General features: G+C 33.7%; 1 protein-coding gene across 3 annotated transcripts; it reads right to left on the bottom strand.

Moving 5' to 3' along the window:
* Window positions 1-21,084: 21,084 nt before the first annotated feature.
* On the bottom strand, window positions 21,085-67,494 carry ALKAL1 (ALK and LTK ligand 1). Of its 3 annotated transcripts, none has more exons than XM_074278288.1 (6): window positions 67,334-67,494; window positions 47,872-48,234; window positions 33,851-33,904; window positions 31,156-31,236; window positions 28,335-28,411; window positions 21,085-22,405 (listed from the first exon to the last, which is right to left on the bottom strand). In XM_074278288.1, the coding sequence occupies exons 2-5, from the start codon at window positions 48,221-48,223 to the stop codon at window positions 28,347-28,349; spliced, it is 552 nt and encodes a 183-aa protein (XP_074134389.1). In that variant the 5' UTR covers window positions 48,224-48,234; window positions 67,334-67,494; the 3' UTR covers window positions 21,085-22,405; window positions 28,335-28,346. The 3 variants fall into 3 exon arrangements, with proteins under 3 accessions (XP_074134389.1, XP_074134384.1, XP_074134390.1); XM_074278283.1 differs by lacking the exon at window positions 67,334-67,494 and adding an exon at window positions 49,690-49,897; XM_074278289.1 differs by lacking the exon at window positions 67,334-67,494 and adding an exon at window positions 48,527-48,615.
* Window positions 67,495-114,381: the final 46,887 nt, after the last annotated feature.

Here is a 114,381-nt window from a genome sequence, read left to right on the forward strand (position 1 = left end):
TATTAAAAAAGTTGGGTAGTTTGTGAATATGGAGAATTTCCTCCACTAGTATAGATGTACTCATCTATGACTTAGTAAATAAATCCTAGACATAGCGATTAATATAGCTTTCCTAGATTCACATGGTTAATAATTGACACAGGCAAGATTTACACAGAATTCTTACTAAATTCAGGCAGAATTCTCTCAACTACACTGACTCCTCTAAGATTAGTTTCAGACCTCATTTTTATAGTTTTCATTATGAATGAAAATTGATATTTCCCTAGCTAACTGGAAATTTATCAAGATGTCTTTTGGATCAAGGCTTTTCAGAAAATATCCAGAAAATTCTGGGTGAGCATTTGGATTTATTCAAGGAATCTGATTTTAACTTCTGTGTTCTTTTCTAAAATGCCGAATCTGACTCTCAGAACTTAAATTTGATTACATGACTACAAGGTTAGTCAGTGAATGAGTGTGTGGGGAAAGGAACAGGCAATTTATTAAATTCCACAAAAGGTATTTTATGTCTAAATTAATTTATACTGACAGTGACATTTACGAAGTAAGGTTGTCATAATCACACATATACAAGGCAATTACATATAATAAAAAGAGCAAAATAAACTGGTAGAAAAAAAAAAGAATATTCATATGTATAATGAAACCTTCCAATTAACACTGTGAATATCTTAGACAAGAAAAGGTCTGGGACATTGAACTGTTTTAAATATAATTTTGTTCTCTTTGGATTTATATAGTAACTTAAAACTTAAAAGATTTGTTCAGTAGAGATTTCAAAGAAATTTGCTATAATTAATTGGTAATGATTGGCAATTAGCCTACATTCTGTTTATAAATGAATATTTATAAAAACTTTGAAAATTATTTGTTCTATGGAATAAATTTTAAAATTCCATTTGCAATCTTGCTTATGTCATTCTTCATTTATAACTTAAAGTTCTTTTCATAGAAGATGCAAAAAAGGAAAAAAAAAAGACTACAGCTCATTTTTTATTTTCAAATGAGAATCCCAGTTGATGAAGCTTTATATATGAATATAATATTGTGTATATATGTGTATATATGTGTGTATGTATGTAGTAAAGAATGCTTATGGAGGACCCATTTGTAAGCAGCTATAAATCTTGTCAAGACAAATAATAACATAGTACTTTCCATTTACAGAATAACCTGTTTGCTATTACTATGAGGCAGATGGTGCAAAAATAGCTATTCCCATTTTATAGATAATACAACTGAGTGAGGCTCAGAGGCCAGAAGACATACACAAACTCATGAAACTATTAAGTTCAACAGAACTGGAACTCAAATCTAAATCTTCTGATTGCAGATCCAGGGAGCTGTCCATTCTACCTATCATACTATTTTACAAGTACATTACTGTTAGCAATGTTGTGGAATGATCAACTGTGAATGACTTTGCTATTCTCAACAATACATGATCCATGACTACTCTGAAGGACTTCATGATGAAAAATAATATCCATACCCAGAAAAAGACCTGATGGTATCTGAATATACATTGAAGCCTAATTTTTAAATTTTATTTTTCTTGAGGACTTTTTTTTTTTGGGGGGGGAAATCTATGTATTCTTCTGCAATATAATTTTTATGGAAATATTTTGCACAATTTCACATGGGCCTATAGGTCTATAACTCAGCTTGACTTCAATTCCTGAAAAATCCTGGAATAAATTAAAGAGATGGTCATGAATTCCTAACCAAAGAAAGGATAACAACAAAAACATTTAATATTTATGTAGCATTTTACAAAGATTTTGTTTGATCCTCACATCAACCTTAGGAGGTAGATGCTATCATTATCTCCATTTTATAGGTGAGAAAACTAAGATTGGCAAAGGTTAAATGACTTGTCCAGAGGGACACAACTAGTAAATGCTTGAGGCTGGATTTGGACCTAGGTCTTCCTGATTTCAGGTTCAGCTCCTGTAACAGACAAATGGGTAAAGTCATATACTTGAACTGAAAAAATCTACTTTCCAAGTGCAAAATGGCAGAGATGTGGTTAGATATGAAGTTATCTGAAAAAAATCTGGAGGCTTTAATGGATTACAGACTCAATATGAGTCAACAATACAGCATGAAGGCCAAAAAACCCTGACATTATCTTAAACTGCAATTAAGCCTTTATTAAATACTTACTCTGTGTCAATACAATGCTAAACACTGGAAACACAAAAGGAGGCAAAAGACAGTCCCTGCCTTCAAGTAGCTTACAACTGAGTAGGGGAGATAACATTCAAACATATAAATGCAATGTAAACCATATTAAGATAAACATTGTTTCCAGGAACTAGGAGATAGATCTACTATCCTCTTCAGTAATCAGACCATAGAAGGAGAATTGCATTATGTTCCAAGCACCACATAAGGACAGATATTGTTAAGTTTAGAGATAATGCAAAATGCTGAAAGGTCTCAAGTGTACATTTAATGAGGAGCAGTTGAAGAAACTGTTGATGTTTAATTTGGAGAAAAATAAACCCAGACAAAACATAAAAGCTGTCTTCAAGAACTGATAAACTATGGTATGGAAGGGGGAGGGGAAGCAGAACTAGGCTCATGGATAGAAGCTATAGAGAGGCAAATTTGGTTTAATGTCAGGGGAAAAAATCTTACTACGAAGGCAGTCCAAAAGTGGAATGGAGAATATTATGAGAAGTGCTAGAACATTAGGACATAGAAAAGCCCAGGTTCCCAGAAAAAGTTCAGAAAAGCTAAAAAAAAAATTTTTTTTTAAATTAAAAAAAAAAGCAACATAAGGAATACTTATTAAAAAAAAAAAAAAAAAAAAGTAAACACTTTTTTCCCAATCTAGAATGGCTGAGACTATCAGAATACTGGAGAAACTCTGAGCAGAGATGAGCCAAAGTCAATGAAGACAATGCATGCAAACAATGTGTTCCTGTAGTAGGAGACCAGGCCAGACCAGCATTTGGCACAGGCCTATCCCCAAAACTTGAGAATTCAAGGCCAAACCAGTCCTAGGCAGGCTGTACTGGACCCAAAATCCAAGCAGTGAATGTTGAATGAGCCCCTATGGCTTGCACCTGAACCAGAGTAGGAAAAAAAAAATGACAAAACAGTGCCAGGGAAGGCTATGGCAGAACCACAGTAGGGAAAAAAAAAAAAAAAGGCCAAAAAAAAAAGGTGCACCTAGGAAGTAAAAACATCAAGTCTTGAAGGAAGCCTCCTATCAGCACAATTTATAACATGTAAAATCTGTCAGGGTCTAGTGAGAGACAGAGCCAGTTCTGGGTTAGAAGAAGCAGACAGAGGCAGAGCCAAGACCAAAATTTAAGTCAAGAACCTAGAGAATGGGACAAAACCTAATAATTCTTATGGGAACGTAGTGTTAGCCACTACATCAAGGACTAAGCAAGGGTTAATCCAAAAGTATGGGAAAGATCAGTCTTCTCTTTATTTCCCACCATCTGCACTCTTTGGCTTGGATTCCATCAGGGCCCCAGGAAGCCTTATCATCAGGCTCCATAATCCTGCAATATTGCCTCAGAATCCTCTATCCTGGGATTAGTAAAGGACTCCCACCAAAGCCTCCATTTAAGGTGCTGATCTTTTCTTCATTTCCCTCTAGTAGCATTTCTTCAGACTGTAATGTTGGGCTACTGTTATGCCCATTTTATATTATTCTTATCATACCTATGATGACCTTCACTTTTGGCTCCCCAACGTTTCAGTTTCATTTCACATATTTTCTTCCTCCTTTAGAATATAACCTCCTTGACGACAGGGACTGTTGTTCTTTTTATATTTGTATCATCTGTACTTAGCAGAATGCCTGACATCTAGTAGCCACTTAATAAATATTTGTTTCCTGAAAATGATCAGAGCATAAAACTTTAATCCAGAAACTTGGACTTGATATATGAATAAACAAAAGAAAATGCCAAATACAAGGAAAGAATGATATGAAATGAGAAAAAACAGAAGATAAGCCCAAAACAATTCATTGGGCTTATAGTGTCTCAGAAAGAATGATACTCTGACTACAAAACCTACAAAAATATTTAGAAGAAATGAAATAAAAGATATAAGAAGTGATGTTAGAAGAGACAAGGAGACTTAATAGTTTAGAAGAGATTGTAATAAAATGTACTTGGTAATTGAGCTTTCTAAAGAAAAGAATAGGTTAAACAGACAAGTAATAATAATAACTATCAAAACAAAATCAAAAGATGAAATGTAAAATGGAGAACCTCCTGAGATAAATTCTCTCTCATTAGATGTCTTCAAAAAAAGATTAGATTGCCACTTGTCAGGGATTTTCTAGTAAGGATTCCTTTGTGGCTATGGATTGATAGCCTCTGATGTCCCTTATAACTCTGAAATTGTTATCTTAAAACTAGAATTGCTTTTTAATTTAGTAGAGAAAAATGTTTCATTAAATACTTTCCTCTAATAAGGTATCTCCCATATATATGTTGAAACCACACATGATTTCTTGGTATTTGAAACAATAGAGATAACTGTTTAATCCTATCTATAAAAATAAAGTCAAAAACCTTAGATAGACTAAAATAAACACATTAAGACAAGTTACATAAAATCAACATATTTGTATGTTTGACTTTTTGGAGGCAGACAAAAAAAAATAGATATTTAAGTAAAAGGATAAATACTTGAAAAAAAGATTAATGATCTTTGAGGATATGTAGTAATAATCTTTCTGAGCCCCAGTTTCTTTATCTGTCAAATGGAGAAAATACTATATATTGTATGTACTTCTCAGGATTGTTGTGCTGTTATTGATATGCTTGCCCTGTTAAAAAGAGAGAATAGAGATGAACATAGGAAAATAAAAGAAGAGGATGAATTATGGTGACAACTAATTACCTTAGGATACTTGTTGATGCTTATCAAAAATAATGGTACTGCTAATAAGTCAAGATGAAGAATATAAAAAGAGACTTTTTTCTATGTTTAGCCATTTTGAAGAATTATTTATTTACTTATAGCAATAGCTAGCATCTACATAGAATTTTCTATAAGTTATATGTAATAGTTTGTAATTTCAGAGCATTTATTCACAATAACTTGTGAGATGGTGCCATTATTCTGATTTTGTAGATGAAATCTCTTTCTGATACTGAAAGAGATTGAATCAGTGTGTAACATCACTTAGCTACCTCTATGTGTGTCTATAAAAAAAAATCTATGAAACTCGTTGGGAATAGTATGCATTTAATTGCTATGGAAATCAAAATGTTGCTACAAGGCCTTTATCATTATTTATTCATTATGATTCGAATCACAAAAATGAACCTGTAACTTTGTGTTTCTTATAGATTACATGAACTTTTTTCTTTAGTTATTCTTGCCTTTTAAAACAGCATATCATTTTATATAAGGCTCAAAGCAAAATATATTTGAATAGTTCTAGTCTTTAGAAATTGATGATGTCTTTATTAACCTCTTGAACATATCTTGTTATCATTTATTGAAAAATATGACTCAGACATTTAATGCATTTTTCTCAAGTAGAGTTTAAAGGTCATCATTAATCACACTGGTCTGTTTGCATTCATGTTGAATCATAGTTTCTTTTACAGAAAACTGCCCAAAAAGTATTTCTTGGAAATTTGGTATACTCTAAATATTATTAGGCCTGAATCATTTGTCAGTCTTTCTAGCTTTATATTGTTAGGGGAATATGAAACAAAGATAGAATGGAGTATCAGGAATAGTGAGTCCTAAAAGGGTAAAGAGAAAGAACTTGAAACAAAAGAGAAGCAATTTGTCTCACTTAGTGGGAATGAATAGTGTTATAAACCCACAAAAATATTATTTTCACATCTTTGTGAGAAAGATATATACAGGTCAGACTTTGTAGTGCTTAGATATTCCTCGTGTAGGTTTTATGGCATATATAACATTATAGATATAGATATGTGTGTGTGTGTATGTAAACAACCAAGGGATCTATCTATTTATCTCTCTATCTATCTATCTTTATATCTCTATCTATCTATCTATATACCTTGGTTGTGTACTGTCATTTGGGAAAATGGTAGTGAAGGATAGAACTGGAGTATGTGATAGCCCTAGACAATATTAATGAAGTAAATTTTTTTTTGCATTGTCCTAATTTGAATTATCTCTCTTATAGGATCAAAAGAATCCCCTTTAGGGATGTGAGAAAACTGGGACATTGCTACATTGTTGGTGGAATTGTGAATACATCCAGCCATTCTGGAGAGCGATTTGGAACTATGCTGAAAAAGTTATCAAACAGTGCATACCCTTTGTTACTACCCAATGTTACTACTGGGCTTATATCCCAAAGAGATTTTGTCAAGGTCAGGGCTAGTTCTTCTGAAAGGCTCAGAATAAGTCCTTGCCCCACGTTGGGTGCCAAAATGTAATGTCCTATTGTCTCTCAGTTATAATCCTTCTCTGGGAGAAGGTTTCTTGGGAGGTTTCTGGAGCCTCCAGCCAGAGCGAAGGTAGAGTCTCAAATCCTCTTCTTCCTGAATCCGGCTCTGAATCTCCTCAAGCTTCCCTGAAGTTCTCCCAGGAAGTCTTGTTCTTATCCCAATCTAGACTGACTCCTTCCCTACTGCCATCCTCTTTTATCCTCCCAGAGAATGGACTTGTGGGTATTCAAAAGATGTAAACTCCTTTCAGAAGACTAAAGGTGTAAACTCCTTTTAAAGATGTGAACTAAAGGTGTGAATTCTGAACTAGAGAATTGCCAAGTACCAACTTACTACCTAGTAAGAACCTAACAGATTTTAAAGGAAGGAAAGGAATCCACATATGCAAAAATGTTTGTGTCAGTCCTTTGTGTAGTGGCCAGAAACTGGAAACTGAGTGGATACCTATTGGAGAATGGATGAATAAATTGTAGTATATGAATATTATGGAATATTATTGTTCTGTAAGAAATGACCAACAGGATTATTTCAGAAAGGCCTAGAGAGACTTACATGATCTGATGCTGAATGAAATGAACAGGACCAAGAGATTACTATATACTTCAACAACAATACTATATGATGATCAATTTGATGGAGATGGCTCTCTTCAACAATGAGATGAACCCAACCAGTTCCATTTGTTCAATAATGAATAGAACCAGCTACACCCAGTGAAAGAACTCTGGGAATTGAGTGTGACCAACTACATAGCATTTCCAATCCCTCTGTTTTTGTCCTCTTGCATTTTTGATTTACTTTACAGATTAATTGTACATTATTTCAAAGTCTAATTCTTGTGCAGCAAAATAACTGTATAGATATGTATACATATATTGTATTTAACATATACTTTAACATATTTAACATGTATTGGTCTATCTGCCATCTGGGGGAGGAGGTGGGGAGAAGGAGTGGAAAAATTGGAACAAAAGGTTTTGCAATTGTCAATGCTGAAAAATTACCTATGCATATATCTTGTAAATGAAAAGCTATAATAGAAAAAAGAATCCCCTTCAGATTTTGATGAGATTATAGGATCTGGAGCATTTGTTTATGAGTTTGATGGTGTCTACCTAGTATGGATACTTCTGTTGGTGTAGATTTATCTATCATTTATCAATTGGTTGACTTCCATTGCTTTGGTATGAACTTTTATGATAGAAGCCATCTTTTTTCTACTGGTTTGTAATTTCTGTCATTTCCTCTTTTTGTCTTTCTTTTTGAGAAATCCAGAGAGCATAACAAAGCCAAAAGCACAGGTGAGGGGAAAAGGGCTTTTCACTTGGTTAAATGCTGAGAATTCGTTAGGATTGCCTTGCTGGCAATTTCTGGTTAGAAAATGTTTATCTAGGGAAAAAAGCTTTCTAAGGCAGGATGATAACAGCATATTGCCTTTTAACAGGAGAAGGAGATATTCTTAACATGTCATCCTCAGAAATTTCCCCATGAGTAACCACAAGTGTCTTTCTATTGGTGCCTTCCCTGCCTGCTGCTTAAAACTTGCTCATGCTTCTCTAATCTTTAAAAAAAAAAAAAAATCACTAAGCCCTACCATACCTTTCAGCTACTGTTTTATATCTTTCCTTTTTTTTCCACAGCCAAACTCCTTGAAAATGTAGCCTATATTCTTGACTTTCACTTCTTTTCTTTTCACTCATTCTTCAACCTTTTATAATCTAGTTTCTAACTTTATAAATCCATTGAAACTACTCTCTTAACATTTTTTGATAATCTATGAATTGCCAAAGCTATTTTCAGTTTTCATTATTATTTACCTATTTGATATTGCCTGTCTAGCAATCTCTAGTTAAAAAGTTCCAGAATATGACTATCTAGGACGGAGGCTTTGCTAAGCAGGATGACCCCAGAACACTGACTTTTAACAAGAGGATATATTCTTGGCAAATGCCATTCTCAACATGGACTACTCTAATTGGATAGGTGAATATTGATGCATTTTAAGCAGGTAGAGATGTAAGATAGAAGATTGAGAGATGAAAGAATGAAGAAAAATGGCAACTGTTTAAATTATATTATGGATAGTATGTCAGAAAGAAGCAACTGTATCATTGACAGAATTTAACACAAATCAGTATTTGCCATACCGGTATGACTCCCAAGACAGCCTCTGAAATGAGTTTCCCTAGTAATCTTCTGTAAGTAAGCTGAAATGTCCCTTTTTTTATTCTAATGGAGAAATAAGAGATGGGTTAGCTTGAAATGCTCTAAAACATGGGTGAATATCAAAGTCATTGGTGAATAGGTGCCAAGAATATTAAATACTAGATTTGTTTCCTTTTTATTTCCTTTCTAACCTATTCCACTTAATACCTTTTGCTTTAAATTCATATGTCACATAGCCTATTCATTTATAAAGAAATATAACTCATAAGGAGAACCTCAGAAATATATATTAGAATAATTACTCCTACAGTACCATGGAACTTGGCATGTCTAAGATATGAATCCCACTATAGGGTCTTAAAGCTGTATTTGTGGGGGCTTTTAAAAATATTTTTATGAATTTTTGAATAAAACTGTTTTGAGTATTGGATAAGGTTAAATATCCAATGAAGACCTTTTAACTCTTCTAGGTATTATTTGATAGCAAAAATTTTCAGCTATAACTTTTATAGGCTCAAACCAGAAGACCTAAGATATAGCTGTGATGTGTCAAAAGGTCACTGAGTTTTTCTCATTTATTTCCAAAATGACATTATGAATTCATCTTTGTATATCATACAAAGCTATATCATAGCTATTCAGTTATTAGAAAATTGGAATACAACATCAATCAATCATTCAGTCAAAAAACATTTTTTAAGTACTTGCTATATGCCAAATATTGTGGTAAGTAACAAGCAACAAACATTTATTAGGAGCCTGTTATGTGCTAGGCCCTGTGCTATTTGTTGGGATTACAAAGAAAAATATGAGAATCTCTAGTCTCAAAGAGATTATATACTACCAAAATGTATTTGGATCAAGTCCTTATTAAGAGTAATTTGCTTTGCCAGTCTGTGAATTGTAATGATTGATGGTGGTGATTGATAATGATGATGAGGATGATGACGATGATGTTAAAATGACACTATCTCATGCTTTTTCACAATTTGGAAGCATATCAGCTACTACATATTTCAGGAAGGATATTGAAGTAGTAGCTATATTTTATGAGTTACTCTAAAGACTGAGATATTTCAGTAATGCCCAAGAAATAACTGTCAACAGAGCTCTTGAGAATCAAGTTATTAAGCCTCCTTATTCCTAAATGGTAAGAATGATTGAAATCCTCCTGATGACAAAAAGATTGGATGAGGAAAAACCAAGAAGCATTCTGAAAGGGACAACTACATCTCCTAGAGCTTATGGTTTGATGGGAGAATTTGGGCTTCAGATAAACCACCATTCTTAAAAGTCAGTGACATAGGACCTATACCTTCCTAGATATAGACATTCTATGAAAATAGTTGGTCCTGTAGGGCAGGTAGCCAGCCATTTTTGGTGCAAGGGACTCAACAATGAAAGCCATGGTCTTTATGGAGCATCCCTACCTGCCAGGAGAAGAATCCCTTGAATCCTGGCTAGGCAAAACAGAGTAGTAATACAAGAGTGGCAGTTAGACTAGATTTTTTTTAATGTAGAAAGATAACAGAAAGCATAAAGAGAGACACTTTTGACTTGATACACTCTTTAAAATGGTGTTTTGTTGCTTTCAGAAACTGAATGAAAAATCTGGTAATGTAGGAGAATGCATAGGGCTACTGTATCTAGTTCTTCAGTAGCCTTTAATATGTGAGAGACAAGATGTCTGACTCTGTTACATTTGGAAAGGTTGCTCCCAGAGAGTAGTAATTAAAGGAACTGTGTGCCAGTTGAGCAGATGGATGATGTGAGCTTGAACAAAATGTACAAAGGGCTGGTATATGATCAATCTTTGTGAGTATACCTCTTAGATGAAAACTTCCAAACCTTCCCCAAAGTGAATAAAGAGATGGTGTATCAGAAGCTGGAGCTACAAAGGATCAGCATTTGGAAATAAAGATAAGGTCAAGAATGGGTTGAGGTATATAAACTGTTAACGACCAATTCTTTCTACTACTGCATTTCTGGGCTGGACTCAAACTGGCTCTTGGATAGTTTAGACTGAACCCAGAACAGAATGAGATCTTCATAGGTCTTTCAACAAAAGAATTTACTTAACCGTACAGGAGAAGGATATTTGAATTGATTTAGTTGAGCAAAATTCCTATTATAGTCCACCATGCAAGCATCTGCAAATTCTTCAAATTCCTTGTGGCTACTTTATATGCAAAGTCTGTTTCACCAATTTTACTGGGTCCTTTTTAATTAGACTCATAGAATTCCATACAAAACAAGAACTAAACATCTAGTGTTCTCTTGCATTGCATGGTATATTTTATTTTATTTTATTTTTTTTATTCATTTTTCCAAATTATCCCCTCCCTCCATCCACTCCCTCCCCCCGATGGCAGGTAATCCCATACATTTTACATGTGTTACAATATAACCTAGATACAATATATGTGTGTAAATACCTTTTTCTTGTTGCACATTAATTATTAGCTTCCGAAGGTATAAGTAACCTGGGTAGATAAACAGTAGTGCTAACAATTTACATTCGCTTCCCAGTGTTCCTTCTCTGGGTATAGTTATTTCTGTCCATCGTTGATCAACTGGAAGTGAGTTGGATCTTCTTTATGTTGAAGATTTCCACTTTGCATGGTATATTTTAAAAGAAAACTACATTATAGGTTTATTTTTATTTTTAAGAAGGACATTTGTAACTTTTAACTCCATATATAGTGCAGGGACTAAGCCTCTGTGAATTGACTGGAGTATTTCATATTTGAGTCAGACAAGATTAAGCATGGAGTTCCCTAGGGAAATTGGGGATGTTAGTGTAATCAAACTTCCACTGAAGTAAGGGACATTTAGCATGTTGCTGCATTTATGGAGATAGAGAGGGAGAAGTAAATGCTAATTGGAGAAGACAATACTATGAATCTGCATGAAAGGCTGAGGAGCAAAGTTAGGAGAGCAAACTGTTTCTAGAAACTTTTTTTTAAAAATCTTTTCATGTAGAAGTCAAGTGAGGAAGTTTTTACTTAATCATCATCTTATTCCCCCTTGGATGAGACTGAGACCTATTTCTTGTATGGGCTGTGATATGTCACTCACCAAAAAAAGTTAATTTGCTCTTGAATATTTTCTGGAATATTCTAATCTGTAAAATTTATTCAGTTTCTGTTTGCTGTTTTGCTTGGATATATAGCTTTATTCAGTATTGACTATTTGTGAAGATTCTTTGCATAATTGGCATCAGTAGAAAGGGGTTAAGCTGACAAGTATAAACTGAGGACTACTCTTTAAGAGTGTCCAAGGAAATGGATCTTGTTTAGAAATTCTAAAAATCATACCCCTAAACCAGAAATAATTTGAAGGAAAGAAATAGATATAAATCTATTCCAACATTCCTTCTTGAAATCAGACAAGGTAACAAGCAAGTGCTTAGGTGAAAGCCTTCTCCTGTCACTCTCAAGACAGAAATTACAATCACTCTTGAAGAAAGATAGACCAGATCTTCAAATATATGTGCCATCTCACTGAGTCCATGTATTTAGACAACCCTTGTAAGCATACATATCTTATACAGAGTGCCAATGTTAAATGGTTGACAAAATATACTTATTGATAATAAATTTAGGCTTGATATAAGGAAAATTTTCTTAAAAACTCCAAAAGTAGAATGGGCTATCTATGTGTTCCTCTTTTTTAAAGGTCTTTAGAAACTAGAAACATAAACTAGTGTTTACTTTTATGTAGGTTGTATTAGATGGCCTCTGGGGTTCCTTCCACCCTTCAAATTCTGTGATTCTTTGATAACCTTTTCAAAGTATTATATGCAATAAGATGTCACTTAAAGCCTGAACATTTTGGAAATGCATGCTTTTTTGTGATATTTTATAAGAAGACAAAGGCCATGCAATAGAGAGCATCAAAAAATCACTTAAATCTCAATCTCACCTCAGTTTACTCAAAAGAAAAATGGCAAAAATCAGCAACTAATTCCTGGGGTTGTAATGAGGATTAAATAAGATAAAGCAGCATTTTGTAAGCCCTAAAGTGCTATATAAATGCTAATTCTTAATGTTAGGGTAGGCACTTATGTTCTTACCAGGTACACAAAGACTAGCCAAAACTTTGAGCATCTATTCCCTCCCCAGCTGGCTTCATGCCCTAGTTGGGTCTGTTCTCCTTAGTCATTGCCCTTTTTTGAAAGCCATTCCCTTGGGACTTGCTGAGGTCATACTTCACTCTCCCTCCTCTTTCTATTTCCAATCCCTTCAGGCTCATACCTCATCTCCTCAGTGCCAGACATTTCTAGCTTTCCAAAGTGTTAATTAGCTAATTTGTTAGGGTAATTATATTAATGTGCCAATGGTAGAAGGCTATAGAAGCTCCTCAGGGCAATTCTTCCAGTTCCTAGGCCACACATGTACTTTAGAACAAGGGCCATCTGGGGACAATAAATAATTACCAGTTGGTCTCCCTACTGAACTGATAAACTATGTAAATTAAATAAAATGTATAAAGTTGTGCAGGTGAGATTGGTCTAAAGTATCTCTGGCCTCATTTCAACTTAAATTTATCATATATGATTATATTTATTTATTATTATGCATGTACATATGTAATACACATGTATATATTATTAAAGCTTAAAACTGCACTAATGCTTTTTGGGACACACTATATATTTCAACTCTTCTATGATTATTTTTTCAATAAAAATTACAAAAAAAATTAGCTCTACTAATTTGTTAGGTTGCTAACCCATTCTCTAGCCCCAAACCCTCATTTGATAAACAGGGAAACTAAAGGCCAAAGAGAATTATGACATGTCCATAATTACACATGTAGTACATTTCAGACAAAGATTATAACATTTATCCTGATAATCAGTCACTAAGTCTTTCTAATTCATCACATTGCTAATCTAGAAAGACTTGTTTCAGCTGGCATAAAACAAAATGATCAGAACTAAGAAAATAATTCAATAATGACACTATGAAGAACTGTGATCAATACAATGACCAATTATGACTCCAGAGGATAAGAGATGAAACATGTTACTCACCATCTGACAGAGAGGTGATAGGTTCAGAATGTACAATGAGACATATATTTTGGGGGGCATATCCAAGTCAGAAATACTTATTTACCTATGCATATTAATTTCAAGGGTTTTTTTTTTTATGTTTGTGGGGAACAGGTGGAGGGAATGGTGAAAGGGAATGAAAGTAGACCATTAATAATTAAATTTAAAGAATAAAATTAAAATTCACCACATTCGCTTTCTGTACTACCATATTACTATAGGGATGCATTATAATTCAGGGGAAAGAATCAGATTTGGAATAAGAGGATATAGATTCCTAAATCCTAATTGACCTTGATCATTTCACTTAACTTCTGAAAGCCTTAGTTTCCTCCATTTCAAAATGAGGGACTTGAATTAGATAATCTTTAATATATCTTTCAGTTCTCTTAAACTTTCTCATTGAATTAACCTTACAAATTTTTTTTTTAACTATTGAAGTAGTTTGGTACAGTGGAGAGAAAGGCAACCATGAAATCAAGAAAATCTGGATTCTTATTCCTGCCTCTAATCCATTTACCAGTGTGAATATTGCATGTCTTAACTGTACTTAAATGGTTTTTAGGGGCAGCTAGATGACACAGTGAATAAAGCATCGGCCCTGAAGTCAAAAGAACCTGAGTTCAAATTCAGCCTCTGACACTTAATACTTCCTGGCTATGTGACCCTGGGCAAGTAAGTCACTTAACCCCAATTGCCTCAGGAAAAACAAAAAAAAATTTTTAAGTGCTGCCAGTTATACAAGAAGTTCCCTGTAGAAATAAAATTATAGATTCAAACAAAACAAAACAAAAAAGGTTCATCCCAGATTAAGACAATGTTTTGGACTCATAATATGGATCCTATGGAGCTCTAGAATTCTATAATATATCTTTAAGAGCTTAGTCCTTCATGTACTCCTAAACTGAGGATATAGCAAACATAATAAATTCCATTATCTCAAAGATCTGACCCAGAATTATACCAAGAATTTCCATTCTAGGATATAAAAATAACAAAGTGTTCCTTTCACAAAATTTTCAGAAAACCTCAGTTTTAAACAATTACCTACTTTGGGGGTAAATAAGATTATAGTATTTTGCATGAAAAAGTACAATATGATCTAATTTATCAATAAAAACCACTAGAGGTCAGTAAAGTTTTAATTGAGCTTTCTTTTTTTATAGACTCTACCAATGTTAGTATTATTATGGGTGTATTGATGATGATGATGATGATGATGATGATGATGATGATGATGATGATGATGACAATGAATATGGAGATATGATGGTAATAGCTGACATTTACACAGAATTATATGTTGTTTATTTTTTTCCTTTACTATAAACTCAATAATCAACAAACACAAACACTTCATTATAAAAAAAAAAAAAAGTAGGAGATTTATATAAGAAACTGTGAACTTCTTTTATATAGTTTATTTTTTAAATAAATATACTGTGCTATTTAGCTACTATAAATATATGTTTATTTAAAAAATAAACATATATTTATAGTAGCTAAATAGCACAGTACCAGCCCTGGGGTCAGGAGGACTTGAGTTCAAATTTGATATCAGACACTTGACATATACTAGCTGTGAAACCCTGGGCAAATCACTTAATCCCAGTTGCCTTCCCCCATTCAAATCCTCCCCCATTTGCTGGCAAAAAAACAAACAAGCAAACAACAAAAACACACACACAAAAATCCACACATTAAAATTTTAAAAGGAAGTAATAAAATTCTCTATGTTCCCTTCCCAACTGATCAGGAAGAATATGAAAATCATTCAGGTAAATAGATTTTTAGTTTTATTATGTTATTAAGACTATTTAAAAGTTGGAGACTAGATATACTCTTATCTGTTCACAATTATTTCAATAGAATACAGTCACATATAAATTATTTGAAGCTTCTATGATAATTATCTTTTGATTTTACTCCTACCTGACTGCTCCTTTTAAAAGAATATTTTATTTTCAGTTCCAATTTTTCTCCCTCCTCCAACATTAAGAAGGCAAAAAACCCCACAATATTCATTATATATGTCACGTGACACATTTTCACATAAACTATGTTCAGGGTGGAGAGAAGGAAGAGAATATTCTTTAATCTTCAATTTGAGTCTATCTGTTCTCTCTCTGGAGAGAAGTAACATTTTTCATCATGAGTGTTTTGGAATTTTGGTGGCTCATTGTACTAATCAGTTACTGTATTTCATAGTTGATTATCTTTACAATATTGCTATTATTGTGTAAATTGTTCTCCTGATTCTGCTCACTTCATTTTCCTTTAGTTCACATAAGTTTCCCCAGACTTTTCTGAAACTATCCACATTATTCCAACATATTATATTATATATAATATTATACTCAGCAGTATTGGAAACTATTAGCCAATTGGAAAGTTCTGCTGCTTCAGTGATAGAACTGCAGGCTCCCTTTTGCTCACGCATTCTTGTTATTATTACTCTGTAGACTTTAGAGTAAGCTAAGGGTTAGAATGGATCCTGAACTTTGATTAACTTTTGCTTTCTTCTGAATTTCCTTCTCTTTTAGTATATACCTGAAACTGGTCTCTACTCTACTGCCCTCCTCAATCTAGTCTGGATCTGTGAGCAAGTTCTGCATAGTGAGTGACAAAGCTACCAGATGTTATTTGTTCTTACCATGATGTCCTACTAGGCATTTTTGATCTATTCTTACACTGGTAATTTGGAGATTGTTCCCACAAGACCCAGGAATGCCTACATTGTCTACACATAAGTCTGTTGAGAGAATTATCACTTAAGAAGAATAATCGTGTCATAGTCCAGCCCACTTATAGTTTTTTATGTGTAAAACCCCTAAACCTTAGCATGCTAAGCCCTCCTCACAGGATAGGGGGATTCTGCTTGCAAGAATTTTTCTCATTTTGAAATAAATTAAACTTCCGTTTGATTTCTGACTCTCCTCCTGTCTCTAGACCATTCCGTTCATTTCCCAACCATCCATGGGTTAAAAATCAGTTCTAGTCTAGTTGGTATCAGTGACTGCCTATTCATTCAAGAGATGTTAAGAGGTCATTTGTGGTAGGAGCTGGAAGGGCTGAGTCTCTAACTATTGGGAAAAGAGGAATAAATACAAGGGTGGCAGTGTAATGGAGACTCTAATTTCACTCTCAGGAAGATAGGGTGGGAATAATAAGGGTAAAGAGGAGACCTCAGCATTCAACCAACAGGGAAAAAGGCCAACTTTGATAATTAAAAAAAAAAAGTAGGGGAAGTATTTCCTGTAAGGTATTCGGCATTCCCACACCTGGGATCTGAGTGTTGAATGATCTTGGAAGAGGGAAATGATGATTAACTGTCAAGATATATCTTGGCTTGAAGTAGAACCATAGCATCCTCAGTAGAAGATTCTCCAGTTTTGAAGAAGGAGGCAAAAAGGACTCAGAATTCCTAATGATCTATTTTATTTTGTATTTTTTGGCTGAAACATTTGTCTCCCTATTGTTTTAAGCTAGTCTGACTCAGCACTAGTTATAAAATTGACCGGTGAAGTCATGTCTCTGCTGACAAACATAGTCTGTAAAATGCAATTGGTGTTTTCCAAATATTCTTTTAGGCCTCAATAAATATTTTGGGATGAATTGTATTATTTGTTTTCCCAAAGTGAAATGTCAGTTTTTCTGAACTGCTTCACTGACTCATTGTTTAGATCTTATTGTCAATTTAAAAGTACCTTTAATTACATTAAATTCCCCCCCCCCCCGAAAATTGCTCACCAGGCATTAAACAGATTGTCCTGTGATTTCATCAATGGGGAACATTTGTGATGTCATCAGAATCAAAGGTACTCATGATAGGAACTCATTCCATTTCCCCAAATACAGAATATAATCTAAGCCTTTTGACTTAGTCTATAATTAAAACCTAGTCAAACATGTGCTCATTGAGGACAGGGACTTGCTCACTTTTGTATTTATTTCCCCAGCAGCTGGCACAGGGGTGAGAATGAAGTATGTATTTTATAAATGTTTGTTGATTGACTGTTCTTTATGAACTGAATTGGACACAGAGACTAAGTTATTTTTCCTATCTAACCTCTAGCATTAAATATAAAATTTTGTTTAGCATCTATATAGCCTTTCACAATATTTTTGAATCCATATTTTGTTCAAGAGAGCAACTATTTCCAGATGTTTAAAATCTTTTCCTTTTGGAGAGAGAGCATGGAATAGAAAAACTATTGGATTTGAAGTCAGCATGTTTGGGCCCAAATTCTGGTCCTGTTTCTCACTACTGATATAAACTGGATCACTTACAGTCTAGGATCTTTGATTTCTATTATTTATAAAATTAAGAAATTGGACCAGTGGTCTTTAAGGTCCCTTCAAACTCCAACTCAATGACATTATAAATTGGATCCTTAATACCATAACTAAGTAGTCAAGATGATCCAGAAAAAGTGAAGTGTAAGGTTGGCTAATTATCTGGATAACTGTAGCAAAACTGAGCTCATTTAACTAAATTATTTAAGTGATTATTGCATATATGACTTGATTTGTCTGCTTTTATGTACCCTACACTAAAGATTAGTCTATGAGATTGTTTTTTCAAAAGACAACCAAAATGGCCCATGTGCTAATGATGAGGTCTAGATTTTGGGTACCCAAATGAAATTGAGATCTAGTGGCAGGTTTGGGGATCATGGAATCAAATGGAGCTTCTCTGAAACCCCTCAGGATTTGGTGCAAGAATAGGGAGTTCAATGAGGTCTAGTGGCGGCACAAGCAGTTCTCTGTAAAGGAATTTACAGACCCGAAAACCTAGATTGATAAAAGAAATTTATTATGAAGTTTGGAAGTAAGGTTTAAGTCTAGTTAAGGAAATAGGTGAAGATAGAAATCAGAGGGCACCAGAAACAGTATTCCAGTGGGCAGAGAGTCCTTGGGGTGCCAGGCATGGCATAGCTGGCATGTTTGGACCCTCTGCAAAGAGAGGATTTTAGTCTGACTCATTTTATAATGAGAGATTTAGCTAAAGGAACCTGTGGGTGGAGTCCCAAGTTGGCTCCTCACTGGGTTTCATCAAAGGGTAGAATTTGCTTGGTGGGGGTTGGGAAACCTCAGCAGATCATTAGAATGGGGGCTGGGACAGCCCAAGTTGGCTCAAATCCCATGGGGGCTGGGGACAAGCCCAGATCTTCTATTGTAATTCAAAGGGATGCTTTTTGACAAGAATTTGTGAATTAAAGGTTCTAGCTTCCTGAATTAATAATGCAGCATCTAGGAGGGGCTGGGAATCAGAAAGGAATAAATCAATCTAAAAGGGCTAGCTTCTTAAAACAACCCGCTTAACTAAGATTAAATGAAAATTATATTTTACTCAGCCTTTGGTCACTTATATACACCATGAGGAAGAATTCTCTTTGGGAACAAATAGTATTTTTACTATGACTCCAATTCCTTCATATATATACACTCACACACACACACACACACACACACACACACACACACACACACACACATTTTAAGGTGAGTAATTATACCTCAATATTTTTTTTTCTGGTTTTACAAGTACATTCATTTTTTATACACATTTCTTTATGAATCATGTTAGAAGATAAAGATCAGAACAAAAGGGAAAAACCAGGAGAGGAAAAAAAAAGAAGAAGAAGAAGAAGAAGAAGAAAAGAAAAGAACAGGGGAAGGGAGGCGGGAGAAGGGAATAGAACATGTATTGATTTACATTCAGTCTCCATAGTTCTCTCTCTGGATGCAGATGGCATTTTCTGTCCAGAGCCTATTGGGATTTCCTTGAATCACTGAACTTGCTGTTACTGTGTACAGTGTATTCCTGGTTCCTGCTTGTTTTGCTCAGCATCAATTCATGTAAATCTTTATAAACCTTTCTAAAATTAGCTTGTTCATCATTTTTATAGAATAATAATACTTTTATATATCATAATTTATTCAGCCATTCCCCAATTGATGGGCATTTACTCACTTTCCAATTCTTTGCTACCACAAAAAAAGCTGCTCAAACATTTTGCACATGTACGTCCTTTTCTCTCCTTTATGATATCCTTGGGATACAGGCCCCAAAATGACACTGCTGGATCAAAGGGTATGCACAGTTTTATAGTTCTTTGGGCATAGTTCCAAATTGCTCTCCAGGAATGCTTAGATCATTTCACAACTCCACCAACAATGCATTAGTGTTCCAGTTTTCCCACATCCCCTCCAACATTTATTATTATCTTTTTCTGTTAACTTAGCTAATCTGAGAGATGTGAGATGGTATCTCAGAGTTTTATAATTTGCATTTTTCTAATCAATATGATTTAGAGCATTTTTTCATATAGTTATAGATGGCTTTAATTTCATCATCTGAAAATTGTCTATTCATATCCTTTGATAAATGCTATATTGTCTTAATTAATTTTTTTGAAAAAGATCCCTAATAATTGATTACAGCCTCACAGAATCTCTAAGTTGGAATGTATCTTCATGGCCATCTTATCTAACACATACAAGAACCCCAAATTTACAAAATATCTGACATTGATATAGCTTTTACCATGAAGACTTCTGTCCTGGGTATTATTGACTAAATTTTTAACAGATCTAACGAAAAACAAATTAGTCATCAAATCTAAATTTTTTCTTTATAAGTTTTACTGTTTGCTTCCAGTTATGCTTTCTGGGACCAAGTATAGCATATTTAATACCTCTTCTCTAAGACTCTCAACTATGTGTCCAGTCCCCTAAATAATCTTTCATGTTCTATCCCTACCTCCTACCTCACAAAGTTTTTATTTATTCAGTTCTTTCAACAACTCTTCACATAAAATGAACATAAGATTCTTAAGATAGTGACTATACTAGTTATAGTCTCTGAAGATGTCCCATTTATCAATGGCTTTCCTCAAATAGGTTATCTAGAACAGAACATAGCACTCCAGATGTGATCTGAACAGAGCAGACTATAGCAAAACTATCTGTTTAAAAAAAATTCTTTAAGTGATCTCTATATTAATGCAATCCTAATTCACATAACTTTCTTGGCTATAATATCAAACTATTGACATTTGTTAAACTTGTGATTCTTCACACTTTACAGATCTTTGTCAGAAAGATTACTGATTTAGTTATTCCTTTCCCATCTTCTTCTATTTGTGTAGCTGATTTTTGAACCCAAGGGTAAGAATTTACATTTATCACAATTAAAGATTTTTAAAGAACATTATTAACAGAACAATAATGTAGAATTTGAAGAAGCAGTATAGTAAATAGTATGGAACAGTGGACTTTGATTCTAAAAATCCTAAATTCAAATCTAACTTTGACATTTGCTAACTTTAATAAAATAAAATAGCTTTAAGTAGAAGCTAATTCTATTTTCCATGCAATCAATCAAACATTATATTAAATAATTTAAAAAGTAAAACCAAGAACAACCATCTAAATGCACACTATTTTTTATTCTTTATTTCAACAAAATTTCCAGTCTGTATCACATACATCATTTGCAATTTTTATCTGTATGCCAGTACAAACATAACTGATGATTATCCAAAATAGCTTTATAAGTATTCCTGAAAGCAAAATGCATTTCTGAACTTTTTATGCAAATACATAAACATATACTAGACACATTTGACTATCTGTTAATGGAGGCGAGGAATGAAATGAAAAACAGGAGATAATTCAAAAGCATATCTATGTCTTTATAACACCAACATGAACTGTGGAAAAATGAAAAATATAGCCAATTAGGTAATTTTTTTGGTTACAGACTAATTTATTCATTCAACTTACTATTTGTTTTGTGTGTGTATGTGTGTGTGTATGCAAATGTGTTTTCTGATACTGATTAAACCAGACTTTGGGAAGGGAACATAATCTAGTTTTAGCTGTATACATGAGGATGTACAAACACACTGTCAGATATACACATATATAGTGACATATACTGTGCAAATTTTCCATCTTCAGGAAACTTCCTTTCCCTGCTACAAATATAGAAACAAAATTATCTCATATTTTTTACTTTAGAGAAACAGCATGAGGGTTAGTAACATAGCAAATGGGTGCTGGTGCAACATCCACAGAAATATAAATGTTTGTGTATGCATGGATACATTATTTACATGCAAGTATCTTCTCAGAATTTGCTAATATAAATTAGTAATACAAATATGATTCCATTTAAATACAAACATTCTAAATTATTGAGTAATAAGATGTATAAAATTAGTGCAAATAAGAAACATAAGAGCCTGAGAAAAAATATTTAAATACATTGAAATAAAGCAACAAATTATAAAAAATGAATTCTTACATGATCAAAATACCGATCAAGTATAATATTGTAAATACTGTTATATAATCCATTCAAATAATTTGTATAAGTATTAAGACTTACAAAGTTTAATTGCAGATTGAGACAAATATGTAATAAATAAGAAATAAGAAAACAAAATATACATAGTAAAAAAAAAAAGAAAGAAAGAGAAAGAAAACACACATAATGGTCTCCATTAGGAAGGCTCCATTTAGAGAGTTGAGTTTAAGGTCTATTTTTAATGGACAGCAATGTATTGCATATGCAAACATAAATAAGATAAAACTTTTCTTTTTTATAAGTCAAATAAATTTATTCCAGGGAATTCTCCTTCTTTGATAATTCTATTCAACCATGGAATGTGGCCTTTTATTTTCATTATATTACATAAAATTCCAAGGCACTTTTTCTTCAAATTAGGGTTTTCTTTTCTGAGTCAATCTGTAGGAAGAAAGAAAATGAAAATCCCATTTTAAACTGGCTTTTCAGTATTAAAAATAATCTATAACATTTTAATTCATCGATAAATTACCTTTGCATGTACATTTCAGAAAAATCTCTAATTTGAATGGATGCCCATCAATTGGAGAATGGCTGAGTAAATTATGGTATATGAATATTATGGAATATTATTGTTCTGTAAGAAATGACCAAAAGGATGAATACAGAGAGGCTTGGAGAGACTTACATGGACTGATGCTGAGTGAAATGATCAGAACCAGGAGATCATTATACACTTCAACAATGATACTATGTGAGGATCAGTAATGATGGAAGTGGCTAACTTCAGCAATGAGAGGATCCAAATCTGTTCCAACTGATCAGTGATGAACAGAACCAGCCATGACCAGCAAAAGAATACTAGAAAATGACTGTGGACCACAACATAACATTTTCACTCTTTCTGCTGTTGTTTGCTTGCATTTTTGTTTTTCTTCCCAGATTATTTTTACCTTCTTTCTAAATCTGATTTTTCTTGTGCAACAAGATAACTGTATAAATATGGATACATATATTGTTTTTAACATATACTTTAACATGTTTAACATGTATGGGACTGACTACCATCTAGGGGAGGGGATGGAGGGAAGGAGGGGGAAAGTTGAAACATAAGTGTTTGTTGAAAAATTAACCATGCATATGTTTTGTCAATAAAAAGCTATAATAATAATAAAAAAGCAAAATCTCTAATATCTTAAATTGAAAATACTTGTAAATTCATCACTGGCTAAAGAGGTAGAAGAGGAAGTATCATTTTTTTAACCTGAATTTTTTATTAAAAAAATAAAGACTAATATGTGTTATATATTAGCCACTATAAAAGTCACATAATAAAAATAATGAATCACCTTTTTGTGATATATGACATCCAGATAAAGGAAAAAATTAATTAGAATTCATCACTTGAAAATTTATAAAAAATGTGAAACAAAATACTAATGGACATTTATACAGCTAATTTGGATTTTTTTGTAGCTTTTTATTTTCAAATTATATGCAAAGATAGTTTTCAACATTTATCCTGCAAAGCCTTACATTCCAAATTTTTCTCCCTCCATTTCCCCACACTCTCCCCTAGACAGTGACTCTAATGTAGGTCAAACATATGCAGTTCTTCTAAACACATTTCCACATTTGTCATGCTGCATAAGAAAAATCAGATCAAAAAGGAAAAGAAAAAAGAAAACAAAAGCCAAGCAAACAACAAGAAAAAAGATGAAAAAATTATATTGTGATCCACATTCAGTCCCGACAATCCTCTTTCTAGATATAGATGGCTCTCTCTATCACAAGTCTCTAATTTATATTTGAAAATAAGTAATTAGAAGATAGAAGAAAAGATAAATTCCTTTGGCAAAAAAAGAGCAAAAGTCTAGCATTTTAAAATTAAATATTTCTCACATCTTTCAAATACCTAGCTTGGATAGAATAGCTTTAAATAATATTTTAAATATTAGTAGAGATTTTGTGATCTCTTCCAGTTACTATTATTTTATTCACAATATATTTTCCATTAAATCAATTTTATTAAATTAAATTAAATTTAAAAATATAATCAACAATGGAGCTAATCAAATAATTTCACTGTTACTTAATTTAGAGGAGCTTATCAAATTCATTACATAATTTGTCCACTTTTTCAATTGTCATCATTGTCTTTTTGCTTATTTTTAATTAAGAATCATTACAAGACAAGGTGACCAAATAAAAGTGTACAAAGGTGAAAGACCAATGTGTACAATGAAAATATATTTTACTAGAAGACCCAGGATAACAGAGTATCATATTTTGTGTGACGAATAATTTGAGTCCTCTTTTATTCTATCTATAGGCTTGTTCACATATAACTAAATTTCATGATGGACCTGATGCAAAAAGTAGCCCTTTTGCAAATGGACAAGGCTTTTTTAGAATTAATCTGAAACAACAAATTGTAGGAAAAAACTTGGTCTAAGGTTAGTTAGGCAAGAATTTTAATTTAAAAGCACATTTTTGTTGAAGTCAAAACAATAAAGTTTACTTTTTCTTTGCATTCTAACTTATCAGTCAAGCTTTTCACTAGGATAGATTCTAATTCAGTTTTCAGGAAGGGACAACTTTCTTTTTTTTTTTTTTTTTTTTCACTTTCAAATCTGATTTATTATTTTATATATATATTTTGTTACAGTTTTTTTTTATTATATATATATATATTTTTTTTATAATATTATCCCTTGTATTCATTTTTCCAAATTACCCCCCCTCCCTTTATTCCCTCCCCCCGACGACAGGCAATACCATACATTTTACATGTGTTACAATATAGTCTAGGTACAATACATGTGTGCGAATATCATTTTCTTGTTGCACAATAAACATTAGAATCCGAAGGTACATGCAACCTGGGCAGACAGATATTAGTGCTAACTATTTTCATTCACTTCCCAGTGTTTCTTCTCTGGGTGTAGCTACCTCTGTCCATCATTGATCAACTGGAAGTGAGTTGGCTCTTCTTTATGTTGAAGATTTCCACTTCCATCAGAATACATCCTCATACAGTATTGTTGTTGAAGTGTACAGTGATCTTCTGGTTCTGCTCATTTCACTCAGCATCAGTTGATTTAAGTCTCTCCAGGCCTCTCTATATTCCTCCTGCTGGTCATTTCTTACCGAGCAATAATATTCCATAACCTTCATATACCACAATTTACCCAACCATTCTCCAACTGATGGACATCCATTCATCTTCCAGTTTCTAGCTACAACAAAAAGAGCTGCCACAAACATTTTGGCACATATATGTCTCTTTCCGCTCTTTAGTATTTCTTTGGGATATAATCCCAGTAGTAGCGCTGCTGGGTCAAAGGGTATGCACAGTTTGATAACTTTTTGGGCATAATTCCAGATTGCTCTCCAGAATGGCTGGATTCTTTCCCAACTCCACCAGCAATGTATTAGTGTCCCAATTTCCCCACATCCCCTCCAACATTTGTCATTATTTGTTCCTGTCATCTTAGCCAATCTGACAGGTGTGTAGTGGTATCTCAGAGTGGTCTTAATTTGCATTTCTCTGATCAGTAGTGATTTGGAACACTCTTTCATGTGAGTGGATATAGTTTCAATTTCTTCCTCTGAGAATTGTCTGTTCATATCCTTTGACCATTTATCAATTGGAGAATGGTTCGGTTTCTTATAAATTATGGTCAGTTCTCTATATATTTTGGAAATGAGACCTTTGTCAGAACCTTTGTTTCTAAAAATATTTTCCCAATTTGTTACTTCCCTTCTAATCTTGTTTGCATTAGTATTATTTGTACAGAAACTTTTTAGTTTGATGTAATCAAAATCTTCTATTTTGTGATCAATAATGATCTCTAGTTCTCCTCTGGTCATAAATTAGGAAGGGACAACTTTCAAGTTGACCACTTATGACAAATCATAGAATATTCATAATTTAAATGTCTATTAAATTTTTGAATTCTATTTATTGGGATGATCTGTGGGGAGAGGGTAAAAAGGCAATATTTTAATGTAGTTTTCCAGGCATATAAAGAAAGTGAAATTTTAATTCATCAATTAAATTATTTTTTCATATATATTTTTCCAAGTTTTCAAAGAAACCCTTCATTTTAAGAAGGTGTCATACTATAATATTTTTGGAACATAACATTTCTGCTGAAACATTTTAGTGAAGTTTTTGAAAATGTCAGTCAAATGCCAATATACTTGTGTACTTGTGGAAGCATGCAATATAAAGACAGATTTAGTTAGCTCAAATATTTCAGAAATTGAGACTATAAGATTTAGAGTCAGTCTATTTTACTGTACTGTGCATTATATTTAAATTTTATAATATTTATAACATAAAGAAATAAAATTAATTTGGTATTAAGTTTTAAAATGTTGATTTGAATATCACCATAATGATTTTCTTGACTGTACTTTTTCATGTAACTGAAATTCAAGGCAGGAAAGTTTTACTGCCTACTTAAGACCATAAATGCAAAAGATCTTTGGCAAATGGAATATTTCAATATGGGGAGGATCATTTTTTCTTGGGTGTATATATTCTGTTTTGTGATACAACAGATTTAGGTTTGTACCAAATTTCAGTAGCTAATTCAAAGTTCTACCCAATGCAAATTACTAAGAAAAAAAAAGATGTGCTGTTGGATCTTTTAAAATACTTATGTCCTTAGAAAATTAAGCCTGCCAGGTTACAAACAAGTACGCAACATCTGATTCATTACTTTGTTCATGTTCAAGTGATAGGCTGATAGGCTAAGATTAAAAGGTCTTCATTCATTTTAATTTTTTCTACAATTATTTCCTTCCTTTATTATAATTACCTATATTACATGAAGCAAATAATTCTTCTGAATTTTGTTTTAACTTTAAAACCTGTTTTAATGATTTACAAGACTGAGTACTATTAAACATCTATTTTTATAATGCCTTTTTGGAGATGACTACAGAACTGGCTCACATACATTTAATTTCACAAACATAAGCAAACTCACTTGTTTGTGATGAAAAGTGAGTCCAGCTCATTCTCTATTTTCAATACCTACACTGGTAGACTACTTCAATGGACTACTCATCCAACTCTATGTTTCAGTCTGAAAGATAGATATTCTGTATTTATTTGGGTTTTTTTTCCTCCATGTGTAGATGGTTATGCTGATCTGTTTCATTTTGTTAGATTTCATTGAATGAAGCCCTGTAATGATCTGGAGCTTGATGAGACAATATTTTAAAAATATATTGCATGATGTCAAAGCACTAAATAAATCTGAACTAGTATTAAATTAGGGAATCTTTCTTTAGTTTGAATTGTGCCAATTCACTTGTGCCATACTTGATATATAAATTATAAAGTTATTTTTGTTATCTCCATCTATAAACAATAATTTGATGGTATTCTAAATATGAACATTTAACTCTTTTCCCACTGGTCTATTAGTTGCTATAATACTAGAGGTATTGAAGAGAGTCAGTCAATAAGAATTTACTTATTCTGTGCCAAGACTAGCTAATTCACTGGAAATATTAAAATAGAAACAAGAAAAGTCTCTAACCTTCAAAGACCTTACATTATCTCCAAGAAGAAAGCATACACATAGAAGTAAACAGAAACTAATTTGAATAGTCTAAAAACTGAGTGGGATGTGCTAGTAAAAATCCTCATATAAAAAATTACCTGAACTTTGAAGGAACTAGGTATATTAAGTGCTAGAGATAAAGCAGGAGTTCATTTTTAGCAGGGGCAACCATCTGTGCAAAGGCACAGACATGGGAGATCAAATGTGTATTATTTGATCAGAAAGTAAGCCAGGTTTGAAGTATACTTTATTAAGCAGGGTCTGATGCAAAGAAGAAAAAGGTAGAAAAATCCTAAGAAGAGCTTGACAAAATCATGCAAGTAAAGTCAATGGATATATTGATATTGATGACTTCACTATGAACATACAGAGGATGCTGGCATATGCATACATTCATACACATCATACAAATGTACAGTTGAAAAATATTATTTGATGTTAAAAAGTAAAATAAAGGCTGGTATACTCTTCAGGAATCTATGTAATTCACAGTTTCTTCAAGAACAAAAGTGTTATCAGTTTTCTATGCCTTGGTCTATGACTATCAATATTGACAGAAAACAATAATAACATATAAGACTATATATATTAGAGATAAGTTTTCCATTACTAGAAAATGATAACTTCTTTTAGCTCTTAGTTCTCCCTGATAACAAACAATAGAATGAAAACACTGTAATAAAATTATGTGTTGGATTAATTAGCTCCGTCCTACTATATTAGTCAATACTGATAATAAAACCAGGAATTTCAGCAAAAGAATGTCACAAAAATAGGTACATACTTACATATCAAATTTTCTAAGGCTGTGTACACAGGGGACTCACTGCTAACCTTGTTAGCAGTCTTGCACATCTTTTGTAATCTATAAAAAATAATAAATAGGAATGGTTCATTTGAGATGCTCAACAACTAGGAAACCCAGTAGTAGTTGTGTGCTTAAGTTATCATTTATCCATTGCACAGAATGACTACATCATCATGTGTTGTAAAGGGCTAGAACTGAGCAAATGCACTTGGATAATGGAGCACGTGAGACTAATTGCCAATTGGATAGTTCTCTATGTTTGAAGGATGACCCTCCCCAACTATTCTGTGCTGGCTCGATTGGTGGGACAAAGAAGGGGAAGTGACTTGTGTGGGTGGAGTTGGAGGAGGAAATTGAGGCATTCTCCAGGCGGTGGAGAGAGAGGAAGGAGGTGTGGAGATTGCTAGATCTAATCCCCTGATGGCGACCCCAAAAGACCAAGAATAAGGACTTTTGATGATCCTGACTCCGGCTAATTTTGTGGGAAGACAGAGTTCCAACAATGTGTAACTAAGTAAAATCAATCTTTGAAGCCACAGGGTTTGTTTTATTTTTTTTTTTTTTGTATCTCCCAAATGCAATGAATATTTGTGTTATATATAATTGGTACCCATCAAGATCTCACTTAATTAAGTAACTTTGCTTTGGTTTCAAGATGATTTGATTAACCTCCACATCTAGATATTATAAAAGCTGACTTAGTTCTGTTAACAGTTTTTTATGGACAGCTCTAATTGTTTTCCTTATATTGAGCCAAAATATGCTTTGCTATAGCTCCCACTCATTTGTTCTACTTCATCGCTATGGAGCTATACAGATTAAATTTAGTCTATCTTCCATATGACATTCATCAAGATATCTGAACATTGCTAACATTCTAAATCTCCTTTTCTCTAGGTTCAATATTTTTGTTTCCTTCAATTATTCTTCACAGAATCTCCTCAGAATCTTCCTTTAGATATATTCCAGTTTATGAATGTCCTTCTTAAAGAAATGAATGCAGTAATCTATATCTAATCTTATTACAACTAAATTAATCCTCTGTTCTAGGCACCATACTTGTATTAACACTATATGAGATGTTGTGGATTTTTTGATTGCTTCATCACACTGTGTTAAAATTTTGTTGATAATAATAAATGTCAAAATATTATTTTACAGTTTTAAAAATAGACTTTATTGGGACAGCTAGGTGGTGCAGTGGATTGAACACCAGCCCTGTAGTTAGGAGGACCTCAGTTCAAATCTGGCCTCAGACACTTAACACTTCCTAGCTGTGTGACCCTGGGCAAGTCACTTAACCCCAATTAAGAGAAGATTTTATTTATATAGTTTGTTTTAATGTTTATACATCTCTGTACCCCGCCCCAGAGAGCCATCCTACAGTTCTTTCTTACTGGAAATTAATAAACTAAAATCCATAAGCATTTTTCATAGAAAGTCCTGATGAATGAGTTCTTGCCCATGTGTGATATAATAGTTAGGAATAGAAGGAACCAAAAAAATCATCTAACTCTGCTCCATACCTTTCATAACACATTCAATGAATCCTCTATTTTATAGAAGAGTCAACAGAACTCTTATATATAGTACAAAGAAAAATATGACAAATCCCTTAAGCAATTTATGAGAACTTTGATGTAAATCATAATGTCAGCTCAAAAATAAATTGAATATTATGAAAAGATTGTGGGTGAGGCACTGAGAAGAAACACACAAGCCTCACAAATCAAACCATTTCCTACTCACAGGCATGCAAGCATGCAGCACTCAATTCTTAGTTCTATAGGCAAGTATGAGAAATGGTACAGTCTTATGGTGAGATGAATAACTCAAATGAGAGTATAGAATTCTATGTCTCTGCTCTTATATCTGACTGTTGTTGCTGGAAAGATTCACAGGAACCAAGTGGGAGGGAAACTTTAGGAAAAGGTATTCATTGTGTGCCCTGGACTGTGAACCCCTTTATTGATCACTAGTACATTGTGATTAGGAAAGTATTATCTTTGAACATTTGGACTAAAGTTTGCTGAACTGATTATTATCAGGAAAGTCTTCTTTTCCTTGTTTAAATGAAATTGACTAAGCTGTTATTGGGTACATAGTCATTTTCTATACATAGGCTGGTCAATCAATGTTTAAATACTTCTGACCTAGTAATAGGTCAATCCTTACAGATATATGTAGACATTATTTTTTATACATTGATTTTATTTTCATAAGAACACATACTTATAGGATACTATTGTATGTAGGAAGATAGAGGATATTTGTATTTTAAATTATGTCATTTATTATCATATTCAAAAATATAATTATTTTCAGAAGAAATTTCCAGAGGAACACATTTAATAATTAAAAAAAAAAGACTTCATTATGCAGAAGAATTTACAACCTCTGCATATATGGTTTTATATTACAAGCTAAAAAGATCTTTTTATTGTTCAATTATTATGTTGTAAGGAATTTCTAACATAATTTAGATAACATTCTATCACATGGATGAAAAATATTTTCCTTCCAGATATTTTTGAAAGATGATAAAAGATTTAGAAACTGATAATAATCCACTGGGGCCTTAAAAGAATCTGGCATTTTAAAGTTTGGGTTTGTTCCCATTTAGGAATTGCTACCACACAACAGAATACAACACTCAAATCTTATTAATTGTATAAATGATATCACACAGTGACTATTGTCTATTGACTTCCAAGTGTCAAAAGCATGTGGTTAAATATCATGTGCATTTATTAATGGAGAAAAATTACATTTAAAGAAAAAGCATTTGCAGTCTTACTTACAAGCTGGAATAGTGCAATCCCTAGTATTATGATACAGTCGATGGAAGTGTTTGCTACATTCAGCGGAAAAAGTGACTGGTCCTATTTAACAATAAAAGAATGTTTATTATAAACAGATTATTATCCAAAATACTTTGCTATCACTTTATTGACTAGTATAATGTAGCTGCTTAGTTCCAAAACTTGTATTCCCTTAAAATAGCTTGACAATTTTCCCATGTCCTTATTCCTCCAAGATAGGAAGAAGTAAGTCAGTCTTATCATAAACTATTTTTTTAATCCAACTTTGCTTTCTATTATGCATAGTTCATATAATGGAACCACTATGTTTTTCAGGAGAGATTCTTTAGCATACTGGGGAGGGGGGAGGGTGCAAGCATTAGACTAGTCAGAAAAAAATCTGACAATAGTGAGATCTAAATATAACTGCACATGTTGGGTCTTTATTTTCCTTATGTTTGTTTCCTTGGGAATTTCCGTTTATAGAAGAGAATTATATTGTCTAAAACTAGAATTCATATTCTGTTAGGCTTTCATATTAAAAAATAATTAGGCAGCAAGAAACCTTATAGTGTTTCTAAGTGATCAGAAAGGATGAAAATTTTTCAGGTAGTCTATGAAGCCAAAACTATTTTCATTATAATAATAAGTTGTTTGATTTTCTAATATAACAAATATTGATAGGCATAGATCCCTAAACAAAAGTTCTTTGAAAAGTCCTCAACAATTTTTAAGAGTGATAATGAATCGGGGCAGCTAGGTGACGCAGTGGATAGAGCACCAGCCCTGAATTCAGGAGGACCTGAGTTCAAATCTGGTCTCAGACACTTAACATTTCCTAGCTGTGTGATCCGGGGCAAGTCACTTAACCCCAGCCTCAGGGGGGAAAAAAAAGAGAGTAATAATGAATCCTGAGACCAAAAGGTTTGAGGATCACTACCAAGTGATTTTCAAACACCTACTTTCAAAAGGACTACATTTAAACCTATTATCAAATGACAATTTATTTTTTTTCTTTAAAAAGAACTCAAAAAGAGATAACACATTTAAATCTGCAACTGAACTTAGTGCATTGACAAAGCATAAATGTTTAATATTGTCAGAGATCTAATGTTTATCATTCTTGATGCTAACCCAAACCACTTGTTCTCTAAATATAACTGTGATGCTGATTATGCTCTCATTTAAGTTTAAAAACCAGAGTTTGGTATAGTGCTAAGCTTCTTAAGATGTGAGGTCATATAACTAAATGTGACGTTTCACAAAAAATTTGGCAGCAGTAAAAAGGTATCAAATATTTTGCCAAGCCCTTTTTGTAATGGCTAGAAACTGGAAATTGAATGGATGCCCATCAGTTTGAGAATGGCTGGGTAAACTGTGGTATATGAATGTTATAGAATATTATTGTTCTATAAGAAATGGCCAGCAGGATGATTTCAGAAAGGCCTAGAGAGACCTAAATGAACTGATGCTGAATGAAATGAGCAGGACCAGGAGATCAATATACACTCTAACAACAATACTGTATGAAGATATATTCTGATGGAAGTGGATATCTTCAACAATGAGATGAATCAAATCAGTTCCAATAGAGCAGTAATGAACAGAACTACATACGCCCAAGGAAAGAACACTGCGAAATGAGTGTGGACCACAACATAGCATTTGCACTTTTTTGTTGTTGTTTGTTCGCATTTTTGTTTTTCTTTCCAAGTTATTTTTATCTTCTTTCTAAATCCGATTTTTCTTGAGCAACAAGATAACTGTATAAATATGGATACATATATTGTATTTAACATATACTTTAACATGTTTAACATGTATGAGACTGCCTGTCATCTAGGGGAGGGGGTGGAGGGAAGGAGGGGAAAAGTTGGAACAGAAATTTTTTCAAGGATCAATGTTGAAAAATTATCCATGAATATGTTTTGTCAATAAAAAGCTAAAATAAAATATATTTTTTTCTGATTTAATTCATTATGCAAAAAGAGATAAATACATCTTCATTAGTATGTGAATTTGTTTTCATTTTTAATAAATAATAAAATTATATGTATACCAAAGAATCGTTTTAAAATAAATTTTTGGGGGCAGCTACTTGGCTCAGAGGTGTCTGACTAGCCAGCCCTAAAGTCAGGAGGACCTGAGTTCAACTCCAGCCTAGACGTAATACTTATGTGACCTTAGGCAAGTCACAACCCCATTTGCCTTGTATAAAATAAATTTCTTTATAATTTATTACTAAAAAATGTTTGATTTGTACCCAGGGGGCATATTCTTTTTTTGGAGGGGTGAAAAGGGGTCACAAGTTCCTACTTGTGAAAGTTTAAGAATCCCTGATATAGTAAATAGAATTTAAGTCTTGCAATCAGGAAGAATTGCATTCAAATCCAACCTTGGTCACTACTATTTGTGTGACTTTCTTCTCTGAGTCTCAGGGTTTTTATTTAAAAATAAGAGATCCAGATTCAACAACTGCTAAAATTTCTCTTTGCTCCACATTTTTGATCCTCTGAGGTCTGATATGAAAGAAAAAAACAAAAAACAAAAAACAAAAACAAGAGCTTTACCATTATTTTTCCCAATTGATAGGTGATATATGATGTATGATATATAACAATTGAATATCTTACTCTATAATTTTGCTTTCTTAGTTATGACATATTGCAATTTTATTAAGAAACAAAATTTTTACCTGTGAAATGCTTTATGAACTTCTCTTTTAAATTCAAATCTCTTGGAAGTATTTCTACAAAGAAAACATACATTATTTTAATTGTTTTAAAATATTTTAAATACTGAAATAAACATAATTATACCATTAATTTTATGCAAAATACTTCTATACACTAAGTATATATACCAATGGAAATTTATTCCTACAGTTAAAATTTTTATAGTTGGATATAAATCTAAATGTACACAACCTTATTGAAGCTGTTACTGTTGTTATCTTAGCTTTGTGCCTAGAAACTCTGAACATGTTTACTCTCTAAATATGAAAATCTTAATAACAGAGCTGTAATACAGAATTTAAGTCATCCTTTGAGTTTTAATTTGAGAATGGTAATTTGCACAAAAATTCCCCAGCATGTGGGGGTTAGACGGCTGACTATGTTTGTGTTCTGCCTCTGACATAAAGTAGCTCTGTGTGATCCTGGATGAGTAATAATACCTCAGTACTCGATAAGTGACTTTCTAAAACTGAAAATTACCAGCATCATGATGACCAGCATCAGTGGAAGGGGACTTAGTACCCCTTGTTGCTTAAAATTCATGAAATCACAGGTCTGGAGAAAAAGAATATCATTTTGCTGGACTGAAAATCAGAAAGAGCTCTATTTCTGGATCCACACAGATGTACCATAATATTTCTGTCCATCTCAGAGACAAACATTATAAAAACTAAGCTCCTTGGAGACACACATTATATATACACACAGACACATAAAAATTCAAATTATTCCCATTATGGTTATTCCTAGAATAGAAAAATCTGAGTTCAAGCCTTGCCTCTGACCCATATTGGCAAAATGCTGCTGAAGAAGTGATTCAATTTCTGGGTATTTTATTCAGCCCTCAAAGAGGTGATGACCTGCATTGGTAGAGAGTTTCTTCACCTGAGAATTTCCTATGCCAATGAAAACATAGGTCTGATCTCTTCCTATTCCCTAGTACATTACCACTGAAAGAAATTATTATTAATAAGCAATTATAGGGGAGATCCAGGTTTTTTTCCCTGTCCTATTTCTTTGTTCAAAATCAGTCTATGAAGGATATTACTGACCTCTGCCAAAAATTTACCTTACCTAGACCTAGGGTGGAGATAAATTCTTTCCACAACTAGGCAATTTAAAATCAATGACAAAATCAAAATTACATCCCCAGCCCATCTTTGGAGTGGATTTATCTCTCACTGTAATGTTCATTCTCTCATTAATTATTAATCAATCAGAGTCAATTGCCACCCTTAGAACACCCAATCTTCCCAGGGCACATAAACTATGAATCTACTACCATGAGTCATCTTTGACCCAAACAAAGATGACTAAATGTCCACTAATTTTATTAATAAAGTACTAGCATTATTAATAAAATAATTAACTACCCAGAAATTATGCTTCTCAAACTTTTTAAACATCACACCATGCAGTTCTTTCATGAGCTCAGTTGGATGAGCACTATAGTTAGTGGGAAGCCAACACTTTCCTTCCTTAAGTGCAAATCAATGCCATTCTAATAAACCCCTGATTTAACTGCTATGTATGCAGTCAAGTGACAGACAAGATGAATGAAGGGCTGGATTTAGAATCAGGGTACAGCTGAGTTCGAGTTCTACCCCAAACACAATATCTACAATATCTGTATGACTGTCAGCAAGTCACTTATCCTTTCTCTTCCTCAGTTTCCTCATATGGAAAATGGAGATGGAATAGCACCTACATCACAGAGTTGTTATGAGAATCCATCTGTTATAACTCTTAAGGAGCTTTTCAAACTTTAGAGTGCTATATAAATTCTAGTTTTAATTAGTCACTTCTGCCACCAATACCCAAGGCTTTAGGAGAATCTTTTCTTTTTCAGATTCAGAATAGTCAGACTACAGTGTACTTTTCTCCTATTGCCTCCTGATAGGCTTATTCTCAAAATAATTAATATAATGATAATGAAGATAGCTTATATTTATATAACACTATAAAATATTAAAAGGATATTCCTTACAATGCTGTGTGGAAGATGGTGCAAATACTACTCCCATTTGACAGATAAGAAAACGGAGATTCTTAGCAATTAAGTAACTTTCTCAGTTTTCCATATATAGCATATGAAAAATACCTCTTCAGATAAACTCTATTTTGATTTACAATCACTTTGCCCCAATTTTATTATAGAATTACTTCTAGCTACATAAAAAGATACACATAATATACCTGTAATAAGGAGAAGGATATTTGTTATCCAAATTCTACAGGTTATTCTGGGCCACCATTCATTATGACATCATGACTGGAAAGGTCAATGCTATCTAGACTTATTCACATACAAAAAAGGGAGTTCAATCACTCAAAAGTTATATGCATGTGAATGATATTCTCTTTTGAAATAAGGGAGAATGTAGACATCTACCCTATGTAGATAGTTAAGTTACAACTAGCCATCACCCCTTCATAAACTAAGTACAGATTCAACTAAAAGGAAATAACATCACACTCTAAGTACTTTATTAATAGTCCAACTAGCCACCAACAACTTCAAAATATATGTAAGCAAGAATTAGATTGTCAGAATGATTAGTGATAAATTTTTTCTTTATGTGGATCTGCTAGTGCTCTCCCATATAATCATGATTTTATTCATTAATACCAACCATTCCTTCGTAATTCAGAAAGCACTCACAAGAATACAGTATGCTACCATAGATAGCAAATTGGTCTCTGTGGTGTCAATATTCTGTGTGATATTTGGCTAGGTAACTAGAGTTATCTTTTCTGGGAAGTGAGCCAGTTGAATGCAGTAGACGAATTTGCAAATACTTTTACTGGCTAAAAGTAATTTGAAAATGTTGTTTATTCTATGAAAATAAATATAAATATATCCTTCCAATAATTTAATTATCTTTTCCTGTAACATGATTTAAAAAACTACCTGTGCTCCCTTTGACTCAAATATTCCAAGTTCATTCTATCCCCCAAGAAGGGGGGAATGAGTGTGTGTGTGTGTGTGTGTGTGTGTGTGTGTGTGTGTGCGCGCGCTGCATGTGAGAGAGAGAGAGAGAGAGAGAGAGAGAGAGAGAGAGAGAGAGAGAGAGAGGAGGTAGGGAAGGAGAGATAGAGGGAGAGGGAGAGGGAAAGGGAGAGAATCCAATGTACAACAATTATTTATGATATCACTTTTTGTAATAGAAAAAAATTGGGAACAAGGTTAAAGACCATTCCTGGAAAAGGACTAAATCATAAACTTAACAGTATCATTTATCCCATAAAATACAATAACTGGGAAGACTACTAAGAAGCATGCAAAGACTTAGATGAACTTAAACAAAGTGAAATAAGCATTAAAAAAAAAAAAGAAAAGAAAAAAGTACATAAAATGACTGCAACAAAGCAAATTCTGAAATATACAAAGGATGAAATTCTAAGCCTAAAAGGTTAGAGAGGAACAAGTGTTGTTTTTTGTCCTTTGTTCTTGAAGAGAATCATGATGACATCGCAGAGGTTAAGCAAGGACATGTAAGTAAATTGAATTCAAGTGAGAGATGGCTATGCAAAATCACCAGCCTCACTTTCTCCAATAGATCTTATGTGAAAATATCCAGACTTTGAATCACTAAGTATGAATTTCACCTTTCTCACTTCAAAGTCTTGCATGAGTCAATATTTTGATATATGTGCTCTACTAGTATTCTATATTTGCATCTACTAGTATTTTCAATGAAATACATATATATAGTAAAGAAGAATGACCATCTATTTGATACTTTTTTTAAACATGAGGGGAGTTTTTATAGCCCCTATCAACAATCATTTATTAAACATCTACTAGATGAAAAGAACTATATTAAGCACAGGAGATGACAAATACAAAATACAAAACTGGTCCTACTAAAGGGATACTCAAAGATAAGTAAACAGAGAGATATATAATAAATATATAGTGATGAAAGGGGAAGGAGGAGAAAATTAACTACTTTGTCAAATAAAAGGCATCTCAAAGTGGCACTTGAATTGAACTTTTAAGGGAGCTACAAGTTCCAAGAGGTGAAGGTAAAAAGAACATCCAGACATGAATAACACTTTATGCAAAAGCTCAAAGTAAGGTAGAAGATTTATTGACATGTAGGGAAAAACATCAAGCAAGTTATAATGACTGAGAGTAACCAATATGTAAATTAGACTGAAAAGAATCAGGTTATAATGGATTTTAAATTCAAAAGAGTGAGATTTTTATTTTATCTTGAAAGCAATGGGGAGCCACTAAAAGTTTCCTGGTGAAAGGAATGATAATGGTCAAACCTATACTTAAGGATAATCCCCTTGTTGTATGGAACATATATTAGAGAGATTTTAGACTAAATTTAAAGAATTCAATTAAAATGCTATACTAATAGCTTTTTGAGAAATGATGGGATAAATTGTTGTTATGTGAATAGAGAAAAAGAATAGTTATGACAATTTCTGAGGCAGCAGAATCTACATCACTTGACAATTGATAGGATTTATAGAGTTGAGGAGAGGGAAGTGAAGGTGGGTGAAGAGTAAAGTTTTATATTTAGCTAACATTGCTCTTGACAATAACAAGAAAGTTAGAAAGCAAAGTGAGTTTAGTGGGAAAGTTTATATATGTATATATATTTGAATAGATTATATAATGCGTGGTTGCAGGACTGGCCTTGAAGGCTCAAAAACTTGGATTCAAATTTTATTATTAACTTCTTAACATATTAATTTATAACTCTTGTTCAAAGTTATATTGCTTAATTTCTCAGCATGCCAGACAAGTTTTTAAGATTATAAATTACAATCTTGTTATCTACCTTCATCAGTGGATAAACTTTCCACATCAGGAGTCCCTTATATTCATGACATCATAGATCTAGAACACTGAATAAATGAAAATTAACCATAATAAGCAGAAGCATTCAAAAGGATTCACCCTAAAGCTTAGAAGTACCTCAGAATCTTAGAACTAACCTCAAAAATGAAATGTTGAACTGTTTAGTGAAAATAGTAGTGTCTTTTCCACTAATAGGCTATTTTTATTTTGTTATTTTTTAATTTAAGGTAAGACTCCAAATAAAATGGACACTTTCATATATAAAGTAGAAAAGAAAAAAAAAAAAAAAGAACATTATATATGAATCCCCAACACTCTATTGTGTATAGCTTATTTTTATTTTTTGCAGGTATCATCAATTCAACATGTAACTATCAGCTTGTCTATGTTCCTTTTCTACTTTTTGAAAGGCTTTTAAAAAATGAGAGCTAACCCACAATGACTCCCTTTCATATTTTACAAACCACTTCATTTTATTCAGAATTACAAGGATAATAGTTCAGTATTAAACTGCAGGAAGTTGTGGTGATTATTTTTCTAATAATGCTGTTACTCTTTTTAATTCTTCTCTGACCCAGACAATTCTAAATATGCAGTTCTCTTGTCTGGCCTGCAGAAGAATGTTTGGACACATCCCATACATTCCCTTCAGAAGATGATTGCCTTATAACGTTCAAAGAAACCTAAATTCCAAACCCTATCCATCCTTTCCCCATCTGTTTTTCATCTTTTCCTACAAAATGAAATTTAGTCAGATAGTTTTTAACATACCAAAATTATCTTCTGCCATGTAGCTAGGAACAGAATGATCCAAATGAATAATACAATGTGCAGCAAGACAAATTATTTGTTCCACAAATGTCTCTTTTATAAATATATTTATTTGCAACCACAAAAAATCCTCTAAACATCTCAGTACTTCATACTTTGCTGACATATTATCTAAAAAAGTTCATTGGAATCATTAAAATGACTATTCCTGGAGGGAAAAAAAAAACTTAAAATGGATTTTAAAACATATCTAACAAGACTATGGTTCTTAGTTTTTTTATGTGTTATGTACCTCTTTGGTCATCTGAAGAAGCCTATGAACACCTCTTCAGATTATTTTGAAATAAAGAAAATTCATGAGATGACAAAGGAACCACTTATGAAACACATTATCAAAACTAAAAAAAAAGAAAAGAAAGAAAAAAGTTTTCATAGACTACAGGCTAAGAACCCTTGCACTAGAGCAATGATGATACAAATACAAAAGTATACTGATTGTCACATCAATGTCTTTTGCAGAAAATATATTATCGGTAATATCCTACATAAAACCATTGTCTAAATGAGAGTTATAATTTAATTTTAAAAATCTAATTTATAGAATATGTGAGAGAAACCACTACACTAGTGCTATATTACCAAGTAGAAATCCCATTTTAATGAAAAGATGTTTAAATTATAATATGTTGCTTGAGTCTGATGCACAGCAATGCATATGCACCTGATTTAGGAGGAATATTAAAATGGAGAGAGATGTGAGACAATCTTTCTTTCACAAACATCTTGTGGTCTTTCATCAAAAGTAGCATTTTGGGGCAGCTAGGTGGCACAGTGGATAGAGCACCAGTCTTGAATTCAGGAGGACCAGAGTTCAAATCTGACCTCAGACACTTAACACTTACTAGCTGTGTGACCCTGGAAAAGTCATTTAACCTCAGCCTTGAGAAAAAAAAAAAAAAAGTACTATTGCCTGGTATTCTGACACATTTCCATCTATTCTCCCTTATTATCTAACTCCATAATGTTGTCATCCATTCTTTTTATTCTTTGTTGATTGCCCCTTTACTATGATCTATTAAAACCCTTTTTTTCTTGTTATTTGGATAAATGTCCCATTTATTTTATTACTCTTGGCTTAGCTCTATGAATTTGTGGATATTAGTGAACTTTCCATTTTAATATAGCAATCAAGTAACTTTCTCTAATAAGATTTTTTAAATACATATTTCATATAATTTAATGGCCCTAAACAAGAAAAAAAATGATGGGATATTAATTTGATTAATTTTTTTTAAAAGTTTTCTCTCTGTTAATTCCTTTAAAGCAACTCAACCCTCAGATAGTGTGGAAAAATTAAATTCTTTTTCCCTGGATATATTAATTATTTTGAACTTTGCTTTCTTTCCTTCCTTAATTTTTTTCTAATATCTAATTCAGAGGATGGCATTTGAATTCCAAAAGGAAGAAAACAGGATCTTTTGAAATGTAATTCCTTCCTTCTAAATTAATGTTGCCCAAAAGCTCAAGAAAATACATTTGCATATATATGTGTACATCACAGGATCACAAAATGTAAAGATAGAAGGAATCTAAGCAGCTCTCTAGTCCAATCCATACTGGGGGGGAAAAAAAAAAGTTCTACTATAACATACTTTACCAGTTGTCATCTAGCCTTTTTTTGGAGATTTAAGAGGGGGTTATGCACCACCTCCAAATGCAGTTCATAGCCCTTTTGGACAACTGTTTCTGAGAAAGGTTTTTCCCCAATCAAACATAAACTTGTCTCTTTGCAAGTTCTACCCATTGTTCTTGTACTCTGATCAAATGTGTTGTTTCCTCCAAAGCACTACAAGCTACTTTCAGGCAAGAACTGGTTTGTTTTGTCTTCACATCAGCAGCACCTGGGGCAGTGCCTAGCATTTTTTTTTCATGCTGGACCTCAATTTCAATTGTATAATTCCCAGGAAAGAAACTTCCTCTACTAATGTGTATCAGCAATTGTTGTACAACTTAGAATTCTCAGAATTATTCGAGGGAATCAAGAGGTTAAATGTACTTGCTCAAGAACATAGAACCAATAAGTGTCAGAGATGGGACTGAATCCAGTTGTTCTAAGGACAATTATCCAAATTGCCTCTTACTTCCCTAAAGGTGATGTGTTTAATAAATGCTCTTTGATTAAGATTAGTCTATAATATTCAATTGTTTCATTTCTATTGCACAATAAATAAGCATTTATTAAGCACCTGTGACATACCAGGCCCTATGCTAAGCAATGGGAATACAAAATAAGGCAAAAAGATAATGAATGGGGGGGAGGCGCGAGTGGGGAAGTAGGTAACAGAAGGCAAACAACTATCTGTAAATAAGATAAGATATATACAGAAGAAACTGCAGACAATCAAAAGAGGGTTGGTACTAACATTATGGTGGAATGGGAAAACCTTCCTAGAGATGATGGGATTTTTAGCTGAGACTAAAAGAAAGACAGGAAAGCCAGAAGATAGAACTGAGAGGGAAGACCATTGTAGGTATAGGAGACATCAGGAAAAAAAAAAAAAACAGAGTAGAGGGATGGAGTATCTTGTTTGAAGAATAGCAAGGAGGCCAATGTCACTGAATTACAGTATACATGAGGAAGCAGTAAAAGTATAAGCCTGGAAAAACAGTAGGAAGCCAAGTTATGAAGAACTTTGAATGCCTGAGGATTCTATATTTGATGATGAAGTTGAATCCCTGGAAATTACTGAATTAATGAGGATGGATGGAAAAGTCAGAAAAATTAATTTGATAGCTGAGTTCGATAAACTAGAGAAGAGAGAATTTTGAGGGAGGGAGACCTCCATCACCTCAAGAAGCTTTTGGAATATAGTCCAGGCATTAGATAAGATCAGAGCGGTAAGAAGAGAGAGATATTATGAAGGTAAAATCAACAGGACTTGGCAACAGATTGGATATGGGGGAGTGAGAAATAGTGAGGAGTTGAGGATGACACCTAAGTTGTGAGCCTGAGAGAGTGGGAAGATGATGGTACCTCAACTATAATAGGAAAATTTGGAAGGGGAAAGGATTTGGGGAAAAAAATAATGCATTCAGTTTGGGAGTTTAAGTTTTGAGTTTAGGAGGTCTATGGGACACCCAGTTTTAAATGACTAACAGTCAGTTTGGGGATTAGAAGAGAACTTAAGGCTGAAAAAGTAGATCTGGGAATTAACAGCATCAAAAATGATCACTGAATTCATGGGAAATAATTACATCAGCAGGTAAAATAAAATAGAAAAAGAAAAGTCGAGTCTTGAGGAACATCTACCTAATATGAGAAGGGTTCAATGACCTGGGAGAAGACCCAGCAAAGAAGAATTCACATAGAATAATAGAGTAATGTGATAAATAAACAACTGTTAGCTATATCACCAGATGACATGACAAATCTTCATAAATAATAATAATGATTAAATCTTATATTTGTGCAAAGTTTCATGCCCCCTGACATGGATGCACTTTGAGAGATAATGATTCAATAGGTACTGTCAAATCATTGTTTGCAGTGACTTTGTGACCCAGATACATCATAGCCAAAATGTTTTTAATATTCTTTGTGTCCCAAATCACATCAGTGTGGCCTGGAGTATGACACTAGCACTTCCCAGGGAACATTCAGTACAGGAAAAAATACATTCTCCTAGACAGATGCTAAGAACACCCAATCCTTGCAGTTAAGCTACAAAACTTTCAGGTTTCTTCCTCTCCTTCTTCCAAATATTCTAAGATCTACTCAGATAGAGTGCTGGGGACTGACTTCCAAATACCTGCAGTGGTATTTAAATTGTAATTGTTTACAAGCAGGACATTGAGCAGGAGAGTTGGATAAGCTACTCAGAGATACTGACTTTTGCTATTGCCACTCCTTCTTTGACTTATCCTGAACAACTTTTTTGTCTATACTAAGAGTAGGATTCTAAAATTTATAAAGTATTTTTATATATGCCTTTTAATTTGATCTATGTAACAATTCTGAGAGACTAATAGAACAACTATTAGTATACCCATTTTAGATGTGAAACTGAGACTTTTGTTTAATTATTGGAAACGTGATGGCCAATGTTTTCAGAAAAAATAAAACTCAGATCATTTCAAAAACATACCAGAAACTAAAACCATTCTGATTAAATTACAGTTAGAGAATATATTATAGCTGATTAAGGTTCTAAAAGATGATACATTTTCATGTAAACTAAACATAATAGGGAATTTCTTAGAAAATATATTCTGTTCATATACATGAATGTTTATAGAATAATAAGATACTAATGAATACCTGTGTATATATCAAAATATACTAGCATATGGCCATTTCACACTTGTCTAACTCTCTTCACAACTACCATAGGTTTATGAAGAGAAAAATAAATTTTGACTCCTTCATCTCTCCCTATAGCAACCAAGAAATCATTTTTAGAGTCTTCTCTTCTGTCTATTCCACAAAAGCTATAAGATCTAAAATTCTAAAGAATAATTTTTGCTTCTACAGTTGTATTACAATAGAATTAGAAGCCAGAAGATTAATATAAAAGAGGCTTCATGGTAGAGGCTTAAGAGCTAGAATCACATTCAGAAAAATCTGGATTTGAATTTTGCTTGTAATACATACTGGTTGCATGACCCTGGGCAAGTAAGTCACTTAAGCTCTAAGCTTCCCAGGCATTTTTCTTTTTTTATTTATTTATTTATTTGTTTGGTTTTTTGTTTGTTTGTTTGTTTGTTTATTTATTTTTTGAGGCTGGGGTTAAGTGACTTGCCCACGGCCACACAGCTAGGAAGTGTTAAGTGTCTGAGATCAGATTTGAACTCGGGTCCTCCTGAATTCAGGGTTGGTGCTCTATCCACTGCGCCACCTAGCTGCCCCCCAGGCATTTTTCTAAGACTTTAATTTGCAGGAGAGTTTTAGGTACTTATTTGTAGAGAGAATTTTATCTCCTGAAGGTCTCTATAACAATGAAGTAATCAGTCCTGAAATCACCCCCCTAAAAAAGAAAAGGAAATAGGTTTATAAAGCAGGTCAGTGATAAAGATTGACCCCTCAATTCATCTGATAAAAATGTATGCTACCAGAATCACAGAATTTGAAAGATGAAAAGAACTAATCTCCATTTGAAAAATGGGGAATACACCTTCATACAGCCCATGCTACTTCTGGAAAATTCTAGCTGCTGGGGAGTTGACATCTAGCTTAAACTGCCCTCTCTGAAATTTCCATTCATTATTCTGGTTTCGACTGTCTGGTCTCAAACAGAATAAGTTCAGTCCCTTTTCCATATGAAAGCCCTTGAAATGCTTTCTCTTCTCCAAGTTAAACATGCTCAATTCTTTCAGTTTTCAGATGACATGATTTCATGGTATTTCATCATCTTGGTTGTCTACTTTAGAGATACTGTCCAGTTTTTCAATGTCCCTCTTAAATCACATGCTCAAAAGTAAACACAATATTCCAAAAGAGTTCTGATGAGGGAAAAGTACAATAGGATTCTGCTTTTACCTTCCTGAAAGTTACAATTTCCTTAAAGCTTAAGACCTAAGTTCAAATTAGCTTTTTTTTTTCTTTTGGCTGCCACATCATACTGCTGATTCATATTGAAATTGTCCACTAACATACCACCTTCCATTTTCTTAACAGAACAAGTGCTTTCTAACCAGATTCCTTTCATCTTGTGAAGCTGATTTTTTGGCATCCAAGTGTTAAAACTTATCCTTATAAATTTCATTTTATTTAATTCAGTCCAATGTTTTAGCATCCTATCTATCTAAGATTTGGGTTCTAAGTATAATACAATACAATACAATGTTCCATCCCTGTGGATATACACAATTTTGTGTATTTTATTTTTTCTATTTTGGGGGTGAATTGTCCAGGGTTGGCTAGTTATTTTCTGAGGTCAGATTTGAATTCCATTCTCCTTGACTCCAGGGATGGTTCTCTATTCACTGTACCTCCTAGGATACAAGATCTTAAATTTATCATTTTGCATGTTATCTATTTCTCTCAGCTTTTTCCTCAACAAATTTGATAATTTAATATATATGCCTATATACTAAAAATATATTAAAAGGAGTTTATGTGAATAAACAATATAATTAAAACAATATAATTTTGGTTTACCTCAAACTTGTAAAATACCTATTACTAAAAAGGAAAAGGTTCTGTAACAGACCTCTGATTTTACTGTCCTAGATTCTCTCTCTTTGCAAAATGTGAAAAATGAGGTAGAGAAGTGTGAATATAGGTGGCATGACCTAGCAAATTAGGATCTGGCAGGAACCTTGAGTTCCCATCTTCTGCTTAATTCCTGGTCAAAAGAGAATTATGTCAGGAGGCCTACTATAGATATGACATAGCAACAGGGAATCATTTTTATTTTTTATGTTTAAAGGGCAAGAATAATGGCTTTAAGGAACTACCCTAAGGAAGAGGTAGTCTGCCTGGAGATATTGGATCTAAGTGAAACAACTATACGTTTTTTACAGTCTAGGTTTGTGACTACATTACTTAGCCTTCTGGGAGTGGGTTTCTAAAAACTAGGAAGAAAATAGGAAATATCATCACAAAGTATAGTGAATGTGCATCCAAAAGAACAAAAGATCTTTGCTCTGTTCTTAAGGTTAGGATCATAGATGTCTATGGTTCTGGAACAGACTTTGAGTCAAATGCCTTCATTTTACATATGAATAAATGAGGAAGCAGCTAGAAGTCGAGGTGAATAGAATGCCTGGCTTGGCACTAAGATTCATTTTCCCAAATTCAAATCTGGTTTCAGATGCTTACTAGCTCTGGACAAGTAATTTAACTACTATTTGCCTCACTTCTTCATCTGTAACATTAGCTGGAGAAGAAAATGACAAACCACTCCAGTATTTTTGCCAAGAAAACCCCAAATAGGGTTACAAAAATGGGGCTCTACTGAAAAAGAACTATACAACACAAACAGAGAGGTAGTAAGTTTTCTATGAGCATGTAAACAATAAGTAATAGAGTCAAAGTCTAGATAACCTCTAAGGTCCCTGCAGTTTTAAATCTATAATCATATGATTATACACAGATGGGGAAAAAAAAACAGCAGCAATCTGATACTAAAGAATAATGAGCAAAGATGAAAAAAATCAGAAAGTTAACAATTATCTCTCCAAAAGTTTTATTTCTCAAATTTTCCCAGGACATTTTCTTAGCTTGACGTAACAGTAGTACAATGGAAAGGGCACTGGTCTTGGAATCAGAAGATCTAAATTATATCAAGTTCAGCCATGTAACATAGCTCTGTCCTTGATTTCTTCAACTGTAAAACTGTATCCTCAGTACTTAGTCACAGGCTGATGATATGAGTGAGAGAAGAAAATAATACTTTGTCTCAAGTATCCAGGGACTAAGTGAATAATATATGTAGACATGCTTTGTGATATATATATATGCATGTGTGCATGCATATATGTATGTGTACACACACACACACACACACACACACACACAAGCATATATATATATACATCCTCTTTTCCCTATAATTTTATAGCTCTTTCATATATCTGTCCTTTTCCTTCTAGTCTGGTAAATTCAGACTTGTCTCACTCACCTCTCTCTATTCTCTCTATGAGCAGTCTTTTCTCCTCTCCCATTGACTATTTCTGGCAGTCTGAGGGATTCTGTCTCTTTCCAGACCCTTCTATATCTGAAAAGATCTAGAGAAAGCTGCTGGAAATTTAGAATATAGGAAAATAGATTTCAAGCTAAAAGGAATCTTAGAGGCCCAGAGTACTTTTGACTTGTCCACAATCTCACACTGGTTATAAATAGCAGAGTCCTGATTCAAACATGGGAACTCTAACTCCAAATTAGCTCTAAATAATTTAAAATTATAAAGTGCTCACTCTTCATCCAGAAATCTTTGCACTCTATCCCTCTGTTTTTATAATAATGGAAATCAACCTGTGTGGCCAGCTGCAAAGAAATGTAAACCTCTTTCTGTTTTTCCTCAAATGAAGCCAAAGCCTAAACTTGTGCAGAAGTTTAATGTTGCTTCTTTCTGTGACTGAGAGTCCCAATCACCTTAGCATGATTTACTCCCTTTCATCCTCCTTGTATCCCCGAATACACCCTTCCCCCCTTTCTCCTGTCAAAGTCTCCGGACCAAACTACTAGGAGTAAATCTATCATTTTGCATGTTATCTTCAGAGGGTGTACATTTTATGTTTTTGTTTTTTAGAATGAGACTGGGATTTTTGGACCGGGATAGAAAGCTCTTTCAAGCCATGGTCTCTTCCAACATCCAGAAGCTAGACGCAGGTCAGGTACATTGAACAGGGAGAGAAGGAAAGAAGCAAGTCTTTGAAATTGGCTTTTACCTGCGTTCCTGGATGAGCTGAGGAGCCAAGAGCCGGCCGGTTCACTGGAGAAGGAGGCAGAGAAGAGTAGTGCCTTGTCGCGATCCCTCAGGGGTTGGGAGAAGGAGGAAGAAGTGGAGATAGACACCCCGCTCTCCTGCTGGCTAGTGGAGTGCACCCTGCCCCAGCTGTGCTGCGGCGGGATCTGGACGCTATTAGAAGCGGCTGGAAGGAGATGGAGAAGCTTGTCTTTGTCATCCTGTGCCTCTGTTTCCCTGTGGTTCCGGGGGCTTCCTTGGCTCTCCTGGGAGGCTAAAGCGAGAATAAAGAGGAAGATCGTAGGCACTTTCGGCCACTCGCTAACTGCCCGCATCTTCCGTGCGTCTGAAGAAAAAGAAGAGGGGAGAGAAAGAAAACAGCAACATTTAGACCCTCCCGGGATCATACCTGGCACGTGCCTGGGATGAGTTTCTAACATGGACTGGGAAGAAAAGGATTCGAATGTCTAAAGGAAGAAACTCAGTCAAAGATGTTGAAGAAGTGGAGAAGTGGTTAAAAAAAAGAAAGAAAGAAAGAAAAGAAAGAAAAGAAAAAAATGCAAGTGAGAGTCTTGTTTAGGACTAAAAAGTAGTCTTTCTGCAACCCTTCTTGTCTCTGGCGCCCAAACTTGATTTACCCGTTTAGCCTCTTGGATCCCTTTCCCCCATCTCTACCGCGACGCGGGGCATTGGCACTGCCAAGTGGTCCCGGACTAGTCCCCTCACCGGTTCATCAGCGCCTGCCTCAGTCCTTCAGTTCAGATTCCCTAAAAACCTTTCATTGGAAAGTGGGCAGCATCCCAAGAGGCGTTCAAGAAGATGGAGAACTTTTCCAGAGGTGGGCGGGAGGGGAGAGGTGATGTAGAGAAAAGAAGGGCTGGGTGCCCGATTGCCCAGGACGTTATATATGCTTTCACAAGAATCAACTAAAGAATCTTAAAAAAATAAAAAAATATAAAATAAAGCCTTTCGTGAGCAATTGTTAAGTTTTATCCGCTTATCAACTAACCAGTGCCACACGGGCATGTGGGGGATGCACCATGGGCCAGACTGACCTGCGAACCACATGCTTAACACTTTCTGATATCCGAGTGTCGCTAGCGCACAGTCACTACCGAGATTCCTCCCTATGTTCAGTGAGAGGAAACGGCAGAATGAAGGGATGGGGTGGGGGTGGGGAAGGAACTATATCGACTTTGGAGGACTTTTCTATCCCCTGGGGGGATAGAAAATACTGCCAACCCTCATGTTCAGGCTGCTTTTCCTGGGGTCCTTTGTTTCACCAAACAAAACTTCCTTTTTTTCTTTCCTCCCTTCCATTCTTACCTTCCTTCCATTCCTATCTTCCTTTTTTCATTCTTTCTTACTCCCTCCCTTCCTTTCTTCCTTTTTTTCTTGTTCTAAACAAACAAATAAATAGCAAGTCTGTTGTAAATTTCATCACCCTCAATCAAGGGGATTTGTAAAGTACAATTAACTTTTTAGAGGAAAAAATGATTATTCCATTCTTAAGACAACAGTTTAAATGCAAACCTTTACTTGACCATAACTTTACATCCTTACAGGGAATCCCCTCCTCCTTCCCTCTAATTCCTAGGAGCTGCTCATACTAATCTCTGGGGCATAATATTGTTTCATTCCTACCATATTTACTAAAATCAGCAACAAGTTGGCTTGGCCAAAAGTTTTCCCACCCAAGAAACTACCCCTTGACTGAATACTAAAGAGAGTAGCTTCCCTGGTCCTGAATAAAGGGGAAGAAGTGTTTTTGGAGATGCTCTTTGTGGTATGGGGAGTTTACCTTATGTCAATGAGTAAATCCTTCTCCACCAGCAAAGTGCAAAGGCTTGTCTTCTCTTGCCCTTTACTTCTTGCTTATGGCCGAGAATTCCCTCTGATTGGAGCAGTGTGGCTCTCATACATGCTCAGTAGACAGTGAGTGAGTGTCCCTGTGGAGTCCACTCCTCTCTTTTATATGAACATGTTCAACTGAGCACTAATAGGCTTTGGGTGGGTGGCAAATGCTGAGGACATTTTAGGTAATCTTTTTTTCAGTACATCCTGACTATGCATGTCAAATTTCTATTGCTTCCTTTTCCCTTCTGTGGGCTGCACTCAAGGGAAGAGTCACCGGCTAGTGCTTCAGATCTTTGTGAAATCTAATTTCTCTGTAAATCAGCAGTGCTTACCAAAGAACTCAAAGGATGACAGCATTTTTAAACTTCAAAAAAATACCTATTCAAAATTTGCTAGTGCTACCAGAAAAAAATGAGATGACATTTTTTAGTTCTAAGTAAAATGCTAGAAAAGACAATTAAAAGTAATTGTTGTATCTGATAATTTTGTTGTTGTTGTTGTTGTTATTGGTTGTGTGGATCTTTTTAGTTTTATATTTAACTGAAGGGTCAATGGTGGGGATAGGTTTAAAGCGAGGGTCTGGATTCAAATTCAGCCTCTTACACTCATTAATTTTGAAACTCTGAGAGCAAGTGTGTTAATGTGCTTATGCCTCCAGAAACTACTTTAGGTTTATTAACCAAACTACTTTCACATCACACCCTCCCATCCTTTTACATTCCCTTTTCCTTCATTGACACTAAATCAATTTTTGCCCTTCTTGAGCTAATCCAATTCCAATTGATTAATGATGGACAGAACCAGCTACATCCAGAAAAGGAACACTGGGAAATGAATGTAAACTGTTATTTTTACCTTCTGAATCCAATTCTTCCAGTGCAATAAAAAATTCGGTTCTACACACATATATTGTATCTAGAATATACTGTAATATATTTAACATATATAAGACTGCTTGCCATGTGGGGGAGGGGGTTGGGGGAGGAAGGGAAAAAATCTGAATAGAAGTAAGTGCAAGGGATAATGTTGTAAAAAATTACCCATGCATATGTACTGTCAAAAAAATGTTATAATTATAAAATAAAATTAAAATTAAAAAAAAATTTTGCCCTTCTTGTGGTCTTTGTATTCAATTCATCCAGTTCATTTCCCTCAATTTGGCTTTATTTATCTTCACATTATACTTTAACTCTATCTCATGCCACATAACAAATACTGCAAACCTCTTCTTCTACCATCTCATTCCCGTCTTCCACACTGATAGCAGATTTAATCTCCCTCACTGAGAAGACTGAAACCAACCAATATAAGGTCCCTTAACTCTACTTCTGCATTCTTAAGTTTCTCAACATTAAAATCAATCTCCACTCTTTATTAAGAATAACCTTTCTAATATGTGACTTTCAGCCCATCTTTTACCATATTCTATAGGACTTTGTTCTAGAAGTCATTCCCTTTCTTATGAAAGGACATTAAAATTCAAAAGTATCTTTTTTTTTAAATCTATCACCTGTATCTGGCACAATGCCTTAGCCATAGTGTTCACTTAATAAATGATTGTTAAACTGTATTGTATTTTATTGTACTGCATGACACTGTCATCTTCAGTATATCTTTCTCTTTATGAGTTCTTTATAATTTGTCAACTCTCCAATCCTAAAAACAAAACAAAACCCAAAAAACCCCAAATTATTCTCTTCAGCTCCATTTTCTATTCTATTTTCTCTTTTTCCACTACTGAACTTCCTGGGGAAAGTTACCAACACTAGATACCTATATTTTCTCACCATCCATGTTGCAATTTGGTTCTCCACATCACTACTACTACCAACAATACTGGCTTGACATAATTTTCTCAAAAGTCACCAGTGTCATCCTAATCACCAAAGTAAATGGTTTCTTTTTCTTTTTTAAATTTTCTTTAATCTTTTTCAGCATTTGATAGTGTTGATCACTCTTTCTTCTAAACAACCTTCTCCCTTGGTTTTGAAAATACTGAGTTCTCTTGATTTGCCACTGTCTTCTAGTTTTCTGTTGCCCTTCTTTATTTTCTTCACATTATTTTACTTCTCCCCAATTTTTGTCCTTGGCCCTCTTCTTTCTCTGTCTTTTGTCATTTGGAAATCTTGTTCATTCCCATAGCTTCATGTACCATGTCTATATAAATAATTCCTAAAACCTAGATCTGCAGTCCCAATCTCTCTTATGAATTTATCCTCCCACACTACTGACATTCATTTTCAACATTTTCAACACCAAACATCTTTTGCTGCAAGAATGGCCATATTTCTGACTTCACTATTTATGTCTGTGGCACACTACCTTCCATGCTTATAATCTTGAATTGTCTTTCAATGTTCACTTTTCTTTACCTTTTACTTTCAGTCAGGTGCCATATCCCATCAATTCCATCTCTATAAATTCCTTTTTGCTGTCAACTCCAACTTAGTCTCACAATAGTTATACTAGTGTAAACCCACATTATTGTCCAAATAGATTATGATAAATTTCTAATGGATAATTTTATTTACATAAAATTCAAAGTGTTTTTTTTATAAACAAGACAAAATACATAAAATGAGAAGAAAGGCAAGAAATGGGGGGGGATTTTTGTAAAAAGTTTCTTTGAAAAAAGTCTCAGAACTTTTAAAAAAGTATTTTAAAATTTTTTAAGTTTATTTTCCCCAATTTTATGTAAAAACAATTTTAATACTTGATATCTTTTTAAGTTTTGAGTTCCAAATTCTATTCTTCCCTTTTTCTCCTTCCTCCTCCCTGAGATGTTAAGCAATTTGATATAGATTATACACATACAATCATATAAAATATTCCATATTTGTTGTTTTGTGGGAAAAAAAAACCTCAAACAAAGCAAGAAAAGAAAGCCAAAAATAGCATGCTTTAATCTATATTCAGATGCCATCAATCCTTTCATCAGAAGCAGATAATATTTTTCATCATGAGTCCTTTGGGATTGTCTTTGAATCATTGTATTGCTTAGAATAACTAAGTCATTCATACTTATTCATCATACAATATTGCTTTTCTCCTAGTTCTATTCATCTCAGTCTGTATCCGTTTATGTAAGTCTTTCCAGTTTTTTTCTAATCTCCTTTGTTATTATATAGCACAACAACTTCCCATTACAATCATATACCACAACTTATTCATCCATTCTCCTATTGATGGACATCTCAATTTTTAATTCTTAGACAGTACAAAAAGAGTTGTTATAAATATTTTTTTACCAAAAGGAGGTTCTCTTCCTAATGCTGCATTAGATCTAGATATTTACCTATATATGTGTGCTTTTTGTATGTGTATGTTATGTGTGTGTGTGTGTGTGTATATATATATATATATATATATATATATATATATATATATATATATATATATATATATATATATATATATATATATATATATATATATATATATATATATATATATATATATATTATGTGGAGAGAGAGAGAGAGAGAGATTTAAGTTTAGATCTATGGAATGGATTCAAATTTTATAAGACTGGGATTCATTCCACAACTGATAAATGGTCAAAGGTCAAAGTATGTGAAAGGATAATTTTAAGAGGAAGGAATCTGGTCATATGAAAAAATGCTTTAAATTATGACTGTTACAAGTAATAAAACAAAGTATCTCTGAGGTATTAGTTTACATCCATCAGACTGACAATTTACAAAAGAGAAAAAGAAAAAAGAAATAACAATACTGTACAGGTTTGGAGAAAACAGGAACATAAATACACCATTCGTGGCTCTCTGAATTGGTCTAGCCACCAGGAAAGAAATTTAATGTTATTTCCAAAAATGCTATTAAACAGTTCATATCCTCAGTCCTAGTTAGACTATTACTTGTTCTATATTCCAATGAGAGCAAAGAAAGAGGAAAATGATCCATATGTGAAACTATATATATATATATATATATATATATATATATGTATGTATGTATATATACATATATGTATTGTTTTTCTTTTTTTCATGTCAAACAATTAGAAACTGAGGATGTATACATATGTCAATTGGGGAATGGATAAATAAGTTAAGGTATATGAAAGTGCTATTACAGCCATTCTATAGGAAAAAGTGAAGAAAAAAGTCTGGGAAGAATTTATGCAATTGTAACAATATTATAAAGATAAATAAGTTTGAAAGTCATAGTAATGCTGATTAACAATGAGCAATCGCAATCCCAAAAGATCTATAATGAAATATGCGATCCATCTCTAAATAAACAAAGGAATGGATTCAGAGTGCAAAAAAAATTCTTTTCTTTTTTCCCCTTTTCAATGGATGGGAGAGATGTACTAAGAAAGGTAGAGAGAAATCAGAAGTGGAAAAAAGTAATTTAAAAAATAATTTTCTAACAGGTTTTTCTGACTCACCTCTGTTACCTCCAATGTATCCCTCATGCTAACTACCAATATATCTTCCTTATAGACAGATATAGTCTTCTATCCACTCACCTTTTAAAATCCTCTGCTCAAAAATTTCCAGGTTCATACTATTGTCTTCTAAATAAAGTTCAAACTTTCCTTCTGGGGGCTCAAGGTTCTCCACAATCTTGTAAGTTCATGTCCCTCCTGGACCAAACTAGATTGTTCTCTGCCTCTTGAAAATACCTGAATTTTCCTATTTCCTTGCTTTTGTTCATACCTGAAATCATTGCATTTCTCTGGTTGTCGAATGTTTCCTCATTTTTTTCAAGCCTAAGACAAATACTACTAAACCAAACTTTCCATGGTCCATTAATCAACAAATATTTATTAGACACTTTGTGGGACCCTATGCTAAGTGTATTCTATATACTTTTGTATATACCTTTGTACTCATTTAGCTGCAAGGTCAGAACCATTCCAGAACAAAGATTTCTTGGATTGAGGAAGAGAGGGGTAAGCAAAGGACAATTGAAGAAAACTTTTTTATTAGAGTTAGATCAAAGTTGAATGACTAAAAAATATTGATCTTGTATTATCAATAAAATAAGCTCAATGCTTTCATTTCAGGCAATTTTCTTTTCCCTTGGAAACATTTTCAGAGTACTCAGCTACAAGGGGAGCCTGGAATTATGACTTTGAAGAAAACAATTTATCATGATCTTTTCTGTATTCAAAGTCATTCTACAAAGTTGTCTTCCAAATGGAAATTTTATATAGTAAATGTACCCAGAAATTCAACTGGCAAAAAAAAAATTAAAGAACAAACATCACGTACAAAGAACAAATTTTGGGGATTCATAAGGTAAGCAAGGAAATCTTGTTTCAGTGGTGTGCAGTGAGTAGAATGTTGGGTCTGGAATCAGAAAGACCCAATTTCAATTCTAGGCAAGTCACTTAATCTGTTTGTCTCAGTTTCCTCATCTATAAAATGGGGATAATAAAAGTATTTACCTCTCAGGGTTGTTCTGAGGATCAAATGAGAGAGCAATTGTAAAAAGTTAAGCACAGGGCCTGACACAGAGTAGGCACTACATATTGTTTTTAATTATTTTTATTATTACAATATATTACCATTCTTTAATTCTGGTAAATATTGTGGCATGATTGTGGAGTCATGAAAACAATTTAGTTCAATGATATGCCTTAGACTGGATTTTCCCAAACCCAGAAAGATATTCTCCTAGTAATTATACTATTAAACCGTGCTCTAGTACCTTCTTTGGCAAGTTAGGCAAATGGTTCCTAATATATTATTTGACATGTTACTAACTAGAAAGCTTTAGAAAATGGTATTTTTGATATTTCCCTAGTGCCATCTATTAACAATGTTAATAATTAATAATATTAACAATGTCAATACATTTGGGAAGAAACTCCATAACTAGAAATAATAAATAGATAGAAGTTGCTGAGAGATTGAATTCAGCTCTAAAAATTAAAGTCCTTTTCAAACATCTTTTCTGTTGCTTCCACATTGCATAACAATCACCCCAAGTAATTGAAAGCCAAGTCAAGTGATTAAAGTCTGTCATATACTTCTTTGTTGGAAAAGATTAGGATATGGCCCAGTAACCGATTGTGCTTTGCTTACTTCTTATCTGCCCCATTGGATTTTAAGTCCTTAGATGGCAGGGACTGTCTTTTGCCTCTTTTCATTTTCCCAGTGCTTCACACCATGCCTGGTACCTTTATTGTTCAGTCATATCTGAATCTTTGTAACTCCATTTGGGATTTTCTTGGAAAGATATTGGAATGGTTTGCTATTTCCTTCTCTAGTTCATTTTACAAATGAAGAAATTGAGTTAGTAGGATTGAATGATTTCTTTAAAATCACATAGCAAGTATCTGAGACTAGATTTGAGCTCAAGAACATGGCTCTTCCTAACTCCAGGTCTTGTACTCCATCTGTTTGAAACATAGAAACTGCTTAATAAGTGTTCATTGATTGGTTGACTAAACTAGCTAAGCACAGAGATGTTCATCTCATTGGTGGTGAATTCTACTACAAGAGTATATAAGCAGAAGAATGTAAGTAGGAAAGGATTCTGGGAAGATGGTGAAGTAAGTCAGGAAACTCCAATATCTCCAGATCTCCCCAACAACCAAGACAAAATAATGGAGAATAGATCAATAAGAGAAAACATAAGAATAGTCAGGCTACCTGAAAGCTACAATCAAAAAAGAAATCTTGATACAATAATATGTGGAATGTTTAAAGAAAAAATATCCTGAAGTGTTAAAACAAAGGGAGAAAGTAGAGATAGAAAAAAATATAATCCACTGATCACTATCTGAAAGAAATCTACAAGGAAAACTTACAGGATAATAGCCAAACTGAAACCTCCAAATCAAGGAGAAAATATGAGCAACGACAAAAAAATAAATTCAAATATGGTGGAGCCACAGTTAGAATTATCAAAGACCTAAGAGCAACTACATTAAAAAAAAAAAAAAACCCAGCAGATCTTAGAACTGTAGATATTAAAGACTAAAAGAATTGGGATTGCATCATACCCACCAACGTTATGCATAATACTGAACTGGAAAAAAACAGACGTTCAATGAATTGCTAGATTTTGGGGATTTTGTTGCAAAAGGACCTAAACAATAGAAAATTTGACATGCAAGATAAGACAAATATAAGATTAATTACAATAATGACAAATTGAAACCAAGAGGTTATTATTTGCCTATGGTCATACAACTAGTAAGAGTCTGAGGCCTAAAGTTGAACAACTAGTAGGGGTTGAACTCATGTCTTTCTTATTCCAACTCCCACACTCTATCCCACTGAGCTCCCTAGCAGACCTAGGACCTTGCACTTGGCCCACTTCTGCAGCAATAGTGAACAGTGTAAGACAGGAAAAGAATACTAAGACTTAACAGCTATTATTAATATTATAAATTTGAAATTCTCATCTTATGATAAATGAGATACTATTGAAATACCATTGAGTAAACCATATAATATTAACCTTGATATTCCTATTATAAATAAAACTAGAAGATGGTCTTGCTATGTGACAAGTGTGATGAATAATATTGGTGGATAGATAACCCATTTATTCCATTTGTATACTCACAATGTCAAGGGAAAGAGAGAGACTCCCAGAGAGTTGGATGGGCCCAGTGGCAAAAGTATGGAATGATACAGATAAGAGTAATATAGGATAGAAATTAATGAGTAGCCTATAACATGTCTATTGAAAAGCTTATAAGATCATAGACTTAGTATTAGAAAGGATGTCATAAGTCATCTTGTCTGACATCTTCATTTTATGCATAAGGAAACAGACTTAGCAGGGTCAAATGGTTTTTCTGGTTTCAAAGCCAACAATATTCCTTTTTAATTTTGTTGTTGTTGTAATATGTGTATACTACCCAAGTGGATTACACATGTCATCTTATGGGGTGGTACCCATCAGTCTCTAGAATCTTGTTCCTCCTTTCTGCTCTGTTTTCTGAGAAAGGGAATACTGCATTAGAATTGTATTTATTTGCTCCTTAAATATTGCTTATCTAGTAGCAGAATGGTTCAAAAACAACATTGCTACGTGTCTTAATTTCTATTCCTTAAAATAGAAGGTATCCTCAATTTATACCCATTGGTGTAACCCCCTCCCACCAAATGCTAGTCACATAAGATTCTCACAAATAGTGAATATCAGTGAATCCTCTTATTCTTATCCAAGCAATAGAAGGCAGATAATAGAAAAGTAAAAGACATTAGAGTAAATCAGAAAACACACAAAAAAGAATTTTTTTTTTGCTGAGGCAATTGGGGTTAAATGACTTGCCCAGGGTCACACAGCTAGGAATTGGATGAAGTAGCTAGTTTTGATCTCCCTTCTTTTTCCAATTTCAGTTCTAGATTGAGGTTAAATAAAAATTCATTTTGAATTTTTTTTCTGTCCTTATGTGTTGCTATTCAAAAATTTCCTCTACTTTTTGATATAGTATCCCTCTAGGTAATCTAATATGTCTTTTTTACTAATTTTATTTATTAAGTGACTGAGGTCAAATTTGAACTCAGATCCTCCTGACTTCAGGGCTGGTGCTCTATCCATTGCACCACCTAGCTGCCCCTAGAATGAACTCTTTAGAAGACAATGAGATGAAATCTTGATCAACTGAGAGAGACTGATCTTACTCAAAAGAAAATTTTCTCAACTTTCTAGGGAGTTGATCTAAAATTCAGAAATGTGATGATGATCCTACTTCCTTTACATGCTTCCTATTTCCACAATCTACCTCTCCCTTCATGTATATAGAGTTGATTCCCAAGAAAGACTTGAACCATATATATATGTCCTATCTTAAAGCAGGAATGTGGAATATTTCTCCTCTCCAAAGCTCTTTAATCAGATCTGCTCCTCCTGGAGTCATTTAAGGTAATATCAACATTCTCTATACCAATCTAGAATCATATTCTAAAGGTATCAGGCAGCACAGTTACAAAGTAATTAAACTTAACAAATATCAACTAAGACAATTTTTTTAATAAAGAAGAATAAAAAGCATAGTTTAAGAAACTGTAAAATACAATGTACAGTTTGACTTTTTAAAGAAATATATATTCATTTTAAATTTGACAAGGCTGTATAAAAAGCTTGATTTCCCCTCCCATCCTCCTTGCTCCCCTTTTCCCCCACCATCTGATCCCCTTCCCGCCCTTGACTGCACTATCATGCTTAAATACCGATATCTATGATAACATAAAACAATTTTTATAATATTTAAGAATAGTTCAAAACTAAACAAAATGCCTCAGGACATACACTGTATGTCCTCAAGCAAAGACTGATGGTTACTTGTTGGGGGAATTTTAGAGAAGCTTCTGATCAGATACCAGTAACCTAAAAATAATGTCTGAGATTCCTTCTAAGTTTAAACCAAAGTTTCGCTGTTCTCTCATCAGTCAGCATGGGCTCTTTCAATTACTCAGTTTGATTATCCTGAGAAACTTTCCAAGAATTTTAAATTTATCTCAAAGTAGAATAGGCTATGTCCAAAAGCAATGTCTCACTTACTAGTATATATAATTACTTGAAATAACCTAGATTCCTTTTAATTAAAGAAATCATTAGTCCTAATCTGAGGACTTCTGATTCTGTGACTACTCTCACACCATCTTGCAAGTTGTAGTAGCATAAAACACTACAGAGAACACAGGCTATGGAGGCAAAGGATCTGGGTTCAAATATGATACTTCCTACCTATGTGACCTGAAACCTTAATTTACCTTTTGACTTAGTTTCCTCAGTTGTAAAATTATAAGATTGGATGAAGTAGCTAGTTTTGAGCTCCCTTCTTTTTCCAATTTAAGTTCTAGATTGAGGGTAAATAAAAATTCATTTTGAATTTTTTTCTGTCCTTATGTGTTGCTATTCAAAAATTTCCTCTACTTTTTAATATGGTATCCCTCTAGGTAATCTAATATGTCTTCTTTACTAATTTTATTAGTAAATGGATGATATAATACTGTTTAAATGATGCAGTTAGATGAAGCAAAGAAGATCACATTTTAAGGCTGCTAAATAATGATATGTTTTCTGACTTTTGTTTGTCATCTTAAAAGGTCATGGAGAGGAAAAGGAAGAAAAAGGGAAAGACAAAGGAGAGAAAATGAAAGAGAAAGGAACGATAAGAAGGAAAAGAAGGGAAAAACGAAAGGGAAGGAGAACTATGGCTAAGTCCCTGTCTTAAAGAATTTTTACTCTCACATTTGGGAGATAAAACATACATGTGATACACAACAATCTGACAGCATATATACTTAAGTATCAAAATTGTAGCACAGAGAATTAAAATTAAAAGAGTTCAAAGAAAAAATTGATTTTTATTGTTTAATATGTTCAAGTTGAGAGGTCTTTCTTACATGATAAATAAATCAGAATGAATGGGAAAATAGTGGTTTGTTGATTTCACAAAACTACAAAGGATATATAAAGAAAGATGTAATCTGCACATAGAAAAAGAACTGATAAATAGAAATATGTATGAAATGTGTATACACACACACACACACACACATTTGTGTCTAATGGTAGCTACCTTTAGCATGAGGGGGAAGAAAAGAAAGAATTTTACATGACAATTTTATTATATACTTAAAAGAAATTTGCAATTTCATGTGCATTCATCTTTTTTATTATGCAGTGTTAATAAAATAAAAAATATGACAAAAAATTTTTTAATTATTTTAAACCTACCATTGACAAAACCCTTGAAAGCTTTAAGAAATACTGGTTTGCTTTAATATATATATATATATATATATATATACATATAATTCCTATTCCATTATCCACAGTTATTATTGATGAGAAAATATTCTTTTATATTATATCTGTTACTTACATAGAAGGTTAATATTTCTAATGGAAATAATAATATTAATCCCAAAATTTGAGTTTTACCTACAAATTCAGCATTTATTACAAAATAAAAATAAAACAAATTTAGCATATGTATCTTTAAAAATTAGAAAGTATCTCAGAAGATACCTCCAATAAATAAATCAATGCATCCCCTGCTTCTAAGATAAATTGCAAATGTTTATCTTCTTTAAATATTCCAAAGAAAAGAGCTTTTACTTCTGTCACTAGTTCTGTCAAAGGATAATATATGAATTTCAGTTTAAGCTTGAATATTATTTATATAATATGAAATAGGCCATATTTTTATTAGACATGTAGCTATTATGCTTAAAGGGCTATAAAGTTAACTTGATAAAAGCTTTCATCTGAAATCAATGTCTTAATAGTGAGAAAGTCATAGAGCAAAAGGTAAATAGCACATAACACTGAATTAATCAATTAACTTAATTGATGTACCAAGTTATAAGGAAGGAGGTTTCCTACTCAGGTATAGATATATAACTAGGTCCCTTCCAGCCCTAAGAATTTATGAGCAGGAGCATGTGAATTCTGCTGCTATCTAGTGTTTCTTAATAAAAATCAAAATTTCTAATATATAGTAAATAGTTTCTAATGTCTATTATACAATATATGGAAGTAGGCAGTCATAATAGAATTTAGAAATTATTTAAATTTCACTCTCCCTAAAGGGAACTTCAACAAAAAAAATGAATGATATTTTGTCCATTTTTCCTTGTGACATTAGCATTGAAATGGGAATAAAAATAAATATTAATTCCCAACTTTTCACATATGTACACTAAAACCTAAAAATTACTTGCTTGAAAGCTTCTAGGCATAGTCAGTGTAGGTTTCCTAATGTCTTTCTACATACTATTTAAAAATAATTAGGTAGATTTATTGCTTTATCTTAACTCATCCAGGAATATTATTAAAATATTAAAATCATCTCAGCAAAAGGAAGATAATTTAAATGAATTATAAATTAATGTAGCTTAACCTTAATTCTTCTTTTGACTCTAATACTTCTTAACTAATCATAAATGAATTATTTTCTATTTACTTAAGTAAAATAAAAATGTAGGTTTTGCCTATAATTATAAATTATTATCATTAATTGACAATGTCAATAATTAGAGTACATTGGTTAATTCAAGCATATTGCTAAAAATGGGCTGATACAATAAGGGCTATAAATGCAATGGTTGAAATGGGATGTTAAGGAAGGAGCAAATGTCAGAAAAAAAGACAAAAATTTTTGATTGGTAAAATAGGAAAGGCAAGGAAAGAGGGAAGGAGTAAGAAAAAAGAAAGATGACTTCACATTTTTGAACCAAGATGTCAAGGAAATAAAGAGGGGATAAGCACATATATAGTGACTACCATGTTCCTCAACACTATATGGTAAGTGCTTCACAAATATCTCATTTGGAGATAATAAAAGAAATGGAAATAAGTCATGGGGAAGAACTGCTTTTGGTGAAAAAAAAAATTATAGAAGGAGAATTAAAATAAATGGAAACATAAGTCAAGGCTAAAAGACTTTAATATTATCTATCCAATAAACATTTATTTAATGCTTCCTGTGAGCTGTGATATGCACAAATGAGAATATGGAAATGAATAATAATATGAGATCTCTCCTCTCCTACATCTTGCAGTTTACAAAGAGAGGTAAAATACATGACAAATAACTAACATACTACATAGAATGTATCAGAGAGATACAAAGGGTTGTAAGACGTCAGAAAAAAGCAACTACTTCTAGCGAGTTAATCATTTCTCTCCAGGTTGCATTCTGGGTCTTTTCTACCACTCCCTAGAAATAAGAATAATGGGATGAATGGACTCCAGCAAAGATCATTTCCCTGGTAGCAACCCAATACCTAAGTGAAACCCAGTGAGGAGCAAGTTGACCCTGTAGAATTATCTTATACAGACAGAGCTATCATGTACAAAAGTACAGTACCTTATAGAATTTAGAGAGTAAGCTATAGATATCAACTCACAAGGCTATCTTGTATAAACAGGAGGACCTAGACCAACAGTTGATTTACTGATGTACACAATTACCATAGTTAACACACCTTATTTTGGGTCCTTTCTCATAAAAGGTCTCACCTTCCCCTTTGTACTTTTCAAGTTCATTAGCAACTGATTATTGAAGTGTCACAATAAAGCTTTGCCTCTTGTCCTGGAAGTGGTTTGAGTCCATGAATTCATTTCATTTCAGATGACTCCCCATTTTTTTGATTTATTATAGCTCATCACTCCAGCATTGGAATTTATACTCTAACAGACATCAGGGCCTTTAATTAGATGGCTCCTCATGATCAGACCAATCATACTTTCATTCCTTTCCAAGCTATACTTTGAACTTTCTCTATCATAATTTTCCTTCTCACATTTTTCTGTTTCTTTTTTTGTGTTTATTCCTTTCCTTATTGGAATGCAAACTCCTTGAGAGCCAGGATAAATTTTCTTTCTGCTGGATTTGTATTCCCAGGATTTATCATAAAGCTTGGAACATAGTAAGCACTTAATAAATGCTTGCTATCTGACTAGTGAAGTCTTCTAGTTGAGGTACAAAGTACAATTTGAAATAGGCCTCAATGGATATATAAGTTTTCAACTGGTAAAGTTGCTGAGATGGAATGGAGGAGGGAATTTTGATCAGAAGGAATAATATAAGCAAAGTCATAGAAGTGAGACAGTTTTGAGAATGTTGAAAACAATGAATAATTTAGTTTGATTGGATCTTAGAAGGAGGTGAAAGGAAATAATCTGATAAGGATGGAAAGATAGGCTGGGATCATAAGTATCAGGCCAATGAATTTAGACTCTATTCAACAAATAATGGAAAATCCATGAAAGCTGGGCAACATAACTTCTTTTCCTTTTGCTTTTTTCATTTCTTTTCTCTCCTTTTCTTTTTCTTTCTTTTCTTCTTCTTTTTTTCCTCTTCCCTTCACTCTGCCTACAAAGGGTATCCCTACTGTTACCTATGGGTATTCTGCATTAAAAAAAATATAAATTTTGATTGTTAAAATCTGCAAAGGTATCTGGGGGTTGGCTTTAAATTCAAATCACTCTGGCTCTCATTGATTGACCAAATATAGGCTCCAGGTCAAGCCCTACTTGGTCATTGTTTGGTCCATGATTGGCTTAGCCTAAATAGCAATTCTTTCTGTTTGTTGGGCCAGAAACCTGAAGATCTTCCCCTCCCAGATTGAGAATTATCTATCTATCTGTATGAATATGTATATATGCATATATAATATTTGTGTAAGTGTATACTAAGTATAAAAAATCATTCTTTATCTCATTTCTTACATAGTTTTAATCACTGATTGCCTCAGTCAAACAAAAGACTAGCTTTAAAAGGCTTGGGTCTCCTATTGCATCCAAGCCCCATCTCCAGCCATTCTGATCTATATCACTGGACTCAGCTCTGGACATGAAAATGAGGCAGGTGACCTTTCACAGCCCTCTCTCACTTAAATTCAATTCACTAGCATATCATGGATAACCTCCCTGATATCATGGTCCTCTTTGAGAATGAAGGACAAACAATAGCAACAAATATCTTCCCCATTCTCTACAATTAAAAAAAAAAATCTCCACCAGCAGCTCAGCAATTGCATTTGCCTGTTTTATAAGTACCTTGTCCTTCTCAAACCCATGAGATGAACCATATCAATGAGATCTCCCTTATGTTCAATTTATCAGGCAACAAGCTTATACTGAGTTCCTGATATGCCAGTCCTGATGAGGGCTAAATATGTATATTACTACTATATATTTTATGTTATATATATTATATATGTTTGTGTATGTATATGTATATACATATATATATATATATATATAATGTAATCTTCAGATAAATGATAACTGAGTCCATTGGAAGCACATGAGACCATTGAAAGAATATAAAGAGATAAAAAAGAAAGTCTAGAACAGAAATCTGGATAGAGTATGTGGTAATAAACCAGCAAAGGATACCAAAAAGGAACTATCTAACAAGTAGAATGAGAACAATATCACAAAAACCCAGGGATGAGACTATATGCAAAGTAGGGTGTTTTCAATAAAGTTAAGTATTGCAGAAATGGACATGCTCTGAGAAAGTCTTTGGCTTTATCAATAATGGTGAACTGGGGGCAGCTAGGTGGCGCAGTGGATAGAGCACCAGCCTTGAATTCAGGAGGACCTGAGTTCAAATCTGATCTCAGACACTTAATACTTCCTAGCTGTGTGACCCTGGGCAAGTCACTTAATCCCAGCCTAAAAAAAAAAAAAAATAATAATAATAATAATGGTGAACTGGAGGGGAACAGTTTCAACCAACTAGTGGAAACCAGATTGGAAGGATTGAAAATTAAATGCAAATGAATAGAGGGAATAAGTATAGACAGCAAAGTTGAGGGGAGATACAATACAATAGCTTGAGGAGATGATAAAGTCAAATGATGAGCATGAAAAAACTTGGGCAAAAAAACTTGTAGGTAGCAAAAAAAGGAGCTTGCATTTTTTGGTAAAGCATGAGTTAAAATAAGGTAGGGAAACAGTGGTAGTATAAAAGACTTGAGAGAAGAAATTTGGGCAAATTTGAAGTTATTTTATAATGACTTTTAAACTATTTTGTTTGACAGAATGTTTCCTATTTTGTAGCTCATTCCCATTGTAAAAGAAATCAACAAAATGGAAATTGAGTAGGATTATCTCCCATTTGTCATCCTTTTTGACTATTCAGTAGTCCTCTTTTTAAAATGTCTCTCTTGATTTAATTAATACTTTTTAAAAGGCTTTTTTGTTTGTTTCTTTGGCATTCATTATAAAACTTAGCTTTTTCTGGGACTTAGAGCAAGTGATCCTTCTCAATTACATGGTCTTGGTTCCTCCATCTGTATATATCCTTTAAAAAAGGGGTTAATTATTTTTCTGTGCAGCTACTATCCCTCTGTTTCCTTTTCTCAGTTTGCCTCATTCTTGCTGCTCACTGAGGGTGTCCTCAAAAGCTCTAGTCCACTTTTGTCTCTTCACTTTCCTCATCCATTCTCACACCTTCAACTGCTATGTCTATTTATGCAGATGAATCCTAAAGCCACATCTCAAGCTTTACTCTAATAGGACCAACTCATACTGATCTCATTTTTCTTAAAACTCATATTCTAGTCAATGGCATACACTTTAGCTCTAAATTGCTAAATTTTGTTTGTGTGTATATGAATTTTATTTCCCTAGCTCGATGGTAATCTTCTTGCATCAAGTCCCATGTACTATATCTAGAACAATGGTATCATCGTTACCTATATCTATACATGAGATCTATTTATTTACTTTTATCTATCAATATCTGTCTAAATCCATATAATCTTCTTAGCCTTGTGACAGGACTACAAAAGGTGATTAATAAACTTTTATTGAATCATTGATAACAAAGTAGGATAATAAAATTACCATTTATTGTGCTTCTAATCACACAAAATGCTATTTAAAAATATATATATATACAAGTATATATGCATGCACACAAGTATAAACTTGGATCAAGTCAACCTAGGGTATGTCTTTTGATCACCAACAGGTGGCAGTAGTGACTTAGTTTCCCAGGTCACTTTAAGAATGCATAGAGAATCCAAACTTCTACATTAGCTTAATTTTAATGTAAAAACAATTTTAGATACGTAAGATATCTGGATTATTTTTTTTTGCTGCTATATATGTGAACAACATAGATTAGCATACAAAATATTTTTTAAAAGATTTAAAATCTAGAAAGTTCAGTTGTAAATTTTCATTGCATGATAGCTACAAAATGCTTCATCTGACATCTTATATTCCTCTCCACCAGATTTAAGAGCTGCAGTCTCCAGATCCATGTAATTTGCTTTAATTAAATAGGATATTAGGTATCCCTAGATCCAAACTTGATTAATTTGGAAGCTGATATAGTTAAAGCCTACTTTCCCTGGCTCCTGGAGTATGCTGGATACCTTTGTCCACCCATATTCAACAAAGATCTAAAACCAGAAAAGTGAATAGCTAGACAATGTGATTATGGATATAACATTATATCTTTCAGAATCATAGAATCTGAACTGGAAAGGAATTCAGAGGCAATCTAGTCCAAATTATCCCCTCTACAAAATTCTTATCAAATAGTCTTCCAGCAATTGCTTGGAAATCTCTAAGGTACAAGACTCGTTACTTCTTGGGACAGCCAATTTTGGTTTTGGATTGCACTAAATTTACTAGAAAGTTTCCAATATTATTTGTCAGGCATTATAGCAAGTGCTTGAAATATAAACAAACAAACAAAAAAGTACTCCCTGTCCTCAAAAAGCTTATATTCTAAAGAGGGAAGATCACCCACAAGGAGAGGGAGGGAAGAGAAGATGAAGGAATCTGGCAAGGAGTCATAGTAAACAAAGTCCTATGGAGTTGAATTACAAATGCAGCCTAGAAAAATAGAGGCATGATATGCTTAAACTTCCTCTTTAAAATGAAAGTTCTGCAAAAGTTTCAAATTCATTTAACTATACCATTATCTAGAATGTATCTATCTTATCTACAGAACTAATGGAGTGAGATTTTGTCATTTCCCTGAAATTAAGGTATACTATTCTATCTCATTACTTTAATACACTATCAAAAGAGGAAATGATTTTCATCAGACATAATCTGTTCTGTAGAGGGCTAGAATTTTGGAGAAGTATACTTGAAACAAGGATACTTACAATAAGGTGTTAACTCAGCGGAACTGATAAGATGATGGTTCTTTAGTATACATATACTTAGCACTTAGCGTGGTGATGGAATGGTTCTCTAGTTCACACATACTTAGTGTGTTGTAATGACATAATAATAATGAGATATTTAACAGCTGAGAGGACTGGAAATGAGATATTCCATCTTTGACCAGCCTCCTAATGGCTCTTCTGCCTCCTGCACTCCTCCACTAAAATCAAGACTGGGTCAGATTGTGAAGGAGACAATAAAGACTCTAGACTTTATTCCTGACCATTTCTCGTGGTGTCTATCCTGCTGTGACAAGGCCCAACCAAAGGACCTCCACAAACATTACACTGTTCATGATGAAAGTATGCATTGTCTCCTCCTTCTATTTGTAATTTGTTTTTTGTAACTTTTCTGGTTGTAATATTCTAATAATACATTCTAGAATTTTTCTACTTCCCATTATTCAATTATTATCTCTATGCAGATGATTCTTAAATTTACTTATCCAGTCCTAATCTCTCTCTTAATCTCCAGATTCACATTTGCATCTGCCTATTCTATTAGGGATCTCAAACTGGATGTCTTATATAAATATTTAACTCAATGGGTCCCAAACAAAAGTCATCTTTCCCCTCACATAGATTATAAAGAGCTAAAATAGTACTGTAATAATCTCAAATTTGAAAAACATACCTAATAGTTGACAATTCACATTTGTCTGTTTTATATTCTAAACAAGTTAGGAGAAGGCACATGCTATTTTTGCTATATTATTTGGAGAAAAAATTCAGGTATACCAAAGATGGAAACAAAAGCACATAATCAAGGAAGAAGACAAAAGTATAGCATGAACCTATGAAAAGAGTATCTGAGAGGCTAAGATCAAAAATGAAATGACTTATCCAAAGAATAAAAAAGTATTTTTAATATTATATTTAGATTTTTAAAAATAAGCAAAGAAAAGTAATGTGGTAGATAGAATAATGTCAATACATTGCAGAAAGAAAACTTTGACTTTTAAATTTCTATTTTGTTCTTATATTATCCCATATATTTGTATCCAATATCATAGTTAAAAGACTAGTGGAAACATAAGTATGGACCAAAACAAAATGTTCTATCAAAGAGAATTTTTCAAAATATAAAGGTAAAGATAATAAATATTTTTGGATTTCCCAGGGAGGGAAATGGCATTTTCTGCTTTGATAAAGATGACACATTGTTTTAATGTAATTGAAGAAATGAGAAAGATGATTTGGGGGCAATTAACAAAACAGATCATTTTTTGCCCTTTCTTGAAAATGGGTTTTTAACAAAATAATTCAAAAAGAGAAAAATCAAAGTTTGACTATAATCAAAGTATGACAAATGTAATGTGAGCTAAATATCTAGGAATTGTCATTCACTTTAAAATTCATAACATTTAAAGATGTTAGTGTCCCCGTGACTCATTTTTTGTAAATTGATGCCATGTTTCAGAGTACATGAGTTAATCCTTGACACAAAAAGACTGGCCTGTTAGAGTTAAATAAACTAGTAATTCTATAAGAAAAATCTCCCAAATGTCATGCCTGCAAAGCCTATTATAAAATACATATAATTTTTGTCCTTTAGTCTTCTTAAATTGTCTTGAATATGGAAAAAAAATCCTTTGAGGATAAAAAAGAAAATATGTTTTTGCTAACAGTCATGTGTTTCTGCAGTAGATTAAAATGAATATTTAATCCAAATTTCTCCAAATGGATTTTAAAAGTATAATTTAGTTATTTTAATTTTCTTTAATGCTTATTTTAGACTATTTAAAGTAGTTCTGTAATATATCTCACAAGCTTTCCTTTCTCAACCTTGACAAATCCCACCACTGTCTGCTTTTCCACAATAATACAATTAAAAGCTTAATTTCATTTGAGGTCACTTACCTGAGACTATTCTCTTTCCATTAACCTTTCTTTTAACCATTCTTCTTTTATCAAACTAAAATAATGTCATTAAATAACCACTTGGTTGTCACTTTAGCCACATCATTCTTGAAACTCTTAAAGGAATCTTTAAAATTCTTTAACATCAAGCAAGTATTCATTAAGTACCTACTACATGCCATGATTAGAATAATAATTTGAGGTTCAAAATCCTCCACCTATCTCAAACTACTTAACCTTTCAGTTAAATCAATGTATCACATTAACCTGCCAAGCTAATGTAGCTGATAAATTGCTGGTCTAGAGCACTGGTCATCAAAATGGAGCTGTGAAACCCTAGGAGTTCATGACATAATACCAGAGGTGTGGGGGTGGGGGGAGAAGGGGGAAGAGAAAAACAATGGAAGGGAGAAAAGATGGGTGCCATCCTGGGTAGCTAACCATGGCCTTGTCTCCAGCTCTGCCATACCCTTCACTCAACATTTACTTGCCATTTGGAATATTAGTCCCTTAGAGTATTTGAAATTTAACTCTAACCTAGACAACCATAGCAGCAACATCAGCAAAATTCTTTAATCCTAAATGTGAAATGATCCAATGATTCTGGAGAGCAATTTAGAACTATGCCCAAAGAGTTATAAATCTGTGCATACCCTTTGATTTATCAGTTGATGGTCACAACTGGGTCTGTATTCTAAAGAGATCATAAAGTAGGAAAAAAGATCCACATGTGCAAAAATTTTATAGCTGCTCTTTTTGTAGTGGCAAGAATTGCAAATTGAGTGGATGTCCATTAATTGGGGAATGGCTGAATAAATTATGGTATATGAATAATGAGTAGGCCGATTTCAGAGAAGCATGAAAAGACTTAACTTACATGAACTAATTCTGAGTGAAGTGAGCAGAGCCAGGAGGACATTATACACAGTAATAGCAAGATTATGTGATGATCAACTATGATAGGCTTAGCTTTTCTTAGCTTTTTCTCAATCTGACTTAGTTTTTTCATCTGTAAAATGGTTGTAAAGTGTTGTAAAGATCAAATGAAACAATATATTAAAATGCTTAGTACAATGCTTGGCATGCGGAAAGTATATCAACAACAATTAACTTACAATTATTTTACTTCTATTTCATCCTTTTTTATTTCTATTTTTACATGTTTTACAATACATAAAAGCATTATTACAGTAGTACATGTATGTGATTTATAAATAAAATATATGTGTTATATGTATTTTTTATTCATGGGAAATACAATCAACAGTTTAGAGTAGTGAAGAGTATTTAGTTAATTCAGGGGCTGTTGTTGTAGCTGTTATTGTTGTTCCTTGTCCTTCTTTCTCAAAGAGGACAATGATGTCAAGGAAGTGTCATGACATGCAAATGAGTTGGATTTAAGTGTTTGCAGCCCTCCTATGCCTTGGTTGACTGTTTTTTGAATGTGCATGTGCCTGAAAAATACATTACTCTCTGAAGTACCTCTCTGAAACTAGTTATACTGATCCTCATATGACAAATGTACCATAAGCTCTTCACTACATTCATATTCCTTTTCTTATTTGCCAAAATTTGTGCTGTCCCAGTAATAGCCACTTAAAACTCTGGGTTACCTTTATACAAACTAAAATGAGATAGCATTTAGGAAAGGAGAACAATTAAACAAATCACTTAAATTTGAAGCTTTATCCCAGTGCCCCAAATCTTAACAGATGTCATTTCCATAATCTTTCTGGCTTTTAGAAAAAAACATTGCTGATATTTGGCCTTTTATTTCTGGTTTTTTTTTTTTTTTTTTTTTTTTTTTGGTCTTCTTTCAGTTGATGAGGAGGATTTAGCATAAATACTAAAATGTTATCAGGATACAGAATGTCAGAAACAAGTCTCTTAGCCAAAGATTAATTTAAGAAATGAATTTTTTTAGATAACAATTTTGATCCAACATAAAATAAAATAGAAAACACAAGGGAATTACCCAATATTAGATTTCATTATAGCTAAATAGGCATCATTTGTTTTTTCATATTTTCCAGGTTAAAAGAAAATTCTCTGTTCTTATCAACATCCAGTAAATGGTTCTTTCTTATTAAAGTTTCCTGTCAGTATCTATGACTGATATTTATTTAGAAAACATTCTCCCATGAAATTTGCTGTAATAATCAAGCTCAAAGCAAATATCATATTTGACTGCACTTTCCAGAAGATAACCCATTTATTTGTAATTCAAGTGAATTACCCTAAGGTACTTCAATAGGGAGTGACTCTTTGAGGTTGGGATCAATTTTTCCCCTGGTAATTTATATTGTAGAACAAGAAAGAAGAAAAGAAAAAGGGGGGAGGAAAGAGAGAGAGGAAAAAAAGAGAGGAAGGAAGAGAAGAAGAAAGGGAGGAAGGAAGAAAGGAAGGAAGGAATAAAAGAAGGAAAGAAGGAGGAAAGGAAGAAAGGAAAGAAAAAAAGAAAGGGAATAAGGAAGGAAGGAAGGAAGGAAGGAAGGAAGGAAGGAAGGAAGGAAGGAAGGAAGGAAGGAAGGAAGGAAGGAAGGAAGGAAGGAAGGAAGGAGGGAGGGAGGGAGGGAGGGAGGGAGGAAGGAAGGAAGGAAGGAAGGAAGGAAGGAAGGAAGGAAGGAAGGAAGGAAGGAAGGAAGGAAGGAAGGAAGGAAGGAAGGAAGGAAGGAAGGAAGGAAGGAAGGAAGGAAGGAAGGAAGGAAAGAAGGAAGGAAAGAAGGAAGGAAGGAAGGAAGGAAGGAAGGAAAGAAGGAAGGAAAGAAGGAAGGAAGGAAGGAAAGAAGGAAGGAAGGAAGGAAGGAAGGAAGGAAGGAAGGAAGGAAGGAAGGAAGGAAGGGAGGGAGGGAGGGAGGGAGGGAGGGAGGGAGGGAGGGAGGGAGGGAGGAAGAAAGGAAGGAAGGAAGGAAGGAAGGAAGGAAGGAAGGAAGGAAGGAAGGAAGGAAGGAAGGAAGGAAGGAAGGAAGGGAGGGTGGAATGGAGGGTGGAAGAGAGGGAGGGAGGGAGGGAGGGAGGAAGAGAGGAAAGGAGAGAGGGAATTAATCAGTAAGGACTTATTAAGTGATTACTACCTACAACTTGCTGAATTGCTGAGAATGCAATGGCAAAAGTAAGAAAGTCCCCAAGGGAATGTGCTCATGTAGCTGATGTCAGGCCTAGAATCAAGAAGACTTATCTTCTTGAGTTCAAATTGAACCTCAGACACTTACTAGCTGGATGAGTCATTTAACTCTGTTCGCCTCAGTTTCCTCATTTGTAAAACGAACTGGACAAGGAAATGGTAAACTACTCAAGTATGTTTGTCAGGAAAACTCCAAATGAGATTTGAAGAGTTAGACAATTGAATAATAACATAGAGGTAAAAGCAAAACAAAAAACAAAACATGTCACATACAAAATAATCTTGTACTAGTACTAGCACTAGCATGTGGGGAAACAAAGAAAAATCTCATGTAGAAAGGGGAGCTTAAGTTGCGTCTCCAAGAAAACTGTGGATTCTCAGAGACAGTGGTGAGAAACAAGTATATTCCAAGTATGGCTGGGAGGATAGTACTACAAAAAAATGGAGATGGGAAATAAGTGTTATGTCAGGAACAGTAAGAAGGCAGATACGAATGAAAAAGAGAGTTAGAGGAAAGTGATATTTACTAAAGCACTAGTACATTAATGCAGTCAACTAAGGTAGGAGGAAGCCAAATTGTAAAACACTTTAAATGTCAAACAAGAAGTTTACATTTGATCCTACATGATTTGTTTTAGAAAAATCATTTTGGTGAATGAGTAGAGGATGGATTGAAATATGAAGAGAATTAAAATTATTGTAGTATTCCAGGCATAAGATTATGAAAGCCTGGTGTCTGTATGAGTGGAGAAAAGGGACATGTCTGAAAAATATTATAAAGGGGGAAGTAACAAGATTTGGCAATTGATTGGATATATGAACTGACCAAAAGTGATGGCACTGAGGTTTTGAATCTGGATGACTGGAAAGATGGTGAAAGTTTGGAAAAGTGGTGAGTTTGGAAGGAAATATGACTTCTATTTTTAACACATTTAATTTGATATGTCTTTATAACATCCAGGTCATTAGAAAGGATAATGCTGTTAAAATTAGATAAATAGATGGTTAAAATTGGAGAAGTAAATTTTGGCAAAAGAAAGAAAGAGAGACAGACAGACAGAGAAAGAGAGAGAGGGAGAGAGAGAGAGAAAAAAAAAAGGAGGCATGGAGGGAGGGAAAGGGAGGGAAGGAAGAGATGAGAGGAGAGAAAGAAGTTATGAGTGTAGAAAACTTTTTCAAGGGATTTAGCAGAGAAAGGGAGGAGATATACAGAAGTATAGCTTACAGGGATAATCATCAACAAGCCTTTGCATATCTGGAAAAAACTATTGATGCCCCATTCCACTTGTCTCTAAAATCCATCATCTCCTAACCTCAGCAATCCAGCTGATATCACAAATCATATCTTGTTCAGGGAGCATCTGCTTTTTTGGCTCTAAGAAGCCTTTAGGTGTAATTCTGTGTCAAATTGATGAGTAAAGCTTTAAGCAATTCACTGAGAAATTACCTATTTCTCAAAACATCCTTATGGCAAATTAGCTATACAACTTTTATTGATACCTTTTCAGAGTTTGATTAAGAATATGAGGATAAATGAAATGTTCCTGTTCACATCACCAAATCTGGTAGCTAGGTGTTATAGTGGATAGAATTACAGAGTACAAGTTAACAAAACTTATATTTGAATCCTGCCTCAGTTACTATCTTTGTGACCCTGGATAAATCACTTCATCTCACCTGCTGTCATGTTCCTTATTTGTAAAATGGGGAAAATAATAATAGTCGTATAATAGTAATACCTCATAGAGTTGTTATGAAGAGCCTGATGATAATAGATGTAAAATACTGTGCAAACTTTAAAACACTATTTAAATTCTAGTTATCATTACTATTAATATCATCTCAAATCAGCTCCCAGAAGGCTATAAGATATCAACATATTAGGTGAGGGCACAAATTCCATTATGATAACTAGTACGACATCTGTATTTTTTAAAAAACTAAAGTGAATATCTTTTAAAATGGTTATAAGGATGAATTAAGCAATGCGTCATTAACATGACTTGAAACTTTTATGAAGTCTAAATTCTTCACACAGAAATCATTTATAAATTTATAAATCTTTTGATTGTGATAAATAAAAAATCTATTCATTGTAAAACTAGATAATTGATGGCATGTTTGTTATATGCAGTATAGATTATATGACTAGAATCTGGATGATTTGTTGCCAACTTGGTGGTTTATGTATGTGTGTGTTTTTTAAAAGTAGTTCTTCCTTAGGATGGAAAGAAGAGATGGCAGAATTTGTTGGGGGGAGGGGCTCAGGATTCCTATATAAATATAATTTGACTATTATATAATCTTGAGGAAACAAGCTTTCTTGTTTTTTTGGCTCATAACTACTAAGTCAATTACAGTTTTCATTGCCTCTGCTCCTGGGTGTTAAGTTGAAGAAATAAAGTAGAATATCATAAACTTGATTACCAGTGATTGAATCCCCACCATTACTTTAGTAAGACAATTATGATTGTCTTCATTGGGACCATACAAGGGAAATAGTGAGATTTTTGCCTAGTCTCACCTTCTGCCACTAGGAAACATATCCAGACATATATTAGCTGAGCAGATGGGCAGTGATAATCTGTTATTCCCAAGTAGATCAATTGAAGACTAAATGCCTTTTCATTTGTTTTGCATCATACTACAAAAATAAGAATTTTTGAGGTTCCCTAACACTGATATAAAAAAATGTGTAGGTTGTTAATTTCTGTGTTTATTAAAATTAATTTAAGTTTTTTTGATTTTTGAGATGGTGCTGTATTAAAAAAAAAAAAAAAAAAAAAAAAAAAAGTAAAACAACAACCCTCCAAAAAACTACCTCTGAGTTTTCTCTGGATTCTTTTTCCAACATTATCAAACCAATTACATGAAACCTTGTATTGGATTCTATGCAATTTGTTATGTCTTTTCAATGTTACATCTTTTTTTCCCCCAAATTTTTACTAATAGAGATATATAATTAAATATTTGGGCTTTCAATCAAATTTAGAAGACCACCTAATTTGTTAGTTTTTAATTCAATTCAGCTAACATTACTCTTCGCAGAACACTTCTAAGTATTGAGGAAGAGAGAAAAATGAGCAGCACATCATATCCCGGCCTTCCAAGAAATTATAATCTAAAACAAGTAGCAATTCATCTTTTATGTGTCTTGGAATTTGGAGGCAAAACCCTAATGACTTTTACTCAGAATAGTATTTTAAAATGTATAAAATAAGATATATAGGATTGCAAAAGAAACCAATTTTTTAAAATAAAGATACGACTCCTTTTTTTTTTTTTTTTTTTTTTATTTTTTTTTTTAGCGAAGTCCATAGATTTCTTAAAATCTATATTCCTTTGGGACTATCTGATCCCTCACAATCACCAGAGCTATGCCCAAAGCCTGATGTGCTTTCTCCAACAGCAGAAATCCAGTGACATTGAGTCATACAATAGCATAAGAAGCTGAGGCCCAGATATAACTATAATAAGTGAACTAACAACTTTTCTACTTAAAGCAAAGGAGAGGCAGATATTCGTATTATATGTAGCTAGTTAATGAGTCTGTTCCTCTTTCCCTCAGACCATTCAATCTCTGCTCCCCAGAGATTCCTTACAGGAAACTTTGGAAAATACATAGCTTCTGAAATCTAACTCTTCTGCTTTAGATGTGATTGATAATCACCAAGGTTGTGTTTAATAAACTAAGCCAGTTTCTACAGAAATTGTTTAGAATTTAAAAGAGATGGAGGGTGCTTTAATGGCTCCTGAAAAAGTGAGGAGTGCTCTCTTTCAGAGGGTTAGGAAGGAGTGGAGTATACGTTCCCAGATGTCTGAGGGAGAAAGGATATTCATTTTTGTAGACATTACATCTGAACCTGGTGTCAGGGATTGGGACACTAAAATATGGAGAACAGCAAGACTATATTTTCTGGGGGAGTTGACACAGTGGAGTAAGTGCTGAGCCTAGAATCAGAAAGACATAAGTTCAAATCCAGCCTCAAACATGTACTAGCTGTGTGGTCCTGAGCAAGTCACTTAAAACCATGATTGCCTTAGTTTCCCCATCTGTAAAGTGAGCTGGAAAAGGAAATGGCAAAGCATTCTAGTATCTTTGCCAAGAAAATCCCAAATTGTAACACAGAAAGTCAGAAAGGTCTGAAACAACTAAACAATAACTAAACGTTCCAGGCTCTGTGCTAAATTACTCAGGATAAAAAAAAAAAAAAGTCAAAATGGTCTCTGCCTTTAATCCAATGAGGGAGACACTATACCAATAACTAAATATAAAGAAGATATATACCGTATAAATTGGAAGCATTTTCAGATGGAAGACACAAGCATTAAGGGAATCTAGAAAAGGCTTCTGGAAAAAGATGGGGTTTTAGCTGAAATTTGACAAAGGCCAGGAGTTGAAAACAAATAGTTCCTTAGTTTGACCATTGAGAACATAAAGAAAAGGGCGTCTGTGCAGAGCCCTCCTTAGTTATGGCTGTAATTGACTAAAATACAAACATAATATATATAATATCTAGCATTTCTATACTGCTTTAAGGTTTGCAAAGCACTTTGCATGTGTTAATTCATTCAATGTCTTGGGGAAAGGGTGGCCCTTTGGAAGATTTTTTTTATTTCCAAAAGTTTTGTTGGAAGCTCTTTTTTGTTTCCTTTGAGCTTTGAATGAAACTCTCCTCTGTGAACTAAGTGTAAATGTGGATTTGGCCTCCTATACTAGTATAAAAGCCATCTTAGGTATACTGTCCTATCTTTTCTAAGCTGAAGCAATGGGCCCAAAAAGTGAAAAAAAAAAATTCCCCATAACTTTTCTTTGCCTGAGAGACATAGAAAAATGTCATGAGACGCTATTGGGTCTGTATACCAAAGAAATCATAAAAAAGAGAAAAGGACCTGATGAGGTCTATACCTAAATAAAATTAGGATTAATTGAGGTCTAGTGGCAGGTGGCGGGGGGGGGGGGGGGGTACAAGGAGTCAAAAGGAGCTCCCCTCAACCCCTTTGGATTTGGCGCAAGGATACAGAGTTGAATGAGTTCTAGCAGTGGCGAGAGTCCCTTGTAAATGACTTTACAGGCCCCAAAACCTAGATTGATAAAAAGAGGTTTATTGTAGGGTTTGGAAGTAAGGTTAAAGTCTGGTTAGTAAAAGGTATTATATAGAGGAAGAAATACACCAAAAGCGGTGGGGACAGAGTCTGTGATGCAAAGCATGGTGCTTGCATGTTTCAACTCTCTGCCCAGAGATGATTCCATTTTGGCTCTTTTATTTGCTTGAAGGGGCCTAGGGGTGGAGCCCAGGTTGATTCCTGGAGGGCCAGAACCCACTAGGTGGGGGGTGAAAAACCTGAGCAGATCATTAGAATGAGGGCTGGGTACAGCCCAAATTAGCTCAGATCCAGATCTCTCCCCTTGGAATACAAAAGGGTGGTTTTGACCAGATCTTGTAAATCAAAGGTCAATCCTAAAGGAAGTTGGAGATCAGAAAAGGAATCTTAAAGGGGCCACTGCCTGTATCAGACCCACATGTGCAAAAATGTTTGGAGCAGCTGTTTTGTAGTGGCAAGGAACTGGAAACTGAGTGGATGCCCATCAGTTGGGAAATGGCTAAATAAGTTATGGTATATGAATGTTATGAAATATTATTGTTTTATAAGAAATGATCAGCAGGATGAATTCAGAAAGGCCTGGAGAGACTAACAGGAACTGATGCTAAGTGAAATGAGGAGAAACAAGAGAACATTGTACACAGCAGCAACAAAATTATTCAACAATCAATTCTGATGGATGTGATTTTTTTTTCAACAATGAGGTGATTCAGGCCAATTCCAAGAGATTTGTGATGGAGAAATCCTTATGTATACAAAGATAGGACTGTGGGGATTGAATGTGGATCACAAAATAGTATTTTCACCTTTTTATTGTTGTTTGCTTGCTTTTTTTTTCTTTTTTGTTTTTTTTTTTTCTTGTTTGATCTGATTTTTCTCGTGCAGCATGATAATGTGGAAATATGTATAGAAGAACTGCACTGTTTAACATATATTGGATTACTTGCTGTCTAAGGAAGGAGAAAAATTTGGAGCACAAGGTTTTGCAAAAGCAAATCTTGAAATTTGTATATATTTTGTATATATATCTTTGCATATATTTAGAAAATAAAGTTATAATTATTATTACTATTAATATATGAGACTAGCATAAGAAGAATTTGAAAGCTTATGTAGGATCATCCCTCGAAGACCATATTTTCTGCATTTGAAGTAATGGGCTCTCCAAATCCTAGGTCAGGCTTTAGTTTTTTTTGAGCAAGAAACTCTAATGTGAGAGTGTGTTAAGAAAACACCTTCTCAATTCTTATAGGGTTGGTGAACTTCAAAGTAGTTAGGTGACTCAATGGAAGAGCATTATACCTGAAATCAAGAAAGTCTGAGTTCAAATGCAGTCTCACTTGCTAGGTACTTCATCCTAAGCAAGTCACTTAATATCTTCCTACCTCAGTTTTCCTAATTGTAAAATGGGTTAACAATAATACATGTTTTGCAGGGGAGTTGAGGGGATAAAATGATATATTTATAAACCATTTTATAAATCTTAATGTCTTAAACAAATGTTAGCTAATGTTATTAAAAGAACTCTTGGTTTTGGATAAAAGCACTAAACTGTGAAGAAGAAAGTTGTAAAAACACCCTAAAGATTGGAATAGTGAAAAGAGTACTAGCTTGAGTAATAAGACTGAGGTTTGAATTACAGTTCTACCACTTATCATTTGCATGATTTTGAGCAACCCACTTAAGCTGTCTGAACTTCTATTAACTCAATTATAACTATATATGATCTTATGATTGTTTTGGAGTGTATGAGAAGATATATAATAATGGTTTCAATATTTAGGGGAGACATCCACAGGAATACTAGCCTGGGTGAATTTTATTAGTCAAAAGAATCTCTCAGATTTTCTAGGAATATTGGGAAGGGAGGCAATCAAAAACACCTCTATTTCAAATATTGAGTTCTTGATAGAGATTAACCTCCTTCCTAAGAAAGTGATGCTATTCTAGTGGTAGAGAATTGAAGTGTGAGAACCCTCTCTTTGGTCAGAGGCACAGGTACAATGTGAAAAGAATTCACAAACCTGAAAAGTTTGAATGGCAAAAGGGAAGTTTGTTGGTACTGAGAAGTCAGCTTTGCTAGGAAGATAGACTTCTGAGGCAAGAAGTCCTGGCAGAGAAATAACAAAAGATTATCACTGAGAATAAGGTCTCTTCACAGGAGTCCTGGTAGGCAGCTGTTCCAAGAGGGGAGGTCCCTTGGCAAAGCATACCACTTAGGACTTCTGGAAAGATATAAGTTTAGAATCGTCCTTTATAGAGTCTGAGGCTAAGGCTTCCAGTTGAAAAGAGAGCCAATGCCCCCAAGCTTAGATACTTATCTCGGAGTTTCAAGTCATTCAAAATCAGGTCCAGATCTCCAATTGAAGGAAATTTCTGAAGATCTGGCTACCCAAAAGATCAATGGGGGGAGGGGGGGTGATTTGCCTGATATTTCCAGTTGAAAGAAGCAGCTTATTTTAGAACAAGTTTGTTTGGAAACTATGCTTCTTTCCAGAGTTATTGGAGTCAGGAGACCCTGAATTTCCCTCCTTTTACAGGTCAAAGGGGACATAATTTCAGCGTGATTCTTTTACAGATTAAAGGGAATACCTTTTCACCCCCAACAGAAGGAAGAACTATATCAGATTGTTGCTGTTGTAGCTCAATCATGTTCAACCCTTCATGACCTCATTTGGGGTTTTCTTGGCAAAGATACCAGACTGGCTTGTCATTTCCCTTTATAGTTCATTTTACAGATGAGGAATTGAGGCAAGCAGAGTTAAGTGACTAGTCACATAGCTAATGTGTATCTGAGGCTGGATTTGAACTTGGATCTTCCCTACTCTAGTCCTGACTCCTGTTGCTCTATTCATTCCGAAGGATGCCTCTAAGAAATGTCTGTTATTCTGTTTCTAGTGGAGAAAGAAAGATACTTTAATCTTACCTCAAATGTTACCAAATGCTTTTTTAAAAAATATAAAGGATACAAATGATGTTGTGTTTAGAGCATAAATTTACATTTGGGATTCACTTAAAATATAAAACAAATGTATCTATTAATCTAGTGTTCTTAATTCATAAAGAATGCATCATTTGTATTCTGATGGAAGTGGAAATCTTCAACATAAAGAAGATCCAACTCACTTCCAGTTGATCAATGATGGACAGAAATAACTATATCCAGAGAAGGAACACTGGGAAGTGAATGTAAACTGTTAGCACTACTGTCTATCTACCCAGGTTACTTATACCTTCGGAAGCTAATAATTAATGTGCAACAAGAAAATGGTATTTACACACATATATTGTATCTAGGTTATATTGTAACACATGTAAAATGTATGGGATTACCTGTCATGGGGGGAGGGAGTGGAGGGAGGGAGGGGATAATTTGGAAAAATGAATAATAAAAAAAAAGAATGCATCATTTAGATACTTATGAAAAGGACTAAAGACTCATAATTAGAAGTATTCAGTTATAGTCCCAAGTCTGCTGTATATTATCTGTGTGACCATAAATGAGTAACTTAACCTTCTGCCTCAAGATTTTTATTAGTAAAATGAAGATAATTCTTGTTTTTACCCACTCTTCCAGCGTTGTCATGAGATGATTGTGAAAGTCATTTGTGAAGTGATGCACTATACTAATATGGTTGTTAATGGGGAAAAAGGATGCCTTTACTATCCAAGACCAAACAGTAGGCCACCCTGGAATTTATCTCTAGGACCATAACTTCCATTTTCTCAGACTCCTTTATGTTATGACATATGACATTGCAATCCTCAGACACAAACCAGATCAAACCTTCACTCTACTCTCCCTCCCCGCCCCAGATAGTTCTTTGGGGAAGGTGGCAGCCAATTTTAAACAGGGATTCAATGAGACAGGAGGAGTTTTGAAAGTAAACGTACAATATGAGATTTCCAAAGATAGAAAACAAATGAGACAGCCCTAACATCTCAGTTAGGATAGAGTCAGCCAGCATTCTTAAGACACTGCTTAACGGGCATGGAATGTAAATCATTTACTCAATCCTCTCTGTGTAAGGTTTGCCTAAGTGCTAATACTTTAAACTTTTGAAAGAGAGTTTGATGCTTGTTAAAAGAGGGTTTCCTGAAACTCTTAGATAGCTATGACAACAATCTGTACAGCTCAGACTGATCTAGATTTCACTAGATCCTGGAAATATTATTAAATCTATCAAGCTACCTCTCTGTGCTATTTCACTGCAAGTGTAGAGAGAGATACATATGAATCTTGGAATTGTGAGATTTCCAGTGGGTCCTACAGTACTGTTTATATTTGGTCAATAGGCAATAATCACAGTAAGTACAGAGTGGGAATATGGGAAAGGTTTGAGCAGAAGTCTAGAGGAAACTTTTAATGAAGGAACATTGGGGCTTTAAATGAAAAGAATGTTCTACATAAATTATTAGTGGTATACAGATCGTAAATAGAGACTTGGTAAAATAGGAACTGAAAGAGGAAGTATTTCATTGTCAAATTCTGGAAATGGAATTAAAAGAGAATTTAGTTCTTTTAAAGGTGGAGTAAAAGGAGGGTGTCATAAGATACCTTCAAATCAGGAAAATCTTGGTTCAAATCCATTCTCTGATACATAGTGGTCATGTGACCCTGGGCAAGTTCTTTAATTTCTCAGTGCTCTAGAATCTAAACAATTAAGACTAGAATTTGAAAAAAAAACAAAAAACAAAAAACAAAACAAAAAAAAAAAAAAACAAGAAGAAGAAGAAGAAGAAGAAAAAGAAAAAGAAGCTTCAAACAGTTTTTGTGACACAGGGAATAGAGCTTTGGACTTAGAATCAGGAAGATGCAAGTTCAAATTCTTAGATATTTACTATTGTTTAACACTGAAAAAAACATTTTACCTCTCTGAATCTCAGTTTCTTCATCTGTAAATGGGGATAATAGTACCTACCTCATAGGGTTGTTGTAAAGATCAAATGAGGTAATATTTATTTAGCATTTTTTTAAACTTTAAAGCATTTCAAAAATGTTTATTATTATTATTTCCTCTTTTGGGAGTTCCCTAAGTAGTGAAATCACAAGCCCAATTCCTCTCCTATCCCCAGAACTGTAGTGGATGGTTAGCTAGCCTTAGCAGAACTTGGGTTCAAGATATGCCTCTGAATCCACTAAATGTGATCATGGAAATTATTTCAGTGGCTCCAGAGAACTCTCTAAAACTTTAATTAATTAATTCAAGTTACTCATTGCAAAATTAAAAGAAATTTCCACGCTGGAAGCTAGAATGATATTCTCTAGACCCTACTTGACATTCTTTGTATACTGTAGTTATCCTGTTTTGGGAAAGAGGGAAATAGTGAAGTAACAAGAATTTTGAATTTCACCTCCAACAGTAAAGGTAGATTAGAATTTGCTTAAATATGTCTCCTTTCAGAAGTTCATGGGAGTTAAATATAGGAGAGAACTAACAAATTATCTAGCCCTTCACAGATGTGAATGAGAGATATATTCTTAACCAAATAAGAAATAGAAGATATTATGAAGATTAAAATAGATAATTTTGATTATTTGAAACTGAAATCCTTCTGCATAAACAACATTAATATATAACATAAGAAGAGAAGTGGTCAAAGGGAGGAAATATCTTTGTATCAAATTTTCCATGAGAAGGGCTTGATAACTAAGACCCATAAACAATGCCTTTCCCCAAAAGATAAATTGTCAAAGGATAGGAACAAATAGTTTCCAAAAACAAAAACAAACCCCATGGAACTGCAAAATATTCATGGTCATATGAAAAAAATGCTCCATATTACTAATTTTAAGAGAAATGCAGATCAAAACAATCTATATACATTAACAAAAGTGACAAAAAATAGAGACATTCAATGCTGGAAGGTTTGTAAAAAAGATAACCAATAATACATTGTTAATGGAGCTGTGAAATGGTGCAAGCATTTATAAAAGTAATCTGGAATTATACAAGTAACATGATTAAAATGCCTATTTCATACAAGCCAGCTATTTTATTACTGCATTTATATCCCAAAGGAAGCCACTAATAAGAAAAAAGTCGATGTACCTAAGCTCTAGAATATTTATATTTTCATTTTTTGTGATAGCTAAAAATAGGAAACAAAATAGATAAATTCGGGAATGGCTAAACAAATTATGACACATGAATGAAATAGAATATTGCTGTGCTACAAAAATGTATGTGATAAATTCAGAAAAGCATGACAAGAGTTATATGAATTAGGCAGAGTCAAGAAAATATATACAGTAGCTGCAACAATATAAATAGAAAGATTAACTATACATCAAAAAAAAGTGCAACAAAATTATAAAGATCAAGCAGGGCTCAAATGAAAAGATGCAGGAAAATATCCTAAACTTTACCTTTTGTGGTGATGGGAGGTCCCCAGATATGCAATGAATATGTATCCAGAGTTTTTCAATATATTAATAAGTTATACTGACTTATATATATATATATATATATATATATATATATATATATATATATATATATATATATTTTTTTTTTTTTACTTCTCAAAAGAAATGACTATATGGCATATGGGATGGATCTCTGGGAAGAAAAGGAATGGGAGAGACTTCAGAAAACTATGGTAAAAAATAGAAAATATCAATAAAAACTTATAAAAAATAAATTGTCTAATCCAATTGTCTTATCTTATGGAAAACTGCAGATGCTTAAAAAACAACAACAAACAAACAAAACTCTTCCCACTGAACAAATCTTTGCATTTTCTTCAAGGCTCTATTTTTTTTTTTTCCACCAGGCAGCAAACACCCTATAAAATTCAATCTTCCACACCTCAGTTGTCTTAAATTCCAAATCACTTACCAAAACACAGTGAAAGATCTTGGAGCCTGAGACAGGGAACAATTAAGGGATGATGATATAAATCTGAATGTTAAAGTCGAAAAGCACCCTAAGAATCAAGACAAATTCATAATCTGTTGTATGAATCTCCTCTGCAGTACCCTATAATATCTGTTAAGACTTCACAAGGTTTTCTGGGTAGTTATCTCCAGAGATAGGAAACTTACTATGTAACAAAACATTTTGAGACAGTTTAGATAGAAATTTTTTCTTTTCTTAATCCCAAATCTGCTTCCTTATAATGTCCTATAAAAATTAGAGATTGTCCCTAAGCAACTTCTAAAATTATACATTGCTGAGTATATGCTAAGATACATGGATAGAGGGAAAATTTTCATCATTAGGAATTTCCTCCATTGATAAAATAAGAGATCATTAAAAAAAAACAAAAAAAAAAAAAAAAAAACTGCCAGAGTTTGAGAATCCTTTGTACTAATTCTACACTTTGGAGTTAGCTACTTAGAAGTAAAATTTTCTTCTACATAAAAACCCTTCATTATTTGAACATTTATTATTTCCCTTTAGTTTTCTCTTCTCCAGTTTAAACACCCCATTTCCTTTAAATATTCTTCAGTTAGAAACGAAAGAGGGAAGATGAGAAGGAAGAGAAAAAAAATCATTTACCAGGAAAAGGGAATAATGTTAGCAAAAGCATGAGGCTGGAAAATAAAGGCCAAGTTTGGAGGAAATTTTCAATATATCAGAACAAAATATGAATCAACCATCAGGCTGGTTTTATATATGCTTCTTTAATCTTAGACTAGAGAGTTATGATATTCTTCATCCAACACCACAGTTTTTTAGCATTACGCAGGTTCATTATGCTATTACTGTCACTATTTCATACATCTGACACTTCTTGGGATCTGCCATTATTTCACATGTCTGGAATTTTCTTCAAATTCAAAATGCATGACCAAGTTTTATTCTGGAAAATATTTTCCAATGTTTATAGTTTTCAAATAGAAAAAAAAAAGTTATATTTGTACTGTAATTATTAGCAGTGGTAATGTGGAATTAATCATAAATTTCTCTGTCTTTCTATATTTCTTTCTTTTGTGTGTATGTGTGTGTGTGTTGGGGGGGGATCTTTTTGGTTCTAAAAAAACTTAATGGAAAATCAGTATCTGGACACTTGACTATGAAAGAGACCTCTCCCATTTCCTGACTTATAGAAAACTTAATTGGCCAGATTTTAACTAGTGAAACTGCTTCTTTTCTCTTGCCTATGATGTTGGACACTGGGGCTATGGAAGGGACTTAAAAAAAAAAAAAAAAAAAAAAAAAAGGCATTCTATCCATGAAGAAACTTAGGCAAAGAGAAGTTAAGTACCTTGACAAAAGTCACTCATGTATTAAATGTAGGAATCAGATTCTAACCCAAGTCCCTGAGTCCAAATCTTTTACTATGCTGTGCCCAACTCCAAGTAATTTCTCTGAAGTATCCTTCAAAAAGTCCTGAATCTAAAATCCTCTGAAATTCATTTTAATCTTGAGGGAACAACAATATTGGACAAATGAAGCAAAGACCCTAAAAATGTCATTAATGTGTCAACTTATTCAAATAAATAATAAATATCTCTTAAAGAACACATATTTCCAGAATTCCACTCTAGAGACCCTCTAGCATGGGTAATTAAAAAAAAAACACTAGTCCCTGATGCTTATTGATCATCCCTAGCAGGAATGAAAGACAGGTGTTCTTTTTTGTAGTACAATAAGATTTAGAGGAGAGAAAAATTCATATGATCTGTACTAGCAAGAGCTTAAGGTAGGTCAAAAAAATTAATTTAAATTGTTTTTCCCTTAATTTGAATTTACTGATGCCTCAAATTGACCAAAACAAATACACATGTAGACACAATCTGAATCATCTAGATTTTTATTCATATGAAATTTATTAAGTAAAAAGTCAACTATAGAAATCATATATCTAGAAAAAACATTTTAAGTTCATTTCTAAGGTAGACAAGCCCTAACTCTCAACAGTAAAAGATTATTTTTAAGGCCTTCTCAATCTTCTTTTTTTAACCCCTTCCAATATTTGACAAGACACATTTCTTACATAAAATTAACATAGTCACAGAAATTCAGAATTAAAAGGAGTCTCAACATTGATCTATTCCAACCCATACCCGCAAAGAATCCAATTACACTATACCTCTTGGTCATCTAGTTTTTGCCCAAAGAGTTCTCTATTAGTAACTTTTTCCTGCTATCAAGCCTAAATTGACATTTTTGAAACTTTTTACCCACTGTTCCTGGTTCTACAAACAAAATCACTCTAATTTCTCTTCTAAATAATAGCTCTTCAAGGGTTATTGTTGTTCAATCATTTTAATCATGTCTGACCTCGTTTGGGGTTTTCTTGGCAAAGTTACTGGAATGATTTGCCATTTCCTTTTCTAGTTCACTTTACATATGAGAAAACTAAGGCAAATAGGGTGAAGTTACACATCTAGTAAGTGTCTGAGGATAATTGGAACTCAGGAAGATGAGTCTCTCTGACTGTAAGCTCTAGCCACTGACACCTAACTGCTCCCAGCTCTTCATTTACTTGACAATTATGAGGGAATCTATGTTTCTTCTCCAGGCTAACCATCCCAAATTCTTCCAACTGATCCTCATGTCTTTCTTATATTGTTTTGTCTTTTTTAGACACTTTCCAACTTGTCAGTATTCCTCCTAAAATTATGATATATAGAACTGCACACAAAACTTCAGATGTGCAAAAAATATTGGAACTTTCATCTTTAAGAGAGGTTTATCATAAATATCTCAAAGGCACCTTCAACAACTGCCATATCACTCTCTTGACTGACAGTAAGTTTTCAATTTATTAAAAACTCAGCTTTTTTTCCAAATAAATTGCTAATTGGGACTCCTCCATCTTGAATTTGTATATATGTGTTATACCTGAACCCAGGTATAACTTTACATTTTTTTCTACTTTCAATTTATTGTATTTAATTAGATTCAATTTAATTAGACTCTATCAAGATCTTTTTGAATCCTATTATGCAATGTGTTGGTATGTAAGCTATCCCTCTAAACATTCTATCTGTATCAATTTAATAAACAGGCCAGCTATGCACACATCTAAGTTGTTGATAAAAATGCTAATTGGTACAGATGTAATACTCTTTTTCCTACTCCCTATACCATGCATTCCACTGATGACCTCCTTCCAAGCTGAAATCAAAAATTGATGACTACTCTTTGAGTCCAGCTGTTCAACCAACTCTAAATCTATCTAATTGTACTACAAGTGAGCCCCATGTCTCTATATATTTTCCACAAGAAAAGCATGAAACATTTAATAAGAATGCAATGGGGGAGGGCTGGCCAATAAAAGCTTAGTCTTTTGAATATGACAAAATGTGTCCTTTCTTGGTGGATTACACAAAGCATTTTCAATATTGCCTGTCTGGTCCCAATTCATTTTGCTTTTTTGTTGTGAAGTTAACAATCATGTCCAAGCAAAATTTATCAAGATATGAAGAATAGGGAATATGATCAAGAAAATATGTTATATGTATTATATATACATATATGCATATATGTGTATATATATTTGTTTAGTGAATTGTGCATTTCTGATTTACAAGGTAGTAACAAAATTTCTTTAGAATATCTAAGTGGTACAGTGGATACAACACTAGGCTTGGATGAGCTAAACTCAATTTTATTCTCAGAAACGTATTAGCTATGTGGACAAGTTATTTAAACCCTGTTTGCCTCCGTTTTTCTCATCTGCAAAATGAGTTGGAGAAAGAAATGGAAAATCACTCCAGTATCTTTACCAAGAAAACCTCAAATGGAGTCATGAAGAATCAGGCATGACTGACACATCTGAACAATAACAAAATTTCTTTATTTGTGTTCCCTGTACTTTTTTTCCTTTGATGAATTTTTAAAATATATTGATTTTTAAAAATATCTCTTCTCTCTCTCTCTCTCTCTCTCTCTCTCTCTCTCTCTCTCTCTCTCTCTCTCTCTCTCTCTCTCTCTCTCTCTCTCTCTTTCTCTCTCTCTCTCTCTCTCTCTCTGTCTATCTCTTTATCTCTCTGTTTGTCTCTCTCTCTCACAAACACACACACATACACGCATGCACACACCCATGTTCAAAGTCAAAGCCTTCTTTTGAATCAAACTTGTATATATAAACTCAACAAATCAATACACTGGCCACACCTAAGAATGCCTAAGAAAATTCTCTCATTCTTGAGAGAAATGATTATTTCTCTCTTATTAATAACCGATTATTGAATTACGATCAGTATATTTTCAGAAGTCTGTAGGTTGTTCAGTCTCTGAAGGGCAGTGTTGATGGATGAGATTGCTCTAATCTACAGGATAAGTGTCTTTCTGTTCTTGGGTGAAAATTGTTGCCACACCCAACTAGCAACCTTACAAACAATTTAATCTAAGGTGAGTTACAATCCTCTGTGTTTTACCCTGACTAGGTGAGGTGTGGGAGGGAGGGATTGATCCTTTGTCTAGATTGCCCAAGGCTGGGGCCACTATGGAAGTAAATGATATAATCAAAGTCCTGTCTTACAGCCCCTCATTATAATATTCATTCTCTCGTATTTTGTTAACTAGTCAAAACTGATTGCCATCCCAGGAACATCCAAGGGCATATAAGTGTTGAGTGGGTTCTATGAGGGGTCTTTGGCATTTCAAAGTGTAACTAAATCATTTTAATAATTATATGCTGCATGATTAATAAAATTATTAATTACCCCAAAACAATGTCTCTCAACATTTTTCTAGTCATATTCTACACCTGTAGTACATCTTTTATGATGTCTTCTATGTTAGGAGTCCTTAGAAAGCTCCTTTCACCAATACACATCAACAACTAATCTAAAACTTAAAATCTTAGAGAGCTCTTTCAGGTCCTATAAGGTTAAGTGATTTTACCGTCACACAGCCAGTATACATCAGAAGCACAATTTTGAAGCCACATCAGCCTGACTCCAAGGCTGGCTCTATATTTTCTACAACATTCAGTATCTTAACATCCCATATGCCATGTCTCTTTTAATGTAGACTAAGAATACATTCACTTACTTGGCTGTCATATCACAATTTTTACTCATATTGAACCTGAAGTTTATTAAAATCTGTATAACTTTTCAGATAAACTGCTGCTCCCCTATCATATATTTGTGGAGTAAACTTTTCTAGTCCAAGTGTAGTACTTTACCTTTACTTAGTTCTACCTTATATTCAAACTGAAGGTCTAGCCCTTTAAGATCTTTTCTATCCTGATTTTTATCATCAGTTGGTTAGCTATCTCTTTCAACTTTGTATTATCTGCATATTTGAACCAAGTCATTGATAAAAAGCAAACAAATAAAATGTTTGTTTTCTATTGCATCTCTTGGAGAGGAACACAGAATTTATGTTTTATATCTAATAGAAATTCCTGAGGCTAAAATACAAATCCATTAACCTGGCTGAATAACTGTGTTTAAGCATTTATTTTTTTCATGAAAAGGTGAAAGAATCCTCTCTTTTGTATTATCAAAGAATAATTTGGGGTTTTGCTTTGTTTCATTTTGAGATGAGAGAGAGAGAGAGAAGGAGAGAAGGAAGGAAGGAGGGAAGAAGGGAGCAAAGGAGGGAAGGAGGGAGGGAAGGAGGAAGGGAGGGATTGAGGGAAGGAAGGAAGAAGAAAGGGGGAGAGAGAGCACACAAAAATACAAAGAGATAGCTTCTATGTGTGCCTCCCCCATAAAGCATAGTGCTTACTAAACACTCTGTTGGTGCCACTTTGTGGAGTATCTCTGAAGTGCAGGAGAAAGATAGGACCAGCTCCAAGTGAGCGGAGGTCAATGGAGCCATCTGTAGGTGACATTAGAGAAAAATGTATTGAATGAGAAATGCATACAAAACACTAGCCTAAGTACTGTAGGGAAATACTTAAGAAGTGTTCACTGTTCTTCTATTACCCTAAGAAGGAATACAGGATTGTGTTTTCCTACCTCTTTGCCTTTGTTCATGCTATTTATTATTGATAACTGTTACAGTATTCCTATTTTGAATTTTACCACTCCTTTAAAGTTCAAAAAAAATGTCAATTTCTCCATAAAGATTTCTCTAAAAATTTCCATAAAAATTTCTCTGATTTATTTACTCAATAATGATCTTGCTTTTCAAGTAGAACTTGGTTTTGAGAATCTCCAAAGCAGTGCTATACCAATCAAACTCCCAAGAAACTTTTAATGACCTAGAAAAAATTACAACAAAATTCATCTGGAAGAACAAAAGGTCAAGAACTTCAAAGTGAATTAATGAAAAAAAGATGCAAAAGAAGGTGGCTTAGCTGTAAAGCAGCAGCCATCAAAACTATGGCTAAGAAATAGAATAGTTGCTCAGTGGAATAGGTTATGTTCAGAGGACAAAATAGTTAATGACTAGGGGGATCTAGTGATTGACAAACTCAAAGACCCAAGCTTTTCGGATAAGAACTCACTATTTAACAAAAACTGCTGGGAAAATTGGAAACTAGTATGGCACAAAATTAGGCATTGACACATACCTGACACTGTATACCAAGATAAGGTCAAAATGGGTTCATGATCTATTCATAAAAAATGATATTATAAACAAATTAGAAGAACATAGGATAGTTTACCTCTCAGATCTGTGGAAGAGGAAGGAATTTGTGACCATAGAAGACCTGGAAATCATTATTGATTGAAAATTGATAATTTTCATTATATTAAGTTAAAAAAGGTTTGGTATAAACAAAACTAATGCAGATAAGATTAGAAGGGAAGCAATAAAGTGGGAAAACATTTTTACATTCAAAGGTTCTGATAAAGACTTCATTTCTAAAATATATAGAGAATTGACTCAAATTTATAAGAATTTAAGCCATTCTCCAATTGATAAATGGTCAAAGAATATGAACGGACAATTTTAATATGAAGAAATTGAAACTATTTCTAGTCATATGAAAAGGTGCCTCAAATCACTATAGATCAGAGAAATGCAAATTAAGTCAGCTCTGAGAATCCACTAAATACCTCTCAGATTGGCTAAGATGACAGGAAAAGATAATGATGAATGTTGGAGGGGATGTAGGAAAACTGGAACACTAATAAATATACAGTTGGTGGAACTGTGAATGGATCCAACCATTCTGGAGAGCAATTTGAAATTATTCTCAAAAAATTATCAAACTGTGCATACTCTTTGGTCCAGCAATGTTACTACTGGGCTTATATCCCAAAGAGATCTCAAAGGAGGGAAAAGGATCCATATATGCAAAAATGTTTGTTAAAGCCCTTTTTCAAATGGCAAGAAACTGGAAACTGAATGGATGACCATCAATTGGAGAATGGCTGAATAAATTGTGGTATATGAATGTTATGGAATATTACTATTCTATAAGAAATGACCAATAGGTTGATTTCAGAGAGGCCTGGAGAGACCTACATGAACGGATGCTAAGAGAAATGAGCAGAACCAGGAGATCATTATACATGGCAATAAGATTATATGATGATCAATTCTGCTGGACGTGACTCTTTTCAACAATGAGATGATTCAAACCAGTTCCAACTGTTCAATGATGAAGAGAGCCATCTATCCCTAAAAAAGAGGACTGTGGGAACTGAGTGTGGTTCACAACATAGCATTTTCATTCTTTTTTGTTGTTGTTGTTTGCTTGCATTTTATTTTCCTTCACTTTTTCACATGTGCACATGATAATTGTATAAATATATATGAATATATTGAATTTAACATATATTTTACTATGCTTAACATATATTGGACTACTTGCCATCTAGGGTAGGGCTTGGGGGAAGGGAGGGAAATTGGAACACAGTGTTTTGCAAGGGCTAATGTTGAAGAATTGCTCACATGTATGTTTTGAAAAATAAAAAGCTTTAATTTAAAAAAGAGAATCTTCAAAGTACTTATTATTTTATATTGATATTGTAGTTATTATTCTACGTATACACCCACTGAACTATGAGAGCAAGGAGGAAGGGAAGAAGAAAGGAAGGGAGAGAGGGAAGAATGAGGGAAGGAGGAAAGGGAAGAAGCAGGGAGGGAGGGATAGAAAGGAGGGAAGCAGAGAGGGAGAGAGAGAAGTAAGGAAAGAGGGAGGGAAGGAAGAAAGAAAAGGTGTGAGGGAAGGAAGGAAAGAAAGAAGGAAGGAAGGAAGCCCTTAAAATAATCAAATGAAATCAAAAACATCCCAAACCAAAAATCCACAAGAGAATGAAATACAAACTTTTTATATAAAGTTATAAGGAGCTTCTATTTAATATTATCCAAGTTAATCTTTCATTGCCTGTGAATGTAAATATTAGACTAAACTTATGAATTCATTTGTGCTCCTAGAAGGCTGAAAAATATTTTCTCTTTCACATCTGTACTTCTTAACTGTGCATTTTTAAAAAGTGTATCTACATTATTTTAATTTCTTTGTATTTTATCTGTATTCAAGTGTGCATACACATAGGTTTACAATGTGTGTCAAACGTAACATGTCTATATACATGTGTATATTGCCTATTTGCATGTGAAAATCTACCTATCAAACAAATTCTCTCTATATAGAATATATTTTCAATAATCTTAATATGGGAAGTACAATTTAAAATGAAATGCAATGGAAACATTACCTACTGGTAAAAATATTCAAATGATGTTTTTATGAGTGGAAATTCCATCTATATCTTTTTCACAAACTGACAAGTCTAAAAAGTCTCCTGATGTATTAGTCACCTTTTCCCTAATTCACTTTGCTAAACTGGTATTAAATGAATGCACGATTCAATTCTCCAATGATCACTCTCATAATTAAATGTTTTCTTAAAATTATTGAACCTCATTTCTTAAATCTACCTGTACCCCTGGAAAAAATTACAAATACAAGTACAGAAATTTCATGATGATAGGGGAAAAAAAAAGATTTCTTTTAATCTTTGTTAAGAGAGTAGTAATAGTCAAAGAAGGAAAGCTGGTCATAATATTTATAAGGTTGACATAGGGATCTTCCTCTTTGTGCTTCTTGAATAGAAAGTCATTGAGCAAGCTATAATAAATTTAATGCTGAGTGGGACCTCACAGGTCTACCTAAGAGGTGATCAAAATCTAGAGAGTTAAAGTATAACTATAAGAGTATAAGAGCACACTGGTGGTAAATAGCAAAGGCAGAATTTGAACCCAAGTCATCACATGCCAAATCCAATACTCATCCCATTGTCCTATCTATTGAACATGGAATTGCTAGAAATAAGCTACAATCTACTTTTTCGTCTCCCTCCCCCCTCCCATGTTTCTCCATTGGCCTTTAGGTAATCTGAAATTTTGATTCCTCAAAGAGGCTGATATTCTATAGTTCATAGTCATATGGCTTCTCCAGAAGAACACTAGTATTAAAAAGGTAGGCTCTTATACCGGAAGAAACCTGTGATTAGACATATTCAAATATATCAATAAAAGGATGAGGAAATTTTTCCTATTTTTATTGAGTTACTATTTTATAGTATTAAATATCATAAATTAAGCTCTATTTTATTTGGTGCCTAAGTATCACTCCCTAGAAATAAGTTAAACCAAGATCTTCTGACACTTATTTCGTCTACACTGTTACAAAATATAACGTACCTCTAAAATAATATAGAAAATATAAGATGTATAAGTATGACATATACTTTTCAGGAATTTATCAACAATATTAGCAATCACTAACATTTATATAGCACCCATTATCTTCCAAACACTGTGCTAAGTGCTTTATAATTTTTAACTAATTTAATCCTCAAAACAACTCTGGGAGGTAGATACTATAATTATACCCATTTTATAGATTTTAAACTAGCCAGATAGAGGTTAAATGACTTGTCTAGAGTCATACAGCTAGAGAGTGTTGGAGATTAGATTTTAATCCATGTCCAAGGAAGCTAGGTTATACAGTATATAGGCCCATGTTCTACATACTGTACAACCTAACATGTTTATGAAGTGCCTTGTTAATAGAAGATGTTCATAGCTCCACACACCCCTACATCCCCACAAAAGGACTTCCAAATAATAATTTTTTTTCCAAATCAGTCAATTGATAAATATTTATTGTCTACTATGTGCTAGGCGTTAGGTAGACAATCTTACTAGATGATAGTAGATAGCTGATATAGATAGATAGATAGATAATAGATAGCTGATGATAGATAGATAGATAGATGATAGATAAAAAGATATGTCTCTCTCTGTTTATACACATATACCTATATATACACATAAACTTTTTACAGAATAAAAATTTGATAATTGAGAAAGTACACTGGAATTAAGAGGGATTGAAGAAGACTTCCTGTAGAAGATGGGATTTTAGTTGGAACTTGAACAAAGCCAGAGAGATCTGTAGTCAGAGTGTAGTCAGAATGGGGGGACAGCCAAAGAAAATGCCCAGAGCAGAAATGGAGAATCTCATCTGTGGAATAGCCTGGAGGCTAGTGTCACTGGATCAAATTGTACTTTGGGGGGGATAAAGGGGTTTCTTGATATCTAAGTATATTTGCCAATATATTTTTATCATCCTTTCTTGTGTTCATCTTTGCAATAAATATTTCAAATACTATTATATATGTTATAATAATTTAGAGTATGTTCTCAGATTCTTTGCATTTCTCTATTTCTTTATCTGTCTCCTTTCATGTCACTCCACTACAATTAATACAAAATTATAAGGAAATAACACAGAATATAAAACCATTCTGTATTTTTACCTGTTTAATGGAGTAAATTCCCCTTCCTCCCACAAATAGAAAAAAATCATCTATTGGTCAATTTTCTGTACACAAGCCTTTCCATTTTGAGTTAAACTAGCTTTCAGACAGTAGTTATAGTCAGTTCTTCTCTACCTCTTAGAAAAAACTACCTAATCTTGTCATCATGTCATATTCTTCATCCCTTGGCAATTTGGTTTGTGTAACTTTTGTGAACCTAATTATTTTCTTTTAATATTAAATTTGTTCACAAACTCTTTATCTCAGGGATGAGTTAAAAGATTTTGATTTCCAGTTGTCAACCTTAATTGTGCATTTGTGAATAAGGATTATAGGCAAATTGTGGAAAGAGTAAAAGGTACAATCTGAGATTTATAGTTCTAAGACTTTCTTGGTGCTACACCAGACATGACTATCTGGAGAAAATAATATGAAATGTATAGAAGGATCTGAATATGATTTGACCATATCAAATAAAACAAGTAATGCATAGTAAATGTTCTTAGCTGCTCTCCTTATATTCCTATACCTTTATCTAGCAGGAGAGTTACTTGATTAGTCTAAATTAGTTTCACTACTTTGAATGTTTTGTCCAGTCCTCTTTTGTTTTGTTAGTTTTTACATCATGTCTTTGTAATGCAGTGCCTCAAGTGTTCACATTAACAGCAGCCATCTGTCTTTAGACTAAGATTCCTTAATGGCTGGGTGTTTAGGAAAAATGGGGAAGTTTATTCCTTGTTAAATCAGAATGTTGCTACCTAAAGAATTTTTAGAATAGATTATTCTCATTCCTTTTTATGACACATATTTATTAAGTTCTGGGTCCCCAGAGAAACACAGTGAATATAGTAATGCTTTCCATTGTATTTACTTACATCTCATAATAAATTAAGGTTAACCTAAGATATGGCTCTACTTGGGACGTGTCCTTGTTTCAGTTGAATTCAGGGCATCTACACATAACAATTTCAAATGTATCTGTTTATAAATATTCATAATAGATTGTAACAGTTTGCTGGCCCCTCTCTGAGTGCCAGACCTGTTAAATTTTACCTCAATCTCAATTCTCTAACACCCAGAATCAAGAACAAACACATTCTCACCTCCACTGCCCACTACTTTAAGACCCTAATTCTCACACATTACCTCTTTCTCTCTGGAGAAAAATGAGAATTAGTTAAGTTTACAATGTAGTTCATTTTCTACATAGCACTGATCCTACAAGTTTAAGTCCAAAGCTCTGCTAAACTAGCATCCCTAATCCTTGCAGGCTAGTGATTCACTACATGATTGGATACCGTACCCATATGAATTCCTCTATTCTTGGATTCTTCCCATGCCTTAAGCATAGCATTATTCTCAATACTTAGAACAGAAAAGGAAAAAGAAAAAGATCAAAAACTCTGAGGCAATTTTTTCAGAACCACATTTTGGGGGTTGGGGAGGAAAGAGAGAGGCTGGTGACTTTGTATGGCTCTCCTTCACCTAAATCAAATTCACTTGCAAACTATGGCATCACTTTCCTGATGTCATGGTCCTCTTGGAGAAACAACAACAAAAGTGGAGGAAGGGTAGAAGAAGAAAGTCTATAAGACCTTTCCTTTACCACAAAGTATAATCTCCTATGAATGACCTTTAGAAAAAAGTACGAAATATTCTTGTTAGGCCATTTTAAAAGATTCAGACAGTTTTGGCTACAAATTCAATTGAGAAAAACTGTTCACTGACATTTAGTCAGTCAACACAAAATATCTGTGTATGTTTCAGTTTTTCAGTCTCAAAGCAAGTTACCAGGATCTTCCATGATGGTAATTCCATCCTAAATTACCTGGCTATATATCAAATCCCATTATAGGTTATTTAGTCAAAATATCTTTTTGGAAAATCCACAAGGCACATAACACTTTTCCTGGTAAGGAACTGCTTGTTTATACTAAGATCACACCTCAGCAACCTACACCATATTGAACATCATAACTAAATAGGAATTGGAAAATAAAAGAGATGGATCAAATAAGGAAAATAGTTCTCACCAAATCCTAACATGTTATCACAAAACATGTTTCTTTAATCTGGAGAGGAATGAGTGATATAGAACCTCTCAGAGGGATATTCAGATATTTACTGAATAAATGACTCAGATTGGCTTATTAGCCAAATGTTGAATGTAGGGAAAAAGGAATCAGGAATAATAAATGTATAGCAAACATTGTCAGGAGAGAATATTGAGTCAAAAAAAAAAGGGGGGCAGCAGAATAAACTGCTACATAAACCTTATAGTCTAAGTCCTAGCAGTAGCTGCAAATATCCTCAAAAGCCTGGAAGGATGTCATAGATAGTACCATTCAATAAATGATTTATAAACCCTGGTTTGTACTATATATTTCTTATCTACAAACTAGTCTAAGTTCAGAAAAACTTATCATCAGAGTACTTGCCACTGGGTAGTCATTTTTGCAGGACATAGTTACTATGTTTCTAGATACTATGAAAAGTTAGAATTTATGGAGGAAAGTAAAATAGAAGAAAACTAGAAAAGCAAAAAGGGACCAAGTTATGAAGAGGTTTAAATATCAACAGAGATTTTTACAGGTTATTCTGAAGGTAATAGGGAGCCATTAAAGCTCTTTGAGCCAAGAAGGAAGGGGGAGGTAACTTGGACAGACCTAAATTTAAAAAAAAAAATCATCTAGGCATCTAAGAATATTTGGGACTTGGAAGAAACTTGATACAAGAATGCCAGTCAGGAAGCTATTTCAATAGTTTATTAGGAAGTGAAATGGGCCTGAAGTAGAAATGTGACTGTATAAATAGGAGAAAAAATTCCAGAGATGTCATAAAGGTAAAAATGATAATAAAGTTTGGCTACAGATTAGATCATGAAATATGAGAGAGCAAGGAATTGAAGAAAGCACAAGAATGGGATGTTTTAAAGTTAGTACTCTTGTCACATGCCCAATTCATTGATCTTTTTCTCTATTCATGAAAGCATTTAGTGATATAAAATTTCCTCTAAGAACTGCTTTAGCTGCATTCTATAAGTTTTGTTATGTTGTCTCATTGTTGTCATTCTCTTAGATTTTCTTGTGTTTTTATGACTTGTTGCTTAACCTATTCCTTCTTTAGGTTTAGATTATTTATTTAGTTTCCATTTTTTGGTTTATTTTTCCATAGCCTTTTCTTAGATGTACTTTTTAGTGCATCATGATCTGAAAAGGATGCATTTACTATTTTGCCTCTCTGCATTTAACTGTGAGATTTTTGTGCCCTAATACATAACCAATTTTTATGTGAGTGACAAATACCACTAAGAAAAAAAGTGTATTTCTCTCTATCCCTATTCAATTTTCTGAAAAAGTCTATCATATGTAACTTTTCTAAAATTCTATTCAACACAACTTCTTTTTTGTTTATTTTGTGGTTAGATTTATCTTGTTCTGAAAGAGGGAGGTTGAAATTCCCCACTAGTATAGTTTAGCTGTCTATTTCTTCTTGCAACTCAAGAATTTGTTATACTACTTGGTGCATAAACATTTAGTATTGATATTTCTTCATTATCTGTGGTCTCTTTAGCAAGATGTAGTTTCCTTCTTTATCTCTTCTCTTTTAATTAGATCTATTTTTGTTTTTGCTTGATCTGAGCTTAGGATCACAACCCTTGCTTTTTTATTTATTTATTTATTTGTTTGTTTGTTTATTTATTTATTTATTTGTTTGTTTGTTTATTTATTTATTTATTTTTTACTTCAGCTGAAACATAATAGATTTTGTTCCAGTCTTTTACCTTTATTGTGTATGTATCTCTATACTTCAAATGTGGATATTGTAAACAATATATTTCAACATTCTGACTTTTAATCCAGTCTGCTATCCACTTCTGTTTTATGGGAGAGTTCATCCCATTCATGTTCACAATTAAGATTACTAATTCTATATTTTCTGCCATCCTATTTTTCCTAAGTTATACTTTTTTTCTCTCCTTTCACCCTTTCCCTCCTCACCAGTGTATTGCTTATGATCACTGCCTCCCTCAATCCCTCCTCCCTTTTTTTCAGGTCCCCCTCTTTCTTATCCCTTTCTTCTTTTATTTTTGCCCTCCCTTGTATTAATCTCCCCCTTCCTTTTTCCCTTTCATGCTTTTACTACTCTATAGAATGATACAAAATTTCTATACCAAACTAAATACATATATTATCTTTACTGTGAGTCAAATCTGATGAGATTAGGGTTCCCTCCCTTTCCCTCAACTATAATACGTCTTTTGTGCTTCTTCCCTCTTCATGAGGCATAATTTACCACATTTTACCTCCCCTTTTCCTCTTAGAACAATTCCTTTTCCACCCCTAGTTTGTTTTTTATATCATCATATTAAAGTTAACATAACTATATCCACTAAAAATATCCCTTCTAACTGCCCTGAAAAAGATACAGTTCTTAAGTTAAATGTATCTTCTTCCCACATAGGGATGTAAACATTTTAACCTTTAAAATGTATTTTTTTTTCTTCTGTTTATTTTTTTATGTTTCTCTTGTGTCTTATATTTAGAGATTAAATTTTTTGTTCAGCTCTGGTCTGTTCATCAGAAATAACTGAAAATCCCCTATTTCATTGAATGCCCATTGTTTCCCCTGAAAAAATAATGCTTAATTTTGTTGGGTGGTTGCAGTCCAAGCAGGTCCTTTACCTTTTAGAATATCATATTTCAGGCCTTCCAATCCTTTAATACAGAAGTAGCTAGGTCTTGAATTATTTCTTTTTAGCTGCTTGAAGTATTTTCTCCTTGATTTCACAATTCTGTAATCAATTCTGATAATTCTGTAATTCTATAATTTACAATATTCCTGGAAGTTTTCATTTTGAGGATTCAGGGGATTCTTTCAATAACTATTTTACCCTCTGATTATAACATATCATGGCAGTTTTCCTTGATGATTTCTTAAAAGATGTTGTCCAGACTTTTCATCATGACTTTCAGATAGTCCAATAATTCTTAGATTCTCTCGCCTGGATCTATTTTCCAGGTCATTTCCCCCCTCCCCCCCAATGAGGAATATTGGAATACCAATGAAGTATTTTCTATTCTCTTCTATCTTTGTATTTTTTTTAACTGATTCTTGATGTCTCATTGAGCGATTCACTTCCATTTACTCAATTCTAATTTTTACTGAATTATTTTCTTCAGTTAACTGTTTTACCTCCTTTTGCATTTGGCCAATCATACTTTTAAAGGAGTTGTTTTGTCCAGTGGATTTTCCCCCCATTTTACTAATTTTATTTTTTAAGGAGTTGGTTTTTTCAGTACACATTTTTTCCATTTCATCAAATTTATTTGTTAAAAAGTTATTTTCTTTGGCCAGTTTCTTTATTCCTTTTCCAATGTGCTGGCTTCCCCACTCCTACCCCCCATAACTTTCCTTCAATGCTCTCAGTTCTTTTGTTCATTTTTCTTCTATATCTCTTTTTAGATTCTTGTTGAACTCTTTTAAGAAAGCCTTTTGTATTGGAGACTGGTTCATATCTCCCTTTGGCACTTCATCTGCAAGCATTTTGTATTTACTGTAATCTTCTGGCTTTGTTTTCCGGTCTTCCCTGTTTCCATAGTAGCTTTCTATGCTCAGAGCTCATTTTTGCTTTTTGCTCAATTTTAAAGGTTGAGGTCTATTCTTAGAGCTCAGGGCAGATTGTCCTGAGTTTCCACTGCAGTGCAGGGGTGGGGGTGGGGGTTACTCAGTGATTGTGCTAAAGCAGGTGCTGCACCTTCACCACCCCACTGAGTGACCTGACCAATTTCTACCTGTTAAGCTGGGGTTCAGGGGCTTGCAATTTCCCATCTGTGGCTGTGTTGGAGGAATCACAACTGATCTGCTGATCTGGCCTTTTGAACCAGGACAAAATAAATCAATGTTGCTGTACTCTGGTTAAGAGCTTCCCACTACAGCCCTCTTTGTGGTGGCCAGAAACTGGAAACTACATGGATGCCCATCAATTGGAGATTGGCTGAATAAATTGTGGTATATGAATATTATAGAATATTATTGTTCTGTAAGAAATGATGATTTCAAAAAGGCCTGGAGAGACTTACATGAACTGATGCTGAGTGAAATGAGTAGGACCAGGAGATCATTGTATACTTCAACAACAATACTATATGATGATCAATTCTAATGGATGTGGCCATTTTCAACAATGAGATGAACCAAACCAGTTCCGCTAGATCAGTAATGAACTGAACCGGTTACACCCAGCAAAAGAACTTTGGGAGATGATTATGAACCACTATATAGAATCCCTTTATTTTTGTCTACCTGCATTTTGGATTTCCTTCATAGGATAATTGTACACTATTTCAAAGTCCGATTCTTTTTGTACAGCAAAACAACTGTTTGGACATGTATACATATATTGTATTTAATTTATACTCTAACATATTTAAAATGTATTGGTCAACCTGCCATGGGGGGAGGGGAAAAAGGGGAAAAATTAGAACAAAAGGTTTGGCAATTGTCAATGTTGTAAAATTACCCATACATATATCTGGTAAATAAAAACTATTAAAATTAAAAAAAAAAAAAAAAGAGCCTCCCACTAGATTCCCTGCACCCAGTCTATCTGCAAAGCATCTGTACTGGGTCACATTCTCCCCTGCCCAATTGATACAGACCTTTCCTGAAGTTCTTCCAAGATATTTAAAACTGAAAAATTATTACACTCTGAATGTTTGTGGGTTTCATCACTCCTAAATTCATTCAGAGGTTTGCTCTAGTGTTGATTCTGAGGGAAGTCAGGAAGAGTTTAGGCAATGTTCTGTCTACTCTCTGCTATCTTGACAATGCTCTTCATATGAAAGAGTGTTCCAAATTACTATTGATCAGAGAAATGCAAATTAAGACAACTCTGAGATACCACTACACACCTGTCAGATTGGCTAAGATGACAGGAACAAATAATGATGAATGTTGGAGGGGCTGTGGGAAAACTGGCACACTGATACATTGTTGGTGGAGTTGTGAAAGAATCCAACCATTCTGGAGAGCAATCTGGAACTATGCCCAAAAAGTTATCAAAATGTGCATACCCTTTGACCCAGCAGTGCTACTACTGGGCTTATATCCCAAGGAAATACTAAGAAGGGAAAGGGACCTGTATGTGCCAAAATGTTTGTGGCAGCCCTTTTTGTAGTGGCTAGAAACTGGAAAATGAATGGATGTCCATCAATTGGAGAATGATTGGGTAAATTATGGTATATGAAGGTTATGGAATATTATTGTTCTGTAAGAAATGACCAACAGGAGGAATACAGAGAGGCTTGGAGAGACTTACATCAACTGATGCTGAGTGAAACGAGCAGAACTAGGAGATCATTATACACTTCAACAATGATACTGTATGAGGATGTATTCTGATGGAAGTGGATATCTTCAACATAGAGAAGAGCTAATCTAATTCCAATTGATCAATGATGGACAGAATCAGCTACACCCAGAAAAGGAACACTGGGAAATGAGTGTAAACTGTGAGCATTGGTTTTTTGTTTTTCTTCCCAGATTATTTTTACCTTCCGAATACAATTCTTCCTTTGCAACAACAACAACAAAATTCGGTCTGCACATATATATTGTACCTAGGATATACTATAAGATATTTAATATGTATGGGAATGCCTGCCATCTAGGGGAGGGGGTGGAGGGAAGGAGGGAAAAAATTCGGAACAGAAGGGAGTACAAGGGATAATGTTGTTAAAAAAAAAAATTACCTATGCATATGTACTGTCAAAAAAAATGTTATAATTATAAAATGAATTTAAAAAAAGAAAGACAATGCTCTTGACTTTGGAAAAGGAGATTGTTTGGGCAGGGAAGAAAGATAATGATTTCTGTTTGGAACATATTGAATTTGAAATTCTTATAGGGACATCCATCTTTAAATATCCAAAAGGCAGTGAAACTGAAACTGAAGTGTGAAGGGGGTCTTAGTGTTATGAAAATTTGATGAGGAGATCAGAATTGTCAAAAGCTGCAGACTTCAGGAGGTTGATCAGCCTTGAGCAAAAGCCTTTAGATTTAGAAATTAAGAGATCATTGTCAATTTTGAAGGAAGGTATTTTAGTTGAATAATTATGTCTGATTGTGTATTACAAAGGATTTAGAAGAGAGTGGAAGTAGAGGAAGTAGAAGTATCTACTATAGACAGTTTCTTTAAAAAAAAAAAAAAAAAGTCATGTTAGGAGCACCAGCCCTGAAGTCAGGAGGGTCTGAGTTCAAATCTTACCTCAGACACTTAATACTTTCTAGCTATGTGACCCTGAGAAAGTTACTTAATACCAATTATCTTAGCAAAAAAAAAAAAAAAAAAAAAAAAAAAAAAGTCATGTTAAGGAAGAGATATAGAGTAATAACCAGCATAGATGGATAATCTAATGAGGAGTTTCTTTAATGACTGAAGCTACATGGGCACTTATAGAGACAACAAGGAAGTAAGTAGTAGGTACCAGTATATTAAAGACTGAGTGGGTATAATAGTAAGGGCAATCTACTGGAGATGTTGTGAAGGGGTGAGATAATAGACATATGTAGAAGAGTTGGCTTTGTCAAAAAGATGTACCATCTCCTTTATCTAAAATTAGAATGCAAAAAGATGTCTGAATGAGATGAGATGAGATGAAAAAGAGGGGAGGAGAAGTCTTGACAAACAGCCTCAATTTTCTTTTTTAATTTTTGTTTTTTGATGAAGTATGAAGCAAGATCCTTGGCTGAGAGGGTGAGGTAAAGGAATACCAAAGGAGGCTAGAGGAGAGGTTTAGAATTGCTGTTGTGGGGATTGGGATAATGAATCAACTAGGGAGGAATAGAATAATTGACTTACTGCCCCGGAAACGCAATTGAGATTAGATAACACAATTTTGCAGTTGAATTAGTAAACACAATTTGGTGATTTTTTTTTTTTCAGCACCATTCAAATAACACATAAACCGAATTAAAAGAGGAAGTTGGTGAGAGTAATCAAGCATTAGAATTTAGCTAAGCATGAGTAACGATAGGATAAGAGGGCAAGGGATTCCAGAGTAGAAGACAGTATAGAAATGAATTTTTTCGAATCCAACCATTCTGGAGAGCAATTTGGAACTATGCCCAAAAAGTTATCAAACTGTGCATATCCTCTGATCCAGCATTGCTGCTATTGGGCTTATATCCCAAAGAAATACTGAGGAGGGGAAAGGGACCTGTATGTGCCAAAATGTTTGTGGCAGCTTTTTGTTGTAGCTAGAAACTGGAAGATAAATGGATGTCCATCAATTGGAGAATGGTTGGGTAAATTGTGATATACGAAGGTTATGGAATATTATTGCTCTGTAAGAAATGACCAACAGGAGGAATACAGAGAGGCTTGGAGAGACTTACATCAACTGATGCTGAGTGAAATGAATAGAACCAGAAGATCGCTGTACACTTCAATGTTGTATGAAGATGTATTCTGATGGAAGTGGTTATCTTCAACATAAAGAAGATAACAGTTCAATCCTGTTATTTAATGGAGGAGGAAACTGAAGAGAAGGGACTTATTTAGCCATGGTCATAGAGATAATAGCAAAGCTATGGTCTTTCCTGTTTCAAATTGAGTGTTCTTTTCATAACATCAGCAAAGTGTTGGGGGTGGAGTGTGTATATGTAAATTATTGGTACTGGAATTTTTAAGAGTAGGAAGCTGAAATAAATGTTTTAAAAACACATGTATAATAGTTGGGCCCAAGATGTCTCCAAATTCAGACATTGAGTAATTTAGTTTATTTAAATGAATATCTTCACACATACAAAGTACTATAAAAGGAGATATTAGACATGCCAAAAACTCCCATAAAAGGAGGGAAAAAGACTAATCATTCCCTATCCATCTATTCATGGGAAAAGATGATTCAAAAAATAACACTGAATTGGGAGTGTTTACAAAATTCAGCTGTTCATGGAAGGTAAAAAGGGCTCACAGCTGCTATATAAATGTGTTGTCATAAATGAGTAAGTTAATGGTTATGTGCTAGTCTCTTAGATATCTAGAATATCATTTCTAATTAGTCAAATCAATATAGTATTTTTTTAAAAATATGAATACACTGATTTATAAATGGGATCCTCATATATACAGTGATAACTGAAAGACTAGTGAGTTGGCATTCAATGGTAATACTACACAGAAGTTTCAGGTGGTTTAGCTAACTATTGATAGATTGCAGGAATAAGTTACTCATGTGGTAGTCAATAGAGGCATTGCCCTTTTTTAAGTAAAATAAATTTATGGTCTAAAATGTGAATGCCTGGATTTTTATTCTAAGATTGAGATGGTTAATCAAACTTCTGTTTACACCAATTCTACAAAAAAAATTACAAAGGGAATAAAACTCCACTAACTATGAAGTATGAATATCACAATGAATAAACATAAATTAATCATTACTATAATTTTTATCAGCATGCTTTGAGGATACTGAATGAATAAGGGCATTATAGCTTCAAAGATTATGCAATTGAATGTTTTCATAAGAAGTACTGCTAATCACTAAATGAATGGAACTGGAAAGATCATTCTGAAGTGATGCTGATAATATAGGAAAACAATCCTTTAGGACTCTTATTAATGCAATGACCAATTATCATTTCAGTCAAGTGAAGTATGCCTCCTGCCTTTCAGTAGAGAGATGATGGATTAGAGGTACATTGGGTGGCATATATTGTCAGAAATGGTCAATTTGTTGCTTTATTTTACTTAACTGTTTTTTATGTTTTGTTTTTTTTTTTTTTATACAAGGGAGGGATCTCGGGTACAGAGGAAGAAGAGCAAGAATCATTGAGAATTGATAATGATTTTCTTAAAAAAAAAAAAAAAAAGAAAAAAGTAAAAGAAAAAGAAAGAACATCAATAAACATTTTTTAAACATATAAACATTAAAATCCCAGCATTTGAATGTCGTTCAGAACTTGAACAGGAAATGTGTCAATTATGTATTGTAAACAATACCTAGAGTCCAGGATTGAGATCTGAATATAGTGAGATTTTGCCAGAAATTGCAAAGGAGGAATTTGGGATTATCTGGTATTCTAAGGAATTGAGAATGCTTACTAACTTTCCTCTCATACTAAGACTGCTTATAAGAATAATCTCATCTTTATAAAGTATGTTAAGATTACAAAAGTGCATTCTTAAATACCCTATAGGGTTGCTGCTGCAAACATTATTATCCTTATCTGACAAATGAGCTTAAGGCATTTGCTAGGTCACTCTGTTATTTATATAGTTGGAACTAGAACCTCAAGATTGGAGTTTTTATTATCTAGCCATGCTACCTCTAAAGTCACAACAACTATGACTTTTTATTTGAAGAAGTATATGAAACAAAGAGATGGAGTTTAATCCACACATTCCCCATCATTATATCTGAGCCATCTAACAAATATGTAAACAACATAATTTAAAGCTGACTGTTCAAACTCATTGTCACTATGTTAAGAATTTGTTTGGAAGAATCTACATTTTACATATACATAAAGATTATAAACAGCATGACAAGGTTTTTTTTTTGTTTTGTTTTGTTTTGTTTTTGTTAAACCAGAATGTTTCTTTCTTTCCTCCAATTACATGTAAAAACAATTTTTAACATCCATTTTTTGGGAAAATTGAGTTCCAAATTCTCTGTCTTCTCTCCCCTTACTCTAACTCAATTAAACAATCTGATATACATGTGTAATCATGCGAAACATTTCAATGTTAGTCATTTTGTAGGGGGGAAAAAAAAAAACTTGAACAAAGATAGCATGCTTCATTTTCATTTGTACCCATCAGTTCCTACTCTGCAGGCAGATAGGATTTATCATCATGAGTTCTGTGGGAATGTGTTGGATCAATGTATTGACAAGAATAGTTAGATCATTCACAATTGTTCAATGAACAATATTATTATTATTATGTAGCATGTTCCTATGGTTCTGCTAAATTCATTCTCCATCAACTCATGTAAGTCTTGCCAGTTTTTTCCATAAAGCAAAATGTTTCAGTTTAAGACTTTTAACAATAAAATAATAATGTTTGGTGGATATGAAGGTAATGATCACAAGGTGTCATGGAAAGAACACTAGTTTTTGAGAGACTTGAATTTTAATTTCTTCTGAAATTTACTATTGCATGACCATGAGTAAGAAATAAATTCACAGAATTCAATAGTTTGGAAGTAGGGCTGTGCTGGAAATGGCTCATATCAGTAAATTCTCAATGTGAGCATTTACACCTCAGAAATCTAGCAAATACTACAAATTAGGACTTGAATTTTTTTAGGGGGGTAGGGGGATTTATAGATTGTCTAGATCTAAGAAAGTGGTGGAGGAAACATTAATGCAGAATAAACTTAAAAGTTTGTTATGAGTATCTCTTTCTCTTCCACACACATATAGAAAGCCAGTTAAATATCTGCTAGCATAACCCAGATTGGAGGGGTCCTTAGCATCTAGTCTGACTACATCCCTACTTGGAGTAAAATTCATCCTGGTTCTCTATCCAGAACCACCTAGTGGCTCCTTACTCTGATGAAACATGTCTTCTTGTTCAACTGATTTTCTTATGTCATAAACTCAAGGCCTTTCACTATCTTGGTTGCTCTACTCTTCCCAACTCACCAATATCTTCCTTTCCCTCCTGATAATCAAAAAGAGCACTTTCTGTTGTCCTTGACATTTCACCAACTTCCCTGTCTTTTTTACAATTATTATTTATTCCCAAGAAGACAGAGCTTCAGAATAGATGGAAGTTCAGAATAGCATCTCATTTAATCTTTATATAGGAATCCCAACAATTTCAATCACTGACAGACAGAGAATCCACTATTTCTAGATATTACTCCTTCAACTTTTGAATAACATGGAAAATAGTGTTTGCATTATTGATTTAATTAAATCTAAAGGTCCAGATCCTCTACTTATTGCATGACTGCCTATGTGAGCATCACAAATTTTGATCAAATTAGTCAATGTATATGCATTTATGAAGTACCTACTATGTTCTAAGAGCTGGGGATAGGAAAAAAGACAAAAGGTAGCCCATCTTTGAAAAGCTCATAATATAATGGGATAGAAAACTACACAAAGCAAACAATATACAAGGCAATTAGGAAATACTCAACAGAAAAGAAGCTGAAATTAAGAGATTGGGTGAGTAAGGCTTATGATAGAAAATGGGATTTTAGCTGGTACATAAAGGAAACCAAGAGTTTCAAGAGGTAGAGAGAGAACATTCCAAATGAGGGACAACTAGTGAAGATGTAAGAGTTTTGTTCCAGAAACAGCAAAAAGATTAGTGTCACTGATTCTGAGTATGTGGATGAAGGATTATTGGGAAGGGGTATCATAAGGCCAGAAATATGAGATTTATGTTATGAAGTTTTACATGTCAGAGAATTTTAAAAATTTAATCCCAAAAGTGATAGGGAGCCACAGGAGTTTGTGTAGAAAAGTGACATAATCATACTTGTACTTTAGGAAAATTTAGCTCTAGGCTAAATGGAAGATGGTCTGGAGTGAAAGAGTGGGAAGTTTTTGGCAAGCTGACCAACCAGTCAATTATTACAATAGTCTAGACATGAGGAGCTGCACCAAGGCAGAATCAGAGAGAAGGAGGCACATGTAAATGTTACAAAGAAGAAAATGACAAGTTTTGGCCAACAGATTGGATAAGGGAGTAAGAGATAGAGTTAGTAATCAATGAGAACACCTAAGTTGGAAGCCTGAGCAACTGATAAAATAATGGTGTCCCTGTCCATGTTCTGGTCTTTTGATGGCCTTCTGTTTAGTGCGGACTTTGCTTTTGTGTGTGTGTGTGTGTGTGTGTGTCCATTTCCCTGGAATCAGCTTTCTTCTGCTCCTGTCTCCTTGCTTTTTGTTCATGACTTCTGGAAAGTTAATTAGGAAAAAAAATTCATTGAAACTGTGATAAGGGCTTTAACAACTCACAGCTAAGTTACAAAGCTATACTCTGTGGAAATTGGTCTCTATGAAATATATTCCTACATTAATATTTTTCAAACTTTTAGGGAAGAGTTATGAGTTCATTTAGGGACAGGTTAATGATTCTGAGAGTTGATTAACAGAGCTTGTAGTGTTTTCCAGTAATCACATAACTGAATCACATGCAGACTGCTGCTTCAGGGATCTCAGCATTCTTTTTGCATATTGAATTTTTGGTTAAAGGTCTAAACTGACCATTTCATAAATAGACCAAAAGATTTTCTCCCCTTTCAACTAAAAGAGAAGGTATTTGTATCCAAAAGAAAGAAGTTGAGTAGGAGAGAATCAGATTAGTGAAGTAGTTGAAGGTTGAATTTGAAATTTGAAAAACAAAAAACAAACAAACAAAAAAAGGGAGAAATTTAAGAAAGTCCAGGTTCTGACACTGATCCAAATTCTACTTTATGCTTTAAAAAAGAAGCAGAATCAAATAAAGGGTTATTTATGATACTGGGATGACAGATTCTTGAACATCTTTGTTAGGTAAATATATATTGGGCAGTTGTCATTTAACTCTAATTTAAGGAATTTGAATAATAAGATACAGGAGGGATAAGATGGCTTATGTATTTTCCACAAGTTAGATATTCTAGCAACAAGGAAAAATAACAATTGAGACGCTAAGAAATTCAAGAGAGATAAAATTTTTAAAAAGAACCAATTGTAAACTCCATGGCCTCCACCGTCTACACACAACTGCCCAAAGTTTAGGAGTGGTAGGGGGAGGAACCAAAAGGAACTATTAGTCTGAAGGCAAGAAAGCTGATTAAATTTCATTGGTTCTCTCAGACTTAAATGGAATAAAATCCAACTAGACTATAGTTTTGGATAGATATATTTTATTCCAAAGAACGTAGTAAGCAAATGGTGTGTAAGAAATTATATTATTGTACATTTAAAAAGAATACGCATGATAATATTCTGAAACAGGAGGAGCAGAACATGATACAGATTTTTTCACTTAAATTAATGCAAGGAGGAACAGAAGTGATGTCATCAAAATGTAATATAGGCAACCTGTACAAAAAAAAAAAAAAATAGTTGAAGAATTTGGAAAACAGAAAACAAGACTGGAACAAGAGTAATTCAGTTATCCAGAGATCCTCTCTTTACAAAAAGTAGGGCATCAATCAAAAGCTTACATACTGTTATGCCTTAATAATTTTTCCTTCAAAAGGTAAAGACATAGCAGTGCCACTACTAGGTATGTATCCCTAAGAGACCATAAAAGAAGGAAAAGGATCCACATTTGGAAAAAACCAAACAAAAAACAAAGCTGTTCATAGCAGCTCTCTTTGTGGTGGCAAGGAATTAGAAATTGAGTGCATACCAATCAATTGGGGAATGGATGAATAAGTTATGGTACATGAATGTAATGAAATCCTATTGTTCTATAAGAAAAGATGAACAGGCTGGTTTCAGAAAAGCCTAGAAAGGACTGATACTGAGAGAAGTGAGCAAATCCAGGAAAACAATATACACAGTAATAACAAGACTGTGTGATGATCAACTATGACAGATTTATAGCTTTTCTCAGAAAGTGATCCAATGATTTCAGAAAGGCCTGGAGAGACTTACATGAACTGACGCTGAGTGAAATGAGCAAGACCAGGACATCATTATACACTTCAACAATACTATAGGATGATCAGTTCTGATGGGCATGGCTCTCTTTAACAATGAGATGAACCAAATCAGTTCTAATAGAGTAGTAATGAACTGAACCAGCTACACCCAGGGAAAGAACTCTGGGAGAGGACTATGAACCACTACATAGAATTCCCAATCCCTCTAATTTTGTCCGTCTACATTTTTTATTTCCTTCACAGGCTATTGTACACTATTTCAAAGTCCGATTCTTTTTGTACAGCAAAATAACTGTATGGATATGTATACATATATTGTATATATTGTAAACATACTTTAACCTGTATTGGTCAATCTGCCATCTGGGGGAGGGGGTGGGGAGGAGGGGAAAAATTGGAACAAAAGGTTTTGCAATTTTCAATGCTGAAAAATTACCCATGCATATATCTCGCAAATAAAAAGTGATAATAATAATAATAATAATAATAATGTGATCAAAAACAATTCCAATAGATTGTGGATGTCATATATATCCAAAGAACAATGGAAATTGAATATGCATCCAAAGCACCTTATTCTCACTTTTTTTTTTTTGTTTTTTTCTCATCATTTTCCCTTTTTGTACTGATTCTTCTTTCCCAACATGACTAATACGGAAAAGTTTAAAATGATTATACATGTATAATTTCTATCAAATTTCTTGCTACCTTGTAGTGGGAAGAGTTAAGGAAGGAAAAAAAATTTGGAACTCAAAATGCTACAAAAATACTGAAAATCAACTTTACACATAATTTTTAAAATATGACATTAAAATCTTTTTTAAAAAATTAAGGAAACAACAATGGCAAATTTTATTTTGGATCCCTTTTTCATGAATAAACAGGGACTGGTAGTTGGGGTGGAATGGCAAGTTTTGGGTATAACACCCAAACTGAGGCATATGGTTTAAGAAATTTGGGCATGGTTTGAGATGAATCTTAGATTTTAAGAATTTTCAAAGACATCAGGGCAAAGAGGAATGGTAAGGAATGGAATTCAAATCATAAAAAGGGAAAAAATTCCAAATGAGGAAGGAAAATAGATATGGATATCCAGGGAACATACCAAGCAAAATTTATAAAAGTACAGAAACTGGAAATAAAGCCAGGTCAAAGATGAATGCAAGAATGTGACATAGTCTTTTGCAAAAAAAAAAAAATAAATATTGATGTGCTAATGCCCAGAATAAGCTCAAGCTAGAGAAGGAAGCCAAGATCTTTTATCTATTTGTTTTGCTTTACTTTATTTTTCAGGTGCACTAGGAGAGTATCAAAGAAGGCATAGTACTTTGCTCGGGGGTACATGGGACAATGAAAACAACAGAAAGCAAAGATGCACAATACTTCTATTGGTTTTCTCTTTTAAAATGGCTTTTATACCATAAAAGAGGGAAGAAAGCTTATACACAAGGAAGGCACCTGTCTTTAATGAATTCAAGTTAACTTGGCCCAGATCAACAACATCCTTGAATCCTGAAAGAACTGCCCCGACTGATACTGGAAACACAGAGGTACTTTACTGGAAAAGGGTAAAAGTCTAGCTTTTCAAAAAAGGGAAGAGAACTCTATAATAGGTCAGTGAGCTGAATTTCAATTACTGGGGCAATTCTAAAACAAATTACTTATGGAATGGATAACAAATATCTAGAAAGTAGCAGTGATAGTGAGTCAGCATAACTTTCATATAGTCATTTCCTTTGTTAATAGATTTCCTAAACTAGATGAACCTGTGGACCTAGTTTTCTTAGGTTTTAGCAAAGCCTTTAAATTATTTCAAAATTCTTGTAAAGATGGGAAAGATATCAATTATCATACAATCAGATGGATTTACAGCTGAAATCAAGATTTTTAAAATTGGTGTCAATAAGGCAAAAGGTCTCTTGTGGTGTGTCCCATATAGAACTATACTTGAGTCTGTATAGAGTCAGCATTTTTATTTGTGACTAGGATAAAGCTGGGATTGAAAAGTAACATAATGGACGATAAAATTAGGAACCAAAAGGATCTTGAAAGGCTAGAGCACTCAGCTAAGACAATAAAATGGTTATGTACTCAGGTGTAAAAAAATCAGCTCCACCAACATAAATTGGAGAAAACATGGATCTAACTTCAAATTCAACACAACTACCTTCATTTTAAGAAGAAATAAAAGTCCCACAGGACTTTGTGAAGTGACTGAAGTAAAATATACAGAATTGTTGGCCGTGTTAACATTGAAATACAGGTCAGCAGAAGAAATTCTACATATCTTTTCAGGAAAGTGAGTTACAATTTCTAAAAGGAACTTCATATTAGTCAATTATAAAGGCTTTTTAAGAGGGATCATTAAATTCCCAAGTTATGTAAATTCTCAATAGTAATATTGAAAGGTTTGCGCTTTGCTGAATTTGGCATATGAAAGCAATGCCCTTATATGCCCCTAAATGAGAAGTATCTTGCTATCACAGAAATACTCTCCCCTAACCTAAAATTCCTGCGTGACACTGAAAAGATTTTTTCATTATTTTATTCATTGAAAATTGAACTTTATTCCATTCTTCATTCAGTCCTCTAAACTGACATAATTTAAAGCAGAGACGTCCAATTGGCACAATGGATAGAGCTGGATCCATAGTCAGGAAGCACTCAGTTCAAATTTGATCTCAAGTACCTTACTTCTGTCTGCCTCAATTTCCTTACCTTTAATATAATAGCACCTACTTTGCCGGATTATTAAGGGTTATTGTTAAGAATCAAATGAAGTATTTGTTGGCACAGAAAAGGGGGTTTATAAATGCTTACTCCATTCTCAGTATTTTGAAGCCTATTGGTCTGAACCCGTTTCAAAAATAAGTACTTTTATGTTTTCCATGCAGGCAGTAAGAGCGCAGGCTTCAGATTTAGGATTATTTGGATATAAGGCTCATCTGAAATCAATTGTGTCTCCTTGGACAAGTCATTTAATCTTTTATGTGACTGGCAGCTCCATTTTATTTGCTATATCATTTTGGACTGCATTGTTGGAAAGACTTTTCCACTTCAGATTTCCCTGTGTTGCCAAAATGACAGATTCTTGTGGTACTCATATAAATCTTTCAAAATCAGAGAATAATGTTACGTATGGTTTTCTTTGACACAAATGCAGGCTTAAAAAATGATTTATAACTCAAACCATTACAAACTAATTTTGAGATCAGATCATACATAACAGTTTAGGAGTGAACTTGAGTAGTTGTAGTTGGTAGTCATTTTCCAGGTTATTTCCCATTCATTTCTATCTCTTCATTCCCCTCTCTAGTGTCTATAAATTTAAATTGTTGGCAACTAAAGAAGTCATTTAGCTTCACTGCTGGGGATTCAAAGACAGTCTGATGTGACAGGAATGCTAGGGATTTGTCAGTTACTTATTTCATTTTGGATGAGACATTCCACCAGAGACATTTCCTTTATTTGCCAAAAAAAAAAAAAAAGAGAGGTTAGAAGAGATCTACCTGTATCTCAGTAGGAAACATAGACTAACAAATTTTGACTTGGACTGTAGAGATAGATGTTTTGTTATGTTACTTGAAAACAGAAATTAACAGTACTTCAATTGTAATATTCCACATTCTCG

This window comes from Sminthopsis crassicaudata, chromosome 1, assembly GCF_048593235.1.
Source record: "Sminthopsis crassicaudata isolate SCR6 chromosome 1, ASM4859323v1, whole genome shotgun sequence".
NCBI lineage: Eukaryota > Metazoa > Chordata > Mammalia > Dasyuromorphia > Dasyuridae > Sminthopsis > Sminthopsis crassicaudata.

Excerpts from the sequence above, each read along its gene's own strand:
- ALKAL1 (XM_074278288.1), bottom strand. The coding sequence starts at position 48,223 with ATGCGGGCAGTTAGCGAGTGGCCGAAAGTGCCTACGATCTTCCTCTTT. Across the intron at positions 33,905-47,871 it reads CAGCTCATCCAGGAACGCAG|AAATACTTCCAAGAGATTTG; the intron begins GTAAAAGCCAAT and ends TTTTCTTTGTAG. Across the intron at positions 28,412-31,155 it reads GGATTGCACTATTCCAGCTT|ATTACAAAAGATGTGCAAGA; the intron begins GTAAGTAAGACT and ends TATTTTTTATAG.